This window comes from Cynocephalus volans, chromosome 1 (assembly GCF_027409185.1).
Source record: "Cynocephalus volans isolate mCynVol1 chromosome 1, mCynVol1.pri, whole genome shotgun sequence".
Lineage (NCBI taxonomy): Eukaryota > Metazoa > Chordata > Mammalia > Dermoptera > Cynocephalidae > Cynocephalus > Cynocephalus volans.
This window is the reverse complement of record NC_084460.1, coordinates 46,453,650-46,597,828: the sequence shown is the minus strand read 5'-3', so window position 1 is coordinate 46,597,828 and position 144,179 is coordinate 46,453,650. Positions and strand designations below refer to the sequence as shown.

Below are 144,179 nucleotides of genomic sequence, written 5' to 3'. Positions count from 1 at the left end.
TTTCTATAACTTGCCCAAGATCCATGGTTAATAAGGAGTAGGGCAGGGAGCAGACCCTGGCAGTCAAGATGTCAATGCCTGTGTTCTTTTTCTTTCTTTCTTTCTTTTTATTTTAACACTTTATTGAGGAATGGTTGATATATGAAAATCTGTACATATTTATTGTTTACATCTCGGTGAGTTGGGAAGTATACACCCATGAAACCATCACCACAATCAAGACCATAACTTCCCAAAGTATTCATCCCTTCCCGATGTTTCCCCCTGCCACCCTGATTATTATTATTTATTTTTTTGCTTTTGTTTTTGGTAAGAACAATTAACATAAGATCTATCTTCTTAGCGAATTTTAAGAATGCAGTACAGTATCGTTAGCTATAGGCACTATGTTGACCAGTAGATCTTCAGAACTTACCTTACATGACTGAAACTTTGTGCCCTTTATCCTACTCCTCCCATTTCCCCTTCTCCCAGCCCCTGGAAACCACCATCCTACTCTCTATTTCTATGAGTTTAACTATTTTAGATTCCACCTATAAGTGAGATCATACAGTATTTGTCTTTCGGTATCTGCAAAGTCTGCATTCTTAACCAACACACTGGTCTCCATTCATTCGATGGAATAGAAGGCAGCCATTAAAAATCATGGAATATTATTGACAAAGAAAAAGATTTATGATTTCTTGTTATATAAAACTATAAATACAGCATTGCATGTATAAAATATGATTCTTTAGTAGTGCACTCACATACACATATAGAATTTCCTAAAATTAACATGTATTTCCTTTATAATCAGAATTAGACATAATATGTTTTTAAATAATTTTATGAATGCTTAACAACATAATACAGCAAGCAAAAATGGAAAATACAAACTGCATATATTATAAAATAAGATCCCAAGTTTGGGGGTTCCAAATCTCTATGACAATGGACCTTTCTGACTGATGTCCTTGCCTGCCTCTGATTGATGTGGTCACACACACACACACACACACACACACCCAGATGGAACAGAAGTACACAACAATATTGTCTGTGATCCTCTGAAAAGGTGGGATTTAAGAGTAATTTTAATGTTTTCATTATACTTGGAAAAACATTTTCTAAATTTTATGGTACAACTGTAGGACTTTTAATATAAGAAAAAATGTTATCATTAACACTTTAGCAGAAATACTAAAATTTCAAACCACTTTAATCTTAGTTACTAAGCATAACTTGGACCCATTCCAAAGTTTCCCCATCCATATATGGTGAGCAGCTACTATTTTTACCTCAATGGCTTCACCCACCAGCAGCAATACCCCCTAAGCTCAGATTTCAAGCAGTAAGAGAGTCTTTACACCAAGCACACCCGCTCTGTGCTACCCTTTAACTTGGTGACATCTCTACTATCTGACATTGTAAATTCCTCAACCCTGATGGGTTTTATCCTCTGAACCAGACAGAATGCTCCTTCTGGGCCAGGATAGCATGTCTTACACATCATGGCAGGCACAGAGTCTTCCACAGAATGGGAACTAAATAAAATGGTATCTAATATTTTGAAACTATGACAAACCAAAAAATTAGAAAGCATAGATAAATAAAAGGAAGGTAAATGAATTATCCATAATCCCAGCATCCACAATATATAACCAGATTTGTTTTATTGGGACACAATGACTATAGTTAATAATATTGTGTTGTATTCAGGATTTTTGCTAAATGAGTAGATTTTAGCTGCTCTTTACACACACACACACACACACACACACACACACACACACACACACATGAATGGGTAACTATGTTAGATAATGGATATGTTCATTTGCCTCATGATCTATGTGTATCTTGTAACATCGTATTGTGTATCTTAAATATATACAATAAAATTTATTTTTGTAAAGAAAGCAATGATGAGAAAGGGGGACTCGATTTTCCACTCTCCATATCTGAGGACTGAGCTCTGCACATGAGGAAGATGCCACCCTTAGAGAAAGTATTATGAATGTCCCAGAAAATCTGTCATTTCAGGAAAATACCTCAAAAGAGAAGATCATAATTTATTTCCAATTATATTCTTCCATACAGATAAATGTCATGAGTTTGTACTATTCTATAACTTAAAAACATTTTTCCTTGTTTTAGCAATTACACTTCTATGAATCTAGACACCCTCACCCGTGGGTGTAAAGCTGTATATTCAAGAATAATTATTGATGCACAGTCTATCATAGGAAAACACTGGAAACAACTAAATGCCCATGAGTAATGAGCTGGCTACATCCCTGTGCTAGATCCTGGCCATGAAATACACTGTACTCAAAATTTTAAATAAAAATAGGATCTGCCTCCACACTTGCATGATCCATCTTACTCACCCACCCTAGTTCCAAATCCTGCATTCTAGAAAAGGGAAATGTAGGTGGAGCAGGAGGAGGAGGAGGAAAGAAAGAGAGAGAGAATGAGAGTGAGGCAGGGTGTGGAGGAGGGTGGATCAGAGAATGAGACAGGGAGGGAGGGAGACAGAACTCAGCATTCAGAAGCAGGTCCTAGTCTGCAAGAGAGGAGAGTGGTTTGCCCAGAACATTCCCACAACATTGGAAATGAGCTGACCCTGCAAAAGGTAGGCAGGCTGCGTGCTAACGGGGGATTAGTGAAGGACCCTGAGGACATGCCTGAGTCTATGAGTTCTGCAACCAGCCACATTTAACAGCTCTAATAGTCTTGCACTTCCTAGAACTTTGACAAAATCATACCAGAAGTTGCACCCTGTGATTTCTTACTATTCTGCAATAGAGAGAAGTTGGGGTGCTAAACCTCAACCTGCCAGAGCTCCCACCCAAACCCTATTTATACTCACAGTGTTTTTCACTGACTCCACCTCCAATTAAAAAGTACTATGAAAATAGTATATATGAGAAGATGGCAGAAGAACACCATCAAAAATGTTCAGCCTAAATTGGGAAGGATCCTCTGATGATGTATATTTAAGATAATATTTAATGAATGAAAGAAACAGGTGCACTTACTATTTGTAGCTGGATAGATATCTTGACAAACAAAATTAGAAGGTGGTACAGTCCTTATCACAACAGAAAACAGAAAATCTACCAAAAAAAGTTTTTGTGAATAGAAAGTTCTGATAATATTTCCATTGACATTTTCTAGCCATTGGTTTGTAATCTGAGATACAATTGGGAATTATTGACCACCAAGTAAGAGAGCCTGTCAAAAAAGGAAATCCCCGAATAATACATTTCAGAAGAAAAGTAAAATTTATTTCAGAGGTTGAGCCTCAGCTCTGCTAATACACTTATTTTCTGCATACTTCTCAAAAATTAATAATTATACGTATTAGAAAGGAAGCAGAGAAATTACTAATTTGACATAATTAATTTGACATTTATTCATTGCTGTAAAATTATTATTGTCACATACTCATACTTTAATGTGCACATGTCAATAAGGCAGGCCAAGGATGGGGATTTTAAATAGTTTCAAAAAGGAACACAATTAATTTTTATGATTGTTGCATAAACATTGCATTAAGTGTCAAAGTAACACATTGGAGGAATTCAAATGGCTTCATAAAATCTAAGGGAAGGAGAGTCATAATTATACATATCAGAGAATGATTGACTATTCTTTTAACAGAATTCCTTTCCTGAAGATTAATGAACATTGGTTTTTGCCAGAATGTTCCAAAGTGTGCACCATTGGTGGGACAGAAGATAAATATGATTCTATTTTAATAACTATATATTTACTGAATGTATCTTAGAAATAAATATTTCTAGCTTATCAAGCCTGAGATGCCACCAATATTATTGATATGATAAACTTTTGTTTTAAAAGTTTATGTAACTAAAAATAGACTAACTCTTGATGCAAGTGTTACACGGGTTATAACAGATATCATTATACTGCCATATCTCTGTGGATTCCTTCCCCATTTTCCTGCACACAGACTCCCAGTGCGCTCCCACTACCAACAGCCAAGCATTTCTGGCTCTTTGTCCACTTCCAACTGGTGAAACCAGTTTTGCCTGGGATCAGGGGGAGCTAGAAATGCCTTAACCAATGCCCTTATCTAGGGACAGATGGGAGCAAGGGTATAAATTAGCACCATCCAATAGAAATATAATGCCATCTACCTGTGTAATTTTAAAGCTGCATTTTTTAAAAAGCAAAAATAAACAGGTGAAATAATTTTGATTACACATTTTATTCAACCAATTATAGTCTAAATATAATTTCAACATGTAATCAATATTAAAACTCACTAATGAGATGTTTTACATCCTTCTTTTTTATTTTTTTCGGACTGGTGTGTACTTCACACTGACAGCATATCTGACTTCGTACCGGCCACAGTTTGAGGGTTCCAAGGCCACAGGTGGCTCAGGGCTGCTACCTTAAACAGCACAGTTGGCAGCTGCTGAGGACTGAGTGTGTCCCTCAACCCCCACCCAAATTCATACATTAAAGACCTAATCCCCAATGTGAAGGTATTTGGGGGTGGGGCCTTTGAGAGAGAATTAGGTCATGATGGTGGAACCCTCACAGATAGGATTAGTGCCCTTATAAGAAGAGACATGAAAGAGATGACCCCTCTCTCCACCATGTGAAGATACAGAAGAGAGACTTCACCAACAACCAAATAGACCAGCACCTTGGTCTTGGATTTTCCAGCTTCCAGAATTGTGAGGAAGAAATTTCTCTTATTTAAGCCACCTATTCAATAGTACTTTTGTTATAGCAGCCTGAACCAACTAAGACAACAGCTGGGTATAATCTACACTGTCCACAGAGCTTTCTGGGGGTTTCAACCAAAGCTACCCTCTGTGGGAATGTGATTGATACTTATACCCTTTCTTGGCCTCTTTCCCTCCCCTTACTTGCTTCCCTGGGATTCACATCCTAAAAAATCACTGTCACACACTCTTTGTCTCAGGCTGTGCTTTGAGGAACTCAACCCAAGACATGAGCACAGAAAAAAAAAAGGTTTCTGTGGTAGTTTATCAGTACCTGTGGATCAAAGACTGCCTTAAAAATTGTCTTGGTATATATTGCTGTCATTGGCATCTGACCCAAACCTTTCATCATGTGCGTCTTTGGACTTTACATATGATTGAAATTACTTGCACAGGCTCTGCCCCTAAACTAGCCATATGGCCTTGGAGAAATTACATTTTTTGGCCCTCATTTTTCTTATGAATAAATCTAAGTCTTACTGCTCTGTGGGCTTCATGGATCCACGACATCAGCATCTCTTGGGAGCTTGTTAGAAATGTGGGACCCCACAGCTACTGAAACAGGATGCACACTTGAACATGATCACCAAATGTTTCATATATTCAGCACGGTGTGAAAAACATTGGTCTCCAGCACCTTCCCATCATCTCTTTTAACTCATAACCCAAATTTTAAATAGACTAAAAACCTATGGGAAGATTGTCAAAGAATTTGAAGGCGTATTTTCTAAATGATGTACTATATTAGTGTCTTTAAACTCACACTTTACTAGTTATATAACCTATGACAAGTTATTCAACCTTCTATGCCTCAATTTTTTATCTGTAACATGGGAATAACAATAGCAAAAATATTTTGTTGAATGGATCAATCCAAGTGCAAGAAAACTGTTTCTATGATGAGTCAGAGCTCTTAGGGATTATTCACATATCCATATTCCTAATATCTCTACTTCAACTTGAGTAAAATCATCCATCATCTTGGTGGATTTGCCCACCAAAAATCACTCAAGGAGGCTGTGCAAGATAGCCTCTGCTGTGCCTGAACTAGGACCTGTTTGTTAATAAATCTAGCCAGAGAAATCAGGCAAGAGAAAGATACAAAGGGCATCCAAATTGGAAAAGACAAAGTCTAATTGTCCATGTTTACAGATGACATGATCCCATATATTGAAAAGCCTAAAGACTCCACCAAAAATCTCCTAGAGCTGATAAACTCAGTAAAGTTGCAGGGATACAAAATCAATATGCAAAAATCAGTAATGTTTTTATACACCAACAACAAACTAGCAGAAAAAGAAATCAAGAAAGCAAGCCCATTTACAGTAGCTACCAAAAAAATAAAATACCTAGGAATTATTTAGCCAAGGAAGTGAAAGATCTCTACAATGAGAACTATAAAACAGCAATAAAATAAATTATTATTTTTTATTTTTTATTTTTTTGTCTTTTTCATGACCGGCACTCAGCCAGTGAGTGCACCGGCCATCCTTATATAGGATCCGAACCCGCGGCGGGAGCGTCGCCGCGCTCCCAGCGCCGCACTTTCCTGAGTGCGCCACAGGCTCGGCCCAATAAAAGAAATTATTAAAGACAACAAAAGATGAAAAGACATTCCATATTCATGGATTGGAAGAATTAATGATGTAAAAATGTCAATACTACCCAAAGCAATCTACAGATTTAATCCCCATCAAAACACCAATAACATTCTTCACAGAAGTTAAAAAAGCAATCCTAATATTCATATGGAACAAAAAAAGGCCCTGAATAGCCAAAGTAATCCTGAGAAAAAAACACAAAACAAAAAACCAGAGGCATTACAATACCTGACTTCAAATTATACTACAAAGCTATAGTAGCCAAAACAGCATGGTACAGGCATAAAAATGGACATATGGACCAATGGAACAGAATAGAGAATCCAAAAATCAATACATGTACCTACAGCCAACTGATCTTTGACAAAAGTGCCAAGAACATATATTGGGGAAAAGGCTGTTTCTTCAATAAATAGTGCTGGGAAAACTGGATATCCATGTGTAGAAGAATGAAATTAGACCCTTGACTCTCACCATATACCAAAATCAACTCAAAATGTATTAAAGACTTAAATATAATACCTGAAACTATAAAACTCCTAGAAGAAAACACAGGGGAAACACTTCAAGATGTAAGATGGGGCAAAAACTTTATGAATAAGATCTCAGAAGCACAGACAACAAAAGAAAAAATAAACAAATAGGAGCAAAGAAACCAATCAACAGAGTGAAAATACAACCTACAGAGTGGGAGAAAACAACTTCACAGTGAAAAAAACAGATAATCTGATTTTTAAAATGGGCAAAGGAGCTGCATAGACATTTCTCAGAAGAGGACATACAAATGGCTGACAGGTACATGAAAAAAATGCTCAGCATCACTAATTATCAGGGAAATGCAAATCAAAACTACATTGAAATATCATGTTGCCCCAGTTACTGTCTATTATCAAAGAGACAAAGAATAACAAATGCTGGTGAGGATGCAGAGAAAGGGGAGCCCTTATACACTGTTGGTGGGAATGTACATTAGCACAGCCATTATGGAAAACACTATGGAGGTTTCTTAAACAACTACAGATAGAGCTACCATATGATCCAGCAATCCCACTACTGGATATATATGCAAAGGAATAGAAATCATCATGTTGAAGGGATACCTGCACTCCCACATTTTTTGCAGCTCTATTTACAATAGACAAGATTCAAAGCCAACCTAAATGTCTATTGACAGATGACTGGATAAGAAAAAAATGTGAATACTACGATGGAATACTACTCGGCCATAAAAAAGAATAAAATTCTGCCATTCTCAGTGGCATGGATGATCTTGTAGAAAATTACTTAAGTGAAATAAGCCAGGCACAGAAAGAAATACTGCATGTACTCACTCATAAGTGGTAGGTACAAAATAAATAAATAAATAAATAAGAAAGAAAGAAAGAAAGAAAGAAAAGGAAGGAAGAAAACATATTCATAACGATAAGTTTAACTTTTAGATGGAGAGAATAGAATGGTTACTAGAGGCCAGAAAGAGGGAGGAGGAGGGGAATAGCAAGAAATGGGTTAATGGACACAAAACAGCTATTAAGGGAAAATAAGTTCTACTGATGTATAGTCGAGCCAGGCACCTATAATTAACATTAATCTACTGCATTTTATCACATGAATAGAAGAGAGGAGATCGAATGTTCTCAATACAAAGAAATGATTACATTTTGTAAAGATGAATATGCTAATTATCCTGATATGATCATCATACATTGTACACAGGTATTGATATTCAACTATGTACCCCATAAATATGTATAATCAATTACATTTCAATTTTTAAAAAGCATTAATGCATATATAATCCTTACAACAGTGCTTGATGCAATAACCTTGATGTTGCATATCATTATCATCATTGTAATCTCCATCATCATCATTGTCATTGGACAAAGATAAGATTTCTGTTCTATTCCCATGAAAAGAATATGCACATGCATAGACTTGTGGAAACTAACAAGGGTTTCCAATGTGTCCTAGTATGCCCAGGATTCAAGAGGTTCACTGGACATGGTCTTTCCATTTTAAAACCAGATCAAGTTGGTCACCTCACCACGCTCTGTAGATTCAGTTTCTGACATCAAAGCTATGGATCCACTTCTGCATCAACTCTGACACTATGGAGGAGAACAGAATTGCCATTTTAAAAAAGGACTCTGGAAGCAAATAGCCTCTGAATTTGAATCCTGGTTCAAAGTTATGTATACTCTACAAAACTCATACAACAGCAGCTAATACTCACTATATCCCTACCCAGGTTCTCAGATAAACCCTGATTGTGTTATCTCTTTTTAATTGCCACTTGAAACTTCAAGGGAGGTAGCATTATTTCCTCTATTTTACAGTGTTTCAGAGATGTTGAGCAACTTTCCTAAAGGTTTTTAGCAAGTCAGTGACAGGTCATGGAGAAGAGTGATTGTGCACATCCCAAAGACAGAAGTCCAACTTGTTGGTTCCATGTTCAAAGAAATTATTTCAGAGTCTGATATTTGTAAGCCCTCAGGATATAGCCCTAATTATTATCAGCTTCCATTTATGCAAACATTTACCAGAGTTAGGTGAAACACTTACTTCTGTATGTTTTGTTAGCTTGGTCAACTTAAAAGTATAATTGTAACCCAGAAGTTGTCTTTAATACACATAAAGAGCAAAAATAACTACACTTAAAATCATGTCATTTTTAGTGGTGTCAGAAAGATGGCACATTTGGAAGCCCACACCTCATTCTCCAACAGAGACACTGATTTAACATCATTTGTGACAAAATACCTTTATGATAAATCCAGAAAGCAATCAAGAAGTCACAATACCCAAGACAAGCTCTATACAAAGAACAGCTGCATTGAAAGAGGTAAGAAAAGCCATTTCACTTCACCCACTATTTCCTTTCCCCCAAACTGGCATAACTCAGTGCAGTCAGGAGAAAAATACCAGCTTATGGCTTCTCCATAAGTTGAAAGAGAAAGAGAAGGGTGAAATGTACACCAAATATCCTGGCTTTTCAGGGGGCTGCCTGAGGGACTGGTTTCTGTCTCACCTGACTCAGAGTGCTGATGGGAAACCAGCATGCTTGTGTTACTTGGTTACAGAGAGAATAAAAGAGAGCTCAGTGACTTGTTGCAATACCAGAGAACCTGTAGTATCTCAGACAGATACCAAGAAAGCAAAACATTACAAGCTCCTGAAACAGAAATCCACAAACTTCTATAATTGGGAAATTACATGCACAAACCCAGAGAAGACACATCCCAAAAAAGGTTAGTAAGGCTGCTGGGATGATTGGTGAAGGCCTTTCCCTGTATAAAGCCAGTTCATAAAGACTGGGAGTGATGGATTTTTTTTTTCAAGTGCACAAATCACAGTGAAAAATAACAAGGCACATGAATAAACAAGGAAATGTGGCCTAATTAAAGGATCAAAAGAAACCAACCCTAAAAAAATGTTCATCTGTGAATTATATGACAATTAATCCAAAAAAATTGTCTTGAAGAAGTTCAAAGCATTACAAGAGAGCACAGACAACTAAACAAAATAAGGAAAATAATACATGAACAAAATGAAACTATCAACAAGGAGAAAAAACTACATAAAAGAATCAAACAGAAATTCTGGGTATGAAGAATACAATAACTGAATTGAAAAATTCACTACAGGGGTTCAACATCAGACTTCATCAAGCAGAAGAAAGAGTCAGTGAACTCAAAAACAGATGATTTGAAATTATTGAGTCAGAGGAACAAAACAAAAAAAGGATATAGAAATGTGAAGAAAGTCTAAGTGACTTATGGGACCCCATCACTTGGATCAATATAGGCATTATAGAAGTCTCAGAAAAAGAATAGATACAGAAAGAGGCATAGAGCTTATATGAAGAAATAATGGCAAAAAACTTGCCAGACCTGAGAAAAGAAATACATATCCAAATTCAAGAATTTCAAAGAACTCCAACTAGGATGAACCCAAAGAGGCCAACTCTGAGACATTTTATAATCAAGCTGTCAAAAGTCAAAGACAAAGAGAAAGTCTTGCAAGCAGCAAGAAAAAAGAAACTCATCACATACAAGGGAGCTCTCATAAGATTGTCAGTGGATTTCTCACCAGAAACCTTTCAGGCCAGGAGAGGATGATATATTCAAAAGGCTAAAATTTAAAAACCCTGACAACCAAAAATATTATATCCAGCTAAACTGTTCTTCAAATGTGAGGGAGAAATTAAAACATTCCCACATAAAAGCTGAGGGAGTTTTTTACCACTAGCCCTTTCTTAGGAGAATTGCTAAGGGGAGGTCTTCAAGGGGAAATGAAAGGATGCTAGACAGCAACACAAAAGCATATGAAAATGCAAAACTCACTGGTAAAGGTAAATATATAGACAATTACAGAATACAGTAATATTGTAATGCTGGTACATGAATCACATTTAATTTTGGTATAGAGTTTTTAAAGTAAGAGCAAAAAAAGCATAACTATAAAACTATATTAATGGATACAAAATATAAAAGGATGTAATTTGTGACATTGATAACTTAAACTAAGGAGAATGTAGTCTGTGTATATGAATATATTATGGGTTTAAAATAGATTATTATAACTATAAGATGTTTTATGGGATCACCATTGGAAACACAAAGAAAATAACTATAAAACATATACAAAAGAAAAAGAGAAAGGAATCCAAAGCATGTCACTGGAAAAAATCAATGAAATACAAAAAAAGGCAGCAAGGGAGGAAAAAAGGGACAAAATGAGTACCAGACACAGAGAAAACATTTTTTTAAATGGCAGTAGTAAGTCCTTTCCTATCAGTAATTACTTTAAATCTAAATGGTTAAACGTCCCAATCAAAGACATAAAGTAGCTGAAAGGATTTTAAAAAAAAACAACTATATACAAATATATGCTGTCTATGAGAGACTCACTTTAGGTATAAGACACACATAGGCTGAAAGTAAAATGATGAAAAAAGATAGCCCATCCAAATGGTAACCTAAAGAAGCAGGCATGGCTGTACTTATATCAGACAAAACATATTTTGTCAAAACTGCCCTGAGACAGAGAAGTACATTATATAATGATAAAAGAGTCAATTTTGCAGGAAAATATAAAAATCATAAACATATATGCACCTAACAACAGCAATGAATACAAACATATGAAGCAAACATTGATGGAATTGAAGGGAGAAATAGATAGTAACACAATAACAGTAGGAATTTCAATACTCCACTTTCAGTAATGGATAGATCAACCAGACAGATCAATAAGGAAACAGATGACTTGAACAACATTACAGACTAATTGGACCCAGCAGATGTATATAGAACACTCCAACTAACAACAGCAGAATACACATTCTTTTCAAGCACGTGTGGAACATTATCCAGGATAGATCACATGTTAGACCATCAAATAAGTCTTAACAAATTAAAGAAGATTGAAATCTTACCAAGTGTCTTTTCCAATGACAATGAATAAAATCAAAAATGAATAGCAAAAGGAAAACTGGAAAAGTTACAGATAAGTGGAAATTAAACAACACACCCTGAACAATCAGTGAGTCAAAGAAGAAATCACAAAGGAAAATAAAAAATATCTTTAGAAAAGAAAACAAAAACACAACATACCAAAATTTTACATGATGCAGCAAAAGCAGTACTTAGCAGAAAGTTGGTAGGGGTAAACACCTACATGAAAAAAAGCAGAAAGTTTTTAAATCAACAACCTAACTTATACCCCAGGAAGCTAGAAAAAGAGTAATGAACTAAAACCAAAGATAGTGGATGAAATGAAATTAAAAAGTTAGAGCAGAAATAAACAAAACAGAAAATAGAAAATCAATAGACTTTCCTCACCGATTGGCATTTGGGTCAACTTCTGGTCAAGATGGTGGAATAGACGGTCCCAGAATCACTCTCCCACAAATCAACCAATTTACAACTATAAAAAAAACAATGACAGACAAGCTGGGGCCACTAGAGTTCAGGGGAAGAGGAGGAGAGACCTAGGGAGTACATGAAGGCTTCTCCAAGGGGAGAAGCCACAATGAGAGAAAGAAACCACTCCAACCATTTCAAATCCCAGCCACTTCCAGGCTGGAGCCGGTGAGTGCATGGAGCAAGAGCTGGCAAAAGCCACAGCTGTGCCCTTCAGATGAAGTTGCTTGGAGGTGGCAGGGGGAAAGAGGGCCTTGGTGGTCCCCAGTCCAACAAGACCACTAATAGGGTTCCCATGGACCCACAGAGGAGCAAGGAGCCATAACAACTGAAAAAAAGGAGCCACTCAGAGCCCAGTGAGTCATTGCAAGGGACCAGAGCGTGGTCCCTCCCACGGGAAGTGTTGGGAGCATGGGTGGTGGGGGAGATGGGCCCACCAGAGGAACATTGGGGCACAGCAAGGACAGCTAACCTGTGCCCCCAATCAGCATAGGACCACTCAGAGGAGACTGGTCAGGAACATAGAATTGCATGGGGTCAATTTGATGAAAAGACTCAGGTCCAGACCAGAATTTCTACACAAAATAGGTACACCAGATCTCACTAGACCCAGAAGTACCTATAAAGTCAGCCATTAAAACCTGAGCTGCACAAAAAGCCTTCCCTAGGGAATCAGCAGCAATGCAGCAATTTAGCTCAACCATAGAGTTCAAGTACTGGTCCCCAAAGGAATCTACCCCATTTTAGAAGTTCCAGGACAAATTAGTTCCAGCCACAGTTACAGTGCTGGCACTGTACTTGGTGCCAATACCCTGCAGGGCTGGGGCAAAGTTCTCTTACAGGCTGTATATGCTCTAAATCAGCGCCCAATATATGGTACTGTCTCTCCCATAGCCAGGATTCACAGGTCCAGGAATCAAGGGGTGGAAACGGAAGTGGCACCACTAACCGTTACCCCTAGGGAACCATTAGCAAAATTTTTGCTTCCTGTCCCTGCAACTTTATGCTCTGCTGGTCTAGAGGTCTTGGTTCCAGCGGGAGGAATGTCTCCATCAAGAGACACAAAAATGATCCCATTGAACTGGAAGTTAAGGCTGCCACCTGGCCACTTTGGGCTCCCCATGCCTCTGAATCAACAGGCTAAGAAAGGAGTCACAGCATTGGCTGGGGTGACTGACCCATACTATCAAGGAAAAGTTGGATTATTACTTCACAGTGGAGGTAAGGAAGATTATATCTGGAATATAGCAGATCCCTTAGGACGTCTCTTAGTACTACCATGCCCTGTGATTAAGGTCAATGGAAAATTACAACAACCAAATCCAGGCAAGACTACAAATGGCCCAGACTCTTCAGGGATGAAGGTTTGGGTCACTCCACCAGGTAAAGAACCATGACCCGCTGAGGTGCTCGCTGGAGACAAAGGGAATACAGAATGGATAGTAGAAGAAGGAAGTTATAAATACCAGCTTCGACCATGTGACCAGTTACAGAAACGAGGATTGTAATTGTTCTCCCTGTTGCGTTAAGAATATGTCTCTATGTATATATACTGTACACATATTAGCAATTATCTTTGTTTTTGTTCCTCTTGTTCTCTATCATGTACCATGAGACTTACTGACTTTATACCAGCATTTAAATGTTGTTAACCTTACTTCATAGTATTTGCAATTCTAAGTTATGGGATATTGGGAGAAGGGTAAATATCATTTAAGGACTTTACCTTTTTCTTCTTGGAAAGGGATTAATGCGTTTCCTGTTGTACACATGATAATGTGTCATGTTAGGCAAAACTATTATGTTATTGTACCATTTGAAAATTAGGTGTGATTTAAGGAGATAGTATGGACACCAAGTTGACAAGGGGTGGACTTGTGAAGGTTAATGCTAGATGTCAACTTGGTTAGATGAAGGAATGCTGAGAAACCTGGTACAGCAATCTTTTCAGGTGCGTTCATGAGTGTGTTTCCAGCAGTGATTAGTTTGAGAGTCTGAGTGGCCTGGGTGTGAAAGACACACCCTCAGTGTGGGTGGGAACCATCCAACCCACTGGGGGTCCAGAGAGAACAAAAGACAGAGGGAAGAGGTGAAGCTCTCTCTCGATCCGCTGGAGCTGGGATACACTCTTCTCTCCTGTCCGTGGAGGTCAGAGCTCGAGACTCTTCAGCTTTCGGGTTCCAGAACTAACACCAAGGACACCATCAGCTTCCCTGGTTTTGAGGCCTTTGGACTTGGACTGAGCCACGCTACCAGCATCTGGTTTATAGACAGCCTATCATGGGACTTTTCTTCATAGCCATGTGAGCTAATTCCCCTAATAAATCCCTCTCATATAATTATAACATATCCTATTGATTCTGTCTCTGGAGAGCCCTGACTAATACAACCACAGAGCTCAAGTACTGGTCCCCACAGGAAGTTCCTCCATTTTAGAAGTTCCAGGACAAATTAGTTCCAGCTTAAAGTTTAAGTGGTGGGAACAGCAAAACATCCAACACAGAACTGAAAGAAAAAACAAAGTACCCACAACCAAAGACAAAGTTTGATATTAACCAGTAAAGTTCTTATCTCACCAAAGTATACCTATAACACCTAGAAGGACTGGAAGTCCCCTGGGCCACCAAACCAGAAAGCGGGGAGGGCTGGGAGCCTCAGCCATGCTCCCCAACAACCGCAACCAGCCCAGTGACAACCACCAAGCTGCCACAGGAAGCACCCCAGGCTCAACCGAGCCAGGGCAGTGGGGGCTCTCAGGCCTCAGCCACGCACCCGCGACAAGCACAACCAGCCCGGCGATGACCACCAAGCTGACCACAAGCTACAGCAAGAAGGGCCCCAGGTTCCCGAGCTGGGGTAGTGAGGGGCGAGGGCTTTTGCCACATCCCCCTGACATCTGCACCCAGCCTGGCAATGACCAAGCCACCACTGGAAGTACCCCGGTCTCCCCTGTGTGAATGAGTGGGGTGCCACAGGCCTCAATCCCACCCCTCCTCCTTCCTCCTACTTCCATCCCATTTCTTTCCCCTTTTCCCTCTCCCCCTCCCTCCCGACTGTTCTGCAACAACATCATAGAATGTAAAAAAAATGATATTAATAAAATAAAATAATTTTTAAAAAGAAAATAAAGAAAATCAATAGAAAAAATCAACAAAAGTAAGAGTATATTTTTTGAAAAGATCAACAAAATTGACAAATCCTTAGCTAGACTAAGAAAAAAAAGACTCAAATAAAAATCAAAAGGATTTTAAGACACTACTATGAACAATTATACAACAAATTGGGTAACTTGGAGAAATGGAGAAATTTCTGAAAACATAACACCTACCCTGACTGAACCATGAAGAAATTAATGTTTCAGTTTTCTAAGACATTATGACACAAACTTAGGGTACATTAGAGCCAGTTAAGGAGGTTATTGGAAATGCATATTCTGGGGCCCCCCTCACGTATTCTGATTCAATATTCTATGCCCATAAATTTGCATTTTTACCAAATTGCACCACGTGGGATGATGCTAGGCAGGCAGTCTGCAGCCATGCAGAGATAGATGGTGTTCTAAACACTAAAGCACATCCCCTCTCTGGGTATTCTGTGTGGCCCAAGGGTAGAAACACAGAGAACCTAAATCCACCAACCTCTACGGGAAAGGGAGAAAAACTTGCTAGGGGAAAATATGGAACTTGAGGATATCGCTTGAGAAATAAATATTTCACAGAGCAGTCAGCAACTAGAACTGGTTTCTTTAAGAGAATTAGTACAAGGTTGATTATAATCAGCAATTCTGGCTACACCTCCACTATTTCAATAGGCAAAAGGTTCTTAAACCATAAACCAGTGTTTCTCAACCAAGGGCAATTTTGCCCCTTAGGGAACATTTGGCAATGTCTTCAGTCATTTTTAGTTGTCACCAGTGGGCGGGTCCTACTGGCATCAATCGGTAGGGACCATGGTTGTGGCTAAGCATTCTACAACAACAAGGAATTATCCAGTCCCCAAGTCAGTAGTACCAAGGTTGAGAAACTATTACTTTCCTAAGGCTGCTGTAACAAAGTACCACTAACTGTGTAGCTTAAAACAACAGAAATGTATTTTCTCTTAGTTCTCGAGGCCAGAAGTCTAACATCAATGTGTCAGCAGGGCTGCCCTCAGGTTAGAGGAAAGAATCTGTTGCATGACTTTCTCTTAGCTTTTTGTGGTGCTGGAGATATTTGATGTTCCTTGGCTTACAGCTGCATCACTCCAATCTCTGCCTCTGTCTTCACAAAGCATTGATCTCATGTGTGTGTCTGTCTGTCTTTTCTCCTCTTCTTATAAAGACACCAGTCATATTGGATTAAGTGGCCCCCCTGCTCCAGTACGACCTCATCTTAGCTTACATCTCAATTGCATCTACAAAGACCTGATTTCCAAACAAGGTCACATTCACAGGTACCAGAGGTTGAGAACTCAACATATCTTTTGGGAGGCCATAATTCAACCCACAACAGAAGTTGAGTCCTAAACTAAGTTACGTGTGTGTCACTTTAAGCATTGCCCAACTAGGAGGCCATTAAGAAAAAAAGTAAGAAATAAATATATGAAACATGCCGGAAATGAGCTGCTGTGAGACCTAACTGGAATCTTTTCCTGGTCAATTCTGTTGACTTTTCTTTTTCCTTTTCACTCTAGGCCTAGTCAGCTAGTCATCCTTTTTTTTTTTTTCCCTTAACTTGAGCCAAATATGCAGGACACAGAACTAAATAGTAATGACACCTTCAAGTGATGAATAAGTTTTTGGAAAAATATGCAAAAAATAAAAATGAAGCGAACAGCAAAATCTCTGGTAAAAATCAAACAGAGTCAGTAGTGATGCCTCAACCATAAAGTCTTCTTTGCAACATTGGAAAAGAAACTAAAGTCTGTTCTGTCTTTGACACTTCCTGGAGATGGCCTCATTAACACCAACTGTATTTCCTGTGACTACAGGAGGTCTTAAGAATATTTAATGTATGTGGTCAGACATAAATGCTGACCCAACAGGATCTCTGTTTCTCACCCTTTTAGTTGAATTTCTGTTACATTAATAGGAGTTTGGGGACTCAAACACATCTCAAAACCCATATAAGTGACCTTGATACAATAAAAGCTTACTCTAATTCGGGCTATGGGCTCCACTCTGAGTTATTTATTAAGTGAATTATTCAAACACTTCTCCACACCAACCTTTTCATTTCAGGCACTGGTACTAAAATTCTCTTTGTGCCCCAAGGCAGAGCGGAATATTAGTTTCCTCTTGCTGCTGTTATCAATTTACCAGAAACTTAGTGGATTGAAGCAATGTAAATGTATTATCTTATAGCTCTGGAAGTCAGAAGTTCAAAATCAGTCTCACTGGGCTAAATTCAAGGTTTTAGCAATGCTGGTTCCTTCTAGAGGTGTACAATGAGTTCAAAGGAGAATGCAAAGAACAGACACATCCACATTCACAGATCAGGAATATTGAAATGAATGTGCAAATAGGTGTGTATTTGTTTTCAACTGCTGCTATGGCAAATTGCCACAAATTTAGTGGCTTTAAACACTGAGTGGCTGATTACCTTACAGTTCTGGAGGTCATAAGTCCTAAAACCAAGGTTTTGGGAGGGCTGCATTCCTTCTACAGGCTCTAGGGGAGAATTTGTTTCCTTGCCTTTCCCAGGTTCTAGAGGCTGTCTGCATTTCTTGGCTCATGACCCTTTCCTCCATCTTCAAAGCCAGCAGCGTAGCAACTTCAATTTCTCTCTTTTTCTCTCTCCCTCTCTCTCCTCTGCTTCTGTCCTGTCATCACATCTTTGACTCCGAACCTCCCCTCCCTCTTTTGCAGCTGGCTGGTAGGGGGTTACCCCTCTCTTTCATTTATAAGGACTCTTGTGATAACGTTGCCCCCCTCCAGATAATCCAGGATTATCTCCCCATTTCAAGATCCTTTATTTTATCACATCTGCAAAGTCCCATTTACTATGTAAGGTAACATATTCATAGGTTCCTCGGATTAGGACATGAACGTATTTGAGGGTGGGGGTTACGTTTTTCTGACCATCACAGGATGGGAGATGGAAACTATGAAACCGACTTGCTTCTAATAGTGTCAGAGAAGGAGGGGTGTGTTTATCTCCATTAACACACTTCTCCCTTCCTGGCAGTTTTCATCTAAATGTACAACAATGAGAATAGCATCAGACTCACAGCATCAGCAACATGAGAAACTCAGGACGATGGAGTAATACCTTCAAATTTCTAAGAAACAACTTCGGTCAGTTCTCATTACTCACGGGTTCAGTATTTGTGAATTTGCCTACACACTAAAATTTATTGCAATCCCAAAACCAATATTCCTGGCTCATTCACAGACATGCACAGAGCAGAAAAAACAATTTGGGTTACTGGATGTACGCATTCCCAGCTGAGTTTGATCTAGGAAACGCTCTGCCTTCTTGTTTCAGCTCTCATATGGTGAGTGAGTGTCCTCTTCACAGTCTATTCAGTGCCACATTTTTTATTCTTTTTGCATTTTTGTGCTTTTTGTTCATGAGTTTACTATTAAAATGACCCCCAAGCTTAATGCTGAAGTGGTGTCTAATGTTCCTAAGTGCTAGAAGGCTGCGATGTGCCTTACAGAGAACACTAGTGTGTTAGATAAGCTTCATCCAGGCTTAAGCTATATAGTGCTGCTGCCCATGAGCTTAATGTTAATGAATCAATATATACATTAAATAAGGTGTCTTTAAATAGAAACACACATAAAATAAGGTTATGTACTGATTAGTGGGTAAAATCTTGTCACCAGGGGTTCATGGAAACCTAACCCTATATTTCCATTAAAAGCCACGTTCAGTATTTGCTAATTTAATATTCATGATGACGTTATAGAACTTAAGAATCAACTGTGCTTTTAACCTAGACTTTTTTTTTTTTTTTTTTTTTTTTGCTTTTTAAAAAATGTATACCTTAGGGCCAACTCCATGGCTCACTCGGGAGAGTGCGGCGCTGGGAGTGCAGCGGCGCTTGGGGCGCCAAGGCCGCGGGTTCGGATCCTATATAGGGATGGCCGGTGCACTCACTGGCTGAGTGTGGTACAGACGACACCAAGCCAAGGGCTGTGATCCCCTTACCAGTCACAAAAAAAAAAAAAAAAATGTATAATATACATAACTTTTTTTCTAAGTGTACGGTTCTGTGAATTTTAACACATGTTTAGATTTGAGGAACCTCCACCACCATCAGAACAAAGAACAATTCCATCTCTCCAAAGAACTCCCTCATGTTGTCCCTTTGTGATCAAATGCTCCCTTTGCCTTTAAGCCATGGTAGCCACCAATCTGTTCTCCATCACTATTGTTTTGTCTTTTGGAGGATGCCACGTAAATGGGATCACACAGTATGTAACCTTTTGAGACTGGCTCTTCTTATCAACATAATGTCTTTGAGATTCATCTAAGTTTTTTCATGCCTGTCAACAGTTTATTCCTTTTTACTGCTGTGTAATATTTCATCTAGCCTAGAATTTTCAATGCAAATTATCAATGAAGTATGAGGATATACACATTAAATCTTAAAGTGTACCTTATTTGTACTTTGTCATAGGAATATTATACACCCAAAGGGAATAAACCAAGAAAGCAAAGACATAAAACCAGGAGATCTGACATGAGGAAGAAGCATAAGAAATCTCCAGAATAATGGTAAACACAATACCCCAACACAATCACTGCTCAGCTGCCCAAATTTACTGATGGAGTTTGGATGTGTTGTCCCCTCCAAAACTCATGTGGAAATTTGATCTCCAATGTGGCTGTGTTGGAAACTGATTGAGTCACAGGGGTGGATCCCTCATGAATGGATTAATGCTCTTCCTGGGGGAGGGGGAAGTAATGAGTGAGTTCTTGCTCTATTAGTTCCTGTGAGAGCTGATTGTTTATAGGACCCTGGCACCTCCTCTTTCTCTCTCTCTTGCTTCCTTTCACCATGTGATCTGCTTGTACCCACCAGCTGCCTGTCGCTTTTCCGCCATGAGTAGAAGCAGTCTGAGGCCTATGCCAGATGCAGCTGTCCCAGAATTGTAAGCCAAATAAACCTCTCTTCTTTATAAATTGCCCAGTCTCAGGTATTTCTGTTATAGCAACAAAAAACGGACTAAAACATTTACATTAAAGAATCTTCTTTAAAAATGTGAAATCAATAGAGATTGTAATGTGCTTGAATGCACTGAGAAGAGATTTACACAACTAGTGGTGAATAATTCAGATGAATTAGTACATAGAAAAGTAAGCAAACAAACAGAAAGGAACATTGTTTTAACTCTAATGAAAACAAAAAGTTGTGCAGAAAAGGAAAAGTATTCAGAATATACTACAGCTCAGCTGTGACTAGTATTTACATAACGTAAACAGTGAGTATTTGTCTAAATATAATTACACTATAACTCCTTTGAGGCTTAGAAAATTGAAGTCAGGAGATCTCTCTTTTTCATAACAAACCATGTAGATTATTCAATTCTTTAAACTATGTGCCTTTATAACGCAGATAAAAATTGAAACTAAATTTTAAAAATTTAACATGATAAAGTATATTCTTTTTTCTAAATTGGGGCTAAGAAAGAGAGGAGGAACCCATTCCTAATGATACGATCCCTGAAGCCACCTCTGAAGCTACAGTAATAAATTCCCTTCTTTGTTTAAAGCCAGCTCAAATTTGGGTTTCTCTCATTAGCAACTGCTGTAGTGTGAATGTTCGTCCCCTCCAAAGTTCATGCGGAAACTGGATCCCCAGTCGGCAGTGTTGAGAGGTGGAGCCTTTGGGAGGTGATTGAATCCATGAATCCATTCATGGATTCATGGATTAATGGGTGAGCGAGTTAACATGGAAGGGGCACCAGTGGCATTATAAGGAGAGCAAGTGAGCACACTAACACACACTCAGCCCTCTTGCCACGATTCCCTGCACAATCTCGAGACTATGCAGAGAGTCCCCACCAACAAGAAGGTCCTCACCAGGTGTGCCCCTCAACCTTAGACTTCCCAGCCTCCAAAACTGCAAGAAATAAATTTTGTTTCATTATAAATTACCCAGTTTCAGGTATTCTGTTACGAGTGACAGAAAATTGACTAATATAGCAACCGAAAGAATCCTGACAATTACAACTATAAACCCTCTATGCCCAAAAGCACTATCAGTCTTCATTTAGGTCCTCCATTGAACAGCACAGATGGTGCTCAATGTGCCAAGTGTAGTCAGAAAGGTGTTCTGACAACTGGACATCAATTTAGTGGTCAGTTGAAGGGCTCACTGCTGGGAACAGTGGCCAAGGGGCAATACAGCTGCTGTAGGGGTTTGTGTTCCAAATGCGCAAGAAACATAGTGCCCAAACCAACATGGCAGTGGTTGGGGATCTGACCAGAACTCCTGCTCAGTCCATTTTCAGGTAGTTGTCCTGATTTCTATCTTTATACGACCTAGTTACTTCTGTACTTTCTCATATATGCCCTTTTAGTGTACTCAAGCTAGCTGCAGGGAATTGATTTTTTTTTAATTCAGTATGTTTGTTATATTCTCTCTCTCTTTTTTTTTTTGCAATTCTTTTATTTTTAATTTATTTATTATTATTATTACTATTATTACATTCCAGGATGTTGTTGCAGAGCAGTTGGGGTGGAGGGAGAGAGGAAGAGGGAGGGGGATAGGGTGGGAGGATGAGGAAGGGGCAGGGCATGGTCAAAGCCTATGGCACCCCCCTCATTCCAGCAGAGGAGTCCAGGGGCTTCCAGCAGTGGCTTGGTCATGGCTAGGCTGGATGCAGATGTCAAGAGGACATCGCTGAGGCCCTCAGCAAAGAAGCTGAGCCACCCCAGCTCAGAAGCCCAGGATGCTTCCAGCAGCAGCCTGGTGGTCACTGCTGGGATAGATGTGGATGTTGGGTGGGAGTGGCTGAGGCCATCAGTCCCCCATACTCCAGCTCAGGAGCTCGGGGCACTTCCAGCAGCAGCCTGGTCACCGTCGCTGGGCTGAATGTGGATATCAGGGGAGAATGACTGAGGCCCTTTCCCCACCACCCCCCACAGAATTGATCTAACCATGCCTAAGTGTTCTGCCAGCAGGAGCTTAATCATTATTGTGAAATATACAATATTTCATCCATAAGTCTTATTGGGCTTGAAAGCCATTTGCATTATCACAAGAAATTCCAGCATTTGTCAATGAAAGAAAAGGAGATACTTGCTTTCAGAGCCTTTGCTATGGTGTGAATAGGTCCCTCAAAGTTCATGTGTTGGAAATTTAATTCCCAATGCAACAGTGTTAAAAGGTGGGACCTTTAGGAGGTGATTGGAACATGAGGGCTGTGCCCTCATGAACAGGTTAATGTCCTTATCATGGGAATGGGTTAGTTACAAAAGCAAGGTGGCCCCCTTTTGCTCTTTTGCTCCCTCTTGTCCTTTTGCTTTCCACCATGGGGTGACACCACAAGAAGGCCCTTGCCAGATGCCAGCACCTTAAAGTCAGACTTCCCGACCTCCAGAACTCTGAGGAAATAAGTTTCTGTTCTTTGTAAATTACCCAGTCTGTCTGTTATAGCAGCACAAAACAGACTTTAAATAAAATGTTACTGTTGGAAATTTCTGAAGGATTGTTTTAGAAACAGTTTTATATCTTTATATAGCCTCCTTATGCAAACAAAGCTTTTCATTAATAGTGCCTATCAAACATGTGACAAGATCATCATTAAAAAGCCTGAGCAGGAATTAAGCACTTTAAGCATAGATCTGACACAGAAAAGTTGTGTCCATGGAAGCAAGCTCAAGTTTCTACCATAAATATCTGACATTTTCTAACTAGAAGTTTTGTAAAAATGCATTATTTAATTATTTCTAAAACCTTCTATTTACTTTTTATATTTTAAGGAAATAACATACAGAAATATGATTAATTTCTCTCAGCCACCTCCATATCAACACCTCTAATTTCTGCCATTTACCCCAGTGTGCTGTACAATTATTATCATTTCAATCACGTGCACTGATATGAAAAAAGTTGAAGAGAACTTGTTTAAATCATAAGGACATTCACTATGATATTTAATAAAAAGTAAACAGTCCCAGGGTTGGTTCAATGGCTCAACACTATCGGCAATAACCCAGGTTCTTTTTCTCCTTTTATTCCACTGGCCTCGGCATCCCAGCTCCCTCATGAGTGTTGCCACCCAATGTCCACAAGTCAGCTGCTGCAGCCCTGGAAACCAGGTCAACCCATGGCAATGGCATGACCGGAAAGGATGGAAGTGGGGAAGAGTGCAGGAAAGGGCTCTCTTCTCACATGCCCCTTTCTTTTCAGGAAGGAAAGTCTTTCTCAGAAGCCTCCAGGAGGTTTTCTCTATACCTTATTGAGCAGAACCATTATGTCTACTGGGAGACCAATCACTGGCAAAAGGAAAGGAAATTTTTAGGTATAGTTAGACTGAAGCTGAGCACAGCCCCAGACAAAAACTAGTCCTGACCAATGTAACCAGTCTAGAAGCTCCAGTAAACACAGGCTTGTCCAGCTACAGGAAGGACTGAAGGCATCTGTGTCTTTAGGCACACATGAGAAAAACTCAGTGTGAGATGTTTGCAGTCAAAGGCATCTTAACTGAAACAGGCCAACAAATCAACCAATACAGTAACACTGAAGTAAGTGCTAGAATACAGCCATACTTAGGTATCTAGAGAGGGAATCCTAAGTCAACCTAGGAGATCCTGCAAGAGGTCCCACATAATGGGATTCATGAGCTCAAGTGGAAGGAGTAGAAGTGATCCTGGGAGATCAGGTGGGAAACAGAATTTCAGATGAGAAACAGAATGAAACATACTGGCACAGAATCTGGGAGTGGTTTCAAGTAATTGAATGTGGTGGGAGATACTGGCTATGCCTGAGTCACATGACCACCTTTGTGACCACGGAGACAGAGACTGTGATTAACATTATCTGGAATAGGGGGGGAGCCATTTCCAAAAGGAATTCATGAAAGAAGTAGTCCTGTTAGCAGAAGTAGGAAAGAGGATGCCAGGAAGACCCAAAAAAAAGGCCTCTAGAGTTAACAGTTAACTAAATAATAGTAGGCTGAATTAAAGCTGATCTCCACAGATCTGCTCATGATAAATCATCTGAGCAAAAGTAGCAAACATTTTACTGTGGCATAGACAACTATCTGTCCACCAAAATTTGCCCCATCCCCAGTGTGGAGTTGTAGCTGAGAAGATATTTCCCATCCAGGGACCACATTTCCCGGCCTTGCCCCCTTCAGGCCACGCTGGACCAGGTGACTAGATTCTGCCAATGGCAGTTAAGCACGAAGTAGGGGTGTTTCTTCTAGACTGAGGCCTGTAGGAAGCAAGGGGCCTTCTCCAGGCCCAGCTCTGGGGGATGGCAGAGCCACAAGGTGGAAGGGGTCCGGGCCTTTGAAGGAGAACCTCTCACTAACAGAAATACCACCTCAGACTGTTGAGAACCAGCAACAGTTTTCTATGACTTTGAGCCTTTGGATTTGGGGGACTACTGTTTTAACAGCCAGTGTGGACCTAACTAAAATCCTTCCCAGGACATTTTAATGAAAATCTGGATTATCCACACAATTGTGATATGGATGCCTTCTGAAATGGCTGTGAATTTGCACAGTTAAAGAGCATTTTTAAAAGTAACCAACATTTCAAGATTGTTTTCAACCCGTGAAGAATATGATGTTTTGCCTGGAGAAAATTATCCTAAGTGAAATAATCCAGATAGAGAAAGAGAAATACCACATGTTCTCACTCATAACTGGGAGCTGAATCCATAAATAAACAAATGAACAATACAGACAGAGAGAAAGAAACAAACAAACAACAATCACAGTAATACGTTGAACTTTTAGAAAACTAGGGATGGAAAAGGGGAGGGGAGGGAAAGGGAGGGGGCTAATGAGGAATTGGTCAATGGACCCAAAGAATGACTGTGTATTGTAATGATGAATAAGCTAACTGTACTGATCTAACCACCACACATTGTACACAATTATTGAAAATCAACCTTGTACCCCACATGTATGTATAATAAAAAATAAAATTTAAATTAAAAAAAATTTTTTAAATAAGGAAGAAAAAGAGTATGATTTTCATTGGATGGGGCTGGGCAGAGGGCATATGAGAAATTCTTGTGAGTCTTAAAACTATTTCAGAATGAAAAGGTATTTTTAAAATGTACTCAAAAAAAGATTTTAAAATTTTTTTTTTAATTTCCACCAGTAGGTTTGGATTCCCATGAAAAGGAAAGGGCTTCAGTCTCTCCTCTGGAAAATGAGAATTAGATCAGTGATTTTCAAACCATAGTGTCCTGAGAGTGTTCCAACAGCTCAGCAAAAGTCTGATTTAAATTTCATTTTTAACTTATTATTAAAACCGCTTGAAGACACACACTCAAAAGTATTATATTATAATTTTTAATACATGGAGGGCAACAAGCTAACTTGTACTTTTGCATGAACTCTTTGACATTCAAACTTCAGAACAAAGTGTCTCCTTTGCCTTCTCTGCATTGTATTTGAACCTCTCCTGAGTCAATAATTACAAAGATTATAACTGTACTGTTTTTATTCTGTTGGAAGTGGGGGTTAAGGGTTTGATTTTGTTTGCTTAAATTCAACCTGTATCATAACTAAAGAAATGCAAAATTTTTCCCCATCAGATTGACAAAGATCAGAAGTTTGACAGCACTTTGTGTGAGTGAGGCTGAAAGAAATTGCTGTAATAAATTGTTGGTGGAAGCTCTAAGTGGTAAAACTCTATTGGAAAGCAACAAAATGTTAAATGCACACACCCTTTGACCTAGCAATTCTATTTAAGGAAATTAGTTTACAGATATATTCTCTCATGTACAGATAAAAATGCAGATATAAATATAGATATTCATTGCAGATGTTTGTAGTAATAAAAAACTGGAAATAAACTAAATGCCCTCTAATGGGAGTTGCTTAAGTAAATTTTAGTATATGTGTTTATATACAGTGGAAAACTGAGCTCTTCCTAAAGCAATAAAGCAAATCTAGATGCACTTCCAAGCAATATTTTCCAAGATACATTGTTATGCAAAAAATCATGGTGTAGAATCTGTTCACATTATAGTATAATTCAATAAAAAAGAAACAGAATATACGTTATGAATATACATTATGCCTTTATATATATGTAGGAAAGTTTTGAAGAACGCCCAAGAAACTGATAACAGTGGTTGCTTCCTGAAAAGGAAACTAAGGGGCTGGGAAAGGCTGAAGAGTCACCCACGTTTCACCATATACCCTTTTGTACTGTTTGAGTATTTCCATGTTCATGCATTAATGCTACAAAAGAACAAAAATAGTCAGGCCTATGCATGCTTGCTCGTATGAAATTATCTGAGTATACTATTAAAACACAGGTGTACCACTGTAGGTTAGATGCCAGGTAAGACTCAAAGCCAGCTCTCATCAAAATAATTGGTTGTGTAATTACCACTTAATGCCCAACAGGTTCAGTCTTGTTCATCCCTTTACAGAAGGTTTAGCACTAGCGTTTCAAGTGTTCTTTCATTGACATTTACATTTATGTAAGGGATTGCAGGTAGTTGCTAAATATGGTTAGTGAATCAATTTTGGAATAGAAATTTCTCCTGGTCCCCTTCCAAGATTTCGGATCAGGATTCAGTGATGGTGAAGTCAGGAGGAGCTCGCTGGAGTCACCTGAGGTGTGTCTCCACGCTGAGCATGCCTGGACCACACGCCCCAAGATTCTATACATCTAGGTGGTGCCCAAGCATTCGTGTCCTCAACAATCCCCTCTGAGAGTCTTAAGCATTCTCCAGGTAAGAATCACCTGCAGAGTGCCCAGAAAAGCCAGAATAAAATTATAAGCCCCACAAACTTTAACTCCGCTATGTTAGGCAGAATCCAACCAGAAAAAGAGAAGCAATTCTGAGAATTTCAGTAAATGTAATGCAGGGAATTTGATATGCAGCTGATGCAAGACCTGAGAAGCCAAATGGGAATGGTGAGGCAATCTAGAGATTATTATCACCTGAAAGCCACTACCCTTTCTCCCCAGGGAAGGGGTCAGGGGGAGACAAAGGGCAGAGAAGGTGTTTTCAGAGACCAGGCCAGAGTCACTCAGCAGAAGCTGAGGCCACAGTGGACCCATTCTGTAGGACCTGGGGCCATGAAGGAGTCACAGCCACTGCCATCAAGATAGGGAGAGCGGGGGGGAAATACTCTAGCTTCTCCCTTCTACCCCTTAGCCAAGCCCTACAGGAAGCTAGAAGCCCCAGAAGCCTGGAAAACAGAGATGAGGGTCAGCTCCCCTGACACTTGGAGCTGAACAAGGAAGACAAGGAATGGGTCAGAGGGCAACAGACTCAGGACCAGCCCACCAGCCTCAGTTCAATTCACAGCTGAGACCTTCGGCCACAATTTTCTGTAGTACTTTGTGAGTGGAAAGGTTGTTGACACAAGTACCTGAGAATGCAAAGCCCTGGGTTAGCCATGGTTGTTTGCTTTTGCTGGAAAAATAAGGAAGATTTAAAAATACAGTTACCATCAAATTTAAATGGAATCTATAATTTTTTGTGTGTTCGGTTATCAATCACATTTTTGTCTGTATGTTTACTAAAAAGAGGGAAATGCTTTCATATAATAGCCCAAGATTTGCTTTAATAGGATCCAAAGCAATCTAGACACCATTCATTCATTCATTCATTCATTCATCCATTTATCAATCCATCCCTTTCTACATACCAGGCACTGTTATAGGTGCTGTTTTACAAGGAAAAAAATAAACAAAATTTCCTGCCTTGAGTGGTTACATTTTAGTGGACCATGAATGATTGCTATAGGAAAATACATTTGTTAAGATGCTTACAGTGGAAAAACTTTTGGTCACTTGAAATTACAAACTATTTTATTAAAAGAAGGTATGTGCTCACAAAATTTATGGTAATTAATTCTGTCATTATGTCCTCATTAATGTGGTATGATCAATATTACCAGGAAAACAAAACAAAAGACAAAAAAAACTGTATTTTCTTCATAATTTAAGAAAGTATCTGGAAGTCTCCTGCCAGAAATTATATAAGCAAGAAAAAAATTCTAATAGATTGATTTTGAAACCCTATGAAAATCTCTGTTCTTCTACTGGTTTCTGTGACTTGCTCTCAAAGATTCTTAACTGGCATATTTCTTTATTGGAATTTTGTCTGGAGGAAATTTATTTAAGCTTTATAAGACTAAGTTTCAACATTTGTAAAACAGTGAAAATGGTGTTTACCTCTCAGTGTTGTTCTGAGGATAAAATGACATAGTGTATGTAGTGTAGGTAATTTCTTAGTAGAGAATGTAGTTAACAGAAATATTATACCTTTGGGAAGGTAGAAATCCCTTTTTCTGTCAGAAAAAATATTGGATATTTTGTATAAATTCAAACACATGCCTCAAGGGGAATGAACTATGAGAACTAATACTCAGCCTTGATAGGAAGGAGTGGAGACTGAGGAAAATTGGAAAGGGTGGGTTTCATCCAAAGGAGAACCTTACAGGCCTGAGGACAGCGGAGGCCTAGATTTGCCAGATCTTTCCACTTTTGAAAAAAGCTATAAATCCCAATTTTTATGAAAACCCATCAACTTTTAAGCATTGGCAACAAATTCAAGGTTTTTTTAGTTTCTAGATTTAGAACATGGAGTAGGATTATCAGTATGTTTGTAACTCAAAGGACGTTTGCCATTTCTATATTATATTTTATCTCTTAAATGAGAAGGGGTCAGAAACTTAAGAACAGAAGAAATCCTGAGCATTCTAGTTAAACAAAGGCTGTTCACTTTTCAAGAAAAGTTATCCTTACTGAGAAATGGATCTGGAGGAACTCATGTTGAGAAAATGATCTGAAAAGGGGAAAGGAAGAAAAAGCCCTTCCAAATGGTGTGGAAACACCTGGCAGCTCTGCTTAGGATGGCTGGCATAGAGAGACAGTGTGTTCACATGGGCCACTAAAAAAGCTACTGTGGTATATTACTTGTGATATCCAAAAAACCATTAATAAACATCCGGGAACATATCAAATAAACTATTGTACCACCCTGTAATAAAATATTATGTAACCTTTTTTTTTTCTTTGGCTGCTGGCTAGTATGGAGATCTGAACTGTGACCTTGGTGTTATAAGGCTGCACCCCAACCAACTGAGCTAAACAGCCACTCCTAAGTATTATGTAGCCATGAAAACTAACAGTGGGGAGCAGAAGTTTGCAAACACCCAGAGCATCTGACTGATCCAGGAAGCTTGTCAAATGTACATGCCCAGACCTCACCTCCATGCCCAGACCTCACCTCCACCCTTCTAAAGGAAAGTCTCCACAAATGGCGTGGGGGCATCTGTATTCAGTAGTCCCCCTACCACCTTATCTTCAGTTTTGCTTTCTGTGGTTTCAGTTATCTGCGGTTCTGAAGTCTGAAAATATTGAGTGAAAAATTTCAGAAATAAACAAGTCATAAGTTTTAAGTTTCATGCTGCTCTGAAATCTCAGGCCTCTCAGTCCTGTCCCACCCTGGACGTGAATCATTCCTTTGTCCAGCGAATTTGCACTGTATACACTACCCATTCATTCATCAGTTAGTAGCCAAGTGGGTTATCAGATCGACTGTCACAGTATGGCAGTGCCTGAGTTCAAGTCACCCTTATTTTTCTTCATAATGGCCCCAACGTGCCAGAGTAGTGATGCTGGCATATAGTTATGATGGTTCCACTTTATTATTAGTTATTGTTGTTAATCTCTTACCATGCCTAATTTATAAATTAAACTTTATCATAGGTATATATGTATAGGAAAAAACTTAGTATGTATAGGGTTCAGTACTATTCGTGGTTTCAGGCACTCCCTGGGATTCTTGGAACCTATCCTCTGTGGATGGGGGTTGGAGGGACTACTGTATCTAACAACTTCCCAGGTGATTTCTAATGTGCCCACCAAATTGTGAAAACTCTTAAAAATCAAAAGCCAATTGTGAAATAGTATGCCTAGCATTGTGTTAGATTAGGATTTGATCCTGCTGCATGTGAAAGAAAACCCCCAAATAACAGTAGCTGAAACAAGGTACAAGTGCATTTCTCATGGAAATAAAGTCCAGAAATAGGCAATCCAGGTGGCAGCTCCACAGAGGAGTTAGAAACCTGTGCTAGTTATAGCTTCCTTAGAATTCTGCCGTACCTAGAGTATAGCCTCATTCCCATAGCCCAAAATGGCAGCTCCAGCTCCAGACATCACATCCTCGTCCCAAACAAGGAAGGGAGGAAGAGATAAAGAAGAAAGAGCAAATGGCATAAGCCAACTGTTATTATTAGTAGGTTTTCCAGAAGTTACATCACATTTCATTAACATTGTCAGAATTTAATCATGTAGCTATGCCTAGCTACAAGAGAGCTGAGAAAAGTCTTTTTGCAGGAGGTCATGTCCCTTGGATTGAATGTCCCCCCAAAACTTAATCTCCACAGTAACTGTTGAGGGTGGGAAATCCTATTATGGCAATTGCATTGGTAGGGCCTTGAAGAAGTGATTGGATTATGAGGATGGTGCCTTCGTGATTGGATTGATCCATTCTTGAAATAATGGAGTGGTTCTGGTGGCTTTAAAAGGAGAGTGAATAAGGAGGTTGATCTCTCTCTTTGCTCTGCCATATTCTGCCATGTGAAACCCCTGTGGCACTGTCACCACCACCAACGCCCTCATCAGATGTGTTCCCTGGATTTTGGACTTCACAGCCTCCAAAACTGTAAGCAATAAATTTTGTTTTCTTATGAATTACCCAGTTTCAGGTATTTCTGTTATAAGCAACAGAAACAGACTAACACATCATGTTCTCAGCTACAAAATTCTGTCACTAAGAAAATTTGAACAAACTTTGGGGATACAATCAGCAATCTCTATCAGAAGTATAACATTAATATTGTGAATATATATTTATTTGAACCATAAAAATTATCATTTTAAGTAAAAATTGGACAAATAGCATTTCATGTGGTTCATTCTATTTCTATATAAAGTGTCTAGAAAGATATACAGTATATAAAAATGTAAAGATATAAATCTCTGGTTGGTGGGATCTCAGGTAACCATGTACTATTTTACATATTTTTTAAAAATAATGATCATAATATATACAAAAAAGGAGGTTAAAAACAGCATGTAAGTTTAATCTCATGTTTATAAAATGAATGAATACAATTTGTGTGTATCTATGCTTACATCCACATAAACACACACAAAAAAGACTTTAGGTATATTAATCAATTGAAATGTTATTTCTGGGTAGTATATTATAAGTAAGTTTTGTTTTGTTCTATATATTTTTCTATTTATTTTTCCAAATTTTTTTTCAAAATTTCTAACCAAGAACTTATAATTGTCTTGTAATAAGAAAACAAACAAACAAACAAGTATAGAGGTCTGGCCTGTTAGCTCAATTGGTTAGAGCATGGTGTTGTAAGACCAAGGTCAAGGGTTTGGATGCCTGAACCAACCAGCTGCCAAAGAAAGGAAGAAAGATACAGAGGGAGGGAGGGAGGGAGGGAGGGAGGGAGGGAGGAAGGAAGGAAGGAAGGAAGGAAGGAAGGAAGGAAGGAAGGAAGGAAGGAAGGAAGGAAGGAAGGAAGGGGAGGAAGGAAGGGGAGGAAGGGACAAGTACAGAAAGAAAGAAAGACAAGTATAGAGAGAAAAAACAAGAAATGAAAAAAGGACATTTTAAAACCAGAGAAAAGACTAACAACATGCATGAATTCATTCCACAACAAAAACACAAATGTAATTTTTTAAATTGGGTTGGGGAGAGATTGGGTAAGGGGCATAAAGAATAATTATAATTTGTAATAATCAATGTGCTAATAATATTGATTTGATCAATACATGTTGTACACAAGTGATGGGAGTCAATGCTATATCCCCAAAATATGTATAATCAATTATGCTTCGCTTAAAAATATACATATTTTTATATAAATAAATATATATATAATAAATAAATATTATTATAATGTGTGTATTAATAATATATATAATAAATATATATATATATACATATATATATATATTTGTGGCTGGCCAGTAGAGGGATCCAAACCCTTGACTTCAGTGTTACAAAACTGTTCTCTAACCAACTGAGCTAACTGGCCAGCCCCAAAAAATGTATTGAGGGTCCCTGTGTGCCAGCTCCTTTTCTAAACACCAGGGATACAGGGTAAATAAAATAGGCCAGGTACATGCCCTTCTGGAGTTTACAGTCTGGTGGGGACACAGATAATAACAAAGTATACATAAAAAATAATAATAATAGTTAGGATTTGTTGCCCAGTTATATGAGTCAAACATTATTCTAAGCACTTTACACACATTAACTGGCTTCTTCTGCAAAGCAACTTCATGAAGTAGATGCCAATGCTATGTACAATTTACAAAAAAACTGAGACACAGAGCAGTTGAATGTCCCATCTTAGGTCACCCATATAATTTCAATATAGCAGTTCCAGGATTTGTATGGCAGTGGCCTAGCCTAACTCCAGGACCTATGAACTTAGCCACCAAAAAAAAAAAAAAAAGAATTACCTGGGGCACTTGTGAGACATATGCAAATTGCCAGGTCTTGCCCCAGGAAATTCTGGTGCACTAAGTCAAGCTTGGCCCCAAGACTTTGTCTTTAGCAAGCCCTCCAAAAAGGTGCTTCTTCTCTTTCAGGGAAATATGAAAAATACTGCTCTCAACAAAAGGAATTTGTGACTACAGAAGTCAAAGTAGTGGGTTCCTCTGTGGGGTTGGGGAGGTGGAGTAGCATTGACCAGGAAGGGGCATGAGAAAGCCAGCCAGGGGCTGGACATGTTCTGTATCCTGATCTGGGTGGGAGTTCCCCAGGTGGGCACATATGTAAACATCCATCAGACAATGAAAAATAAATACTGCCCTAATCTGTAGTGCCCTCTTGGATGGGTATAATGAAGGTGATGTGATAGAGTCCTGGGGGCAGTAAGCACGTTAGATAAGAGACAGGAAAGATCTCTTTGGGAAGGTGATATTACACTTGACCCTGGATGACTGCAGAAGGTAGTCCTGCAAGGACCAGGGAAAAGCAATCCAGGCAGAAGGAGGAACAGATGCAGAGTCAGGAAAAGCCCAGATTGTTTGAGCAACAGCAAGGAGCCGGAGTAGCTGGCCAGAATGCAGGGGGGAGAGTGAACAGAGAGAGATGCAGGGAGAGAGTGGAAGATATGTGGCAGGACTGGGGGGCAACAGCCAGTTGCATCTACCTGGCTTCTGCCTCAGGGCTCCTGCTTCCACCAGTTCCTCAGGCTGCAATTGCCCCCACCCCATCCTCCCGTGGCTGCCTCCTCCCCAGCTCTCTGTTTAAATATTACCTGCTCAGGGAGGCCTTTGAGCACTCTGCAACTACTAGCACATCCCTGTTTTATGGTCTTCCGAGACCTTGATCTTTAGAGATCAAGAAATTACACTGCTGATTTGATTATTTCGTGTTGACGGCCTCCCTAACCACTAGTCAAGTCCTGTTAGAGCAGGCACTGTATCTGTGTGGAAGCCCAGTGTACCTCCAGGGGCTAGCAGTGAGCCTGGCACGCTGCAAACAACTTAAGAATAAATAGTTGCAAACCCTTAAAGGGAGCAGCAGGGAAAATTCCATTAGTTATACAAGCCGTATTTACTGAGAGTCAAGTCACTGGGCATACATCAGTGAAGCAAAGAGATATTCTTTAAAATCCCCTCTTTCACGGAGACTTAAAGTAAGGGGGAGGAGGAAACAGATAATATACAAGTAAATTATATCTATGTCGATAAAATGTACATATACATAGACAGACAGAGATACTCGAGATACACCACGTTATATGTAATAAGTTCTAAGAAGAAAGATAAAGTAGACAGAAGGGAATCAGGGAGCGGTGGGGTGGGGGAAGAGAGAATTGCCTTATTAAAATAGGCAAGGATGAATGAATTTGAACCAAGACCTGCAGCGGTTAGGGAGGTGGCCTGTGGACCCAGAGGGAACAGTTAAATGCGAATGCCTTGAGGCTGGAGAGGGCTGCAGCAGGAGAGAGGGGGAGAGAGTGGTAAGAGATGAGGTCGAGAGAGCGGGGACAGGTCAGAGAGGGCAGTGTCCTCAGAGTGTGGACACTCACCAGCATTAGACATCACCTAGGAACTTAGAAGTGCTCATTCTCGGTCCTCTCCCCAGATCTACTGAATCAGAAACGTGTGGGACGGGGAAGCAGCAGTCTGCGTTCTAACAAGCTCCCGGGCCACTGTGATGAGCGGTCAAGTTAGAGTCCCCCTGGAGTAGGGGACCCTTCAGCGTTATGATCCCAGTTCTTACTCTTATCATCCACATCATCGCGGTCGTCTTTATTTCACCAGCTGGGCAGGGGACCCGCCCAGCGCTTTGCTGATTTGCCCAGCGCTGATGCTCACCCGGGGTTTCTCCCAGGCCCGCAGCGCCCCGCAAACCTACCCCAGCTCCCCACCCGCCACCTGCAGCCGTGCGCGGGTCTCTGAAAACCACCTAGGCGTCCCGGGAGCCACGCTGCTGCACCGCTGCTTTGGGGAGCGGACGACCGGGACGGCAGGTGCAAAGGCGCCCCGAGCCGGGGAGGCCACTTGCGTCCGCCGAAAACCGCAGGGGCGCGGGCTTGGGGCGGCCCGGGGGGACACATCTCTCGCCGCCCAGGGTCGCCCAGCGGCCGGGATGCGTGTAGCCACCCAGATCCCCGGGGGGATTCCTCTGGCCCGGGGACGCGCGGCCCCGGCATCGGGATTCGCCCGCCGCTTCCCCTGGGAGCCGCTGCTGCAAAGCCAGGTTGGGGCGGCCGGGCCCGGCCAGCGCCCTCTAGGCAGCGGAAGTGCAGCTTGCTTTACATCCGTCCTCCCCGCCTCGCAGAGTTGGGAGAAGGCAGGCTGGGGGGTGTGGAAAAATAAAAGGAAAAGTCCTTGCACCATGTAGATCAGCGCCCCCCACCCTGGCACCCTGGCCGGCCTGGACCTCCCAGTCTGCGGCCATGAACGCTAGCAGCGAGGGCGAGAGCTTCCCGGGCTCGGTGCAAAGTAAGTGCTTTTCCGGGCGCAGTGCGCGCTCCGGGGCCCAGTGCGCGCTCCGGGGCCCGGGCCCAAGCACGTCTGCGACGCAGCCAGCAGGCCCGGGGCCCCGAAATCGGGGTGACGGCCCCGAGCCGGCGTCTCGAGGACCGCGGCGGGCGCGCGGTGCAGGGGGCGTCGGAGTGGGCCTAGGGTGGGGGCGCGTCCGACCCGGAGCAAGGCTGGGGGCGCTCTCCAGCCTGGCGAGACCCCTTGGAAGAGAACGATGGGGGAGGGCACGCCGTTCAGACAATCGCCACCCGCTCGGATCATTCCCGCGCCGCCTGGCGGAGTTTGGGGCGGGGTGAGGGGGAAATCTGGGGTAACTGGGGTAATACTGATGGGAAAACTTCTGCCTCGGTGGTTCAGAACTGGAGGCTCGGGACTGGAGGATCTCACGAGGTCTTGCCGGCTCATTGCAAAGCCTTTTCCACATTGAAGGTGGAGATCTATCTGAATGGGAAACGAGGCCGTGGTTGTTTTCTTTGAGTTCGGGGTTCATTTTTATTTTCCTGGTGAGGACATCCGCCTTTTTCAAGTCCCTGGTTTCTCCCGGTGCATCGTTTCCCAAAGTGAGGTCCAGGGACTGAGCTCAAACCAGCCACCTGGGAGCGCGAGCGTGTCCCGGGCCCCACCCATCAGATCTTGGGGGTGGGGCTGAGGAATCTGCCATCCTTAGTAGCTGCCTGGGCGATTCTGATGCACATGAAGTTTGAGGACCCCCGGCACGGGGGTTTGCAGACACCTGCACATAGTGAGTGCTCAGCTTGTTAGCTGATGATGTTAACAATTTTGGAGACATTGGCTCTCAAACTTGGCTGGGTATTCCTTAAATTATGTGTGAAAAGCACGGATTGTCCTAAACCCCAGCCTCTCCACCCCACCCCATCATGACTCAGTATCTCCTAGGTGGGGCTCAGATTTGGCCGTGTTTAAATAGGGTACATCATTAATAACCCCACCAGTTATTACTGTCCTTTTACAAGCACCATCTCATTTAATCCACACAACCCCATAAAATAGAAACCTCACTTCTCCCTATTTTACAGATGAGAAAACTCAAGCCCAAAGTCACTGTTGGTGGGTGACGGTGTCAGAATTCTAATGAATGTCTAGGTCATTACTTGTGCACTTTCCACAAACCAGTGACATTATTTGTATTAAAACTGTTCATCTTGGGTATCAGTTCTGTTTCATCATTAAGAAATCCTCAGCAGTGCAAGTCACTTCATTTCTTGGTTCCTTGTTTCTCTGTTAGTCCCACAAGTACCTCAGTTGCTACAGGGAGGCATGCTCCAAGAAAGAAAAGGTTTCACCCCTTCCATCCATTATTTCAAAGCACTTAAGTGCATAGGGCCCTCTGCAACATGGCTTACAAAACAGCCCAGAGTCTCTCTCCTTAGCAATTCAAGCAAATTGTATTTACACACAGAAGAAAATTGGACATAATGTAAACATCTTATAAGATTAGAAAATTTATAAATTTTAAGAAAATTATGATACCTGGACACCAACCATATATAGTACAAAGGTCTCATAGTATTTAAGTTGGGAAAAATTGGAAATAATGTAAATATCTTATTGTTGCTGAGATTATGACCCATGGATACTAGGTGATAATGTGTTGCCATTAAATAACTATATTTATATAAAGAGGTTTTAATGATATATAGCACAATGCTTATGCAATATTATGTAGTAGAAAGACTGGTTTTACAATATATTATGATCTTATGCAATTTTTAAGTGTAAAGAAAATGAATGGAAAAAATGTTCTGTAATGTTCATGGGAGACATAGGTGAAAAGATTGTGAGTGATTTTCCCCCCTACTTCTTCATATGTTTCTTTCAAATTTTCTGTTATAAACATGAGTGTATTAGTACATTTCTGTTGTTTATAACTAAATACCTGAAACTGGGTAATTTGTAAGAAAACAAAATTTATTTCTTATAGTTGGGAGGCTGGGAAGTCCACAGTCCAGAGGGATGCATCTGATAAGGGCTTTCTTAGTGGGAACTCTACAGAGTCCCATGACAACCAAGGTGTCACATGGTGAAAATGAGCTGAGCAAGAGAGCTAACTCCCCACTGGCTCTCCTTGCAAAGTCATCAGAACCACACCCATGACTTCATGAATGGAACAATCCACCCACAAGGGCACAGTCCTCACAATCCAATCACTCTTAAAAGCCCCACAGTTCAAATACCATGATTGGATTTTCCCACCCTCTTAACATTTTTACAGTGGAGATTAAATTTCTAATACATGAAGTTTTGGGGGACATGTTTGACCCACAGCAATGAGTTTTCTTACAATAAGGCAGAGAAAATTTTTAAGAATTAAGGTAGTCATATTAGTTAAAGATATTAATTAGTTCTATTTCTTTAACAAACATTTATATAGTACCTTCAAATATAGTGCCAGGCACTACGCTAAGTGCTTTGCCGATATTAACCACTATTAACTCTTGGTACCATTACTTTTGAGAAATAATGTCCCTTCCAGTTAGTAATGAATTTTGGCTTCAAGCAACAGAAACCCATACTATACTGATCTAATGTGAAGTCTAGAATTGGTTGATTCCAGAGTTGAATGGGGATCAGTGAAGTAAGGGTCAGAATTTACAGGGATCTTAGCATTTTATTCATAGTTACAAGATAGCTGCAGAAGACCCTGGTATCACATCTGCATTCAAGATCAGAAGAATAGCAGAACATCTACTCCCGTTTTATCATGGATGCCAAACTTTTTCTAGAAATTCCTCCCAGTAGTGTGCTGGAGGACTGCACAAATATGTAGGGGGCCAAGATTATTTAGGCTAGTCGTTCTCACAGCGGGAAGGAGGGTGTTTAGAAATGTGCGATGATTGGTTTTCATAATGACCTTTTAGTTGGGGTAGGAGATGGCTACTGGTCCTGCAAAGTACAGAGCAGCCCTGCAGAACTTTCTTGCAAAAAATGCCACTAGTGTCCCATGGGCAATAATGCATTATATGCCATCACTTGGATCCGGGTACCTTGCTGCTAGGACAGAATTGGGATTCTGTTTGCAAGAAAGAAGAGGGGAGTGGAAATGGATATTGGGCTGCCAACTAGCTGTATCTGCCACCATGTCTTTTTTTCCTACCGTGAATCTGGTTTGCATTGTAATTTAAAACTGTTTGGAATTAATCTGTAACTTTCCCTTTGTCCCGTGGAGTTCCAGGTGGCACAACGGTGTTGGTGGAGCTGACTCCTGACATCCACATCTGCGGCATCTGCAAACAGCAGTTTAACAACCTGGACACCTTTGTAGCTCACAAGCAAAGCGGCTGCCAGCTGACCAGCACCTCCGGGACAACCCCCAGCACAGTCCAGTTTGTATCAGAGGAAACCGTGCCTGCCACCCAGACTCAGACCACCACCAGAACCATCACTTCGGAGACCCAGACAATCACAGGTACAGCGGGGGGACGGGGGGGGTGGTTAAAGTCGGCCTGGCTATGTCCCAAACACTTGCATGGGACTTGTTAAAAATATGGATTCCCAGAGCCCACCCCCTGGGGTTACCAATTCATTATTTTTAACAAGCTCCACCGGGAAGCCAGCTGTCCAGCCAGGTTTGGGAGCTGCTAGGTTAAAACGTTAAGTACTAGCAGTTATAAATTTTGTCACATGTTAAACCAAACAAACAGACAAAAAACAGGTTTCTGAAACAAAAATCTATATACTAGGGAAAAAATACTTGCAGAAAATACACTGCAATAAAGAAAAAAAAAAAAAAAGATGTTTATTTTGGGTGGTGAAAGTATGTTTGCCATCCCTGAGTTTGCATGACTTGTATAAAAGGACAAAAAAAATTTGGTTTTTAAAAAATCTACAAACAGACATTGAAATCTCATTTCTTTTGTGCTGCCGAGCAGGAAAACAGAATATCCCATCGCTGTTCTCAGTGGTATCCACTCACTCCACCAAAAAAAAAATTACAGATGGATCAAAAATTTTAAAGTGCATAATGAAACCATAAGAGTTCTAGAGTAATATCATACACACACCCCGGTACCTACTTAATCTGTGTTCAGAGGCCAGACAGATAACTTTATAAGTATGAAGTAACCCATTTATGAGACAGTACAGAAAGTGCTGTGTCCTTTGGGGAAATGGAGAATGTATTCCTTAGCTAAACGTATTAGAATTTAAATTTTAAAAAATATATTAATATGCCTACTAGAGAAGTCAAGTTATAGATCACACCCACACCCAAAGGAAAAGAATCATAACTGTGATTGCAAATAAAGTTACAATTTTTCCAAAGTAAAAAACAAAGTATCAATAAAATCTAATGACAAACAACTTGAGAAAAAATTTGCAGCATATGAGGGTACTTCAAAAAGTTTATGGAGGGCCGGCCCCGTGGCCCACTTGGGAGAGTGCAGCACTTGGGAGCGCAGCGGCGCTCCCGCAGCGGGGTTCGGATCCTATATAGGAATGGCCGGTGTGCTCACTGGCTGAGCGCGGTGCAGGTGACACCACACCAAAGGTTGCGATCCCCTTACCGGTCACAAAAAGACAAAACAAAAGTTTATGGAAAGGTTAACTTTGAAGGTCCCTCATATATGACTAAGGCCTAATATCCCTCAGAAACAAAGAACTCCTAAAGCCAGTAAAAATTAAGAAAAAAGCAAAATGGAAAGGTCAATGAAGGGCAGTAGATGATATACAAGAGACTATTAAACTTGAAAAGATGCTCTATATCCTTCATAATTAAAGAAATGCAAATCAAAACAAGGCTTGGGGAAAGGAAACTGCTTTCATTTTCTGGGGATGTAAATTTGTATTACCTGGGTAATTTTGTGATATCCTTCAAATTTTAAATTTTAAATCTCTCAGTTTTAAAATGTACCTAAACATTTACCCAATAAGTCTATTTCTGGATATTTATCCTGTAAAACTTCATAAAAAGTTAAACAAGGATATTCATTTACACAATATACAAAAGAGAAAATGGAGCCTTTGTATGTATATGCTGAGAGGAAATTAAATAAATATCAAAGATTTGGACAATGGAATATGACTGAGACTGGGAAAAGGGAGCTAGATCTATGTACAGATATAGAAAGATTCTCAAGGTAAGTGTAAAAAATACATATTCATACATGTTATATAGTATTATATTCAAGGAAAGCTTCTAGAACACAGATGAGGCAGGTAATGTAAATGAGAGCAGTAGGCTGTGCAGGAGGTATTAGAGAGCAGTGGGGACTGTGGTAAAGTGGAGAGATCATGCATGACTCAGCTCAAAGTGCAGCTGCTCTTTGGAACCAACCAATTAGATATTTAGGTTTTTCAGAGATGCTGAAAAATATGAAATTCCCCAAATTTTAAAACATTGTTGGCCAAACAGAATACATCTATGAATCTGACTTAACCCACAAGCTGCTTCCAGCTTCTTCTCAGAGAATGTTTACCACATAGTTAAACAAGCTGAGGAGTGGGGAACATATGAAGTGGGGGACCAACTTTCACCTTGTGAATTACATACTGGCGTGATGTTTGAATTTTTTGGCAATAAGCAAAGTTTTGTGGGTTTTTTTCGTAATGCATCCAAAATAATGTTTTTTGAGTTTTTAACATAATTTGTCAGGATTTTTTGTTTTGCTTTTGTTTTGTTTTTTGGGCAGCTGGCCAGTGCAAGGATCCAAACCTGTGATCTTGGTGTTGTAAGGCTGTGCTCTAACCAACTGAGCTAACCGGCCAACCTCTACTGAGTTTTTAAAACATTGAAATAAAATAAACTGATCACCTCACAAACCTTAATAAAAGTATCTTGAGATCTTCCCACTTTCTCCTGCGTTTACCTTAATTCTCATCTTAAAGGAAGTCACCAAGAAAATGTAAAAACTAGAAAGCACCTTAGAGATAGGTCTAGTACCACCTTTATGTCTTATGGCTGGGCAAAGTGAAGCTGCGCGTGGGGAAGAGACATGGCCTAGGTCCCACCACAAGTTCAGGACTAGTCCTGGCACATATGTGTTTTGGCCCTTACCCTCGTGGCCTTCTCCCCAAAGACTTAGTGTTTAGTTTCCTGTCCTCAAAAGCAAAGTCACAGTAACCCACATCCTGGGTGTGAAGCATATAAAACGGATGGCCCACAGTGTGGGATGCTCCCAGTCCCACACCTTACTTGTGGCCAGTGCATCTTCCTGGGTTCTGAACCCTTGCTGATGCTGTTCCCTCTACCTGAAATTCTTTTCCCACCTTTGCCTGGCTGACGCCAACACAACCTCAAGACCTTGAGGTTCACAAAGATCTACACGTGAAGGATCCGGCTTCACCTTGGATGATCCCCTCCCCTCTGTATTGCAGCCACCGTGATGACCTCTGTTCTGCTTTTTGAAAGAGCCACATTTCCTGTAGGCTCAGAGCCTCGTTTGTGTTATTCCTTCTGCCTGGAACTGACTTAATTCTTATGGATATGTCCGAGCTGAGCTTAAAGGCATTTGCTCAAAGAGAAAAGGGTGGCATCTTCTTTATACCTCACAGGTGCTATTCTCCCAGACCAGGTCATGTCCCCATAATTAAATGATTATTCAAGCAACAAAGTTAAAGGCTGTCTCTATCACTGACCTGTGAGCACCATGAGGTCAAGGGGCTGCACCCCTCTTGTTCACCACTGGATCCCAGAGTCTAGAAAGGCACTTGGCACAAAGGCACTCATTATTTGTTGAGAATGAATGACTGCTCAGATTCCCCATGCATTGGGGAAGCTGACCCCCCCAACCAAATAACTGCCCCTCTTTTGTCTTCCTAATTCTTTGCTTAAACATGTTCATTCTCCTCTTAGCATTTCCACTGCCCTAAGATCATTCGATCTTACCCTGCCTGAGTTTTGCTGACCATCCCATACGCTTAGGCCAGGCCTGGAGTCCTCTTTGCACCCAACTCAGGGAGGCATCCCCTGTACAGTGCTGAAGGGAGCTACAAGCTCCAGGGACAGACTGTGGGCTTGCATCCTGATCTGTCACCTACCAGCCCCAGACTGTGGGCCAGTCATTCACTCTCTCTCTTGCTTAATATTCCTCATGTGTAAAAAGAGGTAGCAACACCTAATAATCACTGGGTTATGGTGAGGATTCTGCAATAATCCATATAAAAGGCTTGGGAAGGATTAATTGGGTTCAATGAGCGATCACTTTCATCAGTGTGAGCGGATGGTGAGGTGTGCATGTGTTTCGTCTCCGCCTGACTCAGCCACTCCTGATCATTCCTGCTTCTGTGCCAGCTAAACAAGCAGAATCCTTCTTTCTTTTCTCTTCTACACTGATGAGATTGGTTTTCTGGACTTGTCTCTCCCCAAGTTTGAGCTTCAGTGCTCCATTAGCTGGCAGTTCCCAGATCTGCCTGTGCACCAGGATCCCCAGGGAGCTTGTTAAAGATACCAGTGCCTGTGCTGCACCTCCTGAATCTGAGTCTCTGGAGCTGAGACTCAGGCATCTGTATTTTTAACAAGCTCCCAGGGGATTCCAGGTCTCAGCCAAGGTTGGAGAGTCACTCACTGCCCAAGGCCATAGTCTGACCCCCAAACACAGTGGATCTCTACGGACACCCTCATCTAGATGTTTCCGAGATTTGTTTGTCCCTTTTTTGTCCCTGTTTAAGCCAAACCCTTTCTCATTCAGCTCATATGTCTTCTCTCTGCCCAGCAATAGTTGGATGTGAAGTAAAATTTATTCTCGGCCTGCTAGTTCTGAAAGCTGCCTGTTGTTTGGCATCTGATTTAAGAACTTTCATAGAGGAGCCTTAGGAACCACGTGACCGTGGCAGATTATAAGAACCCTCAGTGTCTCATTTTAAAGTGGGGACAAGAATAAATAGAAAGGCAATAGGGTTTGGGAGTTAAGAGTCTGGGGTCCTAAGACAAATTGCCTGGCTGCACCACTTGCTAACCATGTGACCTTGAGCAGGTAACTCACGATGTTCTTGTCTCCATTTCCCCAACAGTAAAATGGGAGTGATGGTCGTGCTCACCTCAGGAGTTGTAGCCAGGCTTCAGTGGGCTTCTACATGGGAGACACTTCAAGCTGTCATTGTTAGCTCCCGTTACTTACTTACTGAATCAGGGGCTGTGAAAATTAAATGAAATAGCACATGGAAACTGTAATCACAGAGCCTGGATCATGGCAAGCCCTCAGTCAATATTAGTTAAATTGATCACTTGTCTGAGAATGATCTATCCTGTCATGTCTGGTTAGTTCCTACCCTTCAGGTCCCAGGTTGAAAGTCATCTCCACCTAGAAGCCAGCCCTTATTTCCTCTTCTCCCTATGCCTGAAGTTAAGTTTCTTGCTGTTTTCTCACCTAGCATTGATGACAGTTGTTTTTAATTAGTTATTTGGTGACAGTCTTTAATTAGCCAGAGAAGTGAATTCCACTGTGATCAGGAGCAGGCAATGGCAGCGTCTGCAACAGCAGACATGACACTGGAGAGGGGGAGGGCCTGTGGCCAATGAGCTGAGAAAGAGAAAAGCAGCCCCTGGTAGCCAGCGACTGTCCTCAGCTAGGTCTTGCTGCTGCTCAGAGCTGGGCTGGCTCTCACAGGTGGGCCATGCTATTATCCTGTTGAACACAAAGTTTTACAAAACACCAACATCAGACAAGGCCACTCTGTGACCGTGGTGAAGCAGGACAAAAACATGATGACATCTGAGGCCAGACAAAACAGAAACACTAACCAAGTGCACCAGACATCCCTTCCCCCAGATAACCTGAGTGACAGCTACTTCTTTACCTCTAAGGCTTTAGTCTCCCTTTAGTCTTCTGTCCCTCTTGATAATATTTATTAAGATACCAGATCATAGAACTATTCCCACTTCCTGACAGCGTCCAGTGCAGGCCCTATAATAAGTTCTTTGTAGCAGACTCTTTCTGAGACGCTCCATGGTTCTATAGTGTGAAGTTGCCCTCACTGCAGTAATAAACTTATTCACCTGCTGGTGTATCCTGGTGGTCTATGGCCAGAGGACATTGACACAGGGAAGATCCAGCCTACCTAAATTATTTTGAAAGCCTTCAAAAATAATCTAAAGGCTCAGTCTGGCCTGGGAGCCCCAAATTAGTTTACTAGACTGTAAATCTCCCTGCAAGCAGGGGCCCAATCAGTCTGTTTTCCTGCTACCAGGCACCCAGACCTGGCACTTCATAGGCACTCGATAAAACAGTCACTGAATGAGTGCAGGACAGGGCAGCTGTGAGGATTAAATTTGCTCATGTGCACAAAGCATAGCCGTGCTGTCTGCCCCATCATGAGGGCTCCGGGAGGGTAGCTTTGGGATTGTTGTATGCCAGATGCTGGAGCTAAGATAATGGAGGCGCTTGCCCTTGGAGAATTCCAAGCCCCTCGGGGAGGGGAGGAGTATTTAGTCACAAGACTTACAAGCCCAGCTGTCTGTGACAAGCTCAGCCTTAAAGGTACAAAGAGTTAACAGAGCACATTGGTCCCGATTAGGAAAGCTAGGGAAAAAACTTGTGAACAAGATTGAATGTATAATAGGCCTTGAAAGATACTTCAGCCTTTGGGAAGAGGATGGCAAGAAGAGGACATTTCCTAATGGTGGTTTAGAGATGGGGAAGTTCAGGGCAAGATCTGAAAACAGTGGCTGGAGATGACACGGGGATGAAACAGGGAGGTATGTGGTAGCAGCCATGCTTCTGTGCTGGCCTTTATTCTGAAGGTGCTGGGGAGCCATTGAAAGTTGTTGAGCACATGAGTTATTTATTAAGACAAACTGTAGTGATTTCCAGAAGGATTTGGCAATAATAATAATAGCTAGTTCTTATATAGTGCTTACTATATGCCATGCCCTTTTCTAAGTACTCTAAATGAAGTAGTTTTTCACAGCCATAAGTTAGATACTCATAATTATTATCCCCATTTTGCCAATAATGAAACTAGGGACAGATGGGGTTAAATAACTTGTCCAAGATGACAGAGACAGAAAGTGGCAGCACTGTGTGTCAAAGCCAGGTAATCTGGCTGCAGAACCTGTGCCCTTAACCCCTGCACCCACTGCCCCTCAGTAAAGTCCTCATTGCAGTGTTTCTCAAACATGTTTGTAAGAACCACCTGAAGCTTTGGTGAAAAACGTAGATATCCAGACCCCTCCTCCCGGGGACAATATCTCAGTGGATCTGAGTGGAGTCCTGGGAATCTGAATCAGCCAGTGAGCAGTTGGGTTGATCCAGACGCCTTCCATTGCTCTTAACATCAGACTAAAAGTGGGCAGAACAGTTAAGACATCTATTGTCTCTCACAGCCAGAGGAACAGGCAGGGCAGATCCGAGGTTGGTTCTGCAGCTCAAAGGTTCTTTACATCTTCGTGTTGTCCTTGGTGATAAGCTTTTATTCTTTGCCCTTGCCCTTCATGGCCACAAGACAGCTGCTACTGCTTTAAGCATCAGATCTTCTCTCAGCCATGTCCACAGACAAAGGGGCAACTTATCGTTATCAGGGAGGAAATGCTCCCTGAGAAACTCCAAATCCCACGGGCCAAAATAGGGACACATGCCTATATGCCCAGTTGCACTGTAGCAGCGGCAGCTGGGCCAGCCAGGGACAAGGAGGTCCAAGAGCCCCTCTTCAGAGCCACACACCTATCACTGCCCTGTTAAACGGATTCAAGCATGAAATCCCAAACTCAAGTGCACAAAAGAACCACCTGGAAAACTTGTTAAAAATGCGGCTACAAAGATATCCTGACGTTACCCCAGATCTCTGCATCAGAATCTCTGATATGTGATCAAGTTTGAGAACCACTGGGTCAGGAGAAGGCAAAGAATGGACAGAAATCATTGGCAGGAGTGTCTGGCACATAGTAGGTGCTCAGCAGAGCTGAGGAATAAATGAATGAAACACTGGGAGTGGGAAGGAAGGGTGGGGTGTGGGCGGAAGCTCTGTTCTGCTCGTTTCATTTTCTTCTGTTTAAATTCCCAGTACAGTGCAGGCTAATTTTCTGTTACTTAGGGCTTCGTTTTTCTAGAACAGACCCCTACTTTGGCTATAGTTTAAGGTGAAAGGGAGACTTTATCTAGAAGGCTATAGGAAATAAGGGAGATTTGCGGACAGGGATGCAGGTGGATGTCAGAAAGAGATCGAACCAGAAGCTAGAAATCTTTTAGGGCTTGCTAGATCCTCACAGCTCAACGGGTGGCCCAAGGACCACGGCCACCGCCTGGGAGATCATTAGAAATGCACTCAGCACCACCCAGAACTACTAAATCAGAATCCGCGTTTTAGTGAGATCTCGAGATGATCTGTGTGCACATAACCATTGGAGAAGCACGGCTGCCCATGTGACTGTTCCCGAGGTTCATGCCTTCTTTTTCCAGAAGGAAGGTCCTCAGCAAACCTGAGCATCTTAGTCCTAGGAGCTAATTCCAGGATAAGAGAATCTGATTGGTCCAGCTGCTGTCAGGTATCTGCCGCTGGGCCAATCCGCAGTGGCAGAGAGGGGGGCGTGGCCAGGGTTCCCAACCTGGGTACTGAGGCTTACCCCTTGGGACAGGGGGTACTTGGGCCGATTGTGACTGGGTCGATGTACACTACCAGGTGTAAAAGCCCTTTGGGAAGAGCATAAGAAGAGAAAGAGGTGGATTTACTCTCAGAAAGTGAATTGGGAGTTTGCAGTTGGGATGCTTCCCTGGAGATCAAGCACCCTAGATGTGAATCCTAAGTATAAACAACTTTGGAAGAAACAACAGAAGATCAAAAGATTTGAATAGATAAAAATAAAGTTAGCCTTAATCTATAAAGAACATTTATTTACAAATCAATGAGAAAAAATTCAAAATGTTAATAGAAAAAAAAAAAAGGCTAATAGCATAAACAGGCAGTTCACCAAAGAAGGTATGTAAAGGATAATAAATGTTGAGAAAGGATTCATCCTCACTAATTATAAAAGAAACGAAAATTAAACTAAAATGATCTTATTTTGTCCTGTCAAATAGTGTCTGTGATAGCCGAGGTAAAGGGGAGGATGCAAGTGATCTGTTTTCTGAAAGGATCTTAGGTATCACCAAGCAGTAAAACATCCATACGATTTTGACCCACTTCTTCAACTTAAATGAATGTATCCAAAGAAACCAGAGATAAGTTAAAAATTATGGATAGGCATTACTTATAAAAGTAAATACCTAAAAACCTCAAGGTCCAAGAAAAGGAAGTGGTCAAGTTAAACTATGCGACAACCAAAATGATAGAATAGTATGTAGCCATTAGAAATTTTGTTTTGGATGAATAATATGGCAAATGCTTTAACTTGGCAAAATTGTTGAATAAAATTGCTTAATAAAAAAAGAAAAGGTGAATATAAAGAGATTTAAGCCATGATCCCAGTTGTATACTTTTAAAATCTGTATACAAAGATTGTGTTGGACATTTAGTCGATTATTAATTCAACAAATGTTCTTTGCTCCCCCGCACTTCACCACGTTCTGTGTTAGGTGCTGAGACCCAGTGATGAGACAGAGACAGGCATCTAGCCTTACGTGCCTCATTCAACCGAGTGGAGGAGGGGACAGTCATTCAAATAATTTTCAACCAAATATTTAATCACAGTAGAGATAGGTGCTTTGGAGAAAAATATGGTATGTAATAAGCATATGACATAAGGATTTATATTGCCCTCTTATGACTGTAGAGGTCAGTTTTTATTTTCTTCTCTACGCTTTTCTGTACTTCCCAGCTTTTCTACATTTAGTGTTTATTTTTATTCTGGAAAAATAATAAAAATTTTAATTAAAAAAGAGAAAAGGATTTTTTTAATGGAGTTTTTAGATCGAAGAAGAGAAGGGGGAAGCAAATTGGATTGGGAGCTGTGAATGCTGTCTTGAGATCATTGAGAGGCAATTTTGTGAAGAAGGATCTACAATTGGTCCATGTGAGCCCAGTGGGTCTAAGACACCAAAGGGTACATACTTCAGAGAAAAAGATTTTGGTTCTTTGTCGAGAGCCATCCTGCTATAGGGAATGGCTTGGGAGCCTGAGGAGCGACACCCCTTGTTCAGCTAGGCTGCAGGGGGAACCCGCGTGTGTGGCATGGCTCCGTGGAATTTCCTATTTGTTCACCTTTGGTTACTTGACAAAGCTTTCCAAAATTAAAAAGCCCAACCTTTTGGCTTGGTATGGCTTTGGAGAATTCCAAGGGCCCTGGAGTTTCTCAAGGGACATGTTAAATATGTATCAGAATTAATTGGTTTATTTAAAGGGCATTGTCAGTATTAAAGGTGTTTTTGATGCATGTTCCCAGTATGGGTTGGTTTGATTTAATTTTGTTGTTGATCTTTCCTGTTAGTGGTGTGTGCATTGACCCATAATTTTAGAATAACTAGCTCTATAGTTGTGATCATGCTCTTGTGCGTGTGGATTGAAGTTATGGTGTTAAATTTTTATAAATCCACATCTCCTAGGGAGACGGTAGGTCCACATCTCCTAGGGAGATGGTAGGTCCGAGTGCAGTGGTGTTTACAACTAATTGATCACAACCAGTTACAGATTTCTTTGTTCCTCCTCCACTCTCATTGCTTCACTTGACTCACCAAGTACATATCATTCCAGGACTGAAATGACGCAGTGTATTTTAACAAAGTTAAGAAGGGTCATTTAACTTTTCACTTTGTCCCCTGTGCTGTTCCCGGAGTCTATTGGCAGGGAAATAAAAGGTTTCGTTATAGAGATAAATAGGTAAAATAGTACGAAAATATATACACGTTTTGAAATTAACAGGTTTGTTTTAGGTTAGTTTATAATTTAGAATCATTTAACAGTAATAGAGATTTACTGTTATATTTTATTATATAGAATCATGATATAAGTAATATGGTTTTAGTTGATTAAGAATTAGCATAGTTGATATAAACATGAAACATTAAATTGTTAAATATAAGTATAAGTAAGACTGAATAGGAGTTTAGAATATAAGTTTATGTGTAAGTTTAAAAGGTTAAGAATAGTGATTCAGACCGAAAGTCTGATGTTTTGAAATTAAACACGCTGCTATTGTATAGTTTCCTGGCCACAAGCCACAGACTTTGAGGTAAACTTTTGATGTATGAATAGATGTTTTTGTCAAAGCACGAGAGGTTTGGAACATTTTTGTTCTTGTGAAAGCATGGATGGTTTGGAACATTTCAACCTTTCTTTTCTATGGATATGATATAAAAAATGTTTTTAATTAAAAGATAAATCATTACATAGAAGGTTAAGTAAGAAATATAAATAAAGCAAGATTCTTGTGGTTGGTGACCACACTTGCACTAGACATTTGTGTTCCGCCTTTCTCTTTTCCTCACCGAATCCACACCATCTATTCAGGTCCAACGAATACTGCGGAGCTGGTCTCCAGCAGTTCTTTGTGAAATTCATACAGCAATCTTACATTTTAAGCAACATCATGACTGGATAACTGAAGACCCATGATGCTCCTGCTTCATACCAGGACTAAATACAACAGCCCCTCAGATGCATACCTGAACACACAGGAAAGCAAGGGAAATCCCCAGGAGGCAAAAAACAAAACTGAAAGCCAGCAGCAGGTGTGTGAGGCTGTGAGCTGCTGGGGAGTACTGGTGGGGGGTCTGATCCCACTAAACATGGGACTTGATTTTAATAGTCACACCAGGGTAGGACATGTGGCCCTGAGTTCTTCCAGTGAGGTCGAAATGAGATACCCACATAAAGCAGTGGCCCGTGCTACACCCTCAGTGAAAAGAGGTGAGGGGGATTATTCTCATATGGAGCAAGTCCCCCCTCTGCTGGAAAGAAGTACTTCCTGCCCCCGGCTATGAGTCATTTCACCTCAGCATATGAGGTGCTTGGGGTTGACCTGCTGCCTTCACTTCTGTTTGAGTGCTCTGAAATCTCCCAAGGCCAATGCCACTCATTATGCCAAATCTGAGTACAGACAAATGAATACTAACCTATTACTGTCTATAATTACCTTAATAGCAGCTGCTAATGATCAAGCACTTACAGTGTGCCCAGCTCTCAGTATGTCTTTTTTTGGGGGGGAGGGGGGCGCTGGACAGTACTGGGTCTCAGTATGTCTTAACCTCCTTGAATCTTTACTAGAGCAATAAGGTCTAAGGTCTAAGGTCACTACTAACATCCCCATTTTGCTGACAAAAGAAGGACAGAGAAGTAACTTGGTCCTGACCCCACAGCTAGAGAGTGGTGGGGACAGAAGTTGGTCCAAGGTCAATCTGACTACACACACACACACACACACACCCCACCTGGGAATGAGTGGCACGCACACACACACACACACACACACACACACACCACCTGGGAATGAGTGGCTACTCCAGCATCAAATCAATACAAACACCCAAAGGGGCCGAAGGAGATCACTGGTAGTCCCTCAGTGATCAAGGCCACCCAAAGGCTTTTCCTGGGCTATCTATGTGTATCTTGCTGTTCACAGAATATCCTGGAAAGAGGCTGGGTATAGGGGACGGGTGAGAGGAGACAACCCTGATAAAGCCAGCCAGGAGGCTCCAGCAAACTGGCCATCTGGATAAGACTGTCTAAACTCAGTGCCCCTATGTAGTTATTGAATTCTAGACATCTGCAACCAGAATACCATTAATATAATAATTATGTCCTTCCATGTTTTATATTCAAATGCCACCTCACTGAGGCCTTCCTGAACCACCCTACTCAGCACTCCTGGAACACATTCTCTGCCTTTTTTTTTTTTTTCCATTGCACTTAGCACCCCCTGACAAATATTTAAGGTATTAATTGCCTGCACCACTACCAACCGGAATATAAGCTCCCTGACGCAGGAAATTTTGTCTCTCTGGTTCACTGCTCTGTTTCCAGGGCCTAAAACAATGCCTGGCACATAGTTGGTGCTTAATAAATATTTGCTGAATAAAGTAATGAGCAAGACAACAGCAATAGCAACTTTACACGCCTGATCTCTAATCATCACAGTAGTACTAGGCGATACAAATGGAGATTGTCCCTATTCTCCAGGTGAAGAAATGGAGGCCCAGGAAGGTAAGACTTAACAGCCCAAGCTCTCGGGCAAAACGTTTCTTGTCTAGTAGCTGTCTAGTTTGGGGTGACTTACATGTTAAGTGTGATTAACCCCACCCCCAAAATGATCCCTGCCAGTGGGTGCCTGACTCCCTTCACTGTGTTTAACCTGCCCATACATGATGCTGCCTGCTGCCTCCCCAAAACACTAAAAGCACAGTCAACAAAAGCAAAATAGACACGTGGGACCACATCAAATTTTAAAGTCTGTGCATCAAAGGAAAAAATGGAATGAAAAGGCGACCTACAGAATGGGAAAGAATACTCACAAATCATATATCCGAGAAGGGGTTAATATCCAGAATACTCCTGTGTTTCCCTTCTGCTGTGACTTGCATGGAGAGGGACACTGAGGCTCATGGCAGAGGGCAGTTAGGAGATGAAGCCCAGCTGATCTCCACGGAGGGCAGAATGTGGAGGCCTAGGAGGGTGCAGAGCCCAGCACTTGGGAGGGTTGTGAGGACCCTATCAGTTGACCTGTAGGGAGTGCCTGGCTACTCCCACACCCACCCTACTCTGAGCACGTTCCAGTGCAGGTGATCACTCGTTCTCAAAGTTGTAAAGCAGGAAGTTTGAAGGTCATATTAGCATGACCCACCAACCTGGTTTTAACACTGAAAGTCCCGTGTCTTGGGAAACCCCTCAGCCCTAGGCAAACAGGAACAGTTGGTGACCCTAGCTCATGAGCATTCCAGTTGAGAGTTTGATGCACAAGTGCCCAAGTCCAGTTCTGTTCAACTGTAGTAGCTGACGTTTATTGAGACTTGACCATGGCCACATCTTGTGCTACTGAATTCTCTCGTTAAACGGTGCAAAAACCTTATGAAGAGGGCATGTGATGATCTCTGTTTACAGGTGAGGAAACAGGTTCAAAGAGGTTCCATAACTGGGATGAGGTCACGCATATAGTAAGTAGCTGAATCTGGACTCATCAGTTCAAAGACACATTTTCACATCTCTCAAACAGTGGTGCATCTTTGCTGTGAGCCAACAGGCAGTCCAAAAAAAGTGTCTTTCTGCACATGTGAACAAACTTCATTCTAGTTGATCACGTTTTTGTCACCTCCACCAAGTTGTGTGCATTTTTAGAACTACATGTATTGAGTTTAATTGTGGTCTAAAATGTCTTCCAAAATATTGCATGATGATTTGGGTGGGAGATGGAACATAACTGTGTACCCAGAAATGCTTGGAAATGGTAGCAGGGGGTCTATTTTCATATTAATGAACCAAACTTTTGTTGTTGGAGGAATGACAGCAATTTCATGTTCTTGCAAAGCAACAACCAAGAACCAGTGGTTCTCAAACTTGGGCATGTTTCAGAATCACCTGGATGGCTTGTTAGAACACGGATTGCTGGGATCTGATTCAGTAGGTCTGGAGTGGGGCCCAAGAATTTGACTTCATACCACGTTTCCAGGTAGCTCCAGTGCTGCCGGCTGGGACCATGCTTTGAGAACCACGCAGAGCAAGTGAAAGCAGGAGCAATGGCCACATTCCTGCAAGTGAAGCAAGAGTAATCCCACAGAGTAAATGAAAACATTTTAACAAGAGGCAGGTGTGGCTGATCCATGCCGCAAAGACACTTGGCATGAAGACAGGGCACATAAGTTGTCAGAATCTTTCAGCTGACCTTAAACAAAAGCCATTTAACTTCCCTAGATGTATTTCCATTGAGAAAAATGGAAACCATGGGTTTACTCAAATGCCCAGTGCTGACAGAACCCAGGTGTTATTTGACAGGCATCAAAGTGACACTGTCATTGCCAAAGTGCCGAAGAAATGGAGAGCAGGAACCTGAGTTTCTTGTCAAATGTCCAAAGAAGTCTAAAAGAGCTCAATCAGTAAATATAAAATATCTAAGGAATATAAAGCATTGCATCGTCATGTGTTTAACTGGCAGAGTTTTTTATCATATATAATATAACAGAGCATCTTACAATCTACTTGTCTTAGATCCAAAGAAATATGGCAGATCACCATATCAGCTAGCCACCAAAAAAAAAAATATGGTGTTTTAAGAGAAAATGTAACTAACACCTCAGACTCGTGGCACTGATATTGTTGCTTTGAGCAAAGTGAAATTATGTAGTGAAGTAGGCCTGTGTTGATTTAAGTAAATATATTCTACAAATAAAATGGCAAAAATGTTGAAGATGGTGCCTTGGTGACAAGTTTTGGAAACAGAATATGACAGTGGCTCCTCAAATCATCACTTAGGGCCTCTCAGCCTGACAAGTTCATCCAGTGAGCAAGCCACCATTGGTCATATTTACCTCTCATTTGAAGCCAAATCTCCATGTGACAAATTACATTCTAATAATGGAAGAAAGAAAATATTTCCAAGCCTGAAACCATAAACTTAGTTTACAAAGTATTCACAAAAATTTTTATAAGCAAAAAAATACATTTGAAACTGCCTACACTTATCTTTTATAGTGATATTTATATTTGATCTCTTTCTTTTTTTTTTTTCTTTTTGCATGAAAACTTCAATAAGAGTACAAGAATTATTTTTTTTCTATAGGAATGCCATGCTGAGCAGAATATCAATTAGACTAGTTTTGCTCAAAAGTCCTGTCATTTCCATTCCAGTGGTTTCTTAGGATTTTGTGATAGAGCTTATGGAAGTAACTACTGCATTTGGCTGCAATTAATAGAAAACCTACCTGGCATAAATTATAGGAACATTTCCTGTTCATTTAAGAAGTATAGATTCAGGTGGTTTTATGGCTCAGTATCTGATTTTCTTGCTTTCCCTTGTGGTAACAGAATGGCTGCCACAGATCCAGGCATCACATCATCACTCCAACATGTCCAACGATAGGAGGTGAGGCAGCCAGGGCACAAGACTAGTCTTTTCTCAACTGCTTCTCTGTACCCACTTTTTTTTTTTTTTTTTTTAATCAGGGAGGAAAAACTTTCCCACTTCCCAGCAGATGTTCTATACTTTCTCATTGGCTAGAACTGGGTCACATGATCACCCTTAAGCAGCAAGGGAGACTGGGAAAGCAATCTAGCATGTTCTCATATTACGAAAATTAATAATCATCATATCTCTTAGTTTCAGCTCCAGAATTTGTTTTTGAACATGGTTATCAAACTTATCTGCCCACGGAAAGTAACGAGAACCAGACAGCCACTGTCATCTCTCTCCCTGCCAAGTCTCGCACCAAAAAGCCTACAACCCCACCTGCTCAGAAAAGGCTGAACTGTTGCTATCCAGGTAAAGGCAGCGTTATGTCCTACTTGTGTAGAGAATGTGACATTTAACCAGGTTCTAGGGCTCTTCCTCATGAATTCCTGACAACTGGAGATGGTGTGCTCCAAACTGCCTGGCTTAAAATTCAGAGCCCCATGGCATATATGTCAGCACACACAGCCTATCTCTCATTGTCCCTAGTCATTGTACATATGGGCTCTAAAACTTTTATAGCCATGGGTCTTTGAAATGGAACACATGAGAATTTCAAGTTGCTATAAATTTTTCTTCCTGTGTGATAGCTTAAGAAGACATCCAGTAAGATTTTTCTTCCCTTACTTTTGTTTTTAACTTTTTATTTGGAAATAATTTCAGACTTACAGAAAAGTTGCAAAAACTGTACCAAAAATTCCTGTGTACTCTTTATCTGGATTTCCCCAAATGTTAACATTTTACCATATTTGCTTTGCCATTCTTTCTATATATGTGTGTGTTTTTCCACAAAACATCTGAGAGTAAGTCACAGACACAATGCCCCTTTGCCCCTAAATACCACAGTGTGTATTTCTTAGAAACAAGGACATTCTTTTATATAACCACAGGATGACCACCAAAATCAGGAAATTAACATTTATACATACTATTATCAAATCGACTGACCTTATTCAGATTTCACCAATTGTCCCACTAATGTCCTGTCAATCAAAAAAAAAGCATCCCCTTCCCCCCACCTCCATCCAGGGTCCATCCCGTGATCACTCATTGCATTTGGTTTTTATATGTCTTTAATTTCCTTTAATCAGGAACAGTTTCTAAGCTTTCGTCTTTATGACTTTGACATTTCTGAAAAGCAGAAGCCAGTAACTTTGTGAAATGTGCTTCAGTTTGGATTTCTCTAATGTTTCCTTGTGACTAGATTTAGGTTATACAGTCTGGGCAGGAACCACGGCCCTTCTTGGTACATCATGTAAGAAGGCACGTGAGATCTATTTTTCCCATTACTGTAATGTTACTTTCATCACTTGGTTAAGAAAGTTTCTGCCAGTTTTCTCCACTCTAGAGTTAGTATATTTCCCTTTGTAATTAATGTTTCCTTGTTTTTTTTAGGTTGCCAGTTCAAGACCGCCTATGGCATGAAGGACATGGAGCGTCATTTAAAAATTCACACAGGTGAGTAACTTTTCTTTAGCACATATGCCGTAAACACCTGCGTGTGCTAGGAGCTGGGGACTCAGGTAAGTCAGACACATGATATGACGCAAAACCTCACTGGTTGTCATGGGAATATGCACACAAATTAAACAAAAATAAGATGCCATTTTAAAATATGATTTTGTCAGAAAATGTATAAAGCAATAAAATCTAACTCTGGAGAAGATATGACCAAACTTAATTAGTGGGAATGTGAACTGCTATGGCTATTTTAAAAACTAATTTGCCAAAGTTAATTAAAATTTGAAGGTACATATTCATCTCATTTCAAGGAGATGATCCTATAAATGTATGTGTGTGCACACTTGTGCATGTGTGTGTGTGATGATTAGTAAAGAGGTATAAGGGGAAAGAATAGTAACTCTCATGTATCTTTACATTGTATCATTGGATACAATGAGTGTGTGACAGATTTGCAATTTTGAAAGGGGAATTTAATACATCCTTTTTTTAAAAAAGTATGGAAAAAATCAATGCTTGGAAAAAGAAAAATGTGATTATTTCTGGTGATTTTAATGTTCTTAATATATTACTTTTATGTTTCCCAGATTTTCTGCAAGAAGGACTTGCTTTTAGACCATTTTTAACAAAATATTAGATGCTCATAATCAAATGATGCAGACATGTATAAATTCAAAGAGTATAAATGTGCATAACTCATAATTCATGGGACACACTAAAATTTGACTTTGGTCTCACTAATTGCCCCAAAGCCTGCTATTTAACCTCAGCATTTAGAACATGAAGAAGCCAATAGTTATTTCTTATATTTCTTGGCCATGACCAGTGAGTGCCTTATTGCATTGGGATCACTATAGATATGATTGAGGCTTATTAGATATTAATAAGTTCCACAGTTTCATACCATTTAGTATTGTTCTAATTATCCAAATATTAAGATTCAAGTATTGGTAAGCATTCTAATGCAAGCAATGAAACTCTCCAGGTGAGTTCCATATGTTGAAGTTCCATCAGTCAAGCACAGCATATTTATCATTGAAAGTGTAAAATACTATAATTATTAATGATGATTGGGAAAACAGTTTAAAAATATAAGTGAGGGCAATGACTTTAAGTCTGTTTCTGCAAATCTTCAGAAAGCATCTTCTACATACAGTTACTCAAGCTTGTGTTTGTAGAATAGTTTCTGCATAGCTGAAGCGACTCCATTAAGTCCAAAAATTTGTTTTAGCACATGGCTATTTAGGATTTAGCCAAAATATGTATTTGATACATAAAGTAAAAATTCTGACTCACAGCCCACCTCTTTGTAATTTCATGCCCACAATTCACCAGTCTTAATAACCTATTGTGTATCATTCTAAAATTTTTGCATGCCTATACCAGGCCTAAAAACGTACACGGTTAGTTTTGTCCACCTCTTAGTAAGTTAATACTATATACATTATCACTGCAACTTGCCTTATTTATTTAATATTAGACATCTTTCCATGTCAGTACGTGCATACCTACTTCATTCTTTTCAATGGCCATGTAGGGAATTGGTTCAATAATTTGCAGCACATCCATTCAGTGAAATACTTCAGCCTTAGCAATCATGTTGTAGATATATAATGATGTGGAAAAGATGATCAAACTTTAAATGCAAGAAAGTAGTCAATGGGGAGGGAGTGTAGCATTTGGCTAAAAAACAAAAACAAAAACAAAAAAAACTCCTGGGTTCTAGTTGCAGTTGTTGGGGGATTAAATAAAATAATTAAAAGGCACAGACCATTCAAAAAGTGTTTAAATTGATGTTAGCTCAGAGGTTTTTTGTACCAAAAAACATACATACATAAAAAAAATTGGAAAAATATACATCAAAAGGTTAGCAGCTGTTCACGGGTAGCAAGTTGACATATGTATTAGTGAGATTCAGATTAAGCTGCTATAACAAAGAACCCAAACACCAGCTCAGACAAGGTAGGGGTTTATGTCTGTCTCACATAACTGTCCAGAGGTGCAGGTAGCCTAGGGCAGGTAGGCGGCTCTGTCCTGTAAGATCGTCCAGGAACTTACGAGTTCCTCTTACCTCATTATGTTACCTCACTCAACCATCTGCACCTGTTGCCTCATTCCCATGTCTTGGCTGCAGCTGGCAAGAAGGGAGAAAAGAGAAGTAAAAGGGAAGCGATTTCCTTTCATAACAGGGACAGATTTCACACTCTCGGCCCTTGCTCTGATGCAAACTTAATGACAGAATCACACCCAGCTGAAAGAGAGGCTGGGAAATGCAGTCTTTAGCTGGCCAGCCACGACCTCTGCTAAAACTTGCGAATTCTTAACTTTAGGGTGCGTCAGTTGTGAAAAGGAAAAAGAAGAGACTGAATACAAGAAGAGACAGTTAGCAATTTCTTATTTAGTTAGCTGTACTTTAAAAATGTGTTTTAGTTCCTTCTATTTTTAACTAATAAGGAATTTATACTCATAGTAGAAAAAAATGAGAAAACGCCAGTAATGAAAATAGAAGAAATTTCCCCTCTCCCAAAATGTTAGCTCTTTGCCAATCATCCCACCAGCTTTGGGGGATTTTCTAAATGTTCTTCGGTGGTTGCATATTGCTTTTTTCTTAAGGCAGTGGGAAATAAACCTTTTCCTTTTTAATCTTGTTTCCTGCTGCCATCTATGTGTGCTTGAAGGAGACAAACCCCACAAGTGTGAAGTCTGCGGCAAATGCTTTAGCCGGAAGGACAAGCTGAAGACCCACATGCGGTGCCACACAGGTGTGAAACCCTACAAGTGTAAGACCTGTGACTATGCCGCCGCCGACAGCAGCAGCCTCAACAAGCACCTGCGGATACATTCCGACGAGCGACCCTTCAAGTGCCAAATCTGCCCCTATGCCAGCCGCAACTCCAGCCAGCTCACCGTCCACCTCCGATCCCATACGGGTAAGTCCCGCCTGTTGCTCTCAGTGCACCTCATTTCCCGTTGCTTAAATCATGAGCACCTTAAAGCATTTAGGCACCATATAAGAAAATGAGTTGGGGATGTTTGGTCATCCCGTGGTTTGCAGTTTTGCTTTACGTCTGCCCAGAAGAGCCTTTCTCAGTAAAATAGGGAAGACTTCAAGTTTATAACTTTATATGTATTTTTATATAACTTTATAACATATTCACTAGAAACGTATGTAATTGAGAAGGTACACTAAATGGACTAGAGATATAAGCAATGCATGTTTCATAAATTTCTGCATCATGGTTAGTCATTTCAATAATTTTTCAAGTAATACTCTGATTAGTTGAGCATGGGACAGCCTGATCAAAAAACACAGCAAAGTCAGCAGAGTAGGTAACTCAAATTATGTATGTTTTCCTTTTGGCACTTATATCAGTCAGCTATTAATACAGTGATGCTGCATAATAGCCGTCACAAAATCTCAGTGGCATGTTGTAATAAACATTTATTGCTCACATACTTCAGGTCAGCAGAGGGTTGGCTGCACAACTCTGTTGATCTTGGTTTGGCTTAATCACATGTGTGGGCAAGGCTTGGTGTCTCCTGACTTTGGTTGGGGATCTGCTGGATGTGGGCTAGCTAGCTGTCCACTGTTCTTGGCTGAGGCCATCTGGCTCTGCTCTGTGCATCTCTCATCCTCTTCCTGGGACCAAGGACTAACCCAGTCTTGTCCTTCTCATGAGGATGGAAGAGGTGCAAACAAACAAGCCCCAAGTGTGAGCTCATTTCTGGTCTCTGTTTGCATACGTCTGCAAACATCACAATAGCTAAAGCAAGTCATGTGGTCAGCACTGGTGTCATTTTTGCAAACAACCACAGTCCACCTTTATCCCCTCCGTCATTCACATCTCTCTGACATGCAAAATGCACTCACACTTTGTCAAGACCCCCCACAAGTTGCATCCAATTATAGGATCAGGCTTAAAGACGAGGATTGTGCAATCTGCATCAGATCTGGATAGGGCTCCTCTTCACCTGAGACAGTTGAAGTGAAAAAACAAGTTGTCTGTTCCCACATACCCAACATACCATGGTAAAATCAAGCCAGAATGTTACGATAATTCTGCCGTTTGAAAGGGGAAGAATGGAGGCAGTTGGCATCGTTGGTCTGTAGCATTTCTGAAATCTCTCTGGGCAAATGTACCCCGATGCCCCCACTCAGGAGACAGGGAATGTTTCTTGATTAGGCCTTGGCTCAGCTCCCTGGTTCTTGACTGTGCCCACTGGAACATCCTTTCCATCACCTTCCTTAGTCACTTCTGAAAAGGATGAGAAAATTTCTCAGCCTGCCCCCTGACTACCAAAAGCTGGGGGACTTTTTACACTGTTTTAGTATCGGCTGGCGACTTTTGCTGGTAGACCTGTCTTAAAAACTTGTGAGTTTCCTTTGTATCCACATGCCAAAAGCCACATCCACAATTCTTTTGGAATCTTGTCTCTTTTTCCAAACTTAATTATAAGGACTTTTGGCATATAACCTTCTTTGGGTTCTAGGAGTCCTTTTGTTCACCTGAGAGAATTTACTTGGCACCAACTTAATTCTTTTGGAGATTTTAAAAAAGAATCTTATTTTCAGACCCCTCATTTCTCATCTGGTCTTCATGCTGAGATCAGTTGCCTAGAAATGATCTTTGTTCCCAGGCTTTTGTCTTTCTTTAGACATCTGGCTGGAGATTACTTTGGAGGTCTGGGTGGAGATGCTGGCTGGAGATGAGAAACTATATTCAGCAAATCTTGACTTTCTATATACCCTCTAAATTCTGACCAGCTCTTTTTCAAGTTTGTCTCTTTCTTGTAGTAACTCATCATATGCAGCTTATCAAACACTTTCATTGTTCTGCCTAGAATTTATTTCTTTTCTCCAGTCCAATACTCATTATGTACATTTTCTATCTTCTAAGTTACCACAGGTGACAGTTTTACCAAATGTTTGCCATTAAATAGTGTGAATTGCCATTTTTCTAGCTTCTACCTGCAACCCAATCCCAAAACCAATGCTACATATTTTGGTTCTCTGTATGGCAACACAGAAATTTCTAGATACCATTATCTAGCACCCCATTCCTAGATACCAATATCTATATCTATTGTAACAGTGGTTCAGCATAATAAAAACCCCACAAAACCTCAGAAGATACAACAACTTGCCTTTTGTGTTCACACATTGGGGATCAGCTGGGCATCAAATAGGCAACTCTGCTGATCTTGGCTGGGCTCGCTTACAAGTCTGAGGATCTGCTGGCTATGGGTTGGCTGTTCACCGGTCTTGGCTGGGGAATCCTGCTCTGCTCCATGTGTCTGTCATCCTTCTGAGACCAGTGGGCTAGTCCAAGATTGACCTTCTCATGGCAATAACCAAGGTGCCAGCAAGCCTCAATGTATAAGCCCATTTGAAGCCATTACTTGTGTCGAGTCTACTTAATATACCATTGGCCAAATCCAGTGACATGACTGAGCCTGTTGTTGTGGGTCATGGCAGGTCATCCTGCCCCTTTGGAGAGCATGCATTTACAGACATGACAGAGGCCATGGCTACAGGGAGGGCTGGGTGGGAAGGGTGTTTGGGGACATTTTTGTAATCTACCACAGCAAGTTAAGACATTGGCGTCACTGACACACAACTGATTTTCTTCAGAAACCTTCCCCAGCAGCTAAAGGATTCATTTATGAAAGTGATTCATTTTGACTTATAAGGATGAGCTTACCATTTAGACTAGCATCTTTAAATTGGTCTAGAAAGGTTGTGGTTTTTGAAAATTTAAATGTGTGCCATTTTTGCATTGTCTCCATGGAATGTTCGTGTTCCTTTTTATTAATCTGTGGCACTTGTAAAATTGTAAATTAATAGGATTCTGTTTTTTACCCTTCCGTCGATTTGATGACTATATCATCAGTCTCAACTTGAGAAAGATCTGTGAGCTTAATACATCAGTTGCTTATTCATTCAACATTCCTTAACCGCACTATGCCAGACACTGTAGGGATCAGGTAGTGGGCAGGAACAAACGTAGTCATTAGCTTTGAAAATGTTACACTCCAGTGAGACTCTTTGACTAGTATCTCTCATTTAAGAAATAAGTTTACAGTAAAAGAAAAAAAAAAAAAAGAGATGATGATGAAGGGATTTAAGCCATTTGCTTTCGTGTCAAATAGTGTTAAGCTCTGCAATTCAGCTATGACATTTGGTTATCTCGTTTTTCTGGGTTTCACCTCTGCAGATTGCTAAAAAACAAAAAGACTGTCACTATAATTTGGGCAGAGATGTAATTGGAAAACCTACTAGAACATTCTGTGTGCACAGACATCTACCCCCAGGAATCCATGAATAGAATTTAGGAGGTAGGTCCATGAATGTGGATGGGAAAAAAATTCCGCCTTCATTTTCACTAACCTGTACTGAAATTCGACATGTCCTTCAATTACAAAAATAGGCAACCAATCCGATAACAGTGCATGTGAACTTGTCAGTAGAAATCACAGATCTTTTCATAACAATCATTGCAGATAGATCAAAATATCCTTTTACACTCTTCTCTATTTAGAAATTACTGTAGTTACTAGACCTGCTGCTAGGTCTTGATTTAATTAATGCATTTATAAAGCACAAACATTACTATATCATAAATTTTCTCTTTTAATATTTTAATAATTGAATATAACTGATTTCTTTTGTATTCCTAATGTTTTTTATTAGTTTCTTTTGTGCATTTAAAACTTTATTCTGAGATGGGTTCCATGGGCTTCACTAAACTGCCAAAAAGTGGTGAAGACATAAAAAAAGATTAAGAACAACATTCTAAGACAGAAAAAGCAAACTTTTTCTGTGAGGAACCAGATCATAAGTATTTCAGGTTTTGCTAGCCACCCAGTCTGACACAACCACTCACCTCTGGCATTATAGCATGAGAGCAACCATATGTAAACAAATGGGCATGACTGTGTTCCAATAAAACTTTATTTACAAAAACAGGCTGTAGGCAGGATATGGCCCACAGTCTATAATTTACCATTCCTTGTTCTCCAGGAACATGATCTAATGCGTGATCTTGGTGGTAATTTAATTATACAAAACACTGTTTAGGTTTGGGCTTCTCAGTTTTCTAGAAGCTTGTTAAATTGCTGCCTGCCATCTCTAATTGCATGTATTAAGCAGCTCATGGTGATGTTGTAGGCCCTATGCCAAAAAGCAGGAACACAATCCCAGCCTTTTGAGTTTATGGCCTAAGAAAGTGAACAAGGGTTAAATGTACAGATAATTACCTAGCATTAAGAATACCAGCCTTGGAATCAGCCTGGGTTGGAATCCAAGCCTTGCTATATACAACTGGGTGACCATCTACAGGTTATGTAGTCTCTCTGGGCCTCAGCCTCCTCATCTTTACAACAGAGTAAAGAATAATACTTATAATCTTACCCACTTCAGGGGGATGTTATCAGCATCAAATGAGACTATTCTTGTGGAATGCTCAGCATAGCGTCTGCCATCCCGGAAGCAACTGAAGAATATTAGTGGTTGTTACTGTACTTGCTTTAACAATATTGAAATGGTGGGGAGGGGTCACTAATTTGCTTGAATTATCAATGCCTTAGATAATTTGGACTTGGCATTCACTGAGGAAATAAATTTGGAATATCGTGTCCATTCAGATGTTTGCAATTTCATTTCCCCTGCTCATCTTTCGGCAAATATGAATTTAAAAAAGTAAATCAAGCAGCTGGATTTCCTAACTTCACAAGTAAAGAACGCAGCTGGCAATGTGGGATAAATCAATTTTGCACAATAAACACGTCTTTATTTAAAAAATCTGCATGAAGTATAAGCTGGGTGTTTCCATCATTGTAAAAAGAATACTCCACTGAGTGCAGCATGGAGCCGGCCTGCCCATCCGAAAATGTGTTGTTGAATCTGTTACAACATGTAATTCAGTCAAAATCAACAGATTATGCAAAATTATGCAACTGTGAACCATTAACTAACAGAGTGGGCATATTAACTGTATGAATGATAGCGTGATTGTCTTAAAGAATGTAACAAGCATATGTGCAAATCTTATTTTATTGGGGACAATTAAATAGCCCTTTTCAATCTCCCATTTTTCTTCTGGGTTTTATAACGGTGGTGGTGGCTTAGGTCTGGGGAAAGAAGAGTTTTCTCCCCTTTCCCCCGCTCCCGGGGGCTGCTAGGAGCCACGGTTAGAAGGTCTCCACCCGGCTGCCTTGGTATAAGCGATTTTCTGATGTGTGCTTCGGGGGGATCCTCTGGTTTTTGCCTGCCTGTTCTTATCGAAACTCACCTTGTGTTGACAGGGGACGCCCCCTTCCAGTGCTGGCTCTGTAGCGCCAAGTTCAAAATCAGCTCGGACTTAAAAAGGCACATGCGGGTGCACTCGGGGGAGAAGCCTTTCAAGTGCGAGTTCTGCAATGTCCGCTGCACCATGAAGGGGAACCTCAAGTCGCACATCCGCATCAAGCACAGCGGGAATAACTTCAAGTGTCCGCACTGCGACTTCCTGGGTGACAGCAAAGCCACCCTGCGGAAGCACAGCCGCGTGCACCAGTCGGAGCATCCCGAGAAGTGCTCCGAGTGCAGCTACTCGTGCTCCAGCAAGGCTGCCCTGCGCGTGCACGAGCGCGTCCACTGCAGCGACCGCCCCTTCAAGTGTAACTACTGCAGCTTCGATACCAAGCAGCCCAGCAACCTGAGCAAGCACATGAAGAAGTTCCACGGGGACATGGTCAAGACCGAGGCCCTGGAGAGGAAGGACACGGGCAGGCAGAGCAGCCGGCAGGTGGCCAAGCTGGACGCTAAGAAGACCTTTCACTGCGACATTTGCGATGCCTCGTTCATGCGGGAGGACTCGCTCCGCAGCCATAAGAGGCAACACAGTGAGTACAGTGAGAATAAGAACTCAGATGTGACCGTCCTCCAGTTCCAAATCGACCCCAGCAAGCAGCCCGCCGCGCCCCTCACCGTGGGGCACCTCCAGGTGCCCCTCCAGCCCGGCCAAGTGCCCCAGTTCAGCGAGGGAAGAGTCAAAATCATCGTTGGGCATCAAGTGCCTCCGACAAACACCATCGTCCAGGCTGCCGCCGCCGCAGTAAACATTGTACCTCCCGCCTTGGTGGCCCAGAACCCGGAGGAACTCCCGGGAAACAGCCGGCTGCAGATCTTGCGCCAGGTCAGTCTGATCGCGCCTCCGCAGTCCTCGGGGTGTCCGAGCGAGGCAGGCGTGATGACCCAGCCTGCTGTCCTGCTGACCACTCACGACCAGACGGACGGAGCCACTCTGCACCAGACCCTGATCCCCACGGCCCCGGGTGGCCCCCAGGAAGGCTCTGGCAACCAGACTTTCATCACCAGTTCGGGTATTACTTGCACTGACTTTGAAGGCCTTAACGCTTTGATTCAGGAGGGGACGGCTGAAGTGACAGTGGTGAGCGACGGAGGCCAGAGCATCGCAGTGGCCACCGCGGCGCCGCCTATATTCTCGTCCTCTTCCCAGCAAGAACTACCCAAGCAGACTTACTCCATCATTCAAGGGGCAGCCCACCCAGCTTTGCTCTGTCCAGCGGATTCCATACCGGATTAGTGTTTAAAAAACAAAACGAGGGAGAAAAAAGGAATGACGGGGGAAAAAATCCTAAGTAGAATTCTGTAAGAGGTTTGCTCTTAATGTTTTTAAGGATTGTTGTGAATCTTCCCAGCCCCATAATAAATTGTAATTTTATACCGTTCACTATAATTTTTAACACTGTAACAACTTTGAGACCACCTCTGAATCTCCATGTTATAACTGTTGTAGAATCTTCAATGTGACCAACATGATTCCAATTCGTGGTTGGAATTACATGCATTAGGTAGTGAATACATTGTTTGCAACTTATTTTCCAACTCTAATAAAGGTTTTTTTTCCATCTCATTAAATTTGTGTAGTAGATGGTACGTCCTAGCCTCCCGTAAGCCCCCACTCTGAAATAGCCCCCAGAGTTTGGGGCATTGATATTTTAGTACATAGGTACAAATCTATTGGTATGAAGGACCATTTCCTACATAATGTTACATGGATATTTGACCAAAAAAAAAAAAAAGTTTAGTGCTAATGAGCAAAAAAGAATGTTTCCCTAATAAATTGATACCTCGTTAAAATATATTGAATGTTAAGGATTCTTTAGAGTCAAGATGTGATTTGGGGATGAGGGGCTGTGAATCATTACAAAATTAAAGAGAACTTGAAGAGGCAAAGGTTTTGGGTCCTCTCATAAACATTATACAAACATCTTACCTCCTTCAGTCAACCTAAATATATGTGGTACCTGAAGTGATCCATCCAGCTATCATTTTCATTTTGAAACTCAAGAGATGATTCTGACATTTCTGTTTAGATGCAAGTATGATGCAAATTCCTACTAACATTTAAGACAGAATTTTTTAGAATACCATTTTCTAAATGTTAATGTCTGTGCAGATCCAGGGTCCATGTGTGTGGGTTGGGAAAGTACCTAGGCGTTTCTAAAGCATAAGCTGTATAGAGGAACAGGAAATTTAAATTGTGTTGTTTTAAATTAAAATGCTGTTTGATCAGTAGGTGGCGCCAAAGAGCAAGTTAGAATTACCTAAAGGCGTTCTCTAGGGTTGTAATATCTCGGATTTCCCGCAAGGATTGATAAGGAGGGGAGTTCCGCTTGTGAGAGAAGCAGAGAAGCCTATTTAGAAAGTTTTGAATATACTTAGATCATTTTTACCAGCATTGTCACCACTTCTATTCTTTCAAACACATAAACTTATTTATTCTAAATTGTCATGCAGATCATCTCACTTTTACCTAAAGATAATGATGGGGAGGGTAATTACAAACTAAGGAAATACAAAGTGTTGATGTTGAGAGTTTGCCTGTTGAAAATTCAAAGTCCACTTCCCTTAGGAAAGAGCTAGAGTGAGACCTGGTTTTTGTCTGCTTTCTGTCTTTGATCCTTATTATTTGAACAAAATTCTGATGTCTTCCTCTGTTTTCTTTGCCAGAATTTATTTTTATATCAGCAATGGTAATAATAAGTTATTAACTATGTTTTTGGTAAGAAACAGCAGTATAGAATGGTAGCAATTTTATTAATTTCATCACTTGGGAATTCCTGTTTTCAGTCTTTAGGAAACTGTTCAACTACTGAAGTTTAGCTGGGAAACTTCTTTTGTCATGAACTTGTTTTCTACATATTTCTTTTTTCCCAGAGTGTCCCTTTTAATGGATTTTCCCCTGGTTATAAATGTAATGTGTATTCAAGATAGAAAATATGAGAAACAGAATATTATTAAGAAAAAATTGAAGCTACTAATAATCTTACTGCCCAGATGAAAACATTGTAACCATTTTGATGGACTTCCTTCCAATCTCTTTTTCTATGCTTATGTATGTATATTTTCCACTCCAGTTATAATGTTGGGGTTGAATTGAGCATACTATTTTTTTTTATTCTATATTTCATTTTATACCCTTATATGAGGGTACTTTAAGAAGTTCATGGGAAAATAGAATTGAAAGATACTACAAATCTTTCTATGAACTTTCTGAAGTACTCTCATTTCTCCACCTAGCGGCTGCCCTCCATATATACATAAACATTCATATTTGGGTTGGGTTTGGTTTGGTTTTTACAAACTACAACAGCAAAACTCATTCCTTTTAATAAACTGTATACAGACTTGTACAAAAAGCAAACCAACGACTTCAGCCCCTCCCTATCCTCACCCCACCCAAGGTAAGCAATGTTAAGTTCTCTGTGTCCATACCAACATTCATAGACTCAAAAGATGACATAGAAAAGGGTTTTTCTATTTTTATAGTGATTGTGTTGTACTTGGTACACATCTCTGCAACTTGCTTTTATAATTCCATTTATTGACAGTCTTGTGAGTCAATACAACTATCCCTAATTTTTTTTTAGGCAAAATTTAGCAATGTGAATATGCATGCTTTAGCCAACCATTCCCCTCCTTGTGGATATTTAGGTTGCTTGGGGGTTTTTTGGTTTGTTTTTGTTTTTGTTTTTTTTTCCTTTTTGCCATTATAAACTACCATGGTAAACATTCTGCATGATTCCTCGTGTTCAGTCACTTTTTTATTTTCTGTAGGTCAGATTTCCAAAAGTGAGTTTTGACAAGTTTCTATGCTTTGTACTTGCATAGGTTTGGGTTAATTTTCAAAATTCTGGTGTCATCTGCAGTGTGGGCCCCAGCTATCATCAATCCTGGGTGTTAACAATCTTTTGAAGTTTTACCAATCTGATGAGTCCAAATGTTGATCTGATCTTTGAGCATGTCCCCAGCTGGTGTTTGATCTGCATTTTTGGTGATATCTCTGCACAGGCTTGTTGACCATCTGCATTTCTCTCTTCTGTGAACTTATAACTCATATATAACTTATAACAACATCATTCTTCTCCTTGGGTTGTTGGGAAGTTGGGGATGTTAACCCCATGTCTGTCCATATTGCTGAGCTTTCCCTCCTGCTGTCATTTGTCTTTGGACTTTCTTGGGGCACTGTCACCGTATAAAAATGACTTTCTTTTTATGTAGTGGGATTCTTCTCTTGCTTCATTTGTGGGTCCTGTATTTTCTACGAATGTCCTCCCTTCTCCTGAGATGAAATTGGTTTTTTTCTTTAATATTTTAATCGCTTTCGTGTTTGTTTTTAATTAGCACCTCCCTGCAGCCAGAATTCATACTTACATGTGCTGTACTGGCTTGGCTGCCCACTTATGCCACAACCATTTGTTAAGTAAAATATTGTTTTCATCACAACTAAAATCCTAATTTTATTTTTGGGATAGATAAAAGTTTCCAAGTATTCTTAGGTCTACTTCTGGAATCTATTTTGTCCCACTGATCTTTATATCTTCTCTGGTTGCCAGCATCGCATATTTGGTTATATTAGCAGTAAGAAAAGCCCCAATCTTTTAGACATAGTAAGTCTCTCTCTAGCTATTCTTTTCCAACATGTTCTTAGCAATTCTTAGATATTCATTCTTTCAAATGAACTCTCATTTTATTTAGTACCTATCCCTCCCCCGCCAAAAAAAAACCTGTTGTGTATTTTAATTGGAATTGTGTCAGTATTATAGGTGAACTTGTGAAAAAAATGACTTAAAATGATAAATCTTCCACCCAAAGACCTTTCTTCACCTCCTGTTATAAACATTCGATAAAATTATATACCGTTTTCTTCATACAGTTTATTCTTATACAAGGCCTGTATTTTTTCATTATTCTATGAATTTATTGTAATTGTGAACAAGACTTTTTTTTCATTTCAAAATAATTATTTATTGCAAACATAAATAAAAGCTATTTTTAGGGGGCTGTCCAGTTAGCACGGTTGGTTAGAGTGCAGTGTTATGACACCAAGGTTAAGGGTTGGGATTCCCATACCGGCCAGCCACCAAAAAAAAATAATAAAATAAAAGTTATTTTTGATGTATTGTCTGTATGAACTTAGCAAAAAATCTTTTTTTAATTATTCTTTTTTAAATTTATTTTTAATTGAAATGTATTGATTGTACACACTTATACAGTAGAGAGTTATATTTAACACATGTATACAATTTGTAGTGATCAAGTCAAGATATTTAGCAAATTCATCATCACAAAAATTTGTCATTTCTTTGCAATGAGACCATTTAAACTCTCTTCTTGTTATTTGAGAACATACAATAAATTATTGTTAATTATAGATGCCTAGCACTACTGTACACCACTAGAACTTTTTTTCCTAACTAGCAGTAATTTTGTATCCATTAACCAACCTCCCACTATCTCCCCTCTGCTCTCTCCTTCCCAGCCTCCAGTAACCACAGTTCGACTCTCTACTTCTAAAAGTTCAACATTTTTTTTTAGCTCCCATATGAGTGAGAACATGCAGTACTTGTCTTTCTGTGCCTGATTTATTTCACTTAACATAATGTCTTCTAGCCTTGTCCATGTTGCTGCAAATGACAGAATTTCATTCTTTGTCATGGCTGAGTATTATTTCATTTTAAATATATACATTTTCTTTCTCCATTCATCTGTTGACAGACACCTAGGTTGATTTCATATCTTGGCTATTGTGAATAGTGCTGCAATAAACAGGAGGTGCAGATATCTCTTTTGTAAGCTAATTTCCTTTCCTTTGGGTAAATGCCAACAGTGTTTGGTATGTGGTATATAGTAGTTCTACTTTTAGTTTTTTGAGGAACCTCCATACAGTTTCCATAATGGCTGTAGTAATTTACATTCCAACGGTATATAAGATTTCCCCTTTCTCTAAATCCTTGCCAGCATTTTTGTTTGTTTGTTTGTTTGTTTGTTTGTTTGTTTTGTTGTCTTTTTGATATTAGCCATTCTAACTAGGATGAGATAATATCTTACTGTGGTTTTAATTTACATTTCCCTGACGATTAGTGATGTTGATCATTTTTTCATGTACCTGTTGGCCATTTGTATGTCTTCTTTTGAGAAGTGTCTATTCGGGTCATTTGCCCATTTTTTAATCTGATTATTTTTTGTTTGTTTTTTTATGTTGAGTTGTTTCAGTTTATTGTATGTTCTGGATATTGACACTTGTCAGTGAATAGTTTGCTAATATTTTCTCCCATTCTGCTGGTTGCCTCTTTGCTCTGTCGATTGTTTACTTTGCTGTGTAAAAGCTTTTTATTTTGATGTAATCCAATTTGTCCAGTATTGCTTCTGTTGCCTGTGTTTTAGAAGTCTTCTCTACAGATTTTTGCCCAGACCAATGTCTCAGAGAGTTTCTCCTGTTTCTTCTTCTAGTAGTTTTATAGTTTCAGGTCTTACATTTAAGTCTTTAATCCATTTTGAGTTGATTTGGTAAATGGCAAAAGGTAGGGGTCTTGTTTCATTCTTCTACACATGTATATTCAATTTTCCCAGCACCATTTATTGAAGAAGCAATCTTTTCCCTGATGTATGTTCTTGATGACTTTATCAAAGATCAATTGGCTCTAAGAATGTGGGTTGATTTCTGGGTTCTCTATTCTGTTCCATTGGTCTGAGTGTCTGTTTTTATGTGAGTACCATGCTGTTTTAGTTATTATAGCTTTGTAGTATAATTTCAAGTCAGATGGTGTAATACCTCCAGCTTTATTATTTTTGCTCAAGATTGCTTTGTTTTCTTATTTCATTGTATTGTCTCTTGTTCTGTGATAAATATGATTTATGATGATTATATGATAGTCATTTCATTTCTGAATTCCTTTATCTCTTTCCTTATAATATTTATGCTACATACTATATTTTCTTGTCCTATTGCATTAGCCAGAACCTCAAACAATATATAGCTGGCAACCCTGTTGTGTTCCTAATTTCAACATGAATGGCTTTAGAGAGTCCCAATTTAATATGATATACACTTTCCTTTTGGTCATGGTTTTTATAGTACTTAGGTCATTTTCCTCCACTCCAATTTTCACTTAGAGTTTTTTTCAGAGTGGATTGCCAAATTTTATCAAATACCTTTTTAATATCTTTAGTTTTATTTAATGTAGTGATTTAGTGTACGACATAGCCTGGTATTGAATCACCTTGCGTTCCTGGAACAAACCCTTTTTTTAGTTATGTTGGATTATTCTTCTGATACATTACTGGATTTCATCTCTTAATATTTTATTTGAAAATTTTACAACAATATGCATAAGTGCAGTTGATCTCTAGTTTTCTTTTTTGTGCTATCTCTGAATTCTGCTTCTTTGTTCATTTGTTTTAGGCTGTGCTACTCAAATAAATTGCAGCTCTTTTCTCCTTTCCTAGCACCCTGCAATAGTTTGAATGCCTTAGGAATTATCTGTTCAATAATTTAGGCTAATGCCCTTTTTCATTGTGCCTTCTTTACAAATTTTCCAATTTTTTTCCCATAATTTTTGGTCTGTTTAGGTCATATACTTTATCCGGATCAATTTTAGTAATTTATATTTTGCAAAAAAAAAAGAAAAGAAATCATTCACTTTGCTGTAAATTTTCACCTGTAGCCCTATTATTCCATTTAACATTCTCTTAAAATTACTTTAATACCTTTGGCATTGTGGAGTCTATCAGCTACTATTTCATTTTGTTTTGTTTTGTATTTTCAGTCTTCCAGTTTATCAAAGGGTTTATTTATTTTGTCTTTTGTGTTAAAGCAAAAGTAGAGCTTTTGATTTTATTTATTCTTTCCCTACTCCTCCTCCATTTTATTCATTTCAGCTTTCAGCTGTTACTTTTAATGATTATTTTCACCACTTTTCTTTCAGTTTATTTTGTTATTCTAATTTCCTTTCTAAAGTTTACTTATTTAACGTTTGATAATAAAAACATTTAAAGCTATATATTTTTCATTATGACTTTACCTATGTTAACAGATAATTTTTAATGTTAGAATCATGATTGTCATGTAAATGTAAAATGAAAACTTGTCAAAGATTTTATTTAATTCATTAAATAAAGGTGAAATCAGGAAGATGTCACAACAGGTTCAAAGGAGAATTCAATGAATGTATACTCACATAGGCAGTCAGGAATGCTAAAATCAATTTACCAACACATGTTAAACTAGTCAGTATCTCCAGAGTGATAATCAGTTGCATTCCACCAGACAAACTCTGTTTACTGCCCTGCGGACAAGCAATTTGCATTATTATATATTTTTGTAAATTACAGTTGTAAAATAGCTTAAGAATGTTAAAAGGTGCTATCCACTATAGAATCAGATAACCCAGATACAGTAACTGACAGTAATCCCTTTTGCCTCCTTCAAAATCTTTTAAAGTTTTTTCTTACATCATATCCCTATAAATCATTATATGAAGTGCCCTTTTTTAAAATAAGTTTCTAGAGATACTTCGTCATTTCAGTTTTAGGGTTTGTTTGTTTGCTGGGCGGGGGGGATGGAATAGAATCCAGGAGTTACATAAAGGTATGTTTCCTATTTTTCAAGTGCTTATAATTTGTGAAATGATATTTCAGGTTTTGGTTTCTGATGTTAGGTTTTGGTCTGAGAATGTGACCTGTAAACGGTGTGCTTTTTGTAATTTACTAGTTTTCTTTTTTTTTTTTCCCCCTTAATTTTATTTTGTCGATATACAATGTGGTTGATTATTATAGCCCATTACCAAAACCCCCTCTCTCTTCCCTCTCCCCCCTCCCACCCAACAATGTCCTTTCTGTTTGCTTGTTGTATCAACTTCAAGGAGTTATAGTTGTTATGTCTTCTTCCCCCCACCCCCCGGTTTTGTGTGTGTGTGTGTGTGTGTGTGAATTTATTTATTTATTCTTAGCTCCCACCAATAAGTGAGAACCTGTGGTATTTCTCTTTCTGTGCCTGACTCATTTCACTTAATATAATTCTCTCAAGGTCCATCCATGTTGTTGCAAATGGCAGTATTTCATTCGTTTTTATAGCTGAGTAGTATTCCATTGTGTAGATATACCACATTTTCTGTATCCACTCATCCAATGATGGACATTTGGGCTGGTTCCAACTCTTGGCTATTGTAAAGAGTGCTGCGATGAACATTGGGGAACAGGTATACCTTCGACTTGATGATTTCCATTCCTCTGGGTATATTCCCAGCAGTGGGATAGCTGGGTCATATGGCAGATCTATCTGCAATTGTTTGAGGAACCTCCATACCATTTTCCATAGAGGCTGCACCATTTTGCAGTCCCACCAACAATATATAAGAGTTCCTTTTTCTCTGCAACCTCTCCAGCATTTATCGTTCAGAGTCTTTTGGATTTTAGCCATCCTAACTGGGGTTAGATGGTATCTCAGTGTGGTTTTGTTTTGAATTTCCCGGATGCTGAGTGATGTTGAGCATCTTCTCATATATCTGTTGGCCATTTGTATATCTTCCGTAGAGAAATGCCTACTTAGCTCTTTTGCCCATTTTTTAATTGGGTTGCTTGTTTTTTTTCTTGTAAAGTTGTTTGAGTTCCTTGTATATTCTGGATATTAGTCCTTTGTCAGATGTATATTTTGCAAATATTTTCTCCCACTCTGTTGGTTGTCTTTTAACTCTGTTAATAGTTTCTTTTGCTGTGCAGAACCTCTTTAGTTTGATATAATCCCATTTGTTTATTTTTCCTTTGGTTGCCCATGCTTTTTGGGTCGTATTCATGAAGTCTGTGTCCAGTCCTATTTCCTGAAGTGTATCTCCTATGTTTTCTTTAAGAAGTTTTATTGTTTCAGGTTGTATGTTTAATTCTTTAATCCATTTTGAGTTGACGTTAGTGTATGGTGAAATGTATGGGTCTAGTTTCATTCTCCTGCATATGGATATCCAGTTCTCCCAGCACCATTTCTGAAGAGGCAGTCTCTTCCCCAGTGAATAGGCTTGGTGCCTTTGTCAAAGATCAGATGGCTGTAGGTGTGTGGGTTGATTTCTGGATTCTCTATTCTATTCCATTGGTCAGTGTGTCTGTTTTTATGCCAGTACCATACTGTTTTGGTTATTATAGCTTTGTAGTATAGTTTAAAGTCAGGTAGTGTTATGCCTCCAGCTTTATTTTTTTTGCTCAGCGTTGCTTTGGTTATGAGTAGCCATGCTAATGATTTGTCAATTTTATTTATCTTTTCAAAAAACCAACTTTTTGATTCATTGATCTTTTGAATTGTTTTTTGGGTTTCAATTTCATTCAGTTCTGCTCTGATCTTAATGATTTCTTTCTGTCTGCTAACTTTAGGTTTGGATTGTTCTTGTTTTTCTATATCTTTAAGATGAAGTGTTAGGTTGTTCACTTGCCATCTTTCCATTCTTCTGAGGTGAGCATTTAATGCAATAAATTTCCCCCTTAGTAGTGCTTTTGCAGTATCCCACAGGTTTTGGTATGATGTATCATTATTTTCATTAGTTTCAATAAATTTTTTGATTTCCTGCTTGATTTCTTCTTGGACCCATATGTCATTAAGTAGAATGGTGTTTAATTTCCATGTGTTTGTATAGTTTCCAGAATTTCGTTTGTTATTGATTTCTAGTTTTAATCCATTATGGTCTGAGAAAATACATGAGATAATTCCAATTTTTTTGAAATTGTTGAGACTTGATTTGTGACCTAATATGTGATCTATCCTGGAGAATGATCCATGTGCTGATGAGAAGAATGAATATTCTGAGGTTGTTGGATGGAATGTTGTGTAGATATCTGCCAAGTCCAATTGGTCTAGAGTATTGTTTAGATCTTGTGTTTCTCTGCTGATTCTTTGCCTAGATGACCTGTCTAATATTGACAGTGGGGTGTTCAGGTCCCCTGCTATTATGGTATTAGTGTCTGTTTCCTTCTTTAGGTCTAATAGAGTTTTTTTTATGAATCTGGCTGCTCCAACATTGGGTGCGTACTTATTTATGATTGTTATGTCTTCTTGATGGATCAGTCCTTTTGTCATTATGTCGTGTCCCTCATTGTCTCTTTTATGGTTTTTAGTTTAAAGTCTACTTTGACAGATATAAGAATAGCTACTCCAGCTCATTTTTCTTTTCTGTTTGCATGGTAAATCTTTTTCCATCCTTTCACTCTTAGTCTATGTGAGTCTTTATGGGTGAGGTGGCATATAGTTGGGTCCTCCTTTTTAATCCAGTCAGCCAGTCTGTGTCTTTTGATTGGGGAATTTAAGCCTTTGACATTGAGAGTTGTTATTGAAAAGTGTTGATTTATTCCTAGCATTTTATTGATTGTTGTTTGGTTGTCTTAGGTGTCTTTTGTTCCTTGCTTTCTGATTTACTGTTTGTTTTCTGTGTTTGTTGGTTCCTTAGGTTGTAGACAGTCTTTTTGTTTGTTTGTTTTCTCTTCATGAATGCCCTTTTTATTATACTAGTGGGTTTAGATTTTTCTTGGGTTTTTATGGCAGTAGTAGTTATTTTTCAGGAACCAAACCCAGTACTCCCTTGAGGATTTCTTGTAAGGGTGGTCGTGTGGTAGTGAACTCCCACAGTTTTTGTTTGTCTGAGAAATATACTATTTGCCCCTCATTTCGGAAGGATAGCCTTGCAGGGTAGAGTATTCTTGGCTGACAATCTCTGTCTTTTAGTATTTTGAATATATCATCCCATTCCTTTCTAGCTTTTAGGGTTTGTGATGAGAAGTCTGATGTTAGCCTGATTGGGGCTCCCTTATGGGTGATTTGACGCTTCTCTCTTGCAGCTTTTAAGATTCTCTGTTTGTCTCTGAGTTTTGCCAATTTGACTATGACATGACTTGGAGAAGGCCTTTTTGGGTTGAATACGTTTGGATATCATTGAGCTTCCTGGATCTGAAGATCTGTGATTTTTCCTATACCTGGGAAGTTTTCTGCCACTATTTTGTTGAATATGTTTTCAATGCAATCTTCTTTTTCCTCGCCTTCTGGAATACCTATGACTCAAATATTTGAGCGCTTAAGGTTGTCTGATATCTCTCAGATTTTCTTCAATGCCTTTGATTCTTTTTTCTTCTTCTTTTTTTTTTTTTTTTTGTCTTCTTGTGTTATTTCAAACAACCCATCTTCAAGTTCAGAGGTTCTCTCTTCATCTTCGACAAGCCTGCTGGTTAAACTCTCCGTTGTGTTTTTTATTTCGCTGAATAACTTCTTCAGTTCGGCAAGTTCTGCTACATTTTTTTTCAGGGCATTGATTTCCTTGTACATTTCCTCTTTCAGGTCCTGTATACTTTTCCTCATTTCATCATGATGTCTAGCTGAGTTTTCTTGTATCTCATTCGGTTTCCTTAGAATTATCACTCGAAATTCCTTGTCAGTCATTTCAAGGGCTTCTTGTTCTATAGGATCTAGAGCTTGAGAATTTTTATCTTTTGGTGGTGTACTTTCTTGATTTTTTGTATTTCTGGTATCTTTTCTTTGATATTTATTCATTGTGGCAGGGGGTTTCACAGTCCACAGATCAGGTGAAATGAGCAGAGTATCTTCTGTTCCACTGGGCAGTCTGATGAACACAGCAGGCCAACCGGCTCTCTTGGGGCGAGTTGGTGGGAGCAGTTGGCTGGTAAATGTCCTTCAGTCAGGTCAGGTCCCGAGGAGGAGTTGGGGGATGTTAGCTTTTGGTCTGAGAATGTGACCCGTAAATGGTGTGCTTTTTGTAATTTATTAGTTTTCTGTGTGGCCATTTACATGACCAATTTCTGTAATGACTTGGTGGTTATCAGAGTGTATAGTCTCTGTAGACCTCAAATTTCTATAAATCAAATTGACTTTGTTATTTAATTCCTCTAATCCTCTCTTAGTTTTTCATCTGTTTGGTAAACTTCTAATGAAGTATTTTAAAACCTCTCACTAGGATTGTGGGTTTTCGTCAAGTTTTCTTGAATTACCAGGGTGTCTTGTTTCATTATATTTTGCCATATGTTGTTTGATATAGACAAGTTTGTGGCTATTGTATATTCTTTGCCAATTTTACCCTTTATCCTTATATACCTCTTCTATTTAATAGCTTTTGGCCTTAAATCATACTTTATCTTATAGTAAAATACAACATAATAATCAGAATATTATTATATTTGCCTGGTTTACCCTTACCCATTCTATTGTTTAATATCTTTTTCAGCTCCTCTTTGTCTTTGATAGAATTAAAATCTTTTGCATTTATGAAAGTAACATATACTTATCCATGTCCACCTAATTTAATACTTACTATATTAAATTTTATGGTTTTCTTCTTTCCCTTTCTAACTTTCCCACTTTCTCTGGAAAGTTCTTATAAATGTCTCCATTCTGCCAGCAGTTACTTTCCAATCTTTAACAATTATTTTTAAATTTCTATTTCTCTACTGCTATGTAAAAAATACTAACCGTGCCTCAATTTTCCATTGAGAAGTATCCTCCCTGATGAAAGGAGGCTTTTGGGTCTCATCTTTTTCTACAACCCCCATCCCCAAATCCTGTGTTTTGCTGAGATAACTTATGAGTTTATTTCCAGGCTTCTGTTAAGTTTTATCCTACAGTATGTCTCTCACATTAAAATTGTGAAATTACTATCTCCATTTGGATGTAACCAAAAATCACAACAATGAATTTCACAACATTCTTTATTCACATATACTCTTCTTCTTTCCCTATTTCACATCTTTACTGATTTTATTTTTATTCATTTAGAGTACTTTCTTGAATATATTCCTCAGAAAAGGCACATAGGTGGGACTTCTTTTATCCTGGCAGATGAATGATGCCTTTAAACACAGGATGCTTTTTTCAGTAGTCTTTAAACTCTGTTCTGGTGGAGATGAAAAGTTTGATAGGGATCTGATCCAGTTCTCAGATGCCCTGGGTCCTGTGACCCAGCAAAATTGAGACAAAAGGATGGCCTTTCCGGGGAAAAAAAGTGGGGAAGTGTCCTGCCTTAGCCAACCAGATTGAGAGAATCAGTCTCTGAAGCTTGTAGAATAGGGGGAGGGGCTTGAAAGGAGAGAACATTAATCTTGACAATTATTGGTTATTCATCCCATCCTTCTCTTCAAAATTATGTTTATATAAATCGAAATTCACATTTTTAATTTTCTAGGACTGTAGCACTCCAAGGGCTTTGGTTCTTTACAATCTCTCTGAAACTTAGAATCCTCCTGTAAAATGATGTTTTAGAGCAGACTTTTTCAAACTTGAGACCACAGATTCTCAGGGAGGAGGGTAGGGATGGAGTCTCTTGGACATATTCTGAAGAAGGCATGCTAAAAAAGCAAATTTTCTTTTACTTTTGAGTTTTTGTTTTAATGGGAATGCTTAAAAATATTAATGAGTATCCTGATTCATCAGAATGACTAACTTATAATCAAGGACCACCAGAAGATTTCTGCTCCCAGTGTGCACTTTCTACAGTTGCTTTGGAGTGATTGCAATAGATAATTGGCTTGAAAATCAAATGGAAGTATCATTACAAAGAAAGTTTAGAAACAGCATGTTGTCAAACATGGCAAAATTAGCAATCGTGTTTGAAATGTGTATGGCATCCTGGTTACCCTGGAGGGGGTTAAAAAAAAAAAACAATCACAGAATTTAGATTTGCCTAGTCAGCAGTGCCAGAGGTTGGGAAGCTGATTTAGATCAATGCCTAGCATGAAAGAAAAGTATAAGTAAATAAACTTCCTCTCCATTTCTCTAATGCATTTACAGTTTCTTTCCATGTTCTCTATTCCATCTGGAAATGTCTTTCTTCCCTCTACCTGCCCCTCTTCATGAAGATTCCAGAAGTAAGATACCTCCCCCTTCCCAAGCTACAATTAAGTCAGTGTTTTCACAGGACCCTGGTCTTACTGGCACTTTTCACAGTTGTAATTAAAGGCTTATCATGTACCCGTTTGCTTATTGTATGTCACTCCCACTAGCAGTGAGCAAGCTCCTGAGGGCAAAAACCATGTATCTTACCCACCATTTATACTGCAATATGTAGCATAGTACCTGGCACATAGTGGGTGCATAATATTACAGAAATGGCAATCATAATTTTTCAATGATAAAAGCTACCATTTACTGACTCACAACGTGCCAACACACTGCTAAATGCTATATGTAATAATCTCATCTAATGCTCCCAATAGCCCATGAAGAGATACTATTAGTACCCACATTGTACAGAAAAGGAGGCATTTTCCAACTTACCCATATAAGAATCACCTGGAAAATGTGTTTGAAATACCCACATCCATAGCCCCACTCTGGAAATTCTAATATGGTGAATCTAGGAGGGGGTCTGACATTCTGTATTTTAAGTCTAGCACCTCTGGAGTGTGATCTGATTCATGCAATATAGGAAATACTCAAAGAACCAGGGGCTTGGCAAAATTAAGAGACCTGCTCTGTGTCACACAGCTATCAGTCCTAAGAGGTTTAAACCTAGGGCCACCACTCAAATCACCTGCACTCCTTCTAATCAGCACGTTTTCAGTAGTCATGACCTTGTCCAGTTTTCTGTATCACAGCTTGTTTGCAGGAACCCCTTTCCCCTCTACTCCAAATCACACATGGATCTCCACACTGTCAATTTATGCAGCAGGGAATAATAAGCAGGGCTGGGTAGGTCTTCAGTGTGTGGTCTCTGTGCCCACCCCCAGTTGTGAACAATAGACCTGCTCTGTCGCACCTTGGTTTACAACTATGATTTTGGGGATTCAAGATCAGTATCTTTGCTGTGAGCTTCTTATACAAACCAAAATGTTTCAGTGTTGTGTTCAACTTTATTCTGCTGTACTTGATCCAGGTGAGCTGGTTTAAGCCCGCTGGCATCTAATGTTACACGGGTTCTCCTGGGAAGACCAAGAATTCAAGGGTTGTGTCCTGGAACACAGTCACTGTATGGATCCTGGCTACTTTTGCTTTCCCCCTCCCCCAATTTTGCCTTTTTTGTTCTGGCTTCAGAATTCTCCTCTGAGCATAAAAACAATGCTTGAAACTGAAATTTCTCTTTGATTCATTAGCCAGAATTGGATCTTCTGGAAAGATTTTGGTTGAAGATTTGGAATAAAAACTATAAAAGATTTTATCCCCTGCCACTCCTGTTTCCTTCACTGCTGTGACACTGCCCTTTCTTTAGGTCACAGGTTATCTGAGGTTGTTTGAGGAACTAGATTCAACCCCCTGGGCTTTTCCCCACTGGGCTTCCTAATCTCAGACATGAACTGAAAGTTCAGGGAATGCAGCCTGGAAAGAGGGTGGGCTCTTGCTTAAGCCAACCCTTCCCTCATTAAAATGCTTTTTCACAGAGCTATTCTGTCCTTTCGGTGAGATGAGGAAACAAAGGCACAGAGACAGAGTTTATGTGACTTGCCCAGGGTCACTCTGCTGGTTACTGGCCTAATCGCATGTGAGCCCGAGGCCAAACCGAGCTTCAATACCTCCCTGCACTCTTCCGTCGGTGTTGAGTGTTGGGCTAGTGGGTAACAGACAGAGGCAAGAGTACATTTTTCATTTTGCTTGGTTTAGTTTTCTAATTTCACTTGGTGCTTCAGACTTCATCCTGGTATCATGAAAGCGAAAGAGGGCCCCCACAAGTCCCCAAACCAGAGAACACAAGTTCCAAGAAAGGCTGCAGTTTAGTATTGAATTACTGGGAGTTGGCAGGGCCACATTGTGACTGTCCTGGGCCCTGACGCTTTTGCTTACATAGGTCCTTTTCTCCATATAATGTGTGTGTGTGTAAAATATATAATAGATTTTAAATTATATCTTACAATTGCATGGGTATAAAGATGAATATAATCCAGGCAGCACTATATTAACATTTTTTCTTCTAATTTTAAAACAAATTAAAGCATTTTGTGGGCCCTAAGTGTACTGTGAGCCCTGATTACTAAGTCCACTGTGGCAAATGGAGAAGTCAGCCCCAGAAGGACTGAGAGATTATAATCAAGACTAGAAAAATGCAAGAGAAATTCACATTCTACAGGGAGAAGTGGGTTGGGCAGAAATATAATTATTTATCTTTGTTTTGCCTAGTTTTTTTTTTTTTTTTTATGTAACAGCTTTATTGAGAGATGATTCACACACCGTAAAATTCACCTTTTAAAGTGTACAATTCAGTGCTTTTAGTATATTCAGAGTTATAGACCATTACCAGTATCTAATTGTGGAACACTTCCATCACCCCAAAAAAGAAACTCCCTACCCTTCAGCAGTCACTCCCCAGACTCCTTTCCCCCAACCCCTGCAACCATTTACCTACTTTCTGTCTCTGTGGATTTGCCTATTCGGTGCATTTCACATAAATGCAATCATACCATGTGTGGTCACTTGTGTCTGGCTTCTTTCACTTAGCACAATGTTTTCAAGGTTCACCCATGTTGTAGCACATGTCGGTACTTCATTCCTTTTTATGGCCAAATAATATTCCATTGTATGGATGTACTACACTTTATCAGTTGATACAAATTTGGCTTGTTTCCACTGTTTGCCCTATTTTTTTAAACGTTAATATATTAAGGTTTTTAGATTTGTGAACTTTTATTATAAAACCTGCTACTTATAGAGCAGCAACTCTGTGTCAGCGACATTAACTCAATAAACACCCCTACTGAACAGCCCTATTCAGGAGCCATTATTACCATCAGCGTTGCAGAAGGTGCAATAGAATGAGTAAGCAGCTGACCCTGGGTTACATAGCTAGTTAATTCGGGATTTGGGATTTGATTTGACTTGAATCATCTAATAATTAAGTCGTTCTGGAGCTAGAATCCTGTGTTGGAAATCTAGTAAAGAGCAGGGCACATTCGCCCACATTTGTATAAAACATAAAAACAATGCAGTTAATTCTAGCCCAGTGGCCAATATAAAAACACAACAGGAAGTTCTATCCACTGGTTCTGTATCCACAGATTTAACCAGCTGCAGATCACAAATATTCAAAAGAAGAAAAACAATAAAAAGTAACAATGCAATAATAAAAAATACAAATACAAAAATACAGTATAACTATTTACATTGTATTAGGTATTATAAGTAATCTAGAAGTGATGTAAAGAATACGGGATGATGTGTGTAGGTCATGTGCAAATACTAAGCCATTTTATGTCAGGGACTTGAGCATCCACGGATCTTGGTATCCATGGGTGTCCTGGAACCAATCCCTCATGGGTACCAAGGGCCAACTGTGGGAGGGCCTGGCAAGGAAATGACATGCTTCTCTCTCTGGTGAGTAGAAAAGGTGGCAGTGCCTGCCCAAGGGGCAATACTGATTTCTGAGTAAACTGACATCTATTGAGCACTTACTGCATGCCAGGTACTTGCTAAGCACTTAACTGCTGCCTTCCACAACTGACTCTCGAAAAACCAAGGGGGACCAGAAGAAAGCAGCTGCATGTTTCTTACCCACACAGATACCTTTATTTGTATTTTTAAGACATTGTTTCTTAGGACAATCAAGATTTTTTGGATGCAAAAATAATAAGTAAAAGAGTACTTTGGAATAGTCTTCTATACCAAATCTATTTTTCCCTTTTTCAACTATGTAAACTATAAAATTTTTAAAGAATTCATTTAGAAAGTAATTTTTAATGCTGATTTTGTGATTCTTGAGTGATGATAATAGTCGTTTGTCTTGGGCTACATTTTTCTAGTATTATCTCTCCCTGAGAGCTATTTCACTGAATTTTGAAGGTGGAATTGGGTGTTTAATTATTAGGAAAAGGGAAACTATAGGGCAAGTGTTCTGGATACCATTGGCTGTTATGGTATTGTCAGTTCATTGGTGCATTTGTTCCAGAACACATGTAAAGAATTTTTAATAGGGTCTAAGGTGCTATGAGGACGGTAGGCTTGTACAGTCGAGCTGCTGCCTAAAGCAGCTTATTTTCTAGTGTACCACTGTTTCTTATCATTTTCTCTAACAAAATTGTGGATCTTGAGGGCTGAGACTGACTCTGACCACTCTAACTCCAGACAAAAGTGCTCAGTAAATGTTCATTGAGCGTCATTCACTCAATGTCTCCTGAGCAACCACTATGTGCCACCTGCTGTGTTCTAGACACCTGTCAAGTTTCAATGAGCAAACAGAAAATGATCTTGCCATTGTGGAGTCTATCACCTTCTAGTGAGGGGAAACAGACAAATGATAAACAGAATCCGTAAGTGCATTATGCAGTGTCTCAGAAGCTGATAACTGCTGTAAGAGTGAGGGCCTGAGTACCATGAGGTGGGTGGGCCTGGGCAGGGAGGTTGCAGTTTTAAATAGGGTGGTCAGAGAAGGTCTCCCTAAGAAGTTAAGATTGGAACAAAGGCTGGAATGAGGAAGCAAGGGAGCCTTGTGGATATCAAGAGGAACAGAGTTCCAGACGGAGGGAACAGCCAGAGTGAAAGCCCTAAAACAGGAACGTGGCTTGTATGAGGTTAACGTGGCTGGGGAAGAATGAGCACGGGAAAGAGGAGCAGGTAGAAAGTGGGGCTGAAGGGAGCATCATTCCCTGTTTTTTGTATGTCTGACATATTTGATAATAATTTAAACAATAATAACAATTGCATTCATTCAGCATATACTAATTGCCAAAGGGGCATACAATGGTGGCAACACAGAGCAGGCAGGCTCCTTGCCCTCTGGAAGCTTACAGTCTAGTAAGGCAGACAAGCAAGTTGTCACAGCACATATATGCTCTAATGGGGACACAGGCACATCAGGGAATACAGAGACATTTAACTCAGATTTGGAAGGTCCAGTGTATGCGGGGGTGGGGGGTGGAGGGATATGGGGAGTGGGAGTGAATTGAACCTGAGTTGGGTCAAATGATAAATAAGAATTACACAACTGAAAGAAGGGAACAGAAATGGGGGATGCGCACTCTTAGGTGACCATGTGCAGGTCTAGAGGGAGAGAAGTCATTTGTAGTTGGAGCGTTTTTCTAGAAGAGAAAAGGCAAATTAAAAAGGTCAGTGTTCCTTGAGGAGTGTTAGCTCCTAGGAAGGCTGTTTATATCTAGAGAAGAAATACCACATTTATACCATTTTATAAAATGATGTCATTAATCATCCAAACTTGGACACTTTTGAGAGTGCAGCCGCACTATTGATAATTACTCCGGGAGAACAGGTGTAAATCAACCCTTATTACTGACGGAAGGCCAAGCTTGGAAGCTGTAAAAGAGTGACTAACGCTGCCCCCTAGTGGTGGAGTGCAGCAGCAACACAGCACACAAGGCAAAGCTTAGAGTTTCACTCCCACCAGGGTCAGTTTTCCAAGAAAAATAGCAAGTCAAATGCCACAAAGCAGATCAAAGTTTGGGTTTTCCACCTAACGCTTTAGACATAAATTGATTATTACTATAAATGTATGTTTCTGTCTTTATCAATCTGTTTATTCTTAGCTGTATAATTTTATTCTTATTTTCAATGTTAGTGGCAGTAGCAGAATGGACTATTGCTTCCAACTCTGCATTTCCTCCCTGTTGCAGAATTATATCCACCTGTCCATTGGCATCATGGTGGGTGAAGTTAGCTTCTCATCGGTTTGGGGGAAAGGTGTGACTTGCTTTGGCTAATGGAGTATTAGTGGACCAGATGGGAAGTGGGGCTTTAAATGTGGCTGTACGATTTGGCTCATCCTCTTGCTCTGGAATGATGTGCCATGGGGAGAACACACCCTGTGCAGCTGATGTCCTGAGCAAAAATGAGCAAACACATGGAGCAAACCTCAACCCAACCCAGAGTCTAGAGCCAAGCCCAGTAAGTCACAATGAACCCACAGAGCCAGAATAAGAAAAACATTTGTGTGCAGAGCCATTGAGATTTTGAAGCTGTTTGTTACATAGCAAAACACTGACTAATGCAGTAGACTATTGGTGAATATCCTTAATTTCTTATTTCCTGCTGAACTGCCATATAGTGTTCAGTATCTGAATGAATGAAATCATGTTTTCCCACAATACTACTTTAAAATCACTTTCAACATATATGGTGGGAAAAGTATTTGTACTTGTTTTTTTTTTTTTTTTTTTTTTTTTAAATTTTATTTTGTCGATATACATTGTAGCTGATTAATGCTCAAAGTATTTGTACTTGTAAAATTCCTTTCCATCTTCTTGTTTTCTTTTTCTTTCTTGTCTTTATTTTTAAAAATTTCTGGACAGTCCTCTTCCCACTGAAGAAAAACCAGCCCATAGGACTCGCCAGCCAATCTGCCCAACACTTTTAGCCTCGATGTGGGCATCTTTCATAGGAAGCAGAATTTTTCCCTCTTGCTGTGGGCCTCGGCACCTCACAGGAGATGCAGGAAAGGAATGAAGCCTACAGATGCCTCAGCTTTTATGAGACTTTACACCTTTCTAAAGAGGATTTGGTTCATTTTGAACTAAATCTAAGTTACCATGTGTCTCCAGAAGGACTTCAGATTAATTTGAAAGATTGATATGTTCAAGGCATAACAAGAACTTAGTTCTCAATATTAACATTTCTTGCAACAAATCGGCAGTCATCACTACAGAGCATCTTTCAACCTAATCCAATATAGGTAGCATAGACATATCCACATTACCTTTAAGTAGGTGAGTAAGTACTATCATTCACAGACCTTTTAAATCTGGGTTATAAGTGTAAACAGGATATGGAGATCTGGAACTATTGGCAGGAGAGGGTAATGGTTAAGCACAAGGGGCCTGAGGTCAGAAAGAACCGAGTTCAAATCCCAGCTCCACATCTTCCCAGATATCTGACATGTAACTTAACCTCTCTGAACATCAGTTTCTTTTTCTGGATAATGGGGATAAGGAAGGATTAAATAAAATAATACAAATTAAGTACCTAGCACATAGCAGGCACTCAATTAATGTAGCCATATGCAGTGGCAGCTCTAATAATCTGCTTTCTCAGTGTATATGCATCTTCTGTTAAGCCATCAATAGTTTACAGTTGTCACATGCTGCCAATAAATTCCTGTCCCAGTTCAAATGGCCATACCAACATAGAAGTCAGTGCTGAGGACTCAGACCTTGCCCTTGTCTAGAAAGCCAGCTTAGACGGTTTCACTCAAACAGAGCAAACCTTGGTGTTTATGCTAAAAGATGCCCCCTCCACACCACAGAAGCCTCCCTTCCTTCTGAGAGCTGGGTGGGTGGGTACCAGTACTTCTGGGCTGCCCTTTGGTTTTGCCATAGAGGGGTGACTTTTTTTTTTTTTTTTTTTTAAAGGAAAGCATTTGGCAATATTTATTGTAATATAATTTGATATAAAAATATTTAATTTCCTCTGGAAAATTAAACCTCCCAGACAAAACCTGTGAAAGGCAGAAGGGAGCTTGGGGGACAAGAATAGAGAGAGACTACTATACACCAGCATTTGAAGAGCCCAAGGCTTTAACCAGGATTCTCTGGGCTTAGGCACCCCAGGAGAAATTTTGAGTATCTTTACTCTTTCACCCCACCTCCAAGTCCTAGGAGAAACGCCGGCAACACTGAGAGATGGCAGAGATCCAAATACACTTGACGGAAAGGCTGGGGTGGTTTTGAGGCCCAGGTGATTTTCCAAAATTGTAACTTTAGCAAAATTGCATTGTTGGTGTTTAGAAAAATAAAAATTTCAAATATGTAGTGCTGTGTCACACCTGCCTTTGCCGTGCAGTACTACTGCCTATGGGATCAGAAAGCAGGAGTAGATAGGGAGGGATGAGGGTGAGAGAATAGGAAGGGAGAGGGTAGGGATCTGGTATCCCAGTCCTGAGCAGGCCAGAACGCCCTGGCCTCACCTTGGACTGACGAGGCTGCCCTAGTCTCGGCACAAGGTGGCCTTTCATGGCTATGAGAGTATTTCCTCATACTCCTTTTCTCCCATCCGACTACTGCCAAAATGGCCAAACTTGGGCCAACTCTTGCCCAAGAGACCAAAACAGAGGCAGTTTCCAAATATATATAAATCATGAGCAGAAATCTGAGGCTTAGAGAAAGGGGTGAGAGGCCAGGGGCTCTTTGGCGTGCCCAGAGCAGACCCCCATCCCGAGGACTTCCTTGGGGGGGAGGAAGACTGGGTAGGTTTGAGTTTTATGGTCAACATAATAAATTAATCAGAAGCTTTCACAAAACAAACACCCCAGCCCCACTGAAGATGAAGTGGGGCTGGGAAAAACCAAACACCAAGTAGAAACCAGCTGACCAGTATGAGGTGTCGTAGTTCAATCTCATGGCCCAGCAGCTCTGTGGCCAAATAGAAAGACTCAAGGGCCTCCTGTTGACTGTTCTGCAGGTTTCTAAGAGCCGGTCAGTAAAGCTGGTTTTTCAGTTGGTGCGGGACTCCAATTACAATCTCCCGTAGGGTCTGAGGCTTACAGTGCTCTTCAATCCAGCTGAAGACACAGGCCGATAGCTCCTGGAAGCTGGCCACAGAGATGGAGGCATTGAAGGACTGGAACAGGGAGTCCATGATGCCTTGAAACACGTTGAACTTGACTTGGTCAGAGACCTGGTCCTCCCCTTCATGGGGGTTGTCCTGGTGTGCCTTGACAATCTGTTCATAGTTCACTTTCATGATCTTTAGGGCTGTGACATCCTTGCGTAGCGTGGACACCTCCTCTTCCTGCTTTTTCTTCTCCTTGTGCAAAAACTGGATGTAGTCAATGGTCTTCTGTAGAACAATGGCTTTGCTGAGCTTCTGGGAGCCAATGGAGAAGTCCTGCTGCTGGCAGGTGGGGACGATGGTCTGAAGGTCATCATAGCCTCTCTTGATGGTGTCCCTTCTCTTCTGCTCAGCCTGAGTGTGTGCTCGCCGCTGCCGGTCCTTGTAGGACTCCTTGTAGGACTCCTGATGGTAATCACTGTCCTCGTCATCTGTGTTGGGGACGGAAGAGGCACTGGTGGAACCGATGCTATTAGCTCTGGACACTACACTCCCCTTGTGGGTGCATTCTACAAAAAGCCCAGGGTCCAAGCTGTTGTCGCTGTAGGCATACTCCACCTTGACCCAGGGGTCCTCGGGAGAGGCGCCCGACTCCGTCATCATGGACCCACCGAACCGGAAACAAGCCTGACTTTTTAGAGTAAAAACATCACAACAATTTTTTGTAAAAAGTTTCAAACAGCAAAGTTAAAATTTGTCATGAACACCCATATTCTTACCACTGGGATTCTGTTATTAAACTGGTACTATTTGCTTTATCATATATCTAGCCACTGCAGTAAAGTTTTCATTGAAAAGTAATACATGCACAGAGTGAAAAAATTCAAACATTTCAATGTGGCATTCTTCTCCTGTTCACTGGATTTCCATCTCCCTTCCCCAAAAGCAGTCACTTATAGTGGTTTCTTTTTTACCCTTTCAGAAATTTTCTATGCTTACACATGGCTCGTATTATTTTCCATCTATTTTTTTTTCCTGATTCTTTATAATGGGCTCTTAGTATATATATTGGCCAGTTCAATAAGAGTTCATTAAGTACCTACTATGTACCAGACACCCCTAGAGGAGGGAACCACCCCATCTTCTAGAGGGGATTCAGAAATATTTCATATCAACTCATGTGAAACTAGCTCACTCTTAAAGGGACTTTTTAAACCAGGGCTCAAATGCCTATTAGGCCCAGGTAGTAAGAAAAATATATGAAGGTATCTGCAAAGCAAAACAATAAAAGCTTAACCACCAGGCATGCAGGTGATCACATGCTGGAACTGAAGTTTATTAGTTCTGGGAATTCCTGGGTATTTTCTCTGCCATGAAGGAGACTCGGGTACTCCACGCTTCGCCTGCTTGTTTGGGGTTTGTTGTTGTTGTTTTTGTCTTCTGTTCTGCTAACCACTTACCACCCAACCCTCCGTTTTATCTTTACATACCTCATGGCTTCTGCTTGCTGAGTGAGGGTTTTGCTTCCTCCTGACCTCAAGTGAGGAGAGTTCCTCTCTGGCCTTTCTCTACAGCTTGAGCAGACTTTTTCAGCTCTCTTTTGGTTACAAGTAACAGAAAACACAACTAAAACTACAGAAGCAAGGAGACGACTTCCTAGATGGGCACTAGGTAGTTCCCAGAATCTAAGGAGGAAACACGGGGGTCGGGGCTGCTCCCAGGATGTTGGAGACTGAAACCAAGGAGGCTGTCCTTGTGTGACCCCCCCCTTTTTTTTTTAAACACCCATGCTCATCCTTGCTGGCTTTTGCTTGTTTTTCTTCTTCCCTCCAGCGCAGGGGTTTCTGTACTCAGCAGAAGGATATGGTCACAGGCAGCCCCAGCTTACCACCATCCCAATTCAGCAAATCCAGAAGGTGGTCTCTCTCCTTGCTTTGGTATATGGACACCCTAGGAACAATCTCCTGTAAGGCACATGCCCAGTGCTAGAGCAGGTCAGGGGGATACAGCAGTCAGTGGTCCACTCCTCTGGCCACAGGGTGGCTTTTCCATAACTGGCAGCCCCACCACAACCAAGTCCCCAAAGGAATGAGAGTGCCGTGGTTATACAAAACCATAAATGTCCATCACCCAGGCCCTTAGCTTTGGCTGCCTTGGGTTAATTTCCTCCTCCTCTTAGCATTTTCTAGATTTTCCTTGGAGATCCACTCACCCCCACTTTTAGTCCAAATAGGGCTGACACACCCCCTGAACTGGACAGGGCATGTGTCCCATGCCTGGCCAATCATAGTACCCCATGACCTTAGTCAAAGGTCACAAACAGGGTTCAGCAAACTTTTTCTGTAAAGCAACAGAAATAGTTGTCTATTCTGTCTCATATCAAAGTCTGTATTTTTAAGCATTCATTAGACTACATTACTTCTCAATGAGTGTCTTTTTGGTGAAGAGATCATGTATTTTACTTCTTTATAGATTCTTTATAAACCTAGCACTTCAAGTTAAACACATTTACCCTATTGATGATTGATTTAGCAATCTATGAGCTCCTCAGACCTGCAAACTTACCAAGAGCAAATGTTACTAGATCCTGCAGTGGATATTTGATCCTTACAACTTTAGAGGAAGGCAAGATGGGTGTTTTTTGTGCCCACTTGTCAGGTGATTAAACTGAGGTCCAAAGGTCATGAATGCACCATTAATCCACTTCACTCATTGCTAGACAGGCAATGCCAGAATTCACCATCACAGCTCCCTCATTCCATTTGCAACCTTGGACTTGTGCCCCTAACAGAATAGAGAGAGAGGAGACGGGGGTGAGAGGAGGAGGGACTTACACCTTTGCAATATGGCACTAGTTTGACATCACCCAGAAACAAGCATAGAAGGACTGGGGTGCCGTGGCAAAGACTGTTAGTTGTACCTCAATAGCTAGTGTGTTCTTATTTTAAGACTAGACCTCTGAGGTTTTTGTGGGGTTGAACATTAATAATATTCAAATACCAAAATAATATAAGATTGAGAAGTCTCATTTCCATCCTGTGTTCAGGCAACTGCTTTTATTAAATTTTTTTTGTCTTAATTGCAGTTTCTCTAGCAGCAGACTGAGTCTGGACTAGAAAGCAAGTCGTTTATTTGCAAGGTGATCCCAGTAAACACCAGTCGGGGGGGCGGGGGAGTGAGACACAGAAGGGAAGGCAGCCATTGCAGAGTGAGTCCTCAACAGTTACCACTGTGGGCAACTCTGGGAGACAGGTTAGTTATTATAGTGGATTGAATTATGCCCCCCCAAAACTCCCAGAAGCTTGAACTGTGTCCCCCAAGTTTTATGTATTAGAAACAGCCTCCACCGTGACTGTTAAGAGGGTGGGAAATCCTATTACAGTAATTGAAAGGTAGAGCCTTGAAGAGGTGATTGGATTGCAGGACCATGCAGTAGTGAATGAATTAAAAATAGTGGTCAGGGGCGTGGTTCTGAGGGCTTTAAAAGAAGAGGAGAGTCTGTCTTGCTCTCTCTCTGCTCTCTTCTGTGCTCTCTCTGCTTCCACCATGTTGGTCACTGTTGCCACCACCAGGTGGACTTTGGACTTCCCAGCCTCAGAAACTGTAAGCAATAAATGTCGTTTTTCTTTATAAATCACCCAGTATCAAGTATTTTGTTATTAGCAACAGACACAGTCTAATACAGTTATCCTACCTAAGGACTGAGGCATTTATCCACCAACCCCCTTCGGTCATTGTTGGAGGGCTGCTTTGGGGAGGGCATGGGATTAATAGCCCATCAGGGTCCGTCTTCTGCACACATGGGCAAAATGGATGTGGCAACCAGAAAAGATGCTCAGGCAGAGAAATGTAGGTGCTGGCAGTGGGAAGTCAGTCTAGCAGGTACTCTGGTGACAAGGGTGCAAGGGTATGAGTGGGACACCAAGAGCATTTGCTGTACAGCACAGCTTTCCAGGGTTTTTCTTTCTGCAAACATAGCATATAAGTATATTCTCTTTTACCCCTTCATTTTTGCCAAAAATAAAAAAAGGAATACTATATACATGGTTCTATTCCTTGCTTTTTTCACTTAATATTTTCAGAGGATCTTACCATATTTACACATAGAGAGGTTTTTTTGTTTTTCAGCTGCAGAGCATTCCCTTGTGTGTCTCTACCATGGTTTATTCAACAAGTGATCTATAGACAAACACTAGGGTGTTTCCAGGCTCTTGCAATTTAAAAGGGGTTTACAATGAGTATTCTTGTATCTGGTTATCTTGTATGTGTGCCACTGTATCTATAGGATAAACTCCCAGAAGTCCCCCTGAGTTTTAGTTGGGCAAACGGCAACCCTATGAGAATGCACATTCCTAGACTCCCTTGCAGCTATGTGTAACCACGTGACTAAATTCTGGCCAATGGAACTCAACCAGGAAGTGACAGACATTCTTGGTCACCTGTATAAAAGGCAGCTGCTTGCCCTCCTTTTCCTTTTTCCTTCTCATGGGCTGGGCCACAGATGTGGATCATATCCTGCTTGCCATACAAAGCCCTTCATATTGACTCCCTACCCACCTCCTTTGCCTTATCTTCAGCACTACTCCCACCTCCAGCCAGACTGAGGTTCCCCAAAAGTGCCATCTCTTTACCTCCCACTCTTTGCACAAGCTGTCCCCTCTTCCTGAAACCCTCTTTACCTCACTTCTTCACCTCTTTAAGGCCTATTCATCCTACATTTCTGGGGTTACAAATCTGCCTCTTGCAGGAAGCTTTACCTACCCACCCCATGTGAAACTTTGTCACACTGTGTTCTGTTTACTTATCCTCCTGGTTGCTCTGTGACTATCTTAAAGATTTGCTGTTGCATTCCTAGAGGTTAGCATAGTCTCACATTCAGTGGGAATCCAATTAAGGTTTGTTAAGCAGATGGATGGCTCAGGAACAATTCCCAGTAGAAAATGTCAGACAGGGGCATTGCGTGGCACAAGACATTGGAGACACTAACAGAACCTGAAAATGACAATTGGTCTGTGTGATTTCCCTGTTGCTACAGAGGATCGGGATCTCGTGTTTCTCAGGGGTAGGTAGGACAACTAACTACCCCAGGCCTGCTTCACCCTGCCCTGGGTATGGAAGCTTAGAATTCCTATTCTTGGAGAACATTCCCATACAGTTCAGGAACTTCCAAACCCGGAGGAGCCAGCAGGAGAATTGGAGGCTGTTTGTTTTCTCTATAAAGGCCCTGACCCATATTATTGCCCACACAGAATCTTCATCCCCCAGTATTTCATTTCAGATTCTAATCCATGAAGGGGAAGGACTGGGATGCAGGAACATAGAGGAAAGAGGAGGAAGAAGCTAGGATTTGTATAAAGGTCATTACCCTTTTCAACTAAGGCTGTACCCTGGTGACTTTTAACTAATTTCTTTTTAATCTAAGAAGTAATATATGCCGATTGGAATGTAAGTTGATGTAGCTGCTTTGGAAAAGTTTGGCATTTCCTAGGAAAGTTGAATGTGAGCATATGCTGTGACCCAGCTATTCCACACCTTTTCTGCACTTCTCAAATTTACTGTGCATAAAAATCACCTGGGGGTCTTGTTAAAATGCAGATTCTGATTCCACAGTGTCTCAAAATTTAACATGTATACACATCATCTGGGGACCTTGTTAAAAAGCAGATTCTGATTTCAGCACTTGTCAAACAGTAACAGGTAGAAGAATCATCTGGAGATTGTTAAATGCAGATTCTAGACATAGAGAAACTTATACGTGTGAATCAGGAAACCTCTTTGAGAATGTTCGCAGCTACATTGCTCATAATTACCAAATCGGGAACCCCCTGTTGGCAGTAGAAGCAGTAAAGTGTGGTCTATTCATACAGTGGAAGTTTTGGGATAGCAGACATGAACAAACTATAGCTGCCTGCAGCAACATGTTAAATCTCACAAAGAAGCAAGAGAAGGAAACAAATTCAAAGTTCAAGAAGAGGCAAAACTCAGCAACGTATTGTTTAGGTGACAAAACTATTTTTAAATAATAATGATGCAAAATGAGAAGTGGTGGGAGAAGGTGGCATAAGGAAGGAGGAGCTCATGGATACGAGTATGGAACAGTTTTTTGGCCCTAAGAATGTTCCATATCTTGTGTTGGTGGTGGCTACACAGGTGTTCGTTATATTAAACAATAATGTTTTACATTCTTGTATGTATATCAAATTTTATGATTTAAAATTTAAAACTGAAGATTGCAAAAATGTATATAGCAAGGATGTCAGTCACTCAACCTCATTGCAGATACCCCTGTCCGTGTCCCCAGGGACAACTCATGTTACCAGTTCCCTAGTCCCCTATGCATTCACAAGCTTATGTGTATGACTGTGTGTACATATGTGTGTATATATATATATACATATACACACACGCAAATATATATACAATTTGTGTTAAAATTTATAGAGAGAGAACTGCTGTATATGTGTGTATTTACATACATGTATATATATATACACACACATACAATGGCATAATTTATATACTTTTTCTTTTGGGTATTTCAGTTAGTATACCTTGAAGAATATTCCATATCAGCACACACGGAAATACATTATTCTTTTTTATGGCTGCACAGAATTTATTTCATTGTGCAAAAGTAGCATGATTTAGTTATTGATTTTGATTATTACTTTAACTATAAAGTATTATGTGAATACATTCCCTATTAAAAAAGAAATATTACTAAGGATAATGTACACACACAATTCAGATTATCTGATCTTTCCTTCCCCAAGCTACTGCCCCTCCCCCTGCCATGCTTAAGATGTAGCCAGTGTGTATTCTTCCAGTACTTTTTCCCTAGATTCACATGCATATATATTTCACCCTTGAAAACATATGTGGATGTGAATATGTGTTTGACTCTACATATCCATGTGGAACTTGCTTTTTTTCTTTAGTGCAATATGTCTTCGAGCTCTAGCCATGCTTGTATTTCATATTCTGGATGATTATCTGTTGCCTGTATTTCATGGTATGGCTAAATTTCAGTTTAATATAGCCATTCCTCTACTGTTGGGCATTTAGGCTGTTTCTCAATTTTTTGCTATGACAGTGGTGTTTCAAGAAACATCCTTGGACATTCCCTTTATGCACATGTGCAAATGTTTCTCTGGAGAATAGATGGAGAGAAATGATAGATCATTGGCAGCATACATTTAAAAATATATTGCCAAATTGCCCTCCAAAATGGAGTATAAACATTCACACTCCCACTAGCAATGCATTAGACCAATTTCTCTGCACTCTGTCATTCTTAATTTTCATTGATCTAATAGGTGGGAAAAAAAGGAGGGGAGGAATTCATGTTGTTTTAATATTTATTCCCTTATAATTAGTGAAGTTGAACACCTCTTATGTTTGTTGCCCAGAATCTGCATTTAACAGAATCCCCAGGTGATTCTTCTGCACATTAAAGTTTGAGAAGTGCTGAAATAAGAATTTGCTTTTTAACAAGGTCCCCAGGTGATGTGTATACATGTTAAATTTTGACACACTCTGGAATCAGAATCTGCATTTTAACAAGATCCCCAGGTGATTTTTATGCACAGTAAGTTTGAGAAGTGCCGTGTAGGCGTGGAATAGCTGGGTTATACTGAGCATGTGTGTGTTTAATCTCTATTTGGACAGGTGAAAAACAGTATTTCAGTTTATTTCAACTCGCATTTCTTTAATAAATGAATTTGAACATTTTTTTCAAATTTTTAGATGCCACATTTTTCTTTTCTGGGAGCTACCTAGTCACCGAATCTCCTTACTTTGCTTCAAACACACCAAAATTGTTATTCTTTTGAGTCTTTGCTGTTCCTTCCCTCCAGGAATGCTCTCTCTCCGTTTCTTCCTATGGCTGGCTATTACATTTGTGTTTTAGCTCAAAGGTTACTTCCAGCCACACTCAGGTATCCTCAACTCCCACCCAGTTACTCTCGATCACATCACCCCATGTTATTTTGATCACAGAACCTGGCAGTATCAGAAGTGACCTTGCATATTCATTCATTGGTTATCTCTGACTGCCCTGCTGGACCTTATCGGTCTTGGACATCACTGTACCTCCAGCACCTACAACAGACCAGGGCAATCCAGTGTGGGCCCAAAAAATTGTTAGGAGATGAACAAATTAATGAATTCCTGGCAAAGGTAATAACAAAGAAATAAGATTTGCTCCTGTCTTGCTTTACAGCCCTTTGGGGAACTATTTGTACCTAGATAAACATTTATTTATTCATTCCTATATTCATAGTGGAGAGTACTATTTATGATGGAAGTCAAATGAAGTGGCCTAGAGAACATGACCCAGGCAAGATGCTCACACCCCCAGGCGGCCAGGATGGCCAGAGAGAACATTTTTATCTATTTCCTTCTCTTTAAAAAAGAAAGTAAGCTTTACTGAGTTTATGTATGGATTGAAACTGGTATGAAAGCATGGGAATTCTACAGCTCAGAAGAGCTGGTTAATATCACCACAAGCTTGTTTGCTTCCAATTTATTCCCATGTAAAACAGAATCTGTGCCTAGTTAAGTGGAATAACCAACTATAATTAGCTATTTTTATAATTATTACTCTTGCCCTATTATTATAAATAATTGTTAACACAGAGAGTACTGCCTCCGTTCTAGATGGCATTCTGTGCACTTTACATATAAGTTCATACATCCTCATAACTACCCTGTTTTAGCCTGGCCATTTAATTAATGAGAAAAATGGGCACAGAGCAGCTTTCTCAAGATCACATAGCAGAGAAGTAACAGAGCTGGGATTCTAACTCAGGCTGGCTCCAAGCTGTGCTCTTACCTATACTTACACCACAAATCTTTATGATGCTTTTGGGAAGAGATGCAGAGTGACCAGCCAGGAGAATCTTTCATATAATTCAGAAGACTTATGAAAATTAGATTTTGTGTGTGCAAAATGACAAGGGTTGAAAATTTGACTTTCTTTGTGAAGAAAGGGAACTACCTAACAACGATTTAAAAAAAAAAAAAATTATGGGGCTGGCTGGTTAGCTCAGTTGATTAGAGAGCAAGCCTTAGAACAACCATGGTCAGGGATTTGGATCTCCACACTGATCAGCCACCAAAAAAAAAAAAAAAAAGACAAAGGTGATATATAAAGAATGAGGAAGTAAATTGTTTTCAAGAGAAACATCCTATGGAAAAAGTATTTTGAAATGCATGTCTGGCCACAATTCCCTTGTTATGTGACATTGTTGCTGAGAACAAGGCAAAGTTGTCACCTATAAAAACCTGTCTGTATGTTTAAACTCAGCAACAGAATTTTCGAGTTTGTTTAAACATCTAAAAAAAAAAAAGATTCCATGAGTTTGAAATCCATTTGTTAAAGATACAGTGATGCTCCCTTCTCAGTTTAGTTTGCTAAAGCCTCTGATTGATTATCAGGGAAGATGAAAATTTACTAGCTGGATTTCAACACAAATAGGCAATTTGTATAATTGATAAATAAGGATTGAAAGAGGAGAATCATGACTTAGGTATAGCCATCATACTTTGCTTTCATTTAGATCCTGTAAGTTATATTTTTTCAGTTTTTCATTATGACCCTTGAAATCAAGCTATTAAAACAGACCTAGTAATAAACTTAATTTGGGACTAGAACTTCGGATGATTTGCAAAATAGTAAAACAACCCTTTCAAAAATAAAACTCATCAAGTATCATTTTATCTGTGGAAAACATTAATAATTTTCACTTTGTTTTTTGTTGAAATAATACATGCAGGAATAATGCAAATCGAGACCAGAGTGAGATACCGATTTATATCAATATAGTTAGCCAAGATTAAGATGTGATAATTACAAGTGTAAGAAAGGATGTGGCTTCACGTTATCTAGTATCTTGCTAGGGGAAGTATAAATTGGTGAATCACTTTGGCATTTTCTGTTACACCACCCCAAGGTATACATTCACTCAAGAGAAACTGACACTTTCTAGAATGATCATAGATCATAACAGCACTGTTTGCAATGAAAGAGACCTGGCAAAGACACAAGTACCCATGAACAGGAGAGGAGATGAACAAACTGTGGTATTGCCACACAATGGAATATTACACATTGGTCAAAAATCAATGAACAATGACAGCAATTTGGATGATCTAAGCAAATATTAATTGGGAGGAAAAGTAATTATATACCCTTTTTATGTATGAAGTTCCTTAAAAATTAAAAGTGTACATTTATTTAGGAATATATGTAGGTGCAATAAAACTTGCTAAAGAGAAAGGCAAAGGAATGAAGTATGTAGGATTCAGGCTGATGATTATTAAATTGGGAGAGGAGGAGCAGATCGGATACAAGGAGAGTAGGTTGTGGTTAAGGCCTTAGTTTTGGGAGTTGGGTTTCCTGGCACTTATATCATAAGCCAAGGAGTGAATAAGCAACCAAACAAACATAGGCTAGCAATAGATAAGTAATGATAACGTGTAATAAACCAAGGATTGATTAATCCAATTGCAGGCACCTGAGTTGGAGTAATATAAATACACACACACCTCAAGCAGCATGGGCGGTATCAAATGTCTCCATCCTCCAGCCTTGGTGCACCCCCTCTTTCAGCTTCCCCAGAGGCAGTCACTGTTCCTAGTTTATCCAGTATCCTTCCGAGACATCCTCACAAGGAGAAACTATCAACTTTAGCTCACATATGTTTTCAAATGACTTTACAGATATGTGTAGCTACACACACTGTGAAGCTACATTCTATACCAATTGTCTGGCTGGAGCCATTGTCAGACTCCTACCAACGCAGCCAAATGTAGGGTTAGGGCCATAGTTATGCTAATTGTATAGCTAGGGCAATTCATAACTAAAGCCAAAACATTTCATTATTTTAGTTGTACTAAGTTTTCCAATTGGGTTGTCAGGTCTAGGCATTAGGGCCCACAGACCCTTCAAACCCGTTGTCCAGACTGGGTCACCAGACCCCTCACATGCCAGGCTGGGTCACCAGACCCTCCACGTGCCAGGCTGGGTCATAGATCCCTCACATACAGGTACATGCTAAGTAAGTGGGAAAGATCCTGGAAGCCATTGGCAGACCACACGAGTTCAGTCCTCACCCGTAGCAGCAGCTTGCAGTAGCGGCAGCGGTGGTCTCTTGGGGCATCCAGAGAGCACTAGCAACAACAGCCTGCAGCAACAGCCTCCAGCAGCAGTAGCACCCTCCCCGGGAACATCCTGGGAGCTGGGGACGAGGGGTCCAGTGGATCAGAGCCACTCATCCTTCATACTTAAGTCCATAACCCAGGACACCTGGGCGCACATACACAATTACATTAGTCAATAGCCAAGGAACAGCTGGGCACACGTGCATATTAACATCAAATGCTTGGCAAGATTCTGAACATCTGAAGTGCTCTGACCATTTTTCCTATATTTTCCCTACACACGCATCCCAAAGAAAACTTTAAAAATTAACTTTTAAAGTCTCGGAAATTGAACCTTGAGGGACTTCACTGGGCATCAAACAAACCTAAGTCATTCACAACCTGAAAAAATATCAAGAGGAAGATTGAGAAAAACAGCTCAGCTTTTGAGAAGCGTAAAAAAAATCCAGTAACTATGCACTTCTTGTAGGCACCACCCTGGGGTCTGCAATAGCCTCACAGAAGGCGAATTCCAGACGCTGCTCAATCCCCCAGGGCCCGCGCGGGCCGTCTTTCTCGGACTTGCCACATCGTAAAACTCACCCGCGGCCCTGTCAAAAATACAGATTCCCAGGCCCCGCCCCACGGACTCAGAGATGAACGTGGCTGGGCCTTTTTTAACAACGGCCCCCACGTGATTCTCAGGTTCGGGCAAGCTTGGGGCACAGCCTTGTCTTAAGAAACTCCCCAATCTGAAGAAAGTAAACACCTTGGGATGTAGGTGGCTTTCTTGCTCCCTGTTGGGTGTCGTTCGTGTGGTGCAAGGAGGGGTCCCCCTCGGGTCTCATCAAGGTCCCAGCCAGTCTGAGCACGAACGCCAATTAGCTCAAACCCCCGAGGACCACGCCTCAGTCACCTGGGCGGGGCCCAGCGCCCCCGTTGGCCCCAGAAGCTGCTCCTGTGTGGTCCTATCCCGGTGCGCCAGAGTCATGGAGCCGGAGCGTGGGCGCCCTGTAGGAAAATACAGATTCCTGGCCTCGGCCGCCTGAATCCAAAACTCTGAATCCGCATTTTTAACTGGCTACTCCAGGAACAGAGGTTCACCCTGCAGTTGGAAACACTGTGGTCTCACTTAAATTTTAAATTCGAATATGCAGCCAAGGTCAAGTTCCACGAGGGGAGGTCGAGCTTCTCAACGTTGGCCGCACATCAGAACAACCCGGGGGAGGGTTTCAAATGTCCAGGTCCCAGCCCAGATCAATTAAGTCCAAATCTAAACGCGTGCTCTGTGCAGCAGCGGCGGGAGCCACAGCACCACCTGGGAGCTCGTTAGAAATACAGAAGCTCAGGCCCCACCCCAGACCCACTGAGTCAGAATCTGCATTTTAACGAGATCCCCAGTGACTCGTGCGCACATTAAAATTGGAGGCGCTGTGCTTCTGAAATTTTAATGGGCAAACGAATCACCTGGGGATCTCGTTAAAATGCAGACACGGTTTCTCAAACTTTAATGTGCATGCGAATCACCTGGGGATCTTGTTAAAATGCAGATTCTGAGGCAGCGGGTCTGGGGTGGAGCTCGAGAGTCTGCATTTCTAACGAGCTCGCAGGAGATGCGAGCTGCCCGGGCGCAGACCACAAATGCACGGGACCCTTGAGGTCTTGGCTCCAGGCCAATCAGCCGTCAGGGCTCCTGACAAATAGCCCCGCTCGGCTGATGAGCAGAATTGCCAGGACATGCGCGTTCTGGCCGAGGGGGGGTAATTTCCGAACTCCGGGAATTCGTCGTGTGAAGTAGGCCAGTCGTAGGGACGTGCCGGGAGCCCCATCCTCACGCCATGTCGCGGCGCAAGCAGGCCAAGCCCCAGCACCTCAACTCCGAGGAGCCGCGGCCTTCGCGTCAGGAGTTTGCGGAGGTGGCCCGGCAAGTGGTGGGGGATCTGGGTGAGTAGCGCTGCGGTCGCCTCGCCGGGGGGCGTGGGCCGTGGGCAGTTTCTCGGACGTTCAGTGGACCCGCGCGGGTACGAGGTCCGGACAGGGGGCGTGCAAGGGCGGGCAAAACTCCCAACTTGAGTTCTGGGACTCTGGCCTGGGCTCTCCCGCCTTTGTGAATTACACCCTCTTGTAAATTCCACCCTCCCGGCGCGGGCTCCTCCGGCCACTCCGCCACGATCTGGTGTTCTCCTCCCAAACGCGCTGGAAAGATGCTGAGACTCTCCTCGAAGGCAATTTTCGGGGTGCGCGGGCACCCGAGTCCCCGACCTCCTTGGCACTGGGCTTAGGCTGCGTGCCTGGCAGGTGGGCGTTCTGGGACCTGCGCCGTCTCGTGGGGGCAATTGAAATGCCTGAGTACTTACCGGGTGCCAGATCTGGGTCTAGGCGCTCGGGAGGCACACAGCAATGTCCCTCAAAAAGGACAAAATTCCGGTCCTCCTGGAGGTTATGGTCCAGTGGGGAAGAGAGAGATGGCACATGAGATAAATTGGTAAGACGTAAAATGAGCTAGAGGTGAATGCTAGGGAAAAACGTGATAAAGCAGAGCGCGGAATAGGAGGTGTGGCGTTGGGGGTGGGGGAGCATTTGAAATGCGTTGTCCAAGGAAGGTCTCCCCGAGGACGAGACCTTCGATTAAAGACCCGAAGGACGCGAGGGAGCGAGCGTGGAGACAGCCGGGGAAGAGCCTTCCAGGCAGAAGGACCCGCACGCGCGTCCGCGAGGCTGGAGCCTGGAAGAGGTCGGGGGAGGTTCGACAGGTGTTGGGGGGCGGATCCTGGGGGCCCCAATAAGGGCTCTGCCTTTTACTCTGATTGACGTGGGAGCCGTGGGGGGCGGGGAGGGGAAACAGAGCAGTGACAAGGTCGTACCTAGGCTCACCCCGACTGTCACGTGAACCCTGGCTGAAGAGGAGCAGGACGCACCTAAGCCCCCCAGGCAGCATGTCTCCTGTGGTCCTGGGCGCCTCCCCTTCAGGAGAGCCCGCGGGAAGGGGGCTTGTCTAACTCGCCACATTCCTGCGTCTGCCCTCAGGCACACGCCCCTCGGTCGGAATCTCAGGGGGTGGGGAATCTGCATTTCTAAGGCGCTTCCTGTTCTGAAGATACAGCGCTCAGGTTAAGACAGTGTGGGTTCCTACTTTCTCTTCTCTCTACCACCCCCCGTGGTGAGCTGATAGCTCTTTCTTAAGCGAGGGGATGGGGAGAGGAGTTTTAACTGGACTTCTCCACTTTGCTTCTCATTTTCCTGGTGCAGAAAGGGAGAGGGGGATGTCGGGTCTCTCCCAGAGGAGGCTCACACCTCCAGAGGCGCGGGCTCTGTTTTCTTCGGCACCAGCTTTCAGAACAGTCATTTGGATGGGCTCTGACCACACCTTCCCGGAGGAGGTGGCGGAGCGGAGTAGTTGAATGGAGGCTCTCTTACATTAATAGCACCGTGGCCGCAGTTTGCCCAAGGCATACAATGGGGATAGCTAGACTGGCACTATCGGGCCCTCCTGGAGTCGGGTGGGGGCAGGGCTCCTGCTGATTCTTTGCCTAAAGGAGGAGTTGGGAGGTACTGGGGATGTTGGGTCTTTGGGGGAAGCCCTTATAGAATTGCTGAATAACCCTGGTCTGGAGTTCAAAGTCAGTACGCTGAGCTACTTATTCCTGCAAACAGCGCTGGGCGGTGCCTCCTTCAGCTGCGCCCGGGCTTGGGGTATGGGGAGGGTGCTGTGTGTTCTGGATACTGGAGATCTCCCTCCCTCCCCCCCCGCCCCCGTGGGAGCAGGATAACCCGTGCCTGCTCAGTACCGTGCCGCACACCAGCCACTGTTTTGGGGAGAAAAGCGGTCTTCCAACTGATGTTTTATCCTTACATCTTAGGTTTGTGACACCGCACAAGGGGACCCACCTTGCTATTTTAAGGTTCGGCCACTCTTCATTTGCAAGTGGATTTGCAACTCAAGTAGTTTTTGGGAAAAAATAAATGGAAAGGTGAGGTGGAAGACTTCCCATCCCCACCAGTAAAGTAACATAACGGGCAAAAATACACCTTACACTGTTGGTTTCTCAAGGAGTTAAAAGGCTCACTGTGTCTGTCAAATGTGGCCCACATCCATCTCAGACTCAAAGGGCCTCTCCAACTGTACCTTCCTCAGGAAAGTGTGGGCTTTGAACATTCCTTGGATACTTACAGGTGGAAGCATGGTGTTTGAGAGGCCCCTACACCTCCACATCAGAGGCTCTGCTTGGAGGATCCTCCATGTTGGATACAGCTCTCTGATAGTTCTAACCCAGCAGCCTCCCTTTTGCCTGTTTTCAAGTTTGCATTGAACATATGCATTTCCCTCCCTCTGAAAATCTGGGAGCTCTTATGGATACACATCAATGAATGAAACTGATAATATTTATATAGTGCTGACATATGCACAGGGTTCTTTTACATATACTAAAGAATTTGATCTTCATCTAAGCCTATGGAATAGGGGCTATAATCCCTTTGAAATTGTGGAACAGGGAAGTTGAGTAACTTACACAGGGACACACAGCTAACATGTGATAGAACTGGAATTTGAAACCTACGAGCTGCTTCCCAGTCAGTTCCCTAAACCACTGTGTTTAGGGAACAACACCCCGTTCAGATTTCAGTTCTCGGTCTTACTTGGCTTCTGTGCAATTAAAAGCCCTCCAGAATTTAATGGTTTTCTTTTTTAATATGTAAATTGCTAAGTAGTACAAGGTTTTGTGTCTTCCCTGGAGGGGCACAGCGATTGGCTGCGGATCTGGCTACTATAGGATCTAGTCAGCTGAAAGCCTCCAGTCCTGTAACCTTGAGCACCTCCCCCGAGCCAGTTTCTTCCTTTCTTACCAAGCACAAGTTCTCAAAGAGTGATTCCAGACTAGCAGCAGCATTAAGTGGAAACTTGTTAGAAGTGAAAATTTACCGGCTCTACCCCACACCTACTGAATCATGGAACTCTAGAGGTGGGGCCCGAGCCTCCTGTGGTCTAACAAGCCTCTGAGTGATTCTGATGTACACCCATGTTTGAGAACCACTGGCTGTGAGTCGAGCTTCTCAAATCTTAACGTGCACAGGAGTCACCAGGGTCTTGTGAAAGTGCAGATTGATTCTGTAAGTCTGGGGTGGGGCTTGAGACTCCTTTTCTAACAAGCACCCAGGGATGCTGGTGGTCTGGGGACTACCCTTCGAGTTGCCAGGGCTTAGAGTAGTGTGACATAATCACTGGGGCGTGCTTTAACAATGCAGGTTCCTGGTATCTACCTTTAGCTCTCCCCCTCTCCACCCCCAGGTGTTAGGTGAGTCTGGGGTAAGGCCTGGGAAACTACACTTACCCGTGATTTAGGTGATTCTGATACAGGTATTGTCAGGACATTCGAGGGGAAAACAAAACAAAAACAAAAACAAAAAACTGCAATAGGACTAGTGCAGGTCTTCTCAGCCTCGGCACTGTTGACACTTGGAACCTTATACTTTTTGATGGGGGCTGCCCTACACATTGTAGGATGTTTAACAGCATCCCTGGCCTCTACCCAGTAGATGCCATTATCAAGCACATGCATGCACACAGGATCATGACAATCAAATGTCCTGGGGCATTGCCAAACATCCCCTGGGGGCAAAATGGACCCCAGTTGAGAGCCAGTGGATGAGATCACTTGTTGGGGCCCTTGTTAAGGAACTTTGTGCACCACAGCTGCTCAGATGCTACATCTGGTCTACGTAACTGTGAGCATTTACACAACATGGGCTAGGCACTGTACTAAGAACTTATACTTGGTCGCATTTAACTCTACAGCTACGAGGCACATAGTTTATTCCCTTTAAAGATGAGTAAACCAAGGATCAGAAAGGTTAAGTAACTTTCCAGTAGTCACACAGCTAGCATGTAAGTGAGTGAACCCTCTGTCTAGGACTGATGCCTCACCAGTGTGCTCTATAAGCTTCTCCTGGTAAGACTCCTCTACCCCAAGAAATCTCTCCGTGAAGATGGAATTCATCTTTTATTATAATCTGAGACAAAACGTCTCAGACCTTGGCCTATAATTCATAAACTAGTCAATATCTGTTTTTGTTGTTTAAGATCTCAGACATTGACAGCACTTTTTTCTTAGATTTAAGTCTATTTGGAGATAAATCACCTTAGAATCTTTTAGGAGTATATAGTGTCATAGAAGTTATTGAAACTACAAATTAGAGTGAACCATATGAAATTATTCGACCATTTTGGCCAACAAAAATGGTGGTTTCACATGGTTCTCTTTTACTAAAAGCAGAAAAAATGATACAGTGAACTCCCACATCCGAATTGCTCAGCTGCAACAATTAACTGCAAGTGACCAAGCTTGTTTTTTTCTGTACACTAACTATTCCCCTGCCCTGGATTATTTTGAAGCAAAACATACAAATCACACATCTTATAAATACTTCGACATGCATCCCTAAACCATTAGAATGCTTTGGTTTAAAAACAAACAAACAAAAAATCTAATTTGATTTTCATACCTATAAAATATAAAACCATTATATCAAACGTTCAGTGAGTAAGCACACTTCTCACTGTCTCAAATGGTTTTTACAATGTGTTTGAATCAGGAATCAAATGAGGTCTGGGGGGCCGGCCCGTGGCTCACTCGGGAGAGTGCGGTGCTGATAACACCAAGGCCCCGGGTTTGGATCCTATATAGGGATGGCCGGTTCGCTCACTGGCTGAGCGTGGTGCTGACAACACCAAGTCAAGGGTTAAGATCCCCTTACTGGTCATCTTTTAAAAAAAAAAAAAAAAAATGAGGTCTGGGTATTACAGATCATCGTCTCAAGTCTTCAGTCTCTGATTTTTCCCCTCTTCCACCTTTCAAGTTTTTTGTTGAAACAACTGTTTTATTATGGAGAGCAGTGATGCTTGAAGTGTGGTCTATGACCTGTTGCTGAACTGGGGCAAAACAAGTCAGAAATTAAGAGAAAGCATTTAAAAAAAAAAAAAAAGGCAGTTTGATACTGCCATGGCATCCAGCTTTCTGTTGTATCTAATCATAACATGTGGGCTTTTATTTTTGTCTTATTTTGCTTTTCTCATAATTCATGTTTATTCTATCTTACAAAATTATTAGCCATGATCAGAAATTGTTTGGCCGGGGAGGTGGGAACTAGGGCTTCACATCATTTGAGACACGCTCAAATGGAAAGTTTCCATCTGGATTTTGCCAGTTATGTCTCTGTGATGTTGCTGTTTACCTCTGTCCCCTGTATTTTCCGGAAACTGGTAGTTAGAAGAAGAGGACTTTTGCCAGGCTAATTACAATGAATATGGCTTTCTTTGGGGGAGGGGCTGCGGGGGAGGTGAAGGAAGGTGAAAAAGAGCCTAAACCTGCTATATTCTAAGACTTACCACGATGGCTGTATTAGAGAAATTAAGTAAAACTTTATGCCTCAATTTCAGCTTCAGAACTAAATAATGATGTTCCAAAACCAGCTTGCCTTTCCACTGAAAGCAGTGACACCCAGAGGGGCTCTGTTGTTGCTGCTGCCTCAGAGTCAAGGGAACAAACGGCTACTCTTGGAGAGAGGACGTTCAACTGTTGCTACCCAGGTAAGGAATGATCCTAGCACACCGAGCCCCTTTTGTGCTGAGTGCTGCTGTGCAGGCTCTGCAGGGATTCACTCACTGGATGCCTGCACAGCTCATGCGTCATCACAACGCATGGGCATCTGCACCCACCGCCTCCCTGTGGGTCCCAGAGTCCTATAGCACCTAGAGCTCAGCGTGTGCCTCATCAGGACATCAGGTTCATAGTAGTTTCCATTTTGAGGTTATACTTTAAGAAAAGCATTATTTTTCTTTCTTCTTTTCTAGGTTGCCACTTCAAAACTGTTCATGGCATGAAAGATTTGGGACGCCATCTAAGAATCCACACGGGTAGGTATCCATGCATTCATTCAACAGTTTAGTAAGAAAAAAAAAAGAAATGGATAGGAATTGGGTGTTGGATATGTAATGGTGAAGAGGAGAGAGAATGAATGTTCTCTGCCTCATGGAACCTAGTCTAGTGGGATAGGCTTGGGAGAGGGGGCAAAATGGGAGTGAGACAAAGATGGAGAGGTCGACAGGAAGGGCAGCACAGAGGCATGTGGCCATGGTAAGCTTAGAGAAGAGCAACAGCATTGCTTCTTAAAGGTGTGAAGCAAAGGCATGCCTTGATCTGTAGCAGGGGTCTGCAGACTACCTTCCACGGGCCAGCTCCTGCCTGCTCTCATGCCTGTTTAGCTGTTGTCTATGGCTGATTTGCCCCATAGTGGGAGAGTTGAGTAGCTGCTACAGAGACCGTAAGGTGCACAAAGCCTAAGATATTTACTCTCTGGCCCTTTACAAACAACTTTGCCAACCCTTAGTATACAGTACAAAGCAAATACTTGCCTGTATGAGCTAGGATTTTGGTTTGTATGTTCTTACAGAAACCAAATTGAGGTGTATTAGACATAATCAAGTTTATTGCTCAAATACGATGTGAGAAGCAAATAGTCCGCAGCTGGTAGAATGCCACAGCTCTGCCATCAACATGTGGCTTCATCTCTGGGTCCGAGGCACCTGTTCTACTTCTCCCAATCTCTTTAAGCAGTGGAAAGTAGGAGAGGAGCTTGGGGAGCTCACGGCATCCCTCCCTCAGGGCATGACTCAGAAGTAGCATCCCTTGTGACTGGTGGAATAACCAACTAGTGGTGGCTTAACACCAAAGTATTTCTGTCCCGTGACAGTCCAGGTATAAGTGAACCAGGCTGATATGGCAGCCGGACCCATGGTTTCAGGCACCCAGGCTCTCGTTTCGTCGCTTTGCCATTCCAGGGTGCAGCTCTCATTGGCATGGTCCAAGATGGCTTTTTGCCACCTTGAAGACAAATCCTGGAAGTTACACCATCACTTGGGTCCGTGCCCATTTGGTCAGAACTTAGTCACGTGGCTACTCCTAGCTGTGGAAATGAAGGCTGGGAAAGTGAAGTCTGACCCTATATGCAGCTACAAAGAGAAGGTTCTAATATCAAGGAAAAAAAGGAATACTGATACACAGGGCCAAATGGGGTGTCTGACTCAGCTGTAAGTGGGAGGCAGAGATGGTAATGTGTGCATAGGTGATCATTTCAGGCTTGAGCTGGACATTTGCCAAGTGGGTAGAATGATGGTTCTCAAACCACTGGTTCGGAATCCTTCTACACTTAAAAATTGAAGACAACCCCCACCCCCAAAGTTTTTGTTCTTTCATAGTTGCTGCATTAGAAATTAAAACTGAAACTTTAAAATATTATTCACTTAAAAATAACAATAAGCTCATTACATATGAACATGTTTTTATGAAAAAGAAATATTTTCCACAACAAAATGTAGTGAAAATGGAATTGTTTATACTTGTGCAAATCTCTCAGGTGTGGCTTAATAGTCAGCTGGATTCTCATTCTGTATGTAGTCCCATCACAGTGTGGTGTTTTGGTTGATGTATATGAAGAAATCTGGCCTCTCATATGTGATTGGAAATGGAGGGATATTTTGATACCCTTCTCAGATACTTGTCATTCTTTAATACTACACCAAAACACAACAAATAAGTCTCCTAAATAAGGATTAGTTGCTGGGTAGAACTTGCAACTGTATCGATGAGTTCTTGAAACTGTGAAATTAAAATTCATTGGTCTGTTTTGCACTTTGAGTGGATCTCATCCATGCTTGTGTTTTTGTCACATCATGCATTAGTCAGTTGGAAGATAGTGGCTTACCAACTTATGTAATTCTTCTAAACATTGACCCATCTCATTATACCATAGGAAAAGATCACTTGTTAATATCAATCTCATCAGAAAAATCTAGGTACTGTGAAGCTGCAAGCCTGGGTAGAAGATACATCTTCCAAGATCCTAACTCTTTCTTGAGAGCTCAAATGTTATCATTGCAATACTCCTGGTAATTTCCCTTGAAATAACAGGCTCACTTCCAAGAATATCTGCCAGGTACTCAATCTGACAAAACTGTAGTTTGTGGGTTGTTTCCAAGTCAAAGTGGTGCTGCATAGAAAACATGCCCACTTCAGCTTGCTGTGCAGCCATCGCACAAGTACATGTATGTGCTCGAGACAGCTGGCGAGGTTTGGTTTGCAGTGGAAACACCATATGCGTGTTTATTTGATCACACGAATATTAAAAAGGCTTATTAGGGGGTAGAGGTATGATCAGTTGTAGTCTTTACTGCTTTGTCGAGGATATTTCTTTTTTTTTTTTTTTTTTTTAACTGGTAAGGGGATCGTAACCCTTGGCTTGGTGCCATCTGCACCACACTCAGCCAGTGAGCGCACCGGACATACCTATATAGGACCTGAACCCATGGCCTTGGTGTTATCAGCACCGCACTCTCCCGAGTGAGCCACGGGGCCAGCCCTTGTCGAGGATATTTCTAAGTGGACCTGGCTCTTTTTGCGCGGGGTGCGCATGGCAGTGGAGAATATTATGACTGCTGGTAGAGCTGGTGCCACAGCTTTGATCAGTGCTCAGGCGCCAGCAGTTCTGCTCCTATGTCAGCATGAACATCAACAATTACAAAGACACAGCATGGTTTAGTACTGTGAAGAGGACAGTTTTAACCAGACTCAACTGGAAGAGCCTCAGGCACTCTTAGGCATCCAGCAACTGCACTTTGAGAATCGTGAAAGTGGCTTTGACAGGAGAGTACAGGAAATGACCAACAGCAAGTAGGGAGTGGAGAACAGGGCGTCTGCCTAGAATGCAGGCTCACTGGGAGCTTATTTGGGGGGAGTAAATCAAAAAGCTACACTGTGCTCACATTGGAGAAGTCTCAAAGTCAAGCTTGCCATTTGGATAGTATTGCTCTTATTTTTGTTACCTTTGTTCTAAAGTTATATATATATATATATATATATATATATTTTTTTTTTTTTTTTTTTTTTTTTTTTTTTTAATGTACCTTAAATGCCAGTTTATCCTGCAGGAAGAAAAGCTGAATTTTCAAATACATAATAGAAATAGGGTGCCCAGTAGAAGGGGGAAGAGCAGGATAAAAATGCTCTATTCCTTATTTCCCATGTAAAATCTTAAAGATAGAAGAATCATAATGTTAACAGGAATAGTTTCTGGTTAGAGGGTTTAAAGCAGCTTACATTTTTTCTCTCATCTTAATCTTATACATTAAGTATATATTGCTCTTATTTTCAGATATTTTAATCATTCCAGTAAAAGGTGAATGAATCATATTGTTTGAATTAACGATGACAGAGTGAGTACCTTTTGCCACGTCCACTTCCACACCACTATCCCACCCTCTTTCTGGATAATAAAATTCATCTGGAAGACAGAGGCACAAAAGTAGTTTAAAGTCTTGAGCAAGACCTTTTGCTTTATTAGAAACTAAAATATCATGGAGCTATAATTCAAACATTGTGACAGTAAAACTAAAATAAACAAATACAGAACAGAATAGTATAGAACTAGAGCTGTATGCATGGGCAAACCCAGTACCTGGTCAAGGTGGCACTTCAACAGGGGATGGTGAACTGATGGCTCTGGCACAGTTGACAGTCTATTAGGGCAATTATAGTCTTTCATCTCACCATTCACAAATTCTAAATATAGGCAGTTAAATGTTAAAGTCCATAATGGTACTAGGAAATACAGGAAGAAAAACATATGGTGTCGGTAGTCAGGCAAATGAACCACAAAGGAGAAAATTGATTATCACGGCATCAAAGTTAAGACTTATAAGACACCATTAAGAAGTTAAAACAAGTGTCTCACAGAACTTTGCAACATAGGGGCTTGTTGAATTGGGAATAATGGTTGAATTTCAAGTGTTTTGCTATCTTAAGATGATCCTGTGGCATTTATGTAGCTTCATAAAGGAGGTTGACTTAAAGTCTTCGTGTTTTTATCTCATTTTGTATTTCTTCATTTGGGATTGGTATCAGTTATCTATTATAAAAAAATATATATCTATTATTATATTAAAAAAAAAAGTGAGTCGAAGCATTTTTTCCCCCTATGCTTTTAAACAGTTAGTTGACCATGAAAACACTTCTGCATGAAAGTTTGATAGAACTTGCCTGTGATACTCTCTGCTTGTGACATTTTTTGAAGCATGGTGGGGGTTGTAGGTTAGGCTGAGATAGCAGTGTCAATCTCACTGGCAACTGAGGACTGCTCTGCTCACACCAGTGTCCCCCACAGTCATTCACAGCTCTGCTGCTTGTGGGCTTCTCTCCAGGACTGAGCTGGTAGTGGCGTCTGTCTAGAACGTGCCAGATGAAGGTGTTCTTGACCTTTTTTCTGCCATGGACTCCTGACAATTTCGGAAAGCCTATGAACCCTTCTCAGAACAATGTTTTTAAATGTAGTAAGATATATTACATTTTTTTAAAACTGTCTTGATATAGTAATTGCTATCAAAATGTTAAATGTGTGATATTTTAATACATTAAACCCTTACTACCCAAAGTGTGGTACAAAAACCAGATATGTCAGTATCACCTGGGAGCTTGTTAGAAATGCAGAATCCCAGGCCCCACCCCAGACCCACTAGTCAGAATATGCATTTTAATGAGCGGTCCCCAGCCCTAGGTGACTAGGATGCATAGTAGTGCTGAGAAGCCCTGCATTTAACATCAGGATCTAGTGACTGGTCTGTTAACTACTCTAATTGTGAGGTAGTGAGGAATGTAAATGCTACTCAAAAATTGCAGCAAGTGTAATGTGTTATGACACGTCTTCTGTCTATTGACAAGAGTCTCAGGTGCTGCTGTTAGTGTGGTTTGTTGCCTGCATTTATAACTGGAGGAATGCTAAACTGCAGATGGGGTAGTAAAAATAAAAATGTAATTTCCTATATACGATCTCACACCCCTTAAATGTTGTCATCACAAAGAATGATAGTTTTGTGATAACAAATATGCTATTTACCCTGATTTATCATGGCACATCATATATGTCATAATATAATTCTGTGCCCCATAAATATGTACTGTCAATATATATCAGTTAAAAAATAATAATAATTTCTTTTTTAAAAAAAACTTATCCACAGAACCCAGATTAAAACCCCAGATTTGGAACATTGCAGGGCATCTTGGGCAAGAGAAGCAAGTGTGACAACCACACACCTGCTCTTAACAGCAACTCTTGTCACTTTTCACTATATTTCATGGGCCACGGTAAGTCCCTTGCCCAGGCCTGAGGGCACGGGAACAGGGAAACAGTTATCCCCAGAAGTTACAGCAAATACAGGAGAACAATAAACACTTCACCCTGGGGGTGGGAGGGGTAGATCTTTAACATAACAATCTTTAATTATTATTGATCTGTTTATTTTCTCTTTCCTGATTCAGACTTTGTAATTTTACATCTTCCTGGATGATCATCTGTTTTGAGTCATCTAAACTTGCTGGGGTAAAGTTCTACTTAATAGTCACATGACTTTGTCTATCTGCAGTCCCCTTTCTGTTTTTCAAAGTCTATTGGAATGATTCTCAACTGGGTACAGCTTTGCTCCCTAGGGGACATTTGGTGAAATCTGGAGACATTTTTGGTTGTCACAGCTGCGCAGAGGGGTTCTACTGGCATCTGCTAGGTAGAGCCCAGGGGTGCTGCTAAATGTCCTACAGTGCACAGGACAGCCCCCCAGAGCAAAGACTGACCTGACCCAAAATGTCAATAGTGCCGAGATTGAGAACCCTGGACTATTCTCTCTTTTTGAGCAAACCTCCCTTTTTAAGCAACCATTTTTTTATTGATCAAGTGCTGTACATATTCTTAGTTCCTACCTTGCAGTTTCTTCAATTAAATTCTGTCCATTTGCTTTCAGCCTTTTGCTAAAAATGAACTTGAGTCTACAAACATTCCGAAAACTATTACAGGCTGTAGGTTTTGATATATGGAGTTCTCACTGCCTGTTTCTAGACTTTGTTAATCTGATTTTGAGTCTTGAACAAAAACTGTTTCAAATTTCCAAGATTTTTTTTAAAATATATTCATGAATCCCTGTTAGATTCATAAAAGTTTGACTCATATCTACTTGGTGAATTTCATCTCTTCATCAATATGAAATTTTTATCTTCTTTATTTTGGCAGCTGGCTGGTACAGGGATCAAACCCTGGACCTTGGTGCTATCAGTACCACACTCTAACCAACTGGGCTAACCAGCCAGCCCAATGTGAAATTTTTAATTTTACCATGATTTCTATTTTGCCTGATGTTAAAACTGGTATTCCTACTTTCTTTTTCTTTTAGAACCTTCCTAGAATTTCTATCATTTTCTACTCCTCTGTCATTTTAATTTAGATATCTCAGGAGCATTTAAGCTGGCTTCTTGTTAACGTCATTTAAATCTTTAACAAGGAAATTTAAGTCATTCATGTTTATTCTTTCTGATTTAGTTTGATTTTTCTCGTTTTGTGCTGTCTGTGGTTTTTGGTGGTTTTCCTCTTGTTTGAAAGCTGTACTTTCATCTCATTTTGTTATATACTCTGTCTTCTCCCTGGTATATATAGTTAAGTGTGATACCGAGTCATCTGTCAACTGGCTTTATCTTCCCATTGAATGCTAGTTCAAGTATAAGATTCTATTAAAATAATTTCTATAGAACTTTGAAGATATTGTTTCCATCTTGCTAGCATCCAGTGTTGCCTGAGAAGTTTTATGCTGATCTGAGCATTTTTCTAGTATTTTTCTTTCTGGAAGCTTTAAGAGCTCTCCAATCTCGGGGCTCTGAAATTGTACTGCCTGCCCTGCTTCTAGATGAGCCATCTTAAGACTTGTGGCTGTCTTCAATGTTAGGAATTATACTCTCTGTTCTATCCTGGACCATCTAGAACTAGCTTTCATGTCTGTCATCATATTTCCCCTATTGTCCTTTTGGGTAGCTTTCTGGGAGAGTCTTTAGCACTGTCTTCCACTTCTAAGTCTCTTTTTTTTTTTTTTTTTTAATAGACTTTTTTCAGAGCAGTTTTAGTTTCACAGCAAAAGTGAACCTAAAGAGTAGGAGGTACAGAGATTCCCCATATACCCCCTGTGCGTGCACACACACAAAGCCTCACCCATTATCAATAAGTTTTTTTTTTTTTTACATTCTTTCTGCTTGTCAGCTTGTTGAAAGTTGTTGTCATTTCAATTTTCCTGTTTGCTCTACTGACTAAGTTCTTGAGCTTACCTTCGCAATTCTGGTTCTCCACAAGCCTTTGGTTACTGGGTAGACTAATTTTTATTTGTCAGCACCACGCTCAGCCAGTGAGCAACCAGCCATCCCCATATGGGATCCGAACCCGTGGCCTTGGTGTTATCAGCACCACACTCTCCCGAGTGAGCCACAGGCCGGCCCGGCCCCCTGACTAATTTTTATTTGGATATAATCAGCTTGGAGTGGCTTTGGGAGTAGGGATGGAACACACTGCTGGGTGGAGATGTTCTAGGCTTGTGATTCTCTGCTGTCCAGGGTTTCTCTAGCTACCAGGTCCTTGTATTCTTTTTCTGACCTCAGCCCCCTTGTTCACTAACACCCTGGGAGATACTGTTGCTGCCTGGTTCAAGTGGGAAAAGGGGTCAACCTGATCATTCTCTACGTGGTTTATCAAACAGTGGCTAGCTTTCTGTCTCAGATCCCTACACCTGCCACTTCTTATCATGAATGCTTCTACAATCACTCCCATCTTCCCAAACAAGTGTTTGGCCTGTAATTTTCTTCATCAGTCTGATTTTTGTCTAATCTGTCCCTTAAGATTTTTCAAAATTTCTGAGCCATCAATGAATGGCACCCCTTCTTGTTTCCCAGTATGCTGATCTAGACTTCAGTATCTTCTAATCTCTGAGCATTTGAACAGAAGGAGGAGGCAGACCCTTGTGCCCAGGCTTAATCTCTGCATAGTCAATCTTGACCGAGAAACCCTTAAATCCTTGAACCCTTATGTGTTTGAAGGAGACAAACCACACAAGTGTGAGTTCTGCGACAAGTGCTTCAGCCGGAAGGACAACCTGACCATGCATATGCGGTGCCACACCAGCGTGAAGCCACACAAGTGTCACCTGTGTGACTATGCCGCCGTGGACAGCAGCAGCCTCAAGAAGCACCTGCGGATACATTCTGATGAGCGGCCATACAAATGCCAGCTCTGCCCCTATGCCAGCCGTAACTCCAGCCAGCTCACCGTCCACCTCCGATCTCACACAGGTAAGACCCTGATCCGGAAACCTTAGTACCTTACTTTTCTCCAATTTCTTAACCTTCATTTGCTTAAAACACAACTTAAATGACTTAGTGTGATAGATGTAAAAAAATTTGACATTTCTGTGATGATTGTGAGGCTTGTTTTTCTTCTTCCAGGACTACAGCTTTCTGTAACACATGACAGCCTGGCTGCTGGGTTTTATAACTTGATTACATACAATACATCTGGGGATGGGTACCCAGTACAGTAGCCAAGAAGTAAAAGATGTGTCTCAAAAGTCTGACCTATAAACAAGGTGTTTCAGTAATTTAACTTATACTGATTGTATGGATTCATTGAGAAATGTAGTAAAATCAGTTAAATGTAATTGTAAATCACAATCTTCTAGTTCTAGAAAGTATTATTTTCCTTCTTTTCTGGGAACCCACTGAAAATAACGATAGGTAGGTAAGATCAATCAATCGTGGCACAGAAAAACGGGGATTGGGATACTCAAAAGAAGGCTCATGAGAATTTTCAATGAATTCATGGAAGATGGCAAGCAGATAAGAATATGCTGACATTTAGTATTCAGTAAAGAAAGCTGTGTCCTAGCAAATGGGAGCCAGCCAAAGAGTTGGGAGCCAACCTTTCTAGCCAATGTCTGAGTGTCCTGAGAGCTCTGGACTTGGAGCTGGTGTGTAGACAGCCATGGTAACAAAGCTCAGGGGAGAAGCAAAAGCCTATTGGTGAAACTGCCCAACCTCTCCAGTAGCAGGTGAAACCCATGGCCTCTATGTCTAATCCTTAAAAGTCTATTTTTCCTAGATATAGTCAACCAAGGATTATGAGTCATTTGCAGGAAATGATGGCATAAAATGTGCCAGGTGTAACAAATAACTAATCCTGGAAATAATGGAAGACTTGGGTAATAGACAAGAATTTTTATGTTCCAGTTGGTGTCTACCCACTGGCAGAAACGTTGCATTTAAGTAGGGCTCAATGAAGTAGTGAGAATAAGAAGTATGGATTAAAACTAAGGTTGCTGGCTGTAAAGTTAACAAAATTTCCCAGAGATTAGGGGAAAAAAGAACTGGGTTAGAGAACTAACCAAAACCTGGAAATCTGGCTTCTGACTAGGTCTGGAAGAAAAGAAAATAGAAGTGTGAAAGCAAATGAGGAAAAACAAAGAATTCCACAATTCTAAGGGGCCAGGAGAGTGAAAGGGCTTACAAGATGCCAATCAGGATGAAGGAAGTTGGCAGGGGAGGTCATACCTAGAAACACTTCTCAGAAGTATTGGCTCCCAGGAGACAGCAGAACAGTGCCCTCAAAGTTGGGTAATGATTTTTGACTTAGAATTCTATACCCTGCCAAACTACCACAAGTATGAGAGCAGAATAGAAAGATATGCAAGGATTTAAGACTTTACTCCCAGCCACGGTGCTAGTGGAAGTTACTAGAAGATAAATTCTAGCAAAACAAGGGAGAAAACAAAGTCTGGCTTGAGACTTTTGATGTATGAATATCTGAATATAGCCAACTGGAATTGCAGCAAAGAGAAATATCAGGATGATACTTGTACAGAAGGTTAAGAGAAACTAAATCAAGAAATTCAGAAAAATCTAAGAAAATTTCACGTAAAGGTTACATACTTAGGAGATGATGCCTTCTGAGATTGTTCTTTTTTCTTAAGAAATGGACAGTCCCACCCAGAAGCGAGCTAAAATGTGTCCCAAAATGAGCATGTAAAAAAGGACTATTTGACCTTGATGGGAGTGACACTGTCCACTGGACCCAGTGTGACAGTGGCCCTATATATGGAGGCAATTGTAATCTTGGTGCACTATTTGGCTCTGAATGTCACATACCCAGTCATAATTTATTTGTACTTTGATTCTAAAATTGAAATCTGAAAAGAACTAAAGTATGGGAATTCACTAGAAAGAATGGAAATGTTTTTGAACTTAAAATAAAGCTACTCCTGACAAGTAGGGGAGTGTGAAGAAGAGGAAGGAATCCTCAAAGAACTTCTCAAGCTGAGGGCCTAAGATGTGAGACTATTATTCAATTTAGAAGGTAACTCGGAGAGTAAAAGTCACAACCAGCAGAATGCAGGAGAAGGTTGGAGAAAAGATGAGTGTGTAAGAGAAGCAAGATTCTTTGCATACAGTCAACTGATGTTTGAGGTAACAACCTCCAAAACAACTAAAAATCCTTAGCAATGCCTCTAGGGAACGGGACTCTAAGTTAGAGAGGAAGCTACTAAGGCTTGTCCCCTGTCCTGCTGCCATATTCATATGTTAATTAAGTAAAATTCATCTGTAGTTACAAAACTAAGAAACTTTAACTAGTAATACAAGCCAATTAACTGATGTACGATAGCTTAAACACTGTGGTGAGCTACTCATCAATCTTAGCTTGATTTGGGACAGTTACATGTAACTTAAATCTCCTCTTCTGCCATGTTCAGTTCTGGGATGTCAAGTTAAATGAGAGTTTAGACTTGAAACTGAAGGATCATCAAGTGTGTGGACTTGAGTTCCATGATGCCTGTGTTCAAATCTGTTTGTCCTAGTTCAAATAACTTGACCTCTCTGAGCCTCAGTTGTCCCATCTGTAAAATGGGGGTAGTAGTACCCATTCATAGGTTTGCTGTGAGGATGAAGTGAGCTAATATACACAGTAAGTGGTTTCATAATTAGGAGGTGGTCAGAGTTCAAAAGACCGAACCAGCTCATTGCAGCCAGGTGTGCTGACACATTTGGGCGGAGGGAAGGGGAGTTCTGTTTTGCCTGCCTGCTCTAATGGAAACACACCTTCCATTGCTAGGGGACACCCCCTTCCAGTGCTGGCTCTGTAGCGCCAAGTTCAAAATCAGCTCAGACTTGAAAAGGCACATGATCGTGCACTCGGGGGAGAAGCCTTTCAAGTGTGAGTTCTGCGACGTGCGCTGCACCATGAAGGCGAACCTCAAGTCGCACATCCGCATCAAGCACACGTTCAAGTGTCTGCACTGTGCCTTCCAGGGCCAGGACCGGGCCGACCTCCTGGAGCACAGCCGGCTGCATCAGGCTGACCACCCCGAGAAGTGTCCCGAGTGCAGCTACTCCTGCTCCAGTGCGGCAGCCCTGCGTGTGCACAGTCGGGTCCACTGCAAGGACCGTCCCTTCAAGTGCGACTTCTGCAGCTTTGACACGAAGCGGCCCAGCAGCCTGGCCAAGCACATTGACAAGGTGCACAGGGATGAGGCCAAGACAGAGAACCGGGCCCCACCGGGCAAGGAAGGGCCCAGCTCCCAGCACGTGGCCAAGATAGTGACCCAGAGGGCCTTTCGCTGTGAGACCTGCGGGGCCTCCTTCGTCAGGGACGACTCTCTGAGATGCCATAAGAAGCAGCACAGTGACCAAAATGAGCACAAGAATTCGGACTTGGTCACCTTCCCTCCCGAAAGCAGTGCCTCGGGGCAGCTTGGTCCCCTGGTCTCCGCTGGGCAGCTCGAGGCTCCCCTGGAACCCAGCCAAGGCCTCTAGCTCTACCAAGAAGAGCTACCAAGAACTCTCCAGGTTGCCAGCTGTCAGGAGCTCAGGCAAGTGCTGTCACCCAGCCCTCCAAGGTGAGGCTGTCAAACTGGACTCTGGGCACTGGTTCCAGGGCTGGCTGCTCCAACCCTGCAGGCCTCCAGAGGCACCGGCTGACACAGCCAGGGCATGAGGACAGACGCCAGAGCAATGCAGTGGAGACACTTCTCCATGTTGCTGTCTTCCCTGCAAGAAATATCTAAGCAATTGATTCGGTTGCTCAAAGGTGAGGTCCGCTGAGGGCTGCCCTATCCAGTGCAGACAGCCACTTCTCGGTGGATTCCAATTTTAAAACTGATCCATCACTGATGGAATGATTAAACTACTTAGATGACATAGACAACTAAAACTAAACTGACCTCTCTAGTGGGACAGGTTAAAATGAGGATGGGGGGGTGCTAGAGAAGTTCTGTTTCTTAATCTGGGTAGTCATTATAAGAGTGTTCACCCTGTACATTTGTGTGTTTTTTATCTGTTGTCTTGCAATAAAAAGGCAAACTCACCTGTAGAATGGTGTAAGAGGACACAGGTTTCCTTCTCATTCCTCTGTAGACAGGTTATGGTAGGGGGTTCTCCATCCCCTCCATGCCGCACTCACACACACTAACTTAACTACAAATGCATGTAGGATTTCTCAATGAGTTAGTACCACAGTGACGCAAGATGCACTGTGATCTGGAGGTGGCGCCAAAGTTCAAGCTAACACCAGCCCAGCCTGTAGATACTGTGCTGTGGAGCTGGAAATTCACACACCTTTATTCCTAAAGAAAAGTCTTGGGCCCAGAGGGCCCAGGTCTCGGTTCTGGGATGTGCAACGTGTGGAAGGGCCTGAACCCAGCGTCTTTTTTATCCCAGACAGTGGTGTCAAGTGTTTGCTGAACCAACAAGTAAAAATATGACCTTCTCACAAACAGACATTTTACTTGACAGAAGCTTAGGAGGCAGTGTAATCCCAGTGGATATGTAATGTGCCCCCAGCTGCTTTGTTCTGCTTTAGAATCTTTTCTTTGAATACCGACTTTGTCTAATAGAAGTCCTTGTGTGTCCTCATCAAGTGAAACTTCTTTGCTTTTAAAACAGATCCGTCATTCATGGTAAACTAGGAAAAGGATGTGAAAACACTTTTATAGTTTGGATACAGGGGAAGAGTTCACTGAAATAGCTGGAGGTATATAGCTTATTTTGTTACGACAGTAGTTTGAACAAATCTCACTCCATTTAAGTTTTACATCGGGAGGAAAGAAAATACTGGTGAATCTGTACTGTAAGAAGAAACGATTAAGGTGATAGCAGAGATCTGTGATAGCATTAATCATTTCTTTGCTTTGGAACTATTGTTTTTTTGTCAGAAGAATGTTTGGTTACTGGATGCTGGTGTTGTTCAGATTCTATTGTTACATTTCTGCTGTTTGTCATGCATCTTATCTACATTTCTGTTCTAGAAAGAGAAGGGTTGTTGACCTTTCAAGTGGGAAGCCATAGATGGAAATCATCACATAAATGTCCCTTGTACTTCTGGTGTTATAGATCTTCAGATAAACAGGAAAGATAGCCTTTCTAGAAGTCATTTTTTTTTAACAGCTGTGTGGACTTCGAAGGGTCTTAGATCCAGCCTGATGTCACCTAGCAAATTTGGATTCCCAGTAGGGCAGAGGTGAGTAAAAGGTTTTAGGCCAGATACTAAATATTTTAGGCACATTGAACACATAGTCTCTTTTCCAAAGACTCAGCTCTGGCTTTAGCACAAAAGCAACCATAGACCACGAGAAAAAGAACCAACATGTCTGTGTTTCAATAAAATTTTACAAAAATAGGTGGCAAGCTGGATTTGGCCCATGGTCCGTAATGTCAACCCGTGCTGTAGAGCATTTTGATCTGAATTGGCAAATGTGACTTTTACAACCCATTAAAAGAGGACCAACTTTCTGACTGAGACATTAATAAGATTTGCACAAAGCTGAGAATATAGTTCAGGAGATTAAGGTTGAGCTATTGAGGGTTGTTAAAAATGAAAATTTAAAAGAATTTTGAGACTGAGAACTCAGGATTCAGAGAAAGGTGGGTTATGAGAGAAACCTAGGAGTAGGAAACTTCCAGGAGTAGGGGTTGTTTTAATCCCTATTTTACTGGCAAGGAAATTAGAAGGTGGCAGGGGGTGAGGTTAAATAAAACCATTCAGTAACTAGGGGTTGAACTGGCTAAACCCACTAGGAAGAGACTTCAGCATCCATTTGTAGGGTCGATCTGGAAGAAGAAAATGTTTGTAGTTTGACTTCACCTGGACCAGGCGTCAGCAAACTTTTCTGGTGAAGAGTGGACAATAAATATTTTGGGCTTTGCTGGCCCTACTTCCTGTAAACTATGCAGCTCTGTCCTCTGTGGTGTAGCACGACTACTCCACCCTGCTGTTATAACTAAAGCAGTGTAGAGGATAGGTAAGGGAATGGGTCTAGCAGTGTGCCAATAAAAATTTATAAAGAGCAAGCTATGATTTAAAGAGCCCTAGTTCACTGACTCCTGAGTACAGGCAACAGCATAATTGGTCACAGGTAAAAGGTGGGGGAGACAGGTTAGGAAGACCAGATTTCTTGTGGCCGCTTGAAGGAAAGTGTTACTTCATACCCCAGACAGGTAAGTTTCATGTTAAGCATTGGGAGAAACTGGATTCTTTATTCAGATCAGCTGTAAAATCCCCAGTGAAGTGTCCAGAAATCAAGGTGACATCCTCTTGCTTCTTAGTTTCTTGCTACTTACTAGATTCTATAGAGCGTGAAATTTTTCTGTTCCCGTATCTAATTTCTTCCAAGAAAAAGGATAAGTTTCAATTCTGTTATGACTAGGTGACACTCAAGTCCTAACTTTGAGCCAGGCACTGTACTAAGAACTTTACCCATATGCTATCCATAGCTGGGACTAAGGTGAGTCAGGCCCTCACCTTGGGCACAAGACTTAACGGATCCACCAACAACTCAGTCACCAAGATATATCTTTTTTAGCAACTGGCTATATGGAGATCCAAACCCTTGACTTTGGTATAACACTGTGCTCTAACCTACTGAGCTAACCAGCCAGCCCCTACCAAGAAATATTTTAATGCAATTTAAAAAAAAAAAAAAAACTTTGGCCCCAGGGGTTAGCTGCTTTGTTGTTGTTTTTTTTAATAAAGTTTTTTTGGAAGTTGGCCTGGGACGAAGGCAAGGAAAGGCCATGCAAGTGCAGAGTTGGATCCTGTCTTAAAATGTTTGCTCATTATGAGTCTTTATTTTTGATTTTTAAAAAATTGCATTACAGTATTGCACTGGATCGCTGAGGTTAGGCCACCACCTCACAGCTGAGCCTGAGGCCATTGCCTCACCCGGTCCCTGTCCCTTGTTCGAATGGGGAAACTGAACGATGAAGGTGAAGAAACCTAGGACAGAGCTGGGTTTCAGCCCCAGGCAGCGTAGCTCCAGAGTTCTTAGAGTGCTAGGCTGGGTCTCCAATAACAAAAAGAAAAAGAAAAACTTTGTTAGAGTAATCAATCTGGGTAGAGTTATGACAGAACAATCCTAAAGAAGCTGCCTTTTAATATTTGAGTCTCTCTTGTCGATGTGTACAAGGTGATTTTACATACACATGCATTGGGTAATGATTACCACAAATACAGCCATCATTACCCCTGCTGTACCTTAGATCCCCAGACTTATTCATCTTATAACTGAAAGGTTGTGCCCCTTGACCAACATCTCTGCATTTCCCCAGCCCCAGGAACCCCTTTTCTACTCTAGGAAGCAGCTTTTTGTTATAAACTAATGGGTTGAAGAGGGATGTAGGAAAACCCTGCTTCTGGAAGTACCATCTGGGTGACGTCCAGCTGGAGATTTTGCCTGTGTTTGTTCATCTGTAAAATGGGCCATGTCAGGCATTTGGCCTAGTGATAAAATCTCCTGGCTTAATAAAGCAGAAGTTGGCTTATCTCTGTGGACCCCACACTGTGTCTCCCCCACCAGCTTTCTTTTTTAAGGAGGCGAGGGAAATAACGAAGAACTAGTACTGTGGCTTTATGATCAAATCATGGCTTCTGTCTTCCCCCTACCCCCACACAGCATCTTCAACATGTGGTCCAAGATGGCAGTTTCAGCTCCACCCAGGACAGAAGCGTGTGCCCTCTCCCCTTAACTCTGCCCACAGTTATACATGGACTTCTGCTCTCTTCCTCACCTAATCACACAGCCACAGCTCTATAAAGGACGCTGGGAAGCAGGTCCCTCTGGAGGGACTGTGACCAGTTAGAAACCAGATGCTGGGCCAGTGAGTCTCTGCTTTTTGAGCAGTAATGCAAGCTCATGAATATTGGAGATAGTTTTTCTATGTACACCCTGCAGAGGTCCAGAAGACTCTGAGGTGTTCCATACGTGAGCATTTCTGTCTTATCAGGGCTTTATTGGGACTGTCCTTGCCTGCTCTTGGGGGACGTTGGCCTGTGGCAGTCTTCTGAGGTATTCTACCGCTCTAGCCCAGTGCTTCCTATCTGTGCCCACCTGCCACAGGCTGCTCGGCAGCTCTCAGATGTGTGGAATCTATCTCTGGGGATGGGGCCTGGGCATCTGTACTTTCTAAAGTTCTGCAGATGGTTCCAGGATGCAGCCAAGCTGGGAAGAGCTGTGTCAATGGAAGAAGCCAGGCCATCTTCATGGGCGCACCACCCACACTGTCAAGGAGGGCCCTGCATTCAGGAGGACCCCACTTTTGGCTGCATACTCTGCTGTCACTGTCTTGAAGCTCTTAATTTTTTAAATAAGGGGCTCTGCATTTTCATTCTGCGTCAGGCCCTGTAAATTGTGTAGTCAGTTTTCTGCAGGAAGGAAAAAAAACACACCTAAGAAGGAAGCCTGGCAAACCATGGAAAGGGCCTTCAAGCGGTTCGGCTGGGCTTGACCAGCCAGAGTTCTGGGTGGGCGGAACAATCACTGGGAACCAGTAAGGTTCAAGGGTATTCCCTACTTGGTGTCTTTCAGACATCACAATGAAGGCATTTGCATTCATCCTTGCGAGGGAAAGCTGGCCTGAAGCTAACTTGCTCAAAGTCACATAGCTGGGACAGGTGGGACAGGATGGTCAAAGCCAAGTGTGCTGGGCTCCGGTGCACCCGGTCTGACTCTCCCCAGCTTCCCTCGTCTAGGGTGTCTTTCACTGGTGGGGCAGGGGCGGGGGTTAAATCAGGGATGGAACCACTTGAGCTTGAAGTGTTGAGGCAGAAAAAAAAGGCCTTTTTTGCAAGAGTGATGAGGCCTATAGTTGGATGGGGAAAAACTCCAATTATGGGTATCATTAAATGATAGGAAAAATGTCTCTGGGCTGTCCATGTGATGGAGCAAGTATTGCAGGAATGACCAATGTTATATTCCCCCAACAAAGGCAGATTACAAAATTGTAAATTTTGCTTCAATACTCATCTTTGATAGTAGCTATATCTGACCTTATGTGAGTTTAAATGGCCACCTGGATTTGTGCTCTCAGGAGACACTCAGGATAGAATATTCACCCCTCACCTGCACCTTGCGATGCTTCTACTTTAGTAGAGAAGAAAATGAATGTGACGGGGGAACTCTGCGTCAAGCAGTTCATCAGCGTTAGAACAGCGTCTAAGGCCTTCAGGGCTGAGCTCCTCCTAATACCCCACAGTACCTGCTGGGAGACCTGGATTAAGGCCAGAGCTCATCGTTTTTTGACTCATGGACCCCTTTGGCAGTTGGATGAAGTCCATGAATCCCCTCTCAGAGCAATGTCTGAAAGAATAAAGCAAAATGCTTCAAGATTTGTGAAGGAAAACAGTTACGTTAAAATAGTTGTCGAAATATTTCTGAATTATGTGCATGTTAACATTAAATAACAAGCTCTAGCATAAATGGTATTTTAATATATCTGTAATAGCCATGATATGTGAAAATATCTGATTTCTTTTGTTGACTAAATCACAGGCCCTGCTAATGCTACTGTGGTTTGGTGCCTACATCCAAAAGGGACAGAAATACTCGATTTCAGTTAGAGGCTAGTGAAACTAAACATTCATTTTCTTTCCCATACAAGTCCCTGAGGGACCCTCTAAATTCTATCCGTGGTCCCCTTGACCCCACATTAAGATCTCTGACAAAAGAATTTCTAGAGTTTGATTACTTCATAAAATTTGGTCTTGCAGTTGCTTCCATTATAACCAGATACAGTAGCACCAGCATTTGAATGCTTATCCTCCCCATGAAAACAAAAACTTGCATTTGGGAGGGATTTTCCAGACAGGGTTCTTTGTAATAGCCCTGTACAGGCCTTTTCTGACAAACTGCTCTTAAGGTGGTTCAGTCCTCACATGTTAGTTTGGGGGACTTTGACCTATAGAAAACAAACATGTGGGGCCGGCCCCGTGGCGCACTCGGGAGAGTGCAGCGCTTGGGAGCGCAGCAGCGCTCCTGCCGCGGGTTCGGATCCTGTATAGGAATGGCCAGTGCACTTCACTGGCTGAGCACGGTGCGGGCGACACCAAGCCAAGGGTTGTGATCCCCTTACCGGTCACAAAAAGACAAAAAAAAAAAAAGAAAAGAAAAGAAAACAAACGTGTTTGTCAAACAGTTCTGAAATTCTGAAGACATGGCACACACTCACATGCTTGCTCTCACGCTGTGTGGTATATTTCTTGAAAGGTCACAAAAGACTGGTCTCAATGGTGAGGGCAGGGTTTTTACCCCACAGCTGGGAGGGCAGCCCATGGATAACAGAGCAGCTCACTACAGTATCCAGCCCAGTGTCATCCACACTTCTACTTTCAAACATCTTTTTGATAAATTATCCCTTCATATTTAAGAGAAATGGATTCTCTGTGTGTAAGTCTTTTAAAAGGCATAGACAACTCTGGATTTTTAGAAAAACTAAATTCGTTTGCCTCTTCTTCAATTATCTATTTGTCCCTGGTTGCAAGAAGACATTTCTAATATCGATATCTGAGGAAATCAATGGTACAGAAGTCATTTAGAATATTTTTGTCTTTGAAAGAAAACTCATTATTCCAGATACTCATTTGTTCACTAACCCTAGCCCAGGAGTCAGCAAACTTTTTTGTAAAGGACTAGATAGTGAATATTTTAGGCTTTTGTGGGTCATGCAGTCTCTGTTGGGACTGTTCAACTCTGACCTCATAGTGCAAAAATAGCCATAGGCGATATGTAAATAAATGGGCGTGGCTGTGTTCCAATAAATCTTTATTTATGAACATTGAAAGTTGAGTTTCATACCATTTTCACATGTCACAAAATGCTCTTTTAATTTTTTTCACCATTTAAAAATCGAAAAGCCATTCTTAGCTCATAGAGTGTACAAAAACAGGTGGTGGGTTACCCTAGGGGAAACTGGGCAAAGCATAACCAGAGATCTCTCTGTATTACTTCTTACAACCACACATGAATCTACAATTATCTCAGTAAAAATTTCAATTAAAAAAATTAACCAAGTAGTTTGGCGGAATTCGCCCACAGGCCGCAGTATGCTAACCCCTGCTCTAGCCAGTCAGAACAACTTATAAAAACATGGTATTTAATTTTAAACTGTTCTCTTATTTCTTAGACTGTTTTTGACATGAACACAGTGTTTGAGTATGATTTTTTGTGATATGTGCTGTTCCCAAATATTGGTTTTATATTACAGCTCAAATATGAAAGTCTTTGCCATCTAGCTGCCGGAGTCATCAAAGACTGTAGTGCTTCTTAAGCATCTAAGTGATAGGAGGCAAATTTACATCTGTCAAAAGTTAGCTTAATTAGAAAACTCAACACATCATCATTCCTAAATGGGAAAGCCATTTATAAAAAGTTCTACATTCTTAAAATTTTTATCTTTTAAAATAGTAATATATGCACATGGTTTTTTTTTAAAATCAGACAATACCAGAGGATGTGCAGTGAAAAGTCTCTCAGCCCTGTCCCCTATGTTCCCTTCCAAGAGGCAATCACCTTTAGTAAAGTCTTGTGTATCTATAAAAGTTTGGATTTAAACTTTGTCCTCATGGCAGTTTTTGTGTCTGCTTAGCTGCCAAAACATAGCAATTACAGTAGCTACAGTGCCAGATGTTGCTCTGAGCCTCACTAACATCTTGACTCCATCCAGCAACTTTCCAGCGTAGATGAAGCTGGTCTTGTGTTACAGGTTAGGCCCCTGAAGGGCAGAGTCATCAGGCATTAGTAGGCAGTGCTCCCAGGGCATTTCCTTGCGATGGCTCCCATTGCCTGCATGGGAGGTACCTGGACATGACTTTGAAGACCTTCCCTCTAGCCTCACAGCTCCCTCTACTCACCCTAACTCGTTCCTATGCATCGAACAGCAATGACCTTTGATGTCTGCAACTCTTGAAGGACTTTCCTCTGCTGTCGTCTTCTTCTTCTGTCTAAACATGTCCCCTCCAAGATGGACATGCAACACTAAGCCCCTGCAAGATCATTGCAGTCACCTTGAAGATGCTTTCCCACCCATCATGATGCAGTACCTGTGACCACCCCATCAAGGATGTATGGACTAATGAGCTTCTCTTCTTGTTCTTTAATATCATTCAGGTTTTAAAAATTGTGCTTGGGTATGCCAAGACTAACAGGACCACATCCCCCTGACTTTTCCCCTCCTTCTCCTCCTCTAGGCATAAAACTTACATTTCTATCCCGTGGGTAATGCTTGACCATTAAAATCTTGCCACACTTGTTTCATCAAGACTATTTGCTGCAAATCAATATTCCTTTATCTGGAAAATGGAGACCACAGTGCAGTGAACAAAACACATAAAACCCTGACAGGGCCACTCCAGCTCTGTGAAGCAATACCCTTCTGCTTGTTGGCTAAGAGTGTTAGGTGGTTTATTAGTCAGCTATTGCCGAGATAATGTAGCATAACAAACCACCCCGAAAAACCCAGGGCCTTACAACAGGCCTTATTTTTATGGCTTATGGTTGGCTAGGGCTGCTCAGTTACAGGCTTCTGGTTAACAGGGTGTGGCTGCAGGCTTTAGGTTGGGTTTAGGTCTGTTCCACAGATCTGCACATCTTCATTGGTCAGCAACTACCATGATTTTCTCAAGGCAAATTACAGTAGTTCAAGAGGGTAAACCAAACTCGCGGAACTGTTTAAAGCCTCTGTTTGCATCATGTCCACTAATATTCCATTGGCTAAAGCAAGTCCAACATCAAAGGAATGGGTAAATATATTTTGTCTGCAGTGGGAGAATTCTGCAGAGCTATGTAGCAAAGTATAATCCTATTACAGAGAAGTACAGAATTGAGACCAATAGTCTGATCCAGGGGTCAGCAAACAGGCCTGCTGCCTGTTCTTGTAAATAGTTTTGTTGGAATCTCAGTCTGCAGTTGAGATCATTGTAGATCCGCATGCACTTGTGAGAAATAATAGAGAGAGAGAGATCCCTTGTATACTTCATCCAGTTTCCCCCAATGGTAACCCACCACTTTTTTTGTACAACCCTTGAGTTAAAGGCTTTTAGATTTTTTAATGATTGAAAGAAAAAAAATCAAAGACAAACACTTTGTGACATGTGAAAATTATATGCAATTCAAATTTCAGTGTCCACAAATGACAGGAATACAGCCACACCTGTCACTTACCTTCTCCATGGCTGCTTTTGTGCCACAATGGCGGAGTTGAGGGGCTACAACAGAGACTGGGTGTCCCACAAAACCTAACACATTTAGGATCTGGCCATTCACAGAAAAGTCTTGCCCATCCTGTTCTAACCAGTTGGCACTCACTGTGGTGACAACAGCTGGCCCTTGTTCTGTGATTACTCTGTGCCAGGCATTCTTCTAAGTGCTTCACCTACCTTAAGTCAGGTGATCATCCCAAGAATTGTATGAAGGAAGGACCCTTATCCCTGTTTTACAAATGACTCCACTGACTTCCAGGACCTTGCCCAAGGCCATATAGTTAATAAGTGTTGGAGCTGGATTCAAACCCAGACAACCTGATCTAAGGCTCTGCAGTATTAACCACTGGCTGTTCCGGGTCTCTTTGTTATGTCCTAATGGCAGTGGGAACAATGGATTTTAAGTGCACTGTGTACTGCTCAGCAGATGAATTTAAGCATAAACATTTATCAGATGCGTGTACCAACAGTCCCTGAGCCCCACTTAACAGGGCCTTTACTTTTTCTGTTGGAATTCTATTCATCCTTTAAAGTCTGTTTCAAGTGCCACCTCCTGATCCTACCCCAACCAGAGGACTTTCTCTTTCTTCTTCTTTGCCATAGCAGACATTAGATCTTATCAAATTCTGTTTTTGCATTTGTTTCCTTGCTTTTTCTTTCTCTGTTTTGCACATCTTACTCCCCTCCAGTGGTTTCACTGGGAATTCAGGCCCTGTGGTGCTCAAGTCAGTGCTAGGTTCTGTGGGCATACAGTAGCTTCCAGATTTGCCTAAGACATGTAGGAGACACCAACATGTTATATCTTACAATCAGGACTTTGGAAACTTTGCCTCTGGTGTCTATGCAATTTTGTGGTTTGATGCAACGAAGCCCTCCTGATACTGAGTGGCTGGTGGTACCAGAGCTGGAGGACACACTTGAAAGATGACCCACTTTCTGGTAGTGAAAGTGCTATGTCCTTAAAGAAATGTCAATATTTTTAAAATAACTTTTTTTTTTCTTTTTGTTTTGGTTTTTGATGGCTGATCAGTACAGGAATCAAACCCTGGACCTTGGTGTTATGACCAGTTTTCTTATTACAAAAGCAATAGGCAGTCACTAGAGGAAATGTAGAAAAGCAAAATAAAGTTAAGAACTTATAGTCTGGCTATTGTGACATCTTGATATTGGGCACTTCCAACTCAAAGGCAGGTAAGGAACATGTAGTTTTTTCCTGTTGTAATGCTATGATGAAGAGCTTCATAGAAAACTGTGGAGTAAATGTTTACTTCCTAAAGACGAACTTCACATGTGCTTGGTAGTTGAGCCCAGAGGCTGCAGTCAAGGTTTGGATGTTGGTTCTGTCATTTTATTGGCTGCATGACCGTGGTCATATTACGTACAAACTTTGTGCCTCATTTTTTAAATCTATAAAATGGGGATAATCATAGTGCCTAATTCACAGAGTTGTCATGAAGACTGAATAAATTAATATATCTAAGGAACTTGGACAGTACCTGGCATGTGCCAAGCCCCAGATCAAGAGCTAGTTAATTATGATTTATACTTTCAAATGAGTGATTAATTACTGCAGGCAATTCTCAATTTCCCATACCTACTAGGATGTGCAGGCATTTCCTTAATTCCAAAATAATTTATCTGTGACATTGGAATCAATTACATAATTTATATATTGGATTTACTTTGCTAATTATAATTTGTGGTGCTCATACTTAAATTAGCCAGGACAAACCTATAAAACTCTTGCTCTTTATCCCTTCTCTTTGGTCAAGTTAAAATACCTGCACTTTGTAAATAAGTGGACATAATAGAAATAAGTAGACACAATAGAATAGAAATGATCTATTCATTATAAACAAAATTTAATTCCACAGCCAGACTACTTGGGGAAAGAGAATTCTTATACTCTCCTAAGGACTTATTAGAGGACAATTTAGCGATAGTTACCAAGATATAAAATGCAAGTAGCCTTTAACCCAAAAATTCTACTTACAGGAATTTCTCCTATGAAATTAATTTGATTAAACATGCAAATGAATATGTACACGATGTTCAGGACAGCATTTTCCATAAGGGCAGTTAGCAGAAAGCAACCAAAATGTCTACGAGAACAGAGCTTGTCAAATGATGATATAGCCATGCAGTGGATGACCATGCAAGTCTTTGTTTGTGAATTCCTCCCTGTCTGAATCACATTTGGATCAGGATATTATCTAACTCCGAGATCATAGGTTAGGACCATGTGGCCAATAAGCCTGTGAAGATTCTGCTAGTCAAATCTGTTTTGTCTTAATTTACTTTAATGCGGGATATGACACACTTTTTCTAAAAATGTAAAAATATATTTTCTTTAAAATATAAGTGCTTCACTAAAGTAGACTGTTGTAGAGGCCAAGTGGCCTGCCTGGCTTTTCATAAGTTTGGGGTTCTCGTGCAAGTCTTTCTAAAAGGTATGCTTGACCCATGTGTGTTGACATGGAGAGTGACAGAAGGTCAATTGTTAAGTGGGAAAAAAAAGCATGTTACAGAGCACTCTAGAGTATAATCCCCATGTTGTTTTAAACAGAAAAATATATGCGTGGATATGGGCTCAAAGGATATGAAATAACTTTTATAGTGACTACCTCTGGTAAGTGAAGCAGATGTAGGAAGAGAAGGGGAGCTTGTATGACCTTAATACCCTTTTGTCTGTTAGGCTTTTTTGCAAAAAGCAAGTGTTGCATAAGGAATAAAAATAGTGGGCTGGCTGGTTAGCTCAGCTGGTTAAAGCACAGCCTTGTATAACACCAAGCCAAGGGTTTGATTCCCATACTAGGCAGCCACAAAAAAAAAAAAAAAAGAATAAAAATGGCTTCTAAATTTATCTGCCAGGTTCTGATTTATTCACTTTGATGTCCATGTTCTAAAGAGATACGATACGTTAATTTAAATGTGTAAAATCCTTTGGAATGTAAAAATTCTATGAACATCTTTCTCATATTTTACTTCTTCCTTGCAAGAAGTTAACAGACACACACATGCTTACTTTCTGCCTTTGCACCTTCTTTTTTCTTCCACTTTGGACATGTTTGACATCACTTTCTGCCAATCTCTAGAAAATACATGGATGACAAACTGAAAAGAATTCTTTATAGTGCAATTTGTGAATTGAATGGAAAGTCTGCTTTCCAAATGTGAGCCTAGAAGAATTGATCACCTTCCTGGGTTTCTTTGTTACTCCTCCAGGAGTCTATCTTCAGGATAAAATAATTATTTATTCAGTTAGTACAGCAGTCATTTCAGCAGCTGACCTTATTGTTGAAAAAAAAAAATTAGTCACATAGTAAGTCTGAATCCATCTATCAATGACTTACCTCCTACTCTTGTGCAAAATATTACCAAGAAGTGTTACTGCACTTCTTAAGAACAATTAATATTGTATTAGAAGACAATATAATAATATATTATTAATATTTTCACACCAAAAGAAAATACTGACCTTAATTTTTTAAGAAATGATTGCAAGACAATCATTTTTATTAGGTACATTAAATTCACTTACTTATATAGAAATTGTGTAAATTACCAAATAATACAGAAAAGTAAAATTACCTGTAGTCTAGACCCAAATCCATAGGAAACCATTGCTGACGTTTTGCTCAGTTAATCTTTTGCTCTGCCTAGTGTGTTTTAACATCAGTGTATGATGTATGTTAATGTATATACAATGTGAAAATTCTGTCTTCCCTTCTTTGAAACCTAACATGGCATTTCCCCATGTTATCATATACTACTTACAAACATAAGGTACTTAACCATTCCTCCCCTTAGTGCACATTTGGTTTTCTCCTAATTTTTTATAATTGAAAATAATGCTGCATTTATCATCTTAATGCATAAAGCTCTTTCCGTACATAGGATTATTTTCTTTAGATAGATTCCCAGAAATTGAATTACTGGGTCAAAGGTTATGAACATTTTTAAGGCTCTTGCTAAACGTTGCCAAATTGCTTTCCACAAAGGTTGTACCAGTTTACCCTCATCAGCAGTGCTGAAAGGCTCAGTTTACTGTTTTCTTCTCCAAAAGTGGGTATTATTTTGTTAAGTATTAGACTAATTTAGATGAGTTTATCATCATTATAGCATTAGTAGCTCCTAATGGCATTCGTAGAGGAGTTTTAACAAATCCATAAAGATCATATTGTCGCATCATTAAGTAATATGTAGTATAAAGTATATATAAAAGTAAAACAAAAAATATCAAGGATCGTGAGTGTTCTGATGACCAGATGCCAATATGCAAATGCAACATCTACCAACCCCTTAATCAAACAATATAGTAGTAACACATAAAATCGTTTGAAATTTCACCACTTTAGTACATAACTATTACAGTAACCAGCAAATAGAGAAACTATTAAAAATCTGACATTTTTGCTCCAAGCATGTTGGCAATTTTTCCTGTGTCTTCATTTGCTTAAGCAATATTAAATACCACTTGTACATAAATCACAGGACTCAGCAAATGCTGTAACTTTTAATTGGACAGCGATGTTCAGGATGACCAAAAGCTGCAAGTACAATTGGTTTTTGGTGATGACTCTGCTTGAAAATTGCCCAGCAGGGAACCATTTCCAATTGATTATCTTTCATTGCTAATAGCCTCAAAGACTGTTTCTACTCCTATATTTAAATGTAAATCTTGATAGCTGAACAAAGCAGTGATCAAGGAAAGGCTGTGGGGGTGGGCGCCACCATAAAATAAATGGACAGCTTTGCCGGATTTTCAGTAACTCTGAGGGCAGCCTGAAAATTGGAAATGGGCAGCAGTTGACAAAGCTGCTTATGTCAGAAAATGAATGGGAGCCTTGGGGAGGCGGGGGAGATGGAGGGAACCCACACCCAGTGATCCCTTAAAACTCCACATAGTTAAAATGAAGGAAGGAGAAATGTATATGCAGTATCTATAAAGGACTACGCACGTGCTCTCATTTCTGTAATGTTAAGGGACGCCCCAACCTCTACTGACCTTAACATATGCATTCTGCTTCTGTACAAATCACTTGCTAAAATAAATGGGGGAATAAACAGAGTAACATGGCCAACGCCATTTTAGGCGGCTCTGCCATTTTAGCCTGAAAAGTCCCTATGGGGAATCCAGGGTGGGGAGGGGCTACAGGGCTACCCACAAAATTAGCTTATGTATCGCTGGCTTGCTTGCATTGGCTAGATTGTGTCAGGTGCGAAAAATTCCCCGCCTAGCTAAAAATAAAAGCTGCGAGAGGTTTCAACTCGGGGCTGTGCTTCTCGATTGGCCTGCATAGCCCTGGCTGCCAGAAATAAACTCTTTTCCTTTTCCTATCACCCGGTTCTCGTGGGCAAATTTCTTTTACCCATTGGACGTTGACTATAACATTTGGGGGCTCGTCTGGGATCCCTTAAGCCTCTCGAGAACTGTCCTTTTGGCCGTGGGACTTTTTGGATCTCTAGGGGGGAATTCCTGAAAAGACGTTCTTCAGCCCCAGAGAGACAAACCCACGGCAGGCGCCATCAAATTTGGTGAGTCGACTCCTTGGTTGGGAAAAAGGCTCGGCTGGACGCAGCCGTAGACGCCTCTTTCCCTGTATCAAACGACATCGTTCTGATCTGTTGGGACCTTTTTTAGGTCATTGGGACTTTCATTTTGATTTAAAATCTTTTATTATATGCATATCGTTTGTTAGTTTCGGTCTGTATTTAAGTCCTTTTGTTCGTCTAGTTTCGTTTTGTGTCGTCTGCTATAAGTGTAGCTTGGCCATTTCTGCTCCACAGGACATCATGGGACAAGGATCCTCCAGACCAACTGCCCTCCAATGTTTTCTTATGAACTTTAACACCTTCCGAGAGAAGGCTGCAGACTTTGGGGCCTCCATGGACCCCGAAGTCTTGCGAGTCCCTTGTGAAACTGATTGGCCGGCCTTCAATGTCGCTGGCCATCAGAGGGCTCTCTTAGCCCCCCTTAGCTCAGGCTGTCAGACGGGTCATCTTCGGAAAACCCGGACACCCTGATCAGATACCTTCTATTCTCATTTGGACTGAAATTCTGTCTTACCTTCCTCCTTGGTTAAAAAGATGTTTTCCGGGGTTAAAGAAAAATGCTCGGCACCGAGAGATGGCCGCCATTCTCCTGACAAAGCCGCGCCCTGATTCTGCCCCTAAGCAAGTTTTATCAACCGCACCAGAGGAGCCGGACCTGATCCACCGCCCTCCATCTTACGCAGAGGACCCCACCCAAGTGTCTAGCCCACTTATCTCCCCCCCACACACCTGCTCTGGGGCCTCTTATCGTCTCCAGAGTCCCGCCCCACCAGTGTCCCCTCCTTCCTCTGCTTCGCCTTCTTCACCTTCCTCAACTGCTTCCCCTCCTGGACTCTTCCCCTTGCGTGAGGCCACAGGGGCAAATGGCCCTTTTATGGTATATGTTCCCTTTACCACCAGTGATCTTTACAACTGGAAAAACCAGAACCCTTCCTTTTCCGCCGATCTGCACGGTCTCATGTCTCTGCTTGAGTCTGTCTTTTATACTCACCAGCCCACCTGGGATGATCGCCAACAATTGTTACAGACTCTGTTCACTTCTGAGGAACGTGAACAAATCTGCCGAGAGGCCCAATGGGCTGTCCTGGACCTCAATGGTCTCCCCACGGATGACCCTGAGTGATTGGCTGCTGTTTTTCCCACCTGCCGCCCCGATTGGTACCCAAATAGTAATAGAGGTAAGGAGGCTCTCAATCGGTTTCGCCAGGTCCTGTTACGAGGGGTTCGAGCTGCAGCCCGAAAACCCACAAACCTATCTAAGATTAGTGAAGTAACCCAACAGCCCGCCCAATCTTCAGGTGCATTCTTAGAGCGCCTCTTAGAGGCGTACTGGATCTTTACACCCATAGACCCAGAAGCACCTGAAAATCAAAGGGCAATTAATTTGGCCTTTGTAGCTCAGTCTGCACCCAATATAAAACAGAAGTTGCAGAGACTAGAGGGATTTGAGGGCAAGGTTCTTTCAGAATTGGTAGAGATAGCCCAAAAGGTTTTCACAAATCACGACCCATCTGAAGATAAGCAGCTTAAAAGACTGACTAAGGTTCTGCTGGCCACACAAGGCCAACTCAAGAAACCTCAGGCCCCTAAAGGAGCAGTCAACAAGGGGGCTACATACTCTGTTCTGAAAACCAGAATTGCCTAGCAATAAGCCCCCCCATTGCCATTCAAGGGGCCAGAGGAAAAACTAAATTTTGTTCATGGACAGAAGGGCGACTCACCGACTTAGGCAAGAACACACTCATTCGTTCATTTTAATGCCTGACTGTCCAGTGCCTTTATTGGGCAGAGATTTACTCCACAAACTGAGAGCAACTATCACTTTTAAGTCACAGGCTGCTCCACTAAGCTTGGAGCAACCTGCCACCCTTTTGGTGACACTGCCTTTGTCCGGAGAATATAAGCTCTTGCCAGAACAATTGCAGGAGGATAAAACCTCCAACCACCAAGAATTGCTAGCTTATTACATGAAACTTGTGCCCCAGGTCTGGGCTGAGTCTAATCCCCCTGGGCTAGCAAGGCACCAACCTCCAATAGTGGTCCAGCTCATGGCAACTGCCACCCCCATCAGAGTAAAACAATACTCTCTTCCGTTAAAGGCACGACAAGGGATAGAACCTCACATCAATAAATTAAAGCAAGAAGGGATACTAGTGCCTTGCAAGTCTAGCTGGAATACTCCCCTGTTACCGGTCCAAAAGCCAGGGACAAATGACTACAGGCCTGTCCAGGACCTCGGGGAAGTCAATAAGAGGGTGGAAACTATCCATGCAACTGTACCAAATCCCTATACGTTGTTGAGCCTGGTTAATCCCCTCCATCAGGTTTATACAGTGTTGGATTTAAAGGATGCCTTCTTTAGTCTGCCCCTAGCCAAAATCAGCCAGCCTCTGTTCACCTTCAAATGGGAAGCCCCAGATGGAAGCTACTCTGGTCAACTAACATGGACTAGACTGCCCCAAGAATTTAAAAACTCACCTATGCTGTTTGATGAAGCGCTGAGCCGAGACCTCCAAGATTTCAAGGTAAAGTGGGGATCAAATATAACACTGTTACAATATGTCGATGACTTGCTATTGGCTGCACCCACCCTGGAGATTTGTAAACAAGCCACAGGGGATTTATTAAAGACCTTGCAATACCTAGGATACTGGGTCTCCGCTAAAAAGGCCCAACTTTGTTCCCTGATGGTGACATATTTGGGCTATATCTTAAGTGCAGGGGAAAGGAAATTGTCCCCTGACCGCATGAATAGCCATCCTAAATATACCAGAGCCAAAGACTAAAAGGCAAATTCAAGAATTCCTAGGAGCCGCAGGATACTGTCGCTTATGGATTCTCAACTTTGCTGAAATGGCCCAGGCCCTCTATGAGGTACTAAGGGACCAGGGGATCAAATTACTTGGACTGAGAGACTCCAATTGGCATTCAACAACATAAAGGCCGCTCTTACATAGGCCCCAGCCCTGGCACTGCCCAATCTAGAAAAGCCTTTTACCTTATTTGTGGCAGAAAACAAGGGCATCGCAAAGGGGGTGCTAACCCAAGGTCTAGGGCCATGGAAACGACCGGTGGCTTACCTGTCACGCAGGCTGGACCCAGTGGCCACCGGCTGGCCCACATGCTTATGAGCTACAGCTGCAACTGCACTGCTAGTAAAAGAAACTAATAAGTTAACCTTGGGCCAGCCCCTAAATATTGTTACCTCTCATGGGGTAGAGACTATACTAAAAACCCCACCAGGAAAATGGATTTCAGATGCAAGGTTAACTCATTACCAGACCCAACTGCTTGGACCCGAACATATTACATTCTACAACCCGGTTGCCCAAAATCCAGTCACCTTGCTCTCTGACAGTGACCCTGACCGCTGCAAAGTCGCACACGATTGCCTTGAAATCTTAGCCGCCTTCCGGGGCACCCGACCAGGGTTGCAAGACACTCCTCTCAAGGAGGCGGAGCTAACTCTTTTCACAGATGGCAGCAGCTACATGGTTGACGGACTCAGGTATGCAGGTGCCGCTGTGGTTACTCCTGAACGTGTACTATGGGCAGAAGCTCTCGGGTCCCAGGCCTCAGCCCAGCAGGCAGAACTTATTGCTCTCACAAAGGCCCTTCAGCTTAGCGAAGGTAAGACTGTAAATATCTACACTGACAGTAGATATGCCTTTGCTACTGTACATGTACATGGGGCCCTCTACAAAGAAAGAGGGTTACTCACTTCAGAAGGAAAGACAATTAAAAATGTTCCTAAAATTCTTGCATTATTAGAAGCTATTTGGCTTCCAACCAAGGTTGCAGTTATTCATTGCAAGGCACACCAAAAGGGAACAACTGTAGAAACTCAAGGAAATAACTTTGCTGATAAGACTGCTAAAACAGTGGCACTCCAACCAACCAGGACATCAATCATAGCACCTTTGCTACCACAACCTCATTTGCCACTAAAACCTGAGTACTCTCCAGAAGACGAGGAAAAGGCTAAAACATCGGGATACCAGAAAAACATAACCACTGGGTGGTATGAATCAAAGGACAAAGCCATATGGCTACCAGAAAAAATGGGTCAACGCTTGGCTCATGAAATTCACCATTAGGGGGGAAAAAAGCTATTAGAATTAATTAGACAATCATTTAATTTTAATAACGCATCAAAAATTGTTGAATCATTAACTAACTGATGCCTTGCATGTACTCAAGTATACTCTAAACATGTCACTCATCGATGGTCTGGAGTTCAACAAACAGGTAATACTCCAGGAGAACATTGGAAAGTTGATTTCACTGAAGTTACGCCTGGAAGGTATGGATACAAATACCTGCTTGTATTAGTAGATACATATTCTGGATGGGTCGAGGCATTTCCTACCAAGTCTGAAACAGCCTCTATAGTAGTAAAAAAATTAATCAATGAAATTTTACCCCTGTTTGGGCTACCCACAACCCTCGGGTCAGATAATGGACCTGCCTTTACAGCACAAATATCCCAACAATTGGCCAAATGTTTGGGAATAAAATGGAAGTTACATTGCGCCTACCACCCTCAAAGTTCAGGACAGGTTGAGCGCATGAACAGAACTTTAAAAGAAACCTTGACTAAGCTTCATTTAGAAACTGGCAAAAACTGGGTAGACCTCCTTCCCTTTGCACTATTAAGGGTACGAAATTCCCCATATAAACAGGGATATACACCTTATGAAATTCTTTTCGGTCGCCCCCCACCCCTATTACCCAGGGTGCCAATGGAGGCTGACCCCCAAAAGCTGCCTGCCCCTATTTTGGGGGAACTTCAAACCCTACAACAGATTTGTTCACAAATCAGAAACAAACTAAATGCTACCGCTTCCCTTCCAAAGCAGGAGCCACCCGGACACATCCCTCAACCCAGGGACTTGGTGTACATAAAGAAGTTAACTGCCTCGTCCCTCCAGCGCCGCTGGACTGGACCATACCCGGTGATCCTCAGCACGCCCACAGCTGTAAAGGTTGCCGGAAAGGACGCTTGGATACATTGGACTCACGTCAAACCGGCACCGAACTCAAACCCCAACACCGACTGCTGGAGCGTCCAGACCACCGACCGCCCAACTAAGATAAGACTAAAGAGACTTTAGCATGCTTTTTAAAATTCAACCCCTAAGATAGCAATGGTTTGCTATAGCTACAACAACAGGGGGGCATTAACAACCTCTACTGACCTTAACATATGCATTCTGCTTCTGTATAAATCGCTTGCTAAAATAAATGGGGGAATAAACAGAGTAGCACGGCCAACGCCATTTTAGGAGGCTCTGCCATTTTAGCCTGAAAAGTCCCTATGGGGAATCTAGGGTGGGGAGGGGCTACAGGGCTACCCACAAAATTAGCTTATGTATCGCTGGCTTGCTTGCATTGGCTAGATTGTGTCAAGTGCAAAAAATTCCCCGCCTAGCTAAAAATAAAAGCTGCAAGAGATTTCAACTCAGGGTTGCGCTTCTCAATTGGCCCGCATAGCCCTGGCTGCCAGAAATAAACTGTTTTCCTTTTCCTATCACCCGGTTCTCGTGGGCAAATTTCTTTTACCCATTGGACGTTGGCCATAACAGTAACCTAATGTAATTATTTGGGAAAAGACTCAGTATTGCTTCTAAGTAGCTTAATTTAAGAATAGCTGAAAATGTGTGATATGAATAATCCAGTAAGGGCATAAAAGGGCATAAAGATTATACACAGCTTGTGAATTTCATTTTTCAAATAGAGAATCCTAACACCCAACATTACTGTTTTCATATTTGTTGAATGGGTTTCTGTATAATCTAACTGAAAAACTGGCACTAAAAGAATTAAAACTTTTGTATTATGTTCTTACCCCAAAATACCTATAATGTTGCCATAGTTAATGTGAAGAATATATTGTCCACACTACTGTTAAATAGAAAAGTTGGTGCCTGTAGTACACAAATATTTATTGAGCACATACGATGTGCCTGGCATTGCGCAAGACAACTGAGATGGACATCAATATATGATTTTATTCCTTTTCTTTTAAGTAATTGTATTTCATTCATTATTGTTATAAAAGTAATTCATGATTATTTTTTAAAAGATTCAAACTTTACATTTAATTCAGAAAGAGAAGGATGGGACACAGTTCATTAAATGTGGCTGGGAAATTGACTATCAATTTGGAAAAAAAGTAAAGTTACATTCTCTACCTTACTCTAGTTACAAAAATAAATTCTCACTGATTAAGTAACAAAACCTAAAAAGCAAAACTATGATAGCTGTGGAAGGAAATATGAAGCATATACTTATGACTTTATTTAAAAGGCACAAAACCCATCAAATAAAGAGATTTGACACTTTCAGATTTAAAACACCAATAACAGTAATGATGATAAAACCCCAATAGAAAAGTAAAAAGCAGGATACTGAGGGAAATATTTGCCACCTGTAGTAAATAAATGATTAACACCCAGAATACACAAAAACTCCTTCAAATCAATAAGAAAAAGACAATCCTGTGGGGAAAATGAAGGCAAAGGCTGTGGACATATGACCGAAGAGGACAGACATGTGGTCAGTATCATACACAAAGAGGCTGGACGTAACCTAACTTGGGGTAATGGACCTGAAAGTGATGAGCAAGATGGTTTCAAACTGTGAGATTGGCAGACCGTTGCCAGTTGGTGATATCAAGAGTTGGCAAGAGTAGCTAAAATATAGACACGAGATTTGAAGGTCCGGTCCCCATAATATACAAACTTACCACATTGCTGTCTCAAGCAAGCACACTGACTTGGACAAAATTATAGACTTCCTGAGTGGTCCTGCCCTTGGCTAGCTGCAGAGAGAATAGAATAGAAAACAGAGTCTGCAACTGTGGTTAGAAGTATAAATTCACATCTCAGACCAGCTCTGCCACTTACTTGCTAAAAAGCCTGGGGCAATTTACCCCCAAATGTCTCCACTACCATCTCACTGTAAGATCTTGAGCAGGTCCATCGATTTCTTGGAAGCTACACATCCTCCTCTAAATGTTGGACACAGGGTCATTGGAAGCATTAAGTGAGATAAGGCATCTTTGGTACCTGGTCCAAATACTGGCACATAGTAGGTGCTCAGTGAATGATGGCTCTTATTAGGATTTTTGTATTTGAACCTTCATCAGTTACAGACCTGTGACAATAGTCTTCAAAAGGGGCAAAAAATAAATACTAATTCTAGTGTTTGGCCTCTAATATTCAGAAAAGGTTCCAATTTCCAATAATAATGAAATCAGGATATAAATTAATAAAGCTGGTCTCCTCTCCTCTCTACCGCAGGTAGCCCTTCTGGAAATTTAGGAATAAGATGCTGCCCAGTAATACAACTCCTACTTGACATATACAATAGATTTTACCGTATATAAGTAAATGGGTATATGGGAATGATTACAAGCTTTATTTTCCTAAGTATTAGGTCATTTTTACATGTATCTATTTCTTATCCTTCTTGATAACAATGCAACAAAGCAGAGTGTAACTTTTTGTCTCCTTTCCTTCCTCCCCAACACTCCTATTGACAGGCAATCCTGTTGATCAGATCTCCAAAGTAGATCTTTTTTAAATTTTCCTTGAGCTTTTAAATTTTCTGTCTTGAAACGATTTTGGATTTAAAAGAGCCGCAAAAATTGTACAGACTTCCCAGAAAAATTTTTCATTCGCCTACCTCAAATCTTAACATCGTTCATAACCTCAGTACAATTATCAAAATGAGCAAAGTAACCATGCTACAGTACTGTTAATGAACTACAGACTGTGTTAGACCATTTCCATTGCTTATAACAAAATACTTGGAACTGGGTAATTTATAAAGACAGTGAAATTTGTTGCTTACAGTTTCTGAGGCTGGGAAGTCCAAAGTCCATCTGTTGGTGACAGTGACCCAAGGGTCTCACATTGCAAAATGGTGGGAGCAGAGAGAGCAAGAGAGAGAGACAGACTCTCTCTTCTTTTAAAGCCCTCAGAACCATGCCCCTGACCACCATTTTTAATCCATTCACTACGGCACGATCCTACAATCTAATCACCTCTTCAAGGCCCCACCTTTCAATTACCATAATAGGATTTCCCACCCTCTTAACAGTCACAGTGGGGGCCAAGTTTCTAATACATTAAGCTTGGGGGACACAATTCAAACTTCTGTGAGTTTTGGGGGGACATAATTCTATACACCACACAGACCTTATTCAAATTTTGCCATTTGTCTCACTAAGATCCCATTTTTGGTCAAGGATCCAACTCAGAATTCCAGACTCTGAGTTTTCCATTGACTTTCATGACCTTGACACTCTTGGAGAATACGGACTGGTTATTCTGTAGGATGTTCCTCGGTCTGGGATTGTCTGATGTGTTCTCATGATTAGATTAAGATGATGCCCTCTTTCAGGAATGCTACACATGTCACATCAGGAGTTACCTGAAGTCAGTGTCTCTCATTTCTGGTGATGTTAACTTCGGCCACTGGGTAAAGATGGTGTCTGTACGGTTTCTCTACTGTCATGTTACTCTTTTTTGCATTCAGATCCACGTGCTGGTCAGCCACCAAAAGAAGAAAAAAAAAAGTAACTGTTTTTCCCTTTGTCTTTAATAAGCATCTCATGGGGATATTCTTTGAGACTGCAAATATACTGTTTGTCTTCATTCTTTTGCCCATGAGAAACCCATCCACAGATGACTCTTGCCTGCAGCAGTTATTCCTGTGGTGTTTGCCAAATGATGATTTTCAAATTCTGTCATTCCTTTCACATTTGTTACAACAAACCCTTGAACTACACAGGTTTGAACTGCATGAGTCCACTTATACGTGGATTTTTTTCAATAAATACATTGAGAAATTTGGGGTTAGCTATGTCATGAATACATGACATAGCTAAATAAACAGTTAAGTAGCCTACCTAACAGGCTATTAGTAGTCAAGTAGTTTAGTACTTAACTGCTACACTACTACTTAGGTAATGACTGGACCCCCCACCCCCGACCCTTCGGGGCTCAGGGCACAAACCACAGAGACCTGGGAGAAAGTTATATGAGCATTTTCAAGAATTTTCAACTGCACGGGGTTGGGGGGGTGCCCCTAACCCCCTGTGTTATTTAAGGATCAACTGTAATTGGAATTCTTCTGCACAGAAGCACTGTCCTTTCTCGCCCATTTATTGATTTACTTAATTCTGGGCTTATCTAGTTTATTATTCTCATGAATTTGGTTGCTCACATTGCTCCAGATTTGGCTGGTGGGAGATCCTCCAAGATGACTCTTGGGTCCTTTCAACATGCCCCCATCATTTCTTAAGCACTTCTTTACTTTCTGGCATATTTACTGCCCCAGCTCTGAAAGATGCCATTTCTTGAAGGAGCCCTAGTTCCTTTTATTGGAAAATGATATTTAGAAATCATGATCTGGACACTAGGTGTGCCCATTGCTACTGGGTGTCTCCAGACTAGATGTTGCATCTTCCATCCTCTGTCCATCCCCACTGCCATCCCCCTGGTGCAAGCCATCAGGCTCTACTTCAATAATTGCCTCTTTGTTGTTCCCTACTTCCAGTCTTGCCATCTTCTAACTCATCCTTCAAGCAGTAGCAAAAAATAATCTTAAAACATTATCTGGATCATATCATTCCCTTGCATGAAAACTTTGATGAGTGTCAGGGTCTTAGCCCACCACATCCTAGCACAGGGTTGGCAAACCTTTTTTGTAAAGGGCCAGATAGTAAGTATTTTAAGCTCTGGGGAAGACTCAACTCTTATGTTGTAGCACAAAAGCAGCCATAGACAAATACACAAATGAGTGTGGTTGTGTGCCAATAAAACTTTATTTACAAAAACAGGCAGTGGGCTGGATTTCTTGAGCCATAGATTACCAACACCTGCCCCAGCGGGTAGTTTTCATAAGCTTGCCAGGAGCCTCTTTGAACCTTTAGAAAGTTCTCACTGAAAAGCAACCATGTTAATCCTCACAAAGTTCTCCAGGAACCTGCCTTAAACCCCACGTCTGCCTGCAGCTACCTGCAGCTAACCTCTCTTCTGCCTCCCTTGTTTCTCATGAGTTTCTCTTTTAGAGAAACTAACCTAGAATTCATCGCAAAGGGGATTCTGGGAAGGGTCAAGATGGCAACAGGGAGTTCAGACCAGTGGCTTCCAATTTCCCGTAAACTGAATATTACTTCTTGCCACGCTGCCTTCTCCTCTCCTTGCTCATTGCACACTGTCCACTGTGTTCTTCAGACCTGCTGACCTCTTTTCTACCTCAGGACCTTTGCACATGCTGCCCTATTTGCTTTGAATACTCTTTCCACCTTCTTCCCAAAAATTAGCTCTTTTTTATCTTTTAGAGCCCAGATTAAACGATATTCTCTTAGGAGAACTTCCTGGACCTTCTGTTTACAATAGCCTCTCCTTT

General features: G+C 41.2%; 2 protein-coding genes across 5 annotated transcripts; one reads left to right on the top strand and one right to left on the bottom strand.

Moving 5' to 3' along the window:
• The first annotated feature begins 35,240 nt into the window (after positions 1–35,240).
• Positions 35,241–118,489, top strand: ZFP64 (ZFP64 zinc finger protein). Of its 4 annotated transcripts, XM_063103060.1 has the most exons (9): positions 35,241–35,411; positions 38,641–38,880; positions 54,583–54,744; positions 55,828–55,890; positions 58,572–58,823; positions 106,213–106,362; positions 106,627–106,689; positions 114,728–114,979; positions 117,789–118,489. In XM_063103060.1, exons 1-9 carry the CDS (start codon positions 35,366–35,368, stop codon positions 118,487–118,489), a joined length of 1,929 nt encoding a protein of 642 aa, XP_062959130.1. In that variant the 5' UTR covers positions 35,241–35,365. The 4 variants fall into 4 exon arrangements, with proteins under 4 accessions (XP_062959130.1, XP_062959120.1, XP_062959112.1 ...); XM_063103050.1 differs by lacking the exons at positions 106,213–106,362; positions 106,627–106,689; positions 114,728–114,979; positions 117,789–118,489 and adding an exon at positions 64,198–65,789 and having other exon boundaries at positions 38,647–38,880; XM_063103042.1 differs by lacking the exons at positions 106,213–106,362; positions 106,627–106,689; positions 114,728–114,979; positions 117,789–118,489 and adding an exon at positions 64,198–65,789.
• Positions 87,243–88,317, bottom strand: LOC134389705 (max-like protein X). The gene has a single exon (XM_063113287.1). It carries the CDS (start codon positions 88,296–88,298, stop codon positions 87,561–87,563), a length of 738 nt encoding a protein of 245 aa, XP_062969357.1. The 5' UTR covers positions 88,299–88,317; the 3' UTR covers positions 87,243–87,560.
• Positions 118,490–144,179: the final 25,690 nt, after the last annotated feature.

Bases quoted from the DNA above. Each gene is read 5' to 3' on its own strand.
- ZFP64 (XM_063103042.1), top strand. From the start codon at position 35,366: ATGAACGCTAGCAGCGAGGGCGAGAGCTTCCCGGGCTCGGTGCAAA. The intron at 35,412-38,640 runs GTAAGTGCTTTT...TGTCCCGTGGAG, and splicing joins CTTCCCGGGCTCGGTGCAAA to TTCCAGGTGGCACAACGGTG. The intron at 58,824-64,197 runs GTAAGTCCCGCC...TTGTGTTGACAG, and splicing joins CCACCTCCGATCCCATACGG to GGGACGCCCCCTTCCAGTGC.
- LOC134389705 (XM_063113287.1), bottom strand. From the start codon at position 88,298: ATGATGACGGAGTCGGGCGCCTCTCCCGAGGACCCCTGGGTCAAGGTG.